The sequence below is a fragment of the Oncorhynchus mykiss genome, chromosome 13 (assembly GCF_057628025.1).
Source record: "Oncorhynchus mykiss isolate SJ-2025 chromosome 13, ASM5762802v1, whole genome shotgun sequence".
NCBI classification, from domain to species: domain Eukaryota; kingdom Metazoa; phylum Chordata; class Actinopteri; order Salmoniformes; family Salmonidae; genus Oncorhynchus; species Oncorhynchus mykiss.
This window is the reverse complement of record NC_143034.1, coordinates 43163236-43307073: the sequence shown is the minus strand read 5'-3', so window position 1 is coordinate 43307073 and position 143838 is coordinate 43163236. Positions and strand designations below refer to the sequence as shown.

At 41.5% G+C, this 143838-nt stretch overlaps 10 protein-coding genes and 2 long non-coding RNA genes across 24 annotated transcripts; 10 read left to right on the top strand and 2 right to left on the bottom strand.

Moving 5' to 3' along the window:
• The first annotated feature begins 3774 nt into the window (after window positions 1-3774).
• LOC110486173 (homeobox protein Hox-B10a) lies at window positions 3775-11705 on the top strand. The gene is made up of 2 exons (XM_021557589.3): window positions 3775-7721; window positions 9106-11705. Exons 1-2 carry the CDS (start codon window positions 7100-7102, stop codon window positions 9381-9383), a joined length of 900 nt encoding a protein of 299 aa, XP_021413264.1. The 5' UTR covers window positions 3775-7099; the 3' UTR covers window positions 9384-11705.
• A 5677-nt stretch (window positions 11706-17382) lies between these two features.
• Window positions 17383-23830, top strand: LOC110486170 (homeobox protein Hox-B9a). 2 transcript variants are annotated; one of them, XR_002468040.3, is made up of 3 exons: window positions 17383-18039; window positions 21274-21762; window positions 21824-23830. XR_002468040.3 is itself a non-coding variant. In XM_021557585.3 (2 exons), the coding sequence occupies exons 1-2, from the start codon at window positions 17526-17528 to the stop codon at window positions 21507-21509; spliced, it is 750 nt and encodes a 249-aa protein (XP_021413260.1). In that variant the 5' UTR covers window positions 17383-17525; the 3' UTR covers window positions 21510-23830. The 2 variants fall into 2 exon arrangements, 1 of the variants encoding a protein (XP_021413260.1); XM_021557585.3 differs by having other exon boundaries at window positions 21274-23830.
• A 3443-nt stretch (window positions 23831-27273) lies between these two features.
• LOC110486171 (homeobox protein Hox-B8a) lies at window positions 27274-32032 on the top strand. Of its 3 annotated transcripts, none has more exons than XM_090196256.1 (3): window positions 27274-27399; window positions 29413-30292; window positions 31014-32032. In XM_090196256.1, the coding sequence occupies exons 2-3, from the start codon at window positions 29869-29871 to the stop codon at window positions 31325-31327; spliced, it is 738 nt and encodes a 245-aa protein (XP_090052382.1). In that variant the 5' UTR covers window positions 27274-27399; window positions 29413-29868; the 3' UTR covers window positions 31328-32032. The 3 variants fall into 3 exon arrangements, with proteins under 3 accessions (XP_090052382.1, XP_021413261.1, XP_021413262.1); XM_021557586.3 differs by having other exon boundaries at window positions 27288-27399; window positions 31011-32032; XM_021557587.3 differs by lacking the exon at window positions 27274-27399 and having other exon boundaries at window positions 27984-30292.
• Window positions 32029-38481, top strand: LOC110486172 (homeobox protein Hox-A7). 2 transcript variants are annotated; one of them, XM_021557588.3, is made up of 2 exons: window positions 32029-33629; window positions 37613-38481. In XM_021557588.3, the coding sequence occupies exons 1-2, from the start codon at window positions 33218-33220 to the stop codon at window positions 37870-37872; spliced, it is 672 nt and encodes a 223-aa protein (XP_021413263.1). In that variant the 5' UTR covers window positions 32029-33217; the 3' UTR covers window positions 37873-38481. The 2 variants fall into 2 exon arrangements, with proteins under 2 accessions (XP_021413263.1, XP_090052383.1); XM_090196257.1 differs by lacking the exon at window positions 32029-33629 and adding an exon at window positions 33711-34244.
• A 1982-nt stretch (window positions 38482-40463) lies between these two features.
• LOC110486166 (homeobox protein Hox-B3a) lies at window positions 40464-97631 on the top strand. 9 transcript variants are annotated; one of them, XM_036940824.2, is made up of 5 exons: window positions 40464-40970; window positions 72157-72345; window positions 88136-88202; window positions 94007-94607; window positions 95354-97631. In XM_036940824.2, exons 4-5 carry the CDS (start codon window positions 94115-94117, stop codon window positions 96115-96117), a joined length of 1257 nt encoding a protein of 418 aa, XP_036796719.1. In that variant the 5' UTR covers window positions 40464-40970; window positions 72157-72345; window positions 88136-88202; window positions 94007-94114; the 3' UTR covers window positions 96118-97631. The 9 variants fall into 9 exon arrangements, with proteins under 9 accessions (XP_036796719.1, XP_090052380.1, XP_036796718.1 ...); XM_036940823.2 differs by lacking the exon at window positions 40464-40970 and adding an exon at window positions 55384-55519; XM_036940825.2 differs by lacking the exon at window positions 40464-40970 and adding an exon at window positions 57774-58069.
• On the bottom strand, window positions 44968-55180 carry LOC149978895 (uncharacterized). Its single transcript, XR_016485908.1, has 2 exons — window positions 55023-55180; window positions 44968-45570 (listed from the first exon to the last, which is right to left on the bottom strand). It is a non-coding gene; the product is annotated as an uncharacterized LOC149978895 (long non-coding RNA).
• Window positions 45882-49689, top strand: LOC110486169 (homeobox protein Hox-B6a). The gene is made up of 2 exons (XM_021557583.3): window positions 45882-47460; window positions 48831-49689. The coding sequence occupies exons 1-2, from the start codon at window positions 47034-47036 to the stop codon at window positions 49085-49087; spliced, it is 684 nt and encodes a 227-aa protein (XP_021413258.1). The 5' UTR covers window positions 45882-47033; the 3' UTR covers window positions 49088-49689.
• LOC110486167 (homeobox protein Hox-B5a) lies at window positions 51873-54470 on the top strand. Its single transcript, XM_021557581.3, has 2 exons — window positions 51873-52643; window positions 53352-54470. Exons 1-2 carry the CDS (start codon window positions 52061-52063, stop codon window positions 53597-53599), a joined length of 831 nt encoding a protein of 276 aa, XP_021413256.1. The 5' UTR covers window positions 51873-52060; the 3' UTR covers window positions 53600-54470.
• Window positions 66354-70743, top strand: LOC110486168 (homeobox protein Hox-B4a). The gene is made up of 2 exons (XM_021557582.3): window positions 66354-67999; window positions 68998-70743. The coding sequence occupies exons 1-2, from the start codon at window positions 67576-67578 to the stop codon at window positions 69324-69326; spliced, it is 753 nt and encodes a 250-aa protein (XP_021413257.1). The 5' UTR covers window positions 66354-67575; the 3' UTR covers window positions 69327-70743.
• On the bottom strand, window positions 89232-89958 carry LOC149978894 (uncharacterized). The gene is made up of 3 exons (XR_016485907.1): window positions 89906-89958; window positions 89639-89737; window positions 89232-89346 (listed from the first exon to the last, which is right to left on the bottom strand). It is a non-coding gene; the product is annotated as an uncharacterized LOC149978894 (long non-coding RNA).
• A 2702-nt stretch (window positions 97632-100333) lies between the features above and the next one.
• LOC110486165 (homeobox protein Hox-B2a) lies at window positions 100334-103114 on the top strand. Its single transcript, XM_021557578.3, has 2 exons — window positions 100334-100905; window positions 101841-103114. Exons 1-2 carry the CDS (start codon window positions 100485-100487, stop codon window positions 102563-102565), a joined length of 1146 nt encoding a protein of 381 aa, XP_021413253.1. The 5' UTR covers window positions 100334-100484; the 3' UTR covers window positions 102566-103114.
• Window positions 103115-121391: 18277 nt separating this feature from the next.
• hoxb1a (homeobox B1a) lies at window positions 121392-124897 on the top strand. Its single transcript, XM_021559449.3, has 2 exons — window positions 121392-122398; window positions 123397-124897. The coding sequence occupies exons 1-2, from the start codon at window positions 121762-121764 to the stop codon at window positions 123702-123704; spliced, it is 945 nt and encodes a 314-aa protein (XP_021415124.3). The 5' UTR covers window positions 121392-121761; the 3' UTR covers window positions 123705-124897.
• The last annotated feature ends 18941 nt before the right edge of the window (window positions 124898-143838 follow it).

The window sequence follows — 143838 nt, the reverse complement described above, 5'->3', positions numbered from 1 at the left end:
TCCGTCCTCCTGGATTCCAGAGCGATTGTGAATGATGGTTCATAGTGGACCCATCAGTGCATCTTTCTCTCCCAGTGCAGAGGGGCAGACCAGAACAGTACATCTAAGGGCTGTGGACTGATAGAGAGAATGGAACAATGATGGAAAGAGGAAGAATTTTGGATGACATTGAAAGTGCCCTTGATATAATTATAGGTTGAATTGAAAAGCACGTCTATTGTGGTCTGATATATCAACATGTTGGAAGAGAGTCTCTGCACATGGTGTCATTGTTAAGCAAGATTTTGGCCATATTAATTGGATTAATATGCTAATTGCAAGCAGACCATCCAAATCATAAATGTTTGGGCCAAAAGTGTGCAAGCTAGTCAAGATCGAAATTTGGTTGTGCATCGACAGTTTTTGTCTTGTTTTGTGAGTCACTGACAGTCACTCAATTAGCCATGTCAGCTTCCAATTTTTACATTGGTAAGTTAGTCTAGCCAGTTATCTAAACTTAATTATAGTACACACCGGGCATGCAGGGCACGTGCCCAAAGGCCCTGACCTCCAGGGTGCCCCATTGATTTTCTAAGTCACTCTCACGCATGGCATAAGTCATGGCAAAATGTGTAGAATTGCAGGAAATTAACTTCAAAACATACATTTTTTTCTCTTCTGTCACAGAAAATGTTGCCCGCTTGGAAGGGGAACCCCCCAACCAAATATTGCTTAGGGCCCCAAAAGGCTAGAGCCGGCCCTGGATGGAGTAGACAAACACATCTGTGATGAGTCTGCTTTTCACATTTGTTCTTGTGTAAAACAATGTTTGGTTGTTAATCTCCATGGACAGTCTGTTTCCTGTGTCCGTCACAGGCCTCATTTATATACAGATGCTGCAGTGAAACTTAAATATCTGGGCATTTGTGATTAAAGCTAGTATCCTTAGTTGCTACATCCATTTTTGGACTTATAAATTGACAATATATACCCATTGATTCTTGAAGAATACAACTTAAATGCCTCATGAGCTCATTTCAATGGTTGTATCCCATCAGAACCCAAAATGTAAGCTTGTTTTACTCCAATGTTTGTAAACAATATCAATGTAAATAAACACTGTATAGCTTTAAAGCATGGTTAAAACGACCATTTTGATGTCATGGATGGTCAGTCCCTTGCATCCATACCTCTGTCTATGAATTTGATAGTGGATATATTTCTCCATGCCTCTATTTATTTCAAAATAGAGGCAGGGTGTTGGCTTTGTTATTGTTTCAATTAAGGATTTTAGCTTTAAAGGGTGCAAAATATATCAGTAATGTCGAATGAAAAGAGAGTAGATTTTCACTGCCTTATTGTTTTCGGGCAGACACCAGTACTTTCCACTGCAAACCTTTGCATACGTAAATCAGCTTTTAGTTTTCTTGCACCTTATTTGTGGAAGAATCTTCAAGATGTTCTGACATGTGATGTTCTGGTGCCTCTAGGGAAATTCAGAAAGCTGATTGAGGACCTTATTACTGAAGAATGTTTGTTTTTCATGACCTTGTTTTTCGTTCTGCTTGCATTTTTGTATTTACATTGATTTGTGTATTTTCTGTCATTTCTGTAATTCAGGGCTCATCTGTAAAATAAACCTTGGTCTCAGTATGACTCCCTGATAAAAATGAAGAGTAAATTAAAATAAATACAGGAGTCAAAGTTAGGCAACACTGTCACCTTCTGGTCATAGTATAGTATTGCACACCGAAGGCAGACGTTCTCTCTAACGGTCAACTCAAAGTATTAATGCAAAAGCATAGCTCTTTGCAGATTTTTTTGTCCATATATTCGTGGGATACATAAGATGGTTTCTACAAAATCTAAAATACGGAGCAATTTTGAAATACATAACATATTAACGGGAAATACAGAATGAATCCATTGACATTTGAAAGGATAACACATCCCGCAATACAAATGATTTAAAGCATGCTGTTCTGATATCTATTTATAAACATGCAATTAAAAGAAAAACAATCAGTCTTCGACACAATGAACACCCCACTACTAAGAAGCAAGCACCTTAATAATAAATTAATAACAATAACAAATAACAATCAATTTACTTGTCTTCTTCTCTCGCCTCTCCTCGTTTTCGAGTTATGATAATAGTAATAATGATAATAATAGTAATACTAATGATAGCAATAATAACGATGATCCTTAAAATAACAGACAACAATACTATTATTGTTGTTTTTAAATTGTACTATTTACCACAACAATACAAGTATTAACAATACTAATGGGTGTAATATATGTGTAAAGATTGGTGAAATGTAAAAGTAGGCTTACACGCCTGCAGGATATTGAAATATCTGTTTGAAAATAATTAAATGCATAGAACTGTAGTATACAACATAATGTTTTTAATGTGTGAAACGCCCTGCATTACGCACAAGACAATCTATTCCGTGTTGTTTAGTTTTCACCCTTTTATTTCAGCTTTTTAAATATAAAATTAGGATTTTAGGATTAGCACTTCCAATCATGCGTTAGATGCCAAAATTGTAATCTGCCAGATTAGACTTGTTAAAGTGAACATGTGCCATTCTATTTCTGGTTTACGGCACAGGAAACTTGTAATTGTTAGCAGAACTTGCATGTGGGTTTGTCCATGGCCTTATGTCCCAAAGTCAACCACTTACTGTAGTTCACACTGCACACAGACGTCCGTTTAACGTGTAATTGTCATTTACATTTGGTTGAGTTGTTAACTAACTCGAATGTATCGTGAAATCAACAAAACATGTTACCATGTCATTGGATTTAGGTTAAAAGAAAAATGAAATTCCCTTACATTGATGACTTTTTCCAAATCCAATCAGTTTTCCACGTTGATCCAACGTCATCACATTGTTTTAGTTTTTTGAAATGACGTGAAACAACGTTGATTCTACCAGTTTTTGCCTAGTGAGTTATTTCTCTTGTCTTTTTTTGCAGAGAGGATGCTAGATCTATTTCCAGATAGTTTTTCAAAAGTGTGCACGGCTGAAGATTTTTACAGTATTGAACGTAAACTTTCAGTTCCAATAGCCTCTTTTTTTGTATCAATTGCGTGACTAGTCGTAATGAAGAAATACTGAGGAGATTCCGTAGGTAAGCACACTGGAAAATATTTTAAACTCCTATTGTCATTATTTGCCATAGCCTGGCCATGGGCCTAGCCTACTAACGTTATGCTATTCGAATTGTTTTCAACCCTAGACGACGAATAGGTTACTGATTTCGTCAACACCAGACAAACAGGTATGTCAATACCTGTGTCGGTAATTTGGCAAAGGCCCCATGCTGGAAAACATTGGCTCGTTTTCTATTGAGGAATTTAGATAAAGCCATGTGAATAGCACATAGCCTATGAATAGCCATTTCTAGTAATGTAGCCCATGCACTCAACTCTAGTGGAGGTGCTCGACCTTCCAACCTCAAGGTTAGACTTTCGCGTTGTGCTGATGATTAGATATGCAAAACAGCTCGTTATAATATGGTTTAATTCTACTAATGCACTATTCTACTATTCTCAGCAAGTAATGCACTCACAATTATATTTTCATTAAAAAAACTCGTTTTTATATAGATAACGACTCATGCATGGATTTGTCTTTAAAAAAAACAGCATTTGAGAGGAAATATCTGCATAAGATCGATTCCATTACCTTCCAGAGCAGCGGCATAGTATTTAGAGCCTTTCTCAGCTGTAAAACTTTATAGCAATCTGGGGGCTCCTTAGTCATGGATACAGTTAAGAGTTTCACCGATGTTCCTCTCAGCAGTTGGAGAGCAATTCTTTGTGATTAAGAAAAAGGAATGTTGGGAATATGTCAATTGTCGTGCCTTCGTTGCACAAAAAAAGTTGGGGCTTAAATCGTGCTTTGCCTCTTCTATCTGGGCTACTAGGACATGGCAGTCATTCCAAGTTCCCCCACAAATGTTTACTTGCAGCCCACCAGACAAAAAGTAAACAGCCGGGTTAGACTGGTGTTGTCAACGTCAAAAACAGTAGTGTCTGGGAAACTATTGGTTTATCTTTTGTAAAGGAAGACACAAATTCGTTTGGTTTAGCATCAAGAGACCTATAGCTTCAATACAATACTGTTTACGTCAACATCCTCGAAGTCTAGTAAGACTAGGTTACTTTTTTGAGAGTCGTTTTACTGTAGACTAATACGCCTTCCCATAGCTTATTGTTGTTATTGACTACGTAACTTGCACCATGCCATATGCATCAACGTCCATCCCGCGATGCTACGTGTGCAGTGCAAGTTTAAGCTTACATTGAATGATGCAGCGTAGGCCTACTGTAGAGTAGTTAAATTATATAGAATATAAACCATTTAAACATAGGTCTGTCTATACAACTTTAAAAGCATCACATATGTTTAAGGACACATTTTGCAGGCCTATGCAATACGAACGCGGTAGCAGTAGCAATGGTCGTTCTGCGGCCATGCGAACGTTTTATACAACCGTTTACATCTTTCTCAGTTGAACGTTTTTTCTTTCTTCTAATATAGGACATATTCTCCCCTCAGACACGGTTCTTATTTATTCTTCTGTCGAAGTCTGACCTTAACATGTGTCGGCTAATAGCCTAATATTTATGATAACGTCTATCAGTTTGCAATAGTGCTTTTGTTGACCAATGTGCTTTTTTTTTTAGCAAAACGATTACCTCCAACGAATCTATAATGTCTATCAGATGGACAGCCGCAAGGGCCTATTGGTTGACGAGAAAGAAAATGAGGTGTTACTCGATTGGCTAGTTAGGCTAGTTATGTTTCTTAGCTATGTGTTTCATACGTGCGAAATATGGTTATCGCACATGGACCTTTTAGTTTTGATCAGTTGGCTAATCTATACAATTTAGTGAACTGTAAGAATTAGGCTACATATTTATCTATTAGTTGCACGCAGTCTTTGTTGCCTGTCCAAAGCCAACATATTGTATTAGTTAGCCTGTAAACGCAGAGAATCAAGAAAGTTGTATACACCTTTAGGCCCTACAAATTCACAATATTATATCTGTATCCAATATACAACGTTTGCATTCAACGTGGCATGAGTCCTTCGATTGATTCAACTGTACAGCGACATCTGGAGGCCACACAGGATTTTTGCTCGGGGAGATTTCCAAACCTTTCTAATTTCCCTTTGTTTTTAGCAACCTCGGTTTAAAACTATAACCGTTATATGCATTCAGAAGTATCTGTATTCTCTGTCAATTTTCAGCATGCACAGTTTCCCTCAACTTTTTTATTTTCATCAAACCTTTTACATCATTGCTGTAGACTACTCCATTGAGTGGGCCTTGTTGAATGAACACTAGGCATGCCTATTTTAGGATACCTATTTTGCGCATACTTGGGCACCAAAGAGCAGGTATAAGTCTATCGTTGAGACGTACAGATGTTTTCACTTGTTTCTAAATTCAGAATTTACGCACTTGTTTCGAAATGAAACATACCTGCTATGCCAGCTGTTTTCTTTGGCCATATTGCCTAAATGCGTTACAATTTTGCAGTTCAAAATATATATATATATATTATTATTACAATTTGAGGCTTAATTGTAACCCTGATTATGGGCCATGACATTTACTTTCTTGTCATTTCAAACATGTAATGCTAGATAGCCTATATCGAAAATTATACAGTTAGTTTATACTTCAGCTCGTTCGTGTGACCACAATAGGCCGATCCTCTACCTAAATATGAAAGACAGTCCTGCGTTAAATTATTGTTTTCATTCCAAATTGAAGTGTTTATAGGTGTGACTGAATTAATACTTTACATAAATAAAGAAAGCAATGTCATCATTTTTTAGGAATGTGAGTGACGGGTACTCTTCATTTATTAAAAAAAAATGACAACAATTGTAGATTTCCAATGTGCTGCTAAGAAGGTAAGAACATTATGACTATTTATGTTGTAACTATAGGCCTTAGTTGTTACTATTGTTATCATTATTGTATTATTACTAAACAATACAGCGTTAAAAATATATTTACAAGATGAATGCAGAGTTCTTATATATTTTATCCATAGTTGGAAAAATTCAAGATTGTCTTTAAAGCTGGGGGGTTTATAATTACAAATAATTAACAACGTTTACAGAATATAAATAATCAACAGCAATGACTCATTAGGTTATAAGGAGCCATGGCTAAGGTACTGTATATAACCTGTATAAAACACAAAGAAGTGTGTGATTGTACAAAGCGTGAAGTAAAAATCATCCATTTAAAATAAGATATGTGGTCATAATATTTGTGCGTAAAGTAGTCACATCTGTGCGCAATGATGTAAGTGATAGGCTAAGTGATAGGCGTGCATTTGAGCTAATAACTATTGTAATGTGTATGACATTGCTGCACATTTCGTCGAATTTATAGGTATAAATCTGACTGATAAATTTGCCATTTTAACAAGGGATTGTAAGCCGAAACGAAACGTTGCTTAATTTTGACAACAGGTTTGAAAGCTGCAATTCTATAAACTCATTAGTTGAATATTAATATGCTCATACAGCTTGGAATAGAGTCAAGCCAGGTGTATATATATTATTAAACCGAGTGAGTGAATTACACATCTGTGTCCAAAATATAATTTAATGCAGATGTTCCATCTAGCAGTGAATAATATGTCAATCTCTGCCATTTTGAAAAAAAACTCCGCTACTTGCATTGACACATTGGCGATATGCATTTCATTGAATTAAAGATGGATAAGATAAGAAATGGATAAGAAATCAATTAAACAGGGAGTTCTGGGAATATGATATTTAGGCACTTGAATCAACCAGCGCCGCAAGGGGAGGAGCCTGCCGGTGAACCCCAGACTCTATTGGGTCCCCTGCAGGAAGCTGCTCGCCAGACTTTTCGTCAAAATATGTCCTAGCAATGTCATGCTCTTAGAGATTCGTTTTCACGGCGTCCTTGGTTAACTCTTTCGTGGACTGCCGTCCAAAGGAGCCCCCCTCTGTTGCCCACCCTCACCAGCACGCCGCCCGCTCTGACCCGGACTGCAGTGTCCAAAATAACTGTGGTTCCGTGCCAAACACGGCCATACCCGGGACAATGAACCAGCACCAGCAGTTGCAGCCGCAAGAAGCAATGGCTCAGCCTCGATACCAATACCACCAGGGAATACTGAACTGGGACGTGCCACATTTGAGCCCGGTCCGGGTGCCGCAGGTCAGTGCGTGCCCTTACAGCGCGTCAAACAGAAAAGACAGCTCCTCCTATTTGCTTCTGGAACCAGACAACCACTCAAATCCTTCACCGGACGTGTCTGCCTTCACCAGACTAATGTCAGAGATGGGCTCCATGACGGGCGGTTCTGGTCCAATTCAGGGCTACTTCCGCCCGGAGCAGTCATACTCGGGGATCAAAGTCCAGGAGTACAACAACAGTGTGCACAGCTTGCCCACAACCAATCCACCGCGCTCTCCCCACTCAGACTCGCGCCATTTGTGCAACTTGAGCTTCCCGGTGCTGCCATATCCAGACTCTGACTTCAAGCGCGTTATTGACGACTTAGCGCTGGGCAGCAATGAGTGTCAAGCCCAGAGAAGCGATAGCAGCAGCATCACCCTGGCCAGTCAGACCAACACGGAAGACTTAGTCATAGGTTTACGGCGAGACAAGCCCTCATCAGTCTTACCCGAGGGCGATAAAAGTCCCAGACAGGAGACGCAAGGTGGGTAAATGGAATGAAAAAGAAAAAAGCTCTGAAAGATAGAACGCGACCATGGCAATAGCCACAGGAAAGCGTGATCCGGTCAATCGAGACATGGTGATTTTTTTTACTAAGGCTGTTAAAGGGAAGAGAGAATAGAGGACAAAGGGAGCCATTCCTCAAAATGTATTTATTGCACGGAACTACCCTCGCCAGACTAAATTGCACTCAATTTTACTATGCGCTCTTTTGAACATCAAAACAGCGGAAGTCTCCTTTGTGTTTAGGGACAGTTAGCTAGGCGTAGCATACAATTGATTGTGGGCCCAGGTTTATGTGAGAGTTGGCTATAACCGACTGACTCAGTCTCACAATAAAATGTAGGCTAAAGCTAATGCTAGCTTCTATTTGCCTGTTGCCATGCTAGATGCTATAGCTATCCAAATATTGACATATTTCAACTCAGGTTGACTCAGGTTGAATTGACATTGAGTGTTCAAATATTACGCCATTTTGTTCCAAATAATATTTTTATGTACAACTATACCATGCTTGCCTCTAGTAAATATTGAAATAAGTTGTCCAACGGCATTTGGCATATTATAAATAAAATGTCATTATAGCCCTGTCATTATAGGCCTAGTACAACAGATTAATGGATCAACAATAACCCGTTTATTTTATGTGAAATCTTCTGATTTCTATAGCCTAATCAGAATAATGATTTATTGAGTAGGCTAGCATCATTTAGCTTAACAATAGCCAATGCCTCGATGTTAGGCTACACATTATTCACATCATCTGCTACATTCAGATAGACTACTACTTTTCTTTTTGTCCATTTACAATTTAAACATAGGAAAATATTTAGATTCGTAAAAGATTTGATCCAAACATGGGGCCTAGCTTCGTTTTTTGTTTTTGTTTTGACGTATGGGTTTCTAGACAAATGGATTTTACTCCAGTAGGCACGACAATCGTTCAATTCAATACCAGAATTGTGAGGCCTATTCCTATACCTCTCCTATGCATTTGTAGTCCTACATATTTCACTTTGTCCTTTTGATAATAACCTATTCACGCCCAAGTAGAATGTACGTCGTTTTAGCTAAGGCCTACATGATAACAAACCTTGCATTTCAGAGAACTACCAGAGAACTAGCAAACAGTGAATTAGAGGAGAAAATATTACTATTGTTTTGTGTTCTATCACACACACACACTCACACACACACACACACACGGAAGAGATGCATGTCACGTGACATTATATCCCGTCATAAACTGAAATTATATCAGCCAGGTAATGCCCGCAAGAGCATTTTAGAAATGTGCACATCCTAAAACAAATAATTTGCGCTCTGCCAGTCTATCACTAAATAAATGTTTGGTCTTGTTTTGACAGAGGACGCAACATTCGAAAATGATGCGTGCTGTGGATGGCTGTGGGCGAAGGCGGGGAGGAAGAAGCGCTGTCCTTACACCAAATACCAAACCCTGGAGCTGGAAAAGGAGTTCCTCTTCAACATGTATCTGACTCGCGATCGCCGCCTGGAGATCGCTCGCAGTGTCAACCTCACTGACCGTCAAGTCAAAATCTGGTTCCAGAACCGCCGCATGAAGATGAAGAAGATGACACGGGAACACAGAACCAGGGACACGGTCACACATTTCCCCATCTGATTCCCCACAAACATGGTGCGCAGAGACAGGCCTACATGGACATGACTGAGTGCAGGAGCATGGGATGATATGAAGTCAACAATAGGATGGACCATATACTGAAGGATGTGGAGATAGTGGTTCTGATCTGAAGGATGGGCTGGATGAAAGTGCAAGGATGGGCTGGATGAAAGTGCCATCTATGTCCTATACACTTTGCATGAGGATATGAGGCTCTTACCGGTTACACTTGAGTTTTTCCATGAATGGGAAATGTCGGGAAACGTTTTCTTTCTCCATACCCTTGTCCCGCAACACCCTTCATAAAAGCACTTTATTTGATCATTATTTAAACAACTGTCTTGTCGTTGTTTCTTGATGGCTCAATAGAATGATTGCAACGTTGCTTAATTGGTCTTTTTGCCAGACATAGGCTACCGTCTTGAATCGAAAACTATTGTTTACAGTTCATGCTAGGCTATGGGAAGCCAATTTAAAAAGATTACTTTATTTATGACGTGAGCACTATTTTATTTATTTTCGGACGCAATTGTATTTGTATGCGCTGAAAAATGTGCACCAATAAGCACAATATTTTGAACTTCAATTTTGTAAAATCGGAAGGATTTAAAACATTATTTCTTGTCTATACGGAGTCCTTTTTCAGCTTGACTTGAAACAAAGGATGTATTGATTACAATAATGAATGATTTGATTATAAAAAAAAATACATATTTGTTTCCTAAATGAGAGCTTTTGAAATAAAGGTTACGCTTTCGGTGATATAGGGAAACATGCTCCTACTACGCACATGAGCCCTTGACCTTCCAAAAGGCAAGCCTGGGATATAATATATATTTTTGTCTTGTATTATCAATTTCTAAGCTAATATTTGTTTTGATATAGTTTCGCCTATCACTTCTGCTTGAATAAATATTCCCCTGTTCCCATATTTCTTTATTTGCAACTTCGGTGTGGATAGATAGATGGAGAAAAACATACAGAATAGCTTGTTTTGGGAACATCCCATTGCAACAACTTCTAGTTCTAGACACCTATTACCACCTTTAGCCCATTCCTCTTTCTAGGAGCCTACTCCTACCATGTCATATGAGCTCCAGTAATGGGATTACTCTTCCTGTAGTGATGATTGTAGTTGCTGTAACTATGATTATTAGGCTAGTATTTGTGGTTTGCAGTAGCATAGTTGTATGTTGTAATTCATTTCCTTATCATAACAAGCAATGCCAATGCATACATTAGTTTTATACAAGGTCTATTTTAAAACAATTTAATCTGATTTAGGAGTGATTCCTTGTAAAAAAAAAAAAACGAATAACGTATATAATATACTTTGTCATGGTTAGCCTACATCTATCGTGTCCTTTATGTCCCTTGTTCACTAGCTGCGTTCAGTGGACACCATTTTTTTTTGTAGTCTACCTTCTGAATTCAAAATATATATATATTTTTTTTTTTTCAAAAGTCAAGTTGCAGATGCCAGAGTTTCCGCTGCTGATTTGCGGGTTGTTAGCCAACAAACAGGACAGTTTTTTAACGTCCTCTGGGAACAGTGTAGGCTTACATGCAATCCACATAGAATTCCCTCTTTTTTTTTTTTCTTCCAGATTGTTAGAGATTGGTCGAGCTGGAATTATGATCTGGTCTGTGACATTTATAGCCTTTTACCAGATCATCATGATAACCACTGCACGTTAAAAAAAAGTAATAACGTGCGTGTATTTAGTGTGTGCATATGGTTATTTAGTCCCCATTGATTCCATGTGTATCTAGATTTATGGATTCATTCGACGTTATTGACGTTATCTATCGTTTCATTTTGCATGGACTTTCTCTGATATTGTTTGAATATGAAGATTTGATGGAAAACACATGCCGCAACTTCCCCACACTGGATACTGGATATTAGCCTTTTGTCTGTTGGCCTTTTGTCTTAAAAGGAAACTGTGTAGCGTCTCCTGCTAGCATCGCCATATTGAAGAGCGCCCGATTTTTACTGACGCTGTCTGGGGCATCCAGGTTTTTATCAGGGGCAATTGACAGGGCATTTATTGTAGACTCAGGAAGTCAGGGTAGCGGATGTGTCACAGGGATTACACTACTGTACTTTTCACTACAATAGTATTGCCTGCTATTGTGGCTAACAAAGAGGTCTTAACGTGCGTTATAGGCCTTTATGTGCATGATTGAAATGGCATGGGCATGCTACTTCCTCTCATATTCTCCATTCCTGCTGTATTGCAGTTTGTATCTTGTCTCGTTTTATAACTGCTGATCACTTTAGCTAGTATACGTGGAATAAAGGCTACATTAAAAAAAAAATGCTATTCATATAGCGGAACCAAGAATAACGTTTATGGATTGTCACCCACGTTTTTACGGTATGGGAACTTGTCCAGTGGCTCAATCAGGTTCTCTGAAGGTCTTTGAAGATGAGACAAAGCTGTTGTGTGATTTAGGTAGTTTCAAGTTGTTGGGCTGGACGCTTATCACAGGAACCTGAAACTACCTGAATTACTCCAGTACTGCACATCAACGCTGGTGCGTAATGGACGAATGCAACAACAACGAGAATGAGCCGTTTCCACATGTCTGCGCACTACCCTCCATTTTGTAAATGCACACTAAACATTTTTTCAATATTATCTAGAAAAGTTGTTATTGTTGACATGTATTTCACTTCCGAGAGTCAACTTATTGCACATGGGCTTGTGGAGAGTTAAACGGCTAATTTAAGCCTCCCCCAAAATACCTGTGCACACTTGGGTGTAATGAACGCTTCTTCTAATATATTAAATACATTGTATGAAGTACAGCACACCCAGACGCCGTAAATTATCTACATTAAAAACACCAGCACCGGCTCTACCTCATATTCACACCAGCTTGTTTTTACTTTTGCAGGCAATTTAATAGCACATTAACATTTACCGTCTACAAAACATTTTCTAACTTCTATCATGTTTCAACTTTGTAAAACAAGACAAAAATCATTCACCATTTTTTTGTTCAATTTTTTTGCATTGTGATCACGAACTTTTCAATAAACTTCAATGAACAAAAACAAACTCAGAAGCCATACATGCTTTTGATAAATGTGTTTATTTCTTACAGATAAATGTTACAGCATTTCCGTTGAAACCTTCACAAAGTATTCATTACCCTTCACTTATACCACATTTTGTTGAATTCAAAGTGGATCTTTTTTTTAAAAATTCTCACCCATCTACACACAATGCCCCATAATCACAAAGTAAAATCAGGCTTTTCAAAATTTAAGGAAAATTTATTGAAAATGAAATACAGAAATATCTCATTTACATGAGTATTCACACCCCTGAGTCAATACATGTTTACGATTACAGCTGTGAGTCTTTCTGGGTAAGTCTCTAAGAGCTTTGCACACCTGGATTGTACAATATTTGCACATTATTATTATTTTTTATTCCTAAAGCTCCATCAAGTTGGTTGTTGATCATTGCTAGACAGCCATTTTTAAGTCTTGCCATAGATTGTCAAGGCAATTTAAGTCAAAACTGTAACACGGTTGGTCCTTAAGTGGTTTCCTTCCTCTCCGGCAACTGAATTGGGAATGACGCCTGTATCTTTGTAGGAACTGGGTGTATTGATACACCATCCAAAGTGTAATTAATAATATTCAATGTTTGCTTTTTGCTTTTTTTTTAACAAGGTGCCTTTCTTTGCGAGGCATTGGAAAACATCCCTGGTCTTTGTGGTTGAATCTGAGAGACCTTACAGAAAATTGTATGTGTGGGGTACAGAGATGAGGTAGTCATTAAAAAATTATGTTAAACACTATTATTGCCCACAGTGAGTCCATGCAACTTATTACGTGACTTGTTAAGGAAATGTTTACTCCTGAACTTATTTAGGCTTGTCGTAACAAAGGGGTTGAATACTTATTCACTCAAGACATTTCAGCTTTTCATTTGATATCAACTTGTAAACATTTCTAAAAACATAATTCCACTTTGACATTATTGGTTATTGTGTGTAGGCAGGTGACACAACATCTCAATGTAACTATTTTAAATTCAGACTGTAACACAACAAAATGTGGAAAAAGTAAAGGGGTGTGAATACTTTCTGAAGGCACTGTACATCTTCATATATAACCCCAGGGTTACCATGAATTTTACCACAGGGATGTCTCTATTGGGAAAATGACAGTAACACACAAATGGCTGACACACTTTCTCTTGTTTGTTTTGATGATTTAATGTGAAAGAGTACAGACTTTTTGGACTGGTATGAAGAGCGAGGCCCTTAGAGGTGTGTGTGTGAGTTGTGTGTTGTGTGTGTGTTTGAGAGAGAGATCTGTCATCGTGAAACCTAACAACGTCATTAACTTGGTCTGAAGGTGGATTCTTACACGTTCAATGGCAATCAATTTAAAACAGGTTCTCCCCGATCTGCCATTGCATTCTGCATTTCAGTTGGCAAAGAAGCCTATTATCTACTTCCCCAGAGTTAGATAAACTCATGGATACTATTTTTATTTCTCTGCATCCATTATGAAGGAAGTTAGAGGTAGTTTCGCGAGCCAATGCTAACTAGCGTTAGCGCAATGACTGAAAGTCTATGGTATCGAGTAGCATGCTAGCAGTTACCACATACTTCCAGTCATTGCGCTATTTCGGCTAGTATGCTAGCCGTTACCATAGACTTCCAGTCATTGTGCTAATGCTAGTTAGCAATTGCACTAACACTACTTAGCAACTTCCTTCAGATTGTAAGCAGAGACATAAAATGGTATCCATGATTTAATCTGACTGGGGAAGTAGATAAAGGGTTTCATTGCCAAAATCCTGAAGTATCCCTTTAAGGCTTATCCAGAGGGGGCTCACAGAAAGATGACAGCGTGTAACACATATTCATGTCAGAACGGTAATTAACAGACATAGTACGTTTGTAGCAGTCATGTCAAACTTCAATGTCTGTAATATTATTTCAGCAGTGTTCACGAAAACATGACCCTTATTTAGACGCTAGCCGAAAAAGCTAAAGGTCAATTCATTTGTATTTCAGCTACAACTTCATGGCACTGTGTTAGATATGTATATATATATATATATATATATTATCATTATATTTTATCTGATCAGGATAGATAATGCAATGCATACGAATAGCACATGTTATATAGTATACAGAGAGCAAGCATATGTGTTAGCATAACTATTTCCCACAATTATGTCTTGATTATTAATATCTTAAAGGCAAAGCACTTGTACTCAACATTCCACAGAAATGTAAGGCTGATTTATTGTGACTAGTTATTGCTCAAATGTGTAGGTTACTGTTTACTGCTTTAGGCTAGCAGCAACCATCACCGAAAGAACTGCGGACTGCATACTATTTAGCATATAGGCTAATATTAGCTGCATGCTATTCTAATGCTGAAGCTTCTACTACTAACATATACAGGCCTGCTGCTGCTACTACTATTACTACTTCTACTTTCTTACAACGCACTGTTATGTAAAATGCATTGTGTTATATTTAGTAAATAGCCTATTATAGTTATGTAGTCCCAAGTGCAAGCGGGCTAGCTGTTGTAAGAGCATCAGCACCTTTCAAATCAAGCATTTACTGTCAACAAAGGACGATACAAATAAATGATGCCTACTTGGAGATGGGGTTGGTAACATAATCATAGTTGACATGAGTTTCCTAATATCCTAATCACTTAAGGAATTAGACTGAGCCCATTATATAGTGGTATTTACAAACTAATATTATTCACATAAGACAGGAGAGCAACAAAATATAATTAATATTATACAGCAATATCCATTCCCTCTTTTTTTGCGGACAAATTAAGCTACATAGCATATAAAGACATATAGCCAAAGTTAATTAACAACATTTAGGATAAAACGTTTCTGGATAGAACCAAAAATGGTTATATGCTTGCTTCATATATGGCACCCCGTAAGGTTCGATATAGAACCGAAATTGGTTTCATATAGAACCCTTTTAATGGATGGAACCCAATGGTTCTATATGGAACCTTACGGGGTCTACATATAATCTTTAGGGGTGCCATATATGAAGCAAGCAATATAACCTTTTTTGGTTCTATCCGGAACCTTTTTTCTACGAGTGTAGGCTACTTATTGTATTAGCTCTCTTGGACAGAAATCCACCTAAGAGACTTTCTGACTGTCTTTAAACAGTTCTAAAGAACCTGAGTATAATCATAAGATATCTCATTTTGCACGTCACTAGTGTTGCCCATAGCTTTGGAGAGGCGATAGGATAGTTATTGTAACTCTTGGCAATATTAGGTTTCTTATTGAAAAGTGGAGGCCTTTGTAGTGGGAAGAAATATCCAATGATGAATTACAAGTATAGATACATGTGTTTGTTTCATGGTTTGTTTTAAGTTGATTTAACAATGATGTGTTATCAAACCCTTATTATTGTAACTTTTAGGCCTATCTCCTTACCAATGATTACATTTTGTTACGATAGTAACGATACAATAGTCTACAACATGTAATTAAACGTTGCTCTTGACATTTTTTTTTAACATTTCGTGCGGTTTGCAGATAATGTTTTAAATGTTTACTACTCCAGTGTATTTAATTAAGTTGTTAGCACTTTGCACGGCGGGTATTGGGTGGAGTTCATTAAATTATCAACGCAACATTCAAGCCAGTGGAAGGCTACACGCAATGTTATAAAGTGAAAAACATTCAAATCACCTTACAGATGAATCTCATCTACCCAATTCCCTTTCGCATGTTATCGTGCTTTGGAGTTAGCCTATATATTTGTTTAACATAACAGCTGCTAGGCTATTTAGTGCTCAATAACTCTACAGATATATTCGAGTGCAAACACAGCGCAAAGTTTTATCCGCCGTAGGTAATCCTATGTTGCTGTTCTTTTTGCACGTGATATGAGTTGTTCTGAAGCTGAAATGCATTAGTTGCTAGCACGAGAGCCAGTGGAAGGCAGAGAGAGCATTGAAGGCCGAGGCCAAAGCTTTGAACCGCTTGAATGTGACAAGTCATGCACAATACCTGGAAAGCTGCCAGAAATAAATATGAACTGTCTCCAAACCGTTAACTTATGAGTCTTCTTCACTTCCCCCTGTATCAGTAAAATGGTTATCATCCTCTGGGTTTTAGAATATCCTGGTGTAGTCTCACTTCTGCGGTGTTTACTTTTTGTGTCTGAGTGTGAAGTGAACGTTTTTGTCAGTGGCAGGAATGCTACAGCAGAGTCGTTTACGGTCCCCGCCACAGGCGATATATCAAGTCTATAAAAATCAAAGCTGCCTGATGTAGTATTTTATTATAGTATTAAACGACCAAAAAAGTTCAAGTAGTTCCTTCCATAAAGACAGGGGATTGGCACGCAGTAGTGTTTAATGCGCTCGTTAAGAAAAATTACTCTTAATCTTCCAATAAAGCATGAACATAGACATTTCCTACACCAGAGGAAACTCAGACGCAAGTTTAAAGAAAACAAACCAATAAAGTTCTAAAAACCTGAAGATTTGAAACATAAAGCGTTATCCGTGATAGACATCTAGAGGCGAACGTGATAGAGAAATAATGGCGCCATAATAGTATTCCGATGTTAGTTTGATTCTGATGATGTATTGGACATTCATACGCGTAATATATTGGATAAGGCTTATTGTATTCAATGGCCTTGTTCCATGAGACGCGTGCATGTTTATCAGTTTCATAAAGAAAATAATGTGATCGCTTATTTTGTCGTCCATTGTTTCCAATATGCATGTATAATGTCGTTGGAATGCATGATTCAACTGGATATTTCTACGACAGCCTACCGACAGCCTACAGATACCCACATATATATGGATGCACTCACATTTTGCATATTGCATAAACAAGACAATTTATTTAGAGAGGAAAATATGTACAGTGCTAGGAGAGGTGCAGCCCCTTGGCGGATTGATTTACGCCCCATTGACGCTTTATCAGGCTCGTGAAAAAAGTCTGACCAATCATTTCGCTCCGAGCGCACAGCCCCAGCAACCTTGCTCTACTTTGTTCGTAGGCTAGTAGAAGGCTAGTAAAAAAATACTTCTGTCCTACATGTTTTCAATTCAATGAACCGTGAATTGTATAATGTCCGAGAATGTCAATTTCTGGAACGCTGAGCAACTATTATGTGGACTCTATAATAAGTCACGAGAGCGAAGATCCGACTTCAGTCAGGTTTTCCAATGTACAGTATTCCAACTCCAGGCAACCGGGGGGACATGGCGAGCATCCCGAATTCCCCTCTTGTAGCTTCCAGCCTAAACCTCCAGTTTTTAGCTCGTCCTGGAGCCCGTTCAGCCCCCATGCCTCCAATGGCTTACCAGCGGTTTACCATCCATACATCCCGACTCAGCCCGTGCCTTCCACGGACACCCGATACATACGCACTTGGCTCGACTGCGCTCCGCGCTCGGAGTCCCTCCCCGGGCAGGGGCAGGTCAAGATGGAGCCGCTACTGGGACACCTCGGGGAACCCCCCAAAATCGGTGGACACGAGTACATTTTGGAATCCTCTTCGGCAAGAGAGATGAATTCCAGCCAGGGCTCCGGATTCGAGGACAATAAGGATATCTGTGAAGGTAGCGAAGACAAAGACGGGCCAGATCAAAGTAAGTTATAAAACGAGGAAGTGAACAGTCTGTAAAGCTTTTAATGCTGTCATAAAACAGGAACAAAGAGATAGCGAGCCATAGAGGCTCACTACCAAATCTGGTCCATAGTGTGCGTGTAATGTACTATGTATGTTTACGTTAGAATTATTATCATACATTTATACATACATTAGGTCAAGGTATGGATGGTGCTCTGTTTTGGAGCTTCCGACATTTCACGTGCGCGGTTTTCTGCGCTGTCCTGCCTTAGTTTTGGGGACCAACTGGTATTGAATATAATTTTACTGCAGTAAGTTTTGGCACACAGTCTCTGAGAACAGGTTATCTGCGCTCAGTTGCACTTTAGTGCAGTTCATATTGTCAGCAGCTTGTTTAATTCCTGTAATAACTGAACAGCACCTCAAGAAAGACGTCCCTCTATTGAACTATGTGCCAAGAGCCTCTCCAGTGCAAAATTAGGGTTTACCAGGGCAAGGCCCTCTTAACTCTTGTCAATATTTTAGTGTAAATATCCCCTCTAAGGGAAAACGAGCCTTTGTTTCATTCACGTCTGATGTCTATTTATAGACATGTAATGTCATTTAGAAGGTGGAGTGTGGGGGATTGGGCTATATGTTCGTTTCTGCAATAATTATTATTTTGGCAAAGAAACCGCATTGACGACATTTTCTGGAAATACAGTTTGATTGATGCCTTTAGGGCTGTTGAGTGGGCAAGAGTCTCTTTTTAACACCAGAAAATACATCTGAAATATTTTCCAAGTGAGACTCACAGTTGTTTTTTTTACAAGCAGACTCATCTGTCTGAGCTAAATGACATTATGTGGAGGATGTTGGTCACTGCACTCTCAGTTGACTCGCTTTTCTAGCCATGCCTATGGTTGCCTTGACAGAATAAAGTAAATTTTCTCTCCTTTACCAACACGGCCTCATAAGATCAGGCTGGCTATTAATCAGGCCTGAAGCCGAGCCGGAGTGGAAACCTATATATTTGTGTTGCTCCGCACAGCACAGTCTTGTTGAAATAGGCTGTGGGTGCTCGCCCGGTAACGTTTTGGTGCGCCGGGAAACTGAGAAATATATCATACATATGATGCCTAACCTAGATTGGATGGGTCAAGGTTCTGACAGTTGGTCATTTTCTAGTAGCATGGACTGGCGGTGGAGACCAACGTTGATTTTAATCCACGAAATGGGTTCACGCACTACGTGAACTCTCTAATGGATTCTGCGCAACAGAATTCCCCTTTGTGTTGCCCTGGGCGGCATTCCAGAATAAACTACGGGCAAAGGCAACGAAGTTGGGAATTACACGTCCCTCTTTGTGCTAGCAACGGCTTGTGAGTGAAAAAAAGTGATTTCCACTGAAGTTTATTAAGTTATAAGACCAGCCAACATCACTATTAATTATTGTATGTTGGCTCCCTGGGACAGTTGGGGGAAAACATATAAAATACGATGCAATCTTAATGTAGAGAAATGCAATAACGAATATCTCTAGGCATATACGAACGGTCAATTTCTCAGACTATTAAGGCAAAATTGCAAAGAGACATGATGGTATAATAACGGTCTGTAGCCATTAGTGTTTCCATCCCAACATTCGTCACAAAACAGACCATGATCATCCAACGACAATGCCCTCTTAAACGTGCATTGTTGCAGATCATGTCTCGGAGCTCATAAGTATTTAGATGGCACATCTCTATCTCCGAGGTGTCTGCCGGCAACGGATAGCTTTACAGGGTTATCAATCATCCCCGAGGGATTATTTCCTTTCATGATAACAATAGGATTGCGTCATAAGATTTAGGACATTGGAGACAGTTGATGTGGTATGAAAGTGCGTGTCTAGGGGCATGGGCCGATTGGATTTCTCTACGTTGGTTACATGTATGTAGCCTAAGAGAAATGGCCATGAGTTTCAATGAGCCCAGATTTTTTTCATCTGTAGAAATGCCCGGATCCATTGGCCAAAGCTATGACCTTTCACATAGCCGTACGCGTTATGGGATAGCACTGGATGGTTTGTCATGCAGTGACAGGAAAAGCCCCGACTTTGCACGGGATGAATGACACTAGGTGATTATGTACTTGGAGAATGCGAAGCACCACTTTGCGTGTCACAAAGCCCACTTCTACCTCCAGTGCCTCGGAACAGGCATTTGTGTCCACTTGCAGATGCAATCGATCCAATGCCATGCGTGGGATATTTATATCCCCAAGGCCTTTTAAGTAATCAAGGTATTCTCAGTTTAAGCTTTTCAAGGCCGTTTGAATGCCATGGTTGCCCAACATGCAGGCTCTACACAGTGATGTTATACCAAAAGCAACTGTGAGGAAATGTAGATGGGCCTACATGAAAATACATAGCATGCATTCCCGAGAAAGCCACCAGAGAGGAAAGGCGTCTCCACGGAGACAGCAAGAATTATTTCCCCTGGAACATTTCCCATAAAAAGGAGATAATCCACTTTCCAAAGCAACCGCATTTCAGGGGGACTGCATTTTTGTTTGGGTTAGGCTCTGTTGCCTACTATAGGTCTCTCATAGTTCCAATGCTTTTGGCTCTGTTGGGGGAGGATAGCTTCTCCTCATAACCATGCTGCGCTTTCTTCACTAATTGCATTCGGCTGAGGCCTGCTAACCAAGCTGAAGGGTGGAGTGCATTGCCATGATTGGAGGTTCTGTCAAAAAAAATAAGGAGAATCGTAGTTTACGAGATAACATCACATCCAAGTGTTCCACCCATTTAGAGTGTACTTCTCACAAACAGGGTGATTTTCAAGGCCTAGTGGGGTGAAGGACACGACTACTTTTTCCATTAACTTTGTGTTTCCCATTTATGACATTGTTATGGTAACATGAAAAGACACCTTATGGTCCAGGAAGTACTTTCATGGTAAACATGTACAGTGCAGGAGAACTGCCTGTCCTCTAAACCCATTTACAATACCGACCAAGGTCACCTTCGCCCAGAGGGGCCGTGAGGAACTACTTTCCTCTCTCCTCTACTCCATTACCTTACCGAACACGGTTCCATTTGGAGCAATATGAGCCTTGGCTTTTGATATCACTTTAAACTCAATTAAATAACGCATGGGCATGGACATCTTGTTATTACGCACGCATGTTTGTATAGCTGTGTTATGAGGCTTGCTAGTCTAGGGCCTATTCTGGTCTGTGTTTGTTAGCCCTTTACTAAATGTGTCTGTCTGACTTTCCCTTGTAGATGACCCCTCTGCCAACTGGTTGCATGCCCGGTCTTCCCGGAAGAAGCGGTGCCCTTACACGAAATACCAAACCCTCGAGCTCGAGAAAGAGTTCCTCTTCAACATGTACCTCACCCGGGACAGAAGGCACGAGGTAGCGCGCTCCCTGAACTTGACCGAGAGACAAGTCAAAATATGGTTCCAAAACCGACGGATGAAAATGAAGAAAATGAATAAGGACCAACCCAAGGATTAAGAAAAATTAAAAACACCACCATCACAAAGAGTCTGCTTTCTCGTTACTTTTCCCTTAAATAGGCATACATGGACTGTAATGGTTAAAGTGGGGGTGCAGGAAGTTTGTTTTTATTATTTTCCATATCGATGTGAAATACCCTCTGACATTATAGAAACGCAGACTCAGTTGGTACAGCATGGCGCTTGTGACGCCAGGGTAGATGGTTTGTTTCCCGGGATCACCTGTACATAAAATGTATGCACGCATGACTGTAAGTCGCTTTGGATAAAAGCGTCTGCTAAATGGCATATATTATACTATACAGTAGAAAGGAGGGTGGATTCACGCGGCTCTTTCTCAAGCACTACTTTGATCACTTATTTATTGCTTTACGCATGACACCAACGCTCATCAGGAGAGGCATGGAGGTGCTGAAACGTCGGTTTCATGCGGTCATTAATACATAAGAGAAACGGTTGTAGTCAAAGGGTGTGTGCAACCTGCATTTATTCTCATCTTTTAGTTTTTTTTCGCTCCATTCCTCTGTTCAACTCCATAGATGCGTCTTACGTAATGATGGTGCTGATCTTTCACGAAAAATACATTATTTTATTTTCCGAGCAGCAGTTCCCCAATTCAGTTCCCCAATGATGTTATATTTTAACTCGATGAATAACCTAGTGTGGCGTCACATCCCCCAGAGCCTTTTTGACTAGGTCGCATTTACCAAAATATCAGGGTTCCAGGTATTTGTTGTAATCCCTTTAAATACTAACTCAACAGGTATATGCACACTCTTATATGTATCTCTTTTTTCTACATAATAATTTTACATTCAAGTTCCTTGTACGTAAAAAGTGCGTAATAACCTAATAAGGGTTTCATATGGAAAGGTCTATGACAGGGCTCTCCAACCCTGTTCCTGGAGAGCTTCTCTCCTGTAGGTTTTCACTCTAACCTGATTCAGCTTATCAACCAGACATATATTAGAATCAAGTACGCTAGATTAGGGTTGGAGTGAAAAACTACAGGACAGTAGCTTTCCAGGAACAGGGTTGGAGAACCCTGGTCTACGGGGTATTTATCCGTTAACATTTCCTTGAGACCAATGTTACTATTTCGTTGTGTAATTGCTATAAAAAAAAGTATTTTAGACTACTTGACGTAGAAATTAATCAGGAATACGTGTTTTCGGGTAGATAGCGCAACATGGTAGTTGAAGTATCATATGCAACAATGTTAGATCACATGCAAGATGACTGGGATTAATCCTACTTTTCCTAATCCTAGTTTTATATAGTTTGGTCTGCCAATATAAGGTCAATAGATCCAGTGGCCTTGAGCCTACTTGCTTTGATCTAATGACTGTGCAGTCTAACAGTGGGACGCTTTTGAACATTTACGTGGAAATAAAAGGGCCTACAATAACCCGCCCTTTTACGCTCTCTCTCATTTTGATATTTGCCATAAAAAGATGTACTCCCATGCGCTTAAATACAGGATATAACATATGTCGAAGAAAAACAAGCCTACATTGTCTAAGAATAAAATGTTTACATTGTTAGCGCATGCCTAATATCATAATGAAATGTAATTTATTTCTTTATGTTTGTGTGTTTTGGAAATGAAAATCTATCTGAAGAAAATGCGCCATGCTATAGCAGTTTTTGGATGATAATATTTCTAATTAATTGTAAATAGGCCTAGGTGAATAACCTCGATTGTTTTTATTGGAATGAGTTGAATATGTTCAAAATTGGTGTTTTGGGAAATGACATCGGAGTTGAATGAGCAGACGTCGTTTTTCCAGTTTTAGATATTGTTTACATGTTCTTGTCCAGAATGTATTGAGCATTAACTGATTTAACCGTGTTGTCAATACAATAAGGAATGATGTACTTATTTGGTGTACATGTATTTTTGTTTGTTTGTTTGTGTGAGTACTTACAAACATACTGGGAAACTCTTATGATGGATTTTCAGTGGGATATGAAATGGGTGGCGTTTCTGGAGTCACGAGCATGGCTGTCCTTCATTCTGAATATTAAGGAGCATTAGACCCCATTGTGTCTCCATGCGCTCGAGCCTCGCATATCCACGGCAGCTTTCATTGCAGAGGCCTTCATGTCATCTCAGTTGAACTCTTAGTTTTTAATAACAACAACGCTGTAAGGACCGACTCCAGAAACTACTAACCCCCTCTCAGTCTTTTTTTTTTTTTATATCACATTAATCTCTTGTGTCCCTCATGTAAATTGTATTCAGTCCTGTGTTGTTTATCTGTGAGATAGCACTGCTGATGCTGGATTCGTATTAAAAAAAAATAGTTTACATTAGAACAACGTCTCTGCACTTTTTACTGCTGTTGATAACTTCATGGAATTGATATGAGATTAAAATGAAAATAAAGCAGTTGTATTTATGACAGCCAATTCATTTTGGACAGTGGGAACGTCTCAAGAGCGCGCGTAATAGGGCGCATATGCGCCTTCTCTGCGTGTGAGTGACGACAAAACAAGTAGGAGCATGTGTTCGAAATATGTCTCGTGCGCAGGAGCATTTGTCTTGAATTGTACTTCAAGGAACGGAGTCAATTTGGCCAAGTATGCACATGGTTCCCTGAAGAAGATAGCCCGAGACCCTAATATTCATTAAGATGACTCTATGGCAATGTTTATTTTGACGTTTTCATTTAATACGTTTATGACAATAAAAGTTTGGGTTATGTGTATTTAAAATGTCCCACTCTGTGTAGAACCTGAGAAGGCGATAAAGAAGGACGTGGAATGAAACCAATCTGCTGTGCTGAACTGTGCGTGGAAAATACCATTCACGGGGCCTGTGGCACATGACTAGTGAGGTAGGTTATTATTCTAAGGCCCATGTTCGCTTTTTTCCAAAGATGAACGCAAAGAAAACTGTATGATTTTTTAATGGGTCTTTCCAAAAATGGCACGCCCAGCAAATGCTCACTCCTTTGCATAATGAGTCCATATATTATATTAAACTAAAAAGCAGTCTATTCATGAACTTGGATTAAATAGTTTTATAGATTTTTTGCCGTATTTTGGTCCAATGTGGTGCATAATGGTACAATTCATACCCTATATCCTCCTGTAACATCCCATAATAAACAATTATGGTAATGATTCATCGATTTATTTTTCAGAAATGGAAAATAACAACATGGGCGTGGAACTCTGAGGTTGAATGTACAATAACATTGTTGGGTTTTATTCTCTGAATCCCTGCAGCCTATAGTAATTAAAATATGTCTTGAAGTTCGGGCCAACCAGAACTACTGGCTTGCAGATGTGCAACTGAGATATTTAAGTTTTTTGCGTCGCCAAGCATATGTGAATATTATATTTATTGTTAAGTAGACTAGGGGGTCAGTATTGGTTATTATGGCTCTGTACCACCCAATCCTGGGCCTGTTATGGTATTTTTCAGGAGGAAACAAACAGCTAAAACGATGTGGGCTTTCGTTTGGGGAAGAGGAGATGGGAAAGCCGACTGTCATAAAAGAGAGAAAGAAAATTCAATGCGGTGTGCCGCAATAAAATAATATGACTGCAATAAAACTTAATAGGGTATACCTTTCTGAAGGTTAAGAACTAAACGGCTGTAAAGCAAACACGGGGAGAAGGAAAAGTTTCAAGTCCTCCTTAATAACTGTTTCGAGGTGTCGTGTGGTAGGCCTAATCCACGTTCCTAGACCGGGGATTTACGCTGTTCCTTTGCGATTTTGTCGTTTATTGTTCGCTGCGTTTGTTGTTTTCGGATTCCACTAGGAGTGGGGGGCTTGCGTGGCGAGGTCTGGACTTCCAGATGAACCGCCGGAGTCCAGTGTTCGCGAAGCCTCCCTTTGTTTCATATCCGAGCGCATCCTGGCCGCTCTATAGCAGTGCCATAAAATGCCACAAAAAGATTCTGGCGAGACGTCTGACATAGGGGAACCTTAATCTGTTAACAACCTCGCCCCCAGGCTGGCCATTTTGTGGCAGAACCTTCGATTGTTAGGTCATGGAATAGGTTATAATAGGTGGTCAGAGTGCATCTCTTTCTTTTAAAAACTCTGTTTTCCCATGCTCTCATTTTCAGTTTGCAATTATGTTGTATGACAGACAGTATGCTGGGATTTTGCATACATTCATTGAGTAAAAAGACAAACTCCTAGACAATTTTATCAAACACCAGATTATCATACCAAATCTGAATTTACAATAAACATTGCAACCTATTTTTGACAATCATTACCACTCTTGTCAGTACTTGCTACCACTATGAGACACACAATTAGGCTGCTACTACGACCCTTTTCAGAAGAAATGACCATAATTATAGGCTACAATTAGGCCCCACAACAGTAACCAGAGATGAACGAATAGTAATTAGCGAAATGTATATTATACTGCCTCTAAGTTGTTTTGACATTTAAACCTATGAGAGCTACACTTCTCAAATATGTGCATAGTCATTGAGTGTCTATTCACATTGTTTTCTTTTTGTGATCAAGTTTTTATTATTTTTTGGGGGTTATCAGGACAAACAAAAAACACAAGCCAACAGAAATGACACAAATACACCCCCCCCCCCCCCCCCCCCCCCCCACCACCACCACCACCACAGGACCTGCTTATATTAGAATAATGCCTTTATACTACCAAGTGTTGTAGTCCATAACTTAATATTCTCTAATGTTGCACCATGTAGTCCAGAGATCATATGAATAACTGTGCCAGGAGCACTCTGGGTGCAGAGCACACGGACAGGGGTTGAGTTTATGTTCACCTGGAAAGCTCTTTTGGAGACGCATAACTCAAATGGGCAAAATGAATAAATAGCTTTGACTTCTAAATCTCTGCAAGCTAGACTTCTCAAATGTGTGCACAGAAAATGAATGTTTCTACTCATTTTTGTTGATTATGTTTTTCCATCAACTTTGGCAAAAGTTACGTAAATGATAATTTCCTAACATGAGCTTGACTCCAAGTTCTTAAAATAAATCTTCGGATCATTCTTATTTTCGTTTGAACCATGCACGAGAGGTCGTCGAATAGGGTTGAAGCACAATTTTCCCTCGTGTTAACACGTCATTCGTTTTTAGAAATAATTAAAAACCTCACTTGCCATATGATTACAAAGTTTCATAAATATTTTAACAATTTCGTGTTTTTTAATAAAAAATAAAAAACATTATTCAGGTCATTCATTTTACATGATTCATCTCAAATTATATGTTTAATTTGTTGTCTGCATATAATCAAATACAATAAGGTATGCCTTCTATTTGGTAGGCAGCTGTTAGAGTAACAACTTAAATGAAACAAATATCTATTATATTCTTTCCAACAATATGTAGGCCCATGTACGCAGCTAATTATTCTTACAAAAATAAGTTTTTAGGCTATATATAGAAATGACTCGATTGATAATATGTTGTCAATTAAATAGGCCTAGATAACGACACATTTTTAGCAATATTAATTGAACTAGACGGCATTAGGACTATGTAGAGACTAACATGTCTTCAGAAGAGGAACAGAAGAGGAACAGGTCTTGTGGCCAATATGGTTTTCTTATTTCGAAATAAGGCCTATACTTTCACGGTTTAGTTGCGAAATACCGTCATTATGTTGGTTTATGTGTGGTGTTTCTAGAATCATGAACTGGTATCAACTTGAAATCCCTGCGTCACACCTAAAAACGGCCTCTTGGTGGCGATGTTGGTCCACGAAAGAAAGCCTCCACTGTGTTGTCTGCCTATCCGGAAGTCCTTAGAAAACTCAGACAGGCCACTTTACACCACCTAAACTTGGGCGAAGGAAACCTCTTGCTTTACTTAAGATATTTTGAAGGGCGGCAAGAAGATTAATATAGGCCTATATGTTTCTCCTGTATTAGGGTAAGATTTAAATTTAGGCCTATACATTTGAATAGTCAAACAGAAGCACATTGACAATGATTTGGGCTATTTCTTTGCTTCTTCAGAAACGCTATTAGCCTGCAAATAATGTTTTGACCCTAAAGCACATATATAGAGGGCACAGCTCTTCTGAGAGGATTATATAGCCTACTAATCTGTAATAATTGATCTTCTGTTGGTTTAAAGTTGTTGTCCATGACTTTGGGAATAATTACTAAAATCAACTGAATGTTTTAAAGGTTTTTATGATTTATTGTTATTCGATTGCAATATGTTTAACTTTGTAGTACAACTATTATATTCATTGTTCGGATTGAAAAACGCTGTTCATATTTAGGTTTTTTACAATGTAACGAAATATGGAAATAAGTGACTCTTGCTGTAAACCGTCATATTAGAAGTAAAATGCCGCTAAATTGGGTAACACTACATTGGTAAAGCCTTTAGCGCTGTGAAATATGTTTGAATGTACATTAGAACTCCCTGATATGTAAAGGACAACAGTTAATTCAGTGTAGCTAATTCGAAAGTTTGTTATAATTCCAATAGATAGCACATTTATTTGGGTTAGAACCTTTATTAAAATTGCAGTACACTCCTTAACGTCATGAATGCACAAGCTAAGAAGTATGAAAAAAATGGCAGACAAATTGTCCTACTGTAAGTTGGACATTCACATGACATATGTTTTAAAGTTTTCCAAAAACACGGTTAATAATATGTTTTAAAAAATTGCAACTGTTACCTTTGACAGTAGCCTAGCAGGGCTAATGCTTGCGTACGCACACTGGGAATAAAATAATGCACGCAAAATTGCCATTTTATCACTTAATTTCAACAATCTTGAACATATAGGCCTATATCTTACATAATATCGGACAACTGCATAAAACAAGAATAACAAAGAGTTATAATTCGTTTGGCTCCTATACTACAATGTAAGTCATATATTGGCCAATACAACCTAACTAAGACGTTATCATAATCTTAATTATCTAGGCTAGTTGTCCTAATATTAGAATTCTGAATAAATGCTTGGCGACACTCCTCCTGGCTTGATTTTGTAAATGCAAACTACGCTCAGCCTATTTCTCTAACCAATCACGTATAGATTGGCCTATATTCTCTTTAAAGCGTATTTTGGTCCCAATCTTAACAATAGTTACGTTTTTATGAGGTCATTAACGAACACAAACTTCACCTCAAGTTATCCCCTCATTAAGTTATTCCAGAAAATACGTCTAGGGGTTAAAATATCAGCTTATATAATGACAGTCCGTATGGAAAACACAACTAAAATGACAATTAAATACTTGAATATTTCTGTATCGGTGAAATTGCTCCAAGTGAAGCATTTATGGCTTTGGTCGTGGAACCTCATAAAATCTTAACAGCTTTTTTTGATGCTAGGTGTAAACAACAAACAGCCTCAGCGTTTATTGCATTTTATAGTTTGTTAAACCATTTACAACCACTTTCTCCATTATACCACGAGTGTCGCTCCTTTCAGACATCTTCACATCTTTATGAATATCATATTTATAAAAAGACTATAATCAAAATGTTAAATCTGACTACCTCGTTTGTTCTCAACAAGCCTCAGACGCTGGTGCCGGGGCTTTGACAAGTTGTTTTAGAACTGCAATTACATTTATAGGACTTGTTAAAACTGATACCAATTACATCGTGTACTTTCACAATTTGCCAGGGCGACTTTGACATTTTCGAAAAAGAGGATCCCACCTCATTATAATTTAGAAATGAATGAGTAGGCTATATGTGCATCCCTTTAGGTTGACTATTAGCTAGGCTAATGCTAAAAATCCATCTCTCCAAGAGAGGTTTTTAGAGTGGGTAAGTTGTGGTGGGTGGGGGCGCTCTCTATTTGATCTGATGCAAAGCGGCAGATTTCTCATTAACTTACCCGCTTGAATATATTAATGCGCATATTCTCCCCTCCTCTCTCCTTCGACCCCCCTCTCTTCCCCCTAGTCCATTGCTCCCTCTCCCTTTCTCTTTTTCTCTCTTTTTCATTCTCTCACTCCTTCCATATCAGAAGCCCGCAGAGTAGAGCAGTGTCCGTGTGGGATGCGAGAAGCCAATGAGATGAGGACCCGATAATAGATGCAAATTATCGTGAAAAGACACCGCAAAATATGAAACAACTCATTTGCAGCGGAGTAAATCACAGAAAACTGTTTGTAAACTGGCACCTCATACCAGAATTGTGATGCAGGAGCACTTCAGTGGAGACGATTTTATGGAATCGGCATGATTGTGGCTTCGGCTATTTAGATTGGGTGTTTTGAAATACAACATCAGTCCATATATTGCGAACCAGCTTGGGTTCTTTCTTTTTTTTTCACCCAATAACTCTTCAATTGCCTTCCTCTCGAGCGCTTGAGTCTTTATAATCACAAACAACAACAAAACCAACAACAACAAAAGATGAGTTCATATTTTGTCAACTCTCTCTTCTCCAAATACAAGAGCGGAGACTCTTTACGTCCCAATTATTACGAGTGCGGGTTCGCGCAGGACCTTGGGAGTAGACCCACAGTAGTGTATGGACCAGGCACTGGAGCAACTTTCCAACATCCCCCTCAAATCCAGGAATTTTACCACCACGGAGCGTCCACGCTCTCCAGTGCCCCTTACCAACAGAGTCCCTGCGCCGTAACATGCCATGGAGAGCCGGGCAACTTCTACGGGTACGACGCTCTCCAGAGGCAAACCCTTTTTGGACCCCAGGACGCAGATTTGGTCCAGTACAACGACTGCAAGCTAGCCGCTGGTGGTATCGGGGATGAGACGGAGAGCACGGAACAGAGCCCCTCTCCAACGCAGTTATTCCCATGGATGAGACCGCAATGTAAGTCCGAGCTAGAACTGAAACACTGCGTGTGGGTATGCATGAATAGCGGGAAAGGGGTAGAATATTAAACCTCAAACCATTCGCAATTAGGGCCGAGGTGCGTTTCCTGTGTTCAAAAGGAGAGACAAAGTGCTTTTATTGTTTTATGGTGTCCAAAACTTTACAGTTTAATGACCCCGCCATATACAAGAGAGAGGGGTATAGAGAAGAGAGCAAATCTTTTCTCTCCATGTGCGAGCTGGCCCGCAGCTGATTATCTTACTTCTCACCCCGGTTAAAGTTTTACTACTCCCTTTTACGACTTAAAGTGGTCTCGGGGATTATTTCGCTACAAGGTGGCCATTTCCCACAGGTTAGGCGCTTTATGGCTTCACCCAATGCGTTGAGTAGCCTATGTGTGGCCGTCAGACATGATTTGCTTTGGATTTTATTTAATATCCCATGAATGTGTGGACATTGAACATCCAATCATTTGAATTGCATTGCAATGCTGATAAATCACTTGGAAGTCAATCTAGGTTTAAGTAACCTCGGATATATATAAGAAATGAGTGGATTATATAATTGATAGCTTCAGTCTGTAGGCCTAGACAATAATAATTGCTTATGGGGATATTGGGGATGGAGATAAGGGGATTGCATTTGTGAAATTGTATGGGCTATTTGTTATGGCTATTTGTATGTTTTCCTCAAACATGTCCTCTCATTTTGTCAGTAGCTGCCGGACGGAGGCGAGGCCGACAGACCTACAGCCGTTACCAGACACTGGAGCTGGAGAAAGAGTTCCTATTCAACCCCTATCTGACCCGCAAGCGGCGAATAGAGGTATCGCACGCCCTGGGACTGACCGAGAGACAGGTCAAAATCTGGTTTCAGAACAGGAGGATGAAATGGAAAAAGGAAAACAACAAGGACAAATTCCCCAGCAGTAAGACAGAGCAGGAAGAGATCGAGAAGGAGAAACGACAGAAGGAGCAGGGCGCGGGGACACACTCGTCTGGGGAAGACTGCGACAAAGCCAAGCAAATGTAAGCTATAGGGAGACTGGGGGGTCGACTTTGGCTAGTCGTTCCAGGTTTGATTCATTCGAAGGGAAAGTCTCCTGACGGTGACAAAGGACAGGACCATCCACATTGTGGTTGTTGGGAGACAAAATGAAACATTTGAACGGGAAATGAAGCATTTGTACTTTTTATCTGATGTTGGAAATTATTATTGTGTTAAAAATAGAGTCCTTTCATTGTGGAACAATTATCGTGAAAAAAAAAACATTTATATTGTTAGAATTTTGTCATTAACAATTATCTCGGCAGCTGTATAGTTTTTAAGTTAAATGGTGCACTTTTTACTGTTCTCACTTCTATGTTATGACGTCGTGGCGAATAATGAATTCCAACAACATGAAACTGCCTATTTATGCTGTATAGGCTTTCCTATTTTTACACTTGTCCTTCCTTAGTTCGTTTTGATTGATGGTATTTTGTTGTCTTCCTTATTTGGGTAAGCATGCGCACAGTGCAAAAATTGAGAAAAAAAAAAGAATAAAAATGCAATGGAAATAAAAAAGGATGTCATGTGACCCCTCGTTTAAACAGAATGTGTACTGTAGGCTACTCGTGAATTAGTTTATGGGGACTTGATGATATGCTTTATTGTTCTTCATCACTTTGTTCTATTGTCTAAACCTGGAAGCGGCGGAAGACAGAGGACACAATAAAGTTTACAAGCGAGAATCTGTGACATCATTGCCGCTTCATTTCCTCTCAAGGTGTGAATCCCAATAGTGCCCGTCACCACACAGTCTGACTCAACCAATTAGTAATCTTACCCAAAGTACACAAGTGCATTAAAACCTTCACCAAACCAATGAGTATTTATGGCTACTGGGTGCACACTTCTAACAATGTAGGGATTGACGCATGGTCAGAATTGTGTCGCCCATGTTTATCTCCACGCAAACTTGACATAGATAAGGCCATGGCATGTGGAACCACACTGTAAAGTCTGGCTAAACCATATGACTATTGGCAGTAACAACACCCCCCCCCCCCTTCAGAAAAAAAACGTGATGATATCTCACTTCCCATAACAGTCACATTCGTGTTGAGTCTTATTCGAGAGGTGGAAAGAAAAAAAAAGTGCATAAAAGCACCTGTGCGCCAGGTAAATCTTGTCAAACGCTGAGAGAGCGTGGTACGTGGCACTAGGCGACTCGAGACAGCTACTGGCCTCCCTGTTCCGTAAAAACAAAAGTGCTTGTGTTGTCCAGAGCTTCTCTGTCGTGCTGGAGATGGAAGCTGTGAAAAGAGGGATGCTCTGAAGCAGAAATTCTCCCAGAGAGGGCCGGAGTGGGCTCCACTGGTCCCTGGACATAGTACAGGCATCGTGCGCAGAGACCACAATAACACACAGAGGAACTTGCTGAGAGATCCCACCACTGACAAGGATAAGTCAAATCGATATGGAAACTAATAGGTTTTTCTCATTTGTGTGGTGTCCAACGAGAAGTCGAGGACATTTTAAGACCTGTCTGTATACATTCAGTTGGATATTTGTAAGCATCAGCCCTTTTTATCACTGTGCAACGCGCTGGGTGATTACATAATATATTCTATTGACCATCGATTTGTTTGTGTTCTAGTTAGTTCCTTGATTGGAGGTAGGCCTACCTTTTGGCTTCGAGTGAATAGACTGAAGTATTTTATGTGTATGGTCAGCGGTGCACTATTTTCCACATTAGCTGAGCTTGTAGGAAGCCCTGCTGTTATTGGACGAGTTTGTATCACATGGCCCTCGTCACGTGGCCCCTGAGGAAAAAGGGGTGATTTTTGGTGTAAATCTAGACTGTAATTCTGTAATATATCACAGTACCTCGTAAAACCGACAGTAAAACCTCCCGGCCTACAAATCACCGGTCAAATTATGAGTTCATTGTATTATGCGAACGCTTTGTTTTCCAAATATCAAGCTGCAAGTTCGGTTATTCCAAGTGGGGTCTTTCCCGAGCAAACTTCTTGCGCCTTTGCGTCCAGTTCACCCGGAGCCAGCAGCTATGTCTCGGGCTCCGGCGGCGCAGGCTTCTCCTCCTCTTCCTCCACACTGTCGGGACTGTACAATAACGCAGGGAACATGCCCACCCAAACCCGCAGCATGTATCCCTCTGCGTACGGGCTGGGCACCGGCTCTCTGAACATGCACTGCTCCCACTTTGAACACCCCAACCTCTCCATGATTTGCTCCGGTGGTGACCCGTCCAAGGTGTCCAGCTGCGGTAAGGCGGAGCAGAGACAGAACGAGGACAGTTTACGGATCTACCCATGGATGAGAACCTCAGGTATGTGAGCTTAAAATGTATGTTTTCAAAAGAAGAGGAGGGGAGAAAGGAATGGGGCTTTGGGCCGACCTAATAATTATCGTAAACGGTCTTATAACAGTGCGGTTGCGAAGTGGCCAGGGCTACTTCCTCAACTATGCTTTACGCCGCTTTGCCTGCGCATCTTTTATTGCTATATGACCTCAATAAAACCGTAATTTAAGACATCTGAATATTCATTAGGCGGTATTGTGTTAAAACAGAAAGAGGAAGGGCGTTGGATTATTTTACTCCGTTCTCGGGTAGAAAGAAATAGCCTAAACAGGCTAATCCATCGCTTTCTGTTGTTTATGCTGTTTCGATAGGATCTCGTGGTAAGCGCACTCTACAACACAGCATGATTTCCAGATGCCTGGTCTCTGCCCCGTGTTCGCTGGCTTATATTATTATCGCGTAAATGCCTCCGAGTGTTGCAAACACTAAAAACACTGTGATGCTAATAGTTGGTTAGCTCTTGGTTTGCGATGTTAGGCTGTGTTGTTTTGTTATAGAAACGCCTTTGTCTGACATTCTGAACTGGCTTGATGAATAGTTTCAGTGGGCCTTACAGCTGCCTACAGCCCACACAACAAACAAGTAAGTCTAGTCTAAGAAAATGATGCTTACAAAATAGCAATTCATGTTACGCCAGTGTTTGATTCAGTGTACTGTCAAATAATGTCACGCGTAAAACGCGTGTGTGTAGATGTGTAAGTGGCTGTGTAGCTGTGGTATGTGTCTCTGCGCACGCCTGCCTGTGTTTGTGTGGTGTGCGTTGTATGCACTTTAGGAGGCTGAACAACTACACACCATCAACGAACAACCACTTTTAGTGCGCGCGGCTCATGTGAAATAGTGGCTGACAACAATTTTGTCGAATCATTTTTAGTAACCTCTCAAGGCCTTGGCTACTATTAGCACAAAATTCCTATCAGTCAATTGTCAATTTAGTGCTCCCTCCTCTTGTTAGCCTCTGGCGTAAAACGTACAACATCATAAATAGTTTTGAAACATACGTCCTCATTAGCAGGGATTTTGACATCTTCTTGCAGACATTCGTTTCCACGCGTTTTCTCATAAAACGTGTAAATTGTGTGTAGGCTATGTATGTCCTTGTGTGAAATATGCATACTTTAAAAAAAAAATCCTAATGGAAGCGTGCTCATGCCTGGCTTGTCTGTCTCTCTTTGCCAGCCTACCGCTTGCTAATTTGGTTATAGGAGCCACCAACTGACTTTGAAAAACTAATTTAGATTTTCAGGTGTAATTTTATGAGGCTAAGACTATTCATACACAAATAAATATAACAAATCAAGACATTGCTCAAATTGACTAGTAGGTACACACAGTGATGGACCAGCATGCAGGCAGTCTCTCTCTCACACACACACACACACACACACACACACACACACACACACACACACACACACACACACCCACAGTCTTGTACAGCTGACATTGTGGGGACACACAATTCACTCCCATTCAAAATCCTATTTTCTCTAATCCCTAACCCTACACCTAACTCTAACCCTAAGCCTAACCTTAACCCTAGCTCCCAACCCTTAACATAATTCTAACCTTAACCCTAAACCACCTAGAAATAGCATTTGACCGCGTGGGGACTAACAAAATGTCCCCAGTTGGTCAAATTTTTGTTTGTTTACTATTCTTGTGTCGACTAAGATCCTCACAAGAATAGTTACACACTCACACACTCTCTCACTCACTCACTCACTCACTCACTCACACACACAACATACACAACATGTTTTTTACGACATGCTCACCAGCATGGCATGGCCTAGCAATTAACTTATATAATTTAATTTAGATGAAAGGACATAAATAGTTGTTTAACTAGACTATTTGAGTGTGATGTTTGAGCCTAAAAAGCACATTTTTCTATGTGAAAGGAAATGTATGCTATGGAAATACACCCACTTCTCCATAACAAATGTAACTTCATAAATAATATCCTTATCAAATGTAGTTTGTAGATAGTCACACACACACACACACACACACACACACACACACACACACACACACACACACACACACACACTCTCTCTCTCTCACCCAGACATTAACTTTCAATGTGTTGTAGACTATGCGCGAGCGTACTAGATAGAGGGTCTCTGAGAGCACAATGCTCGCTCTTGTTAAAATTCCTGACAAAACTGCGTTTCACGGAGAATAATTCCAGCCAAGCCGTTTCTCTCTGCTGAAACACAAATCACCGAGGACACCATGGGAGAGAAAAATATAATCCATAAGAATATACCCCCCTCTCTCTCTCTCTCGCTCCCTACTTCTCGCTCCCCCCCTTCGGCTGGCTCCCTAGACCTCCAAACCTCCTCCTGTCTCATTTCGAGCCAGTTTCAGCCAGAATTGTGACACGTCACCAGAGAGGAAATGAGAACCAAACCAGTGACCACGGCGTGCAATAAAACCCCACAGTGCTGCAGCTCAGCTCAGACTCCATTCGATGTCTGCCTTGAGCGGAAACGGGAGTAGACCCATCCCATTCGCAACGTATGCGGGACTTTTGGAAGTAAAACCACTTGTGTATGTAAACAGGGAGTGATCTTGTTTTGCTCCTCGCCTATATGCCATCGACGTTTATTCGAGAAGGCCCTACGCCCAATTACAATAGTGGTCCTGTTGTGTGGGGAAGGGTTGTGTTGTTGTGCACACGAAAACTCCCATTTTATGTTCCAAGGAAATGTAATGTTAGGTATTTTGTGCAAAAAGAAAATGCATGAATATACAGCTGAGCATTTTCAGCTGGATTTTATGGTTTTGTAGCCTACTTCTATTGTATAAGCTAGGCTACCTGTTATGGAAGGAACTTGCGTGCCATTTGCCACTATTGGTTTGAATCCTTGCCAATTTGAATGATACTGTGTATCAGTCGATATATCTTTACAGGTAGATGCTATTTCTATTAACTGCATCATTAATGTCAATGAAAAGGAAGTGGCGCTAAGTATAAGGCTATTTGAGATACTTTACAAAAATACAATGTATTATGCACATGATGGAATAGAAAACCTATAGATTACCTAAGCTTGTGATACAAGCATTTAAAGGCCTATAGTATCTCATTACAAATATTCCTTATTTATTCCTATTCTTTTCTTGTTATTTTCATGAAACGTTGCTGGATTTGAGGCCAAAATGGCACTAAAGATTTGTGGTGGGCCTACAGTCAACGCTATCTGAACAGGAATACTAATGGAAAAACACTGCACTTTATTTATATTTCTGATAAGTGATACTTTTTTAAACTAGAATTCCATAACAAAATAACAGTGTGGAAATTACTCTCACTTCCTTTCAGGCCTATACATCCGCTTCCCTCTTACTACCCCACTGCTATACCTGCGGGGATTATGAAACTATTTACTGTACACTTAAAATTAGTAGTGGAAACAGCTCGTAAAATGTAACTTTTATGTGTTTATATTTGCTCCGCAAGGCGTGTTTACAACATAGGCCACTACTGAGGTAGCACAACAGATGCAGTACATTTGGCCCAGCTAGATTCAGAAATGTAATTATTTCCAAACTATGAGAAAGATTTCCCCCGTTGCTTTTTAACCTCCGAGAAGATAGTAAATAAGATAGCAACTAATTCTTCGAATCATATAATTCTCAGAAATATAACATGATTGTTGCATTTATTTCAACACATATCACAACATTTCCCTCCACTGGGCTTTTGCTTTCTATGCACTTTTATCAAAGCTTTGTTATTTAAGTTTTTAAAATAACCCACAAGGTATAGCCTATAGGCCGACACGTTCAAAAGAACAAACAAACAAAGTCCATCTAGAGCATTCGATGATATTACATTTTTTTACTACTTCAGTTTGTTGAGAAAAATGAAATGTGGTTTCCTCTCGATTTCTGTCTGTTCAGTGTTTTCACACAAGCTCTGCCTCTGTTATTTACAGGTGCAGACAGGAAGCGAGGTCGACAGACGTACACGCGTTACCAGACGCTGGAGCTTGAGAAGGAGTTCCACTTCAATCGCTACCTGACTCGCCGAAGACGCATAGAGATCGCTCACGCGCTGTGTCTCACCGAGAGGCAGATCAAAATCTGGTTCCAGAACCGGAGGATGAAGTGGAAGAAGGAGAACAAGACGCCCGGACGGAGCTCCCCTGCAGCCGAACCGCCGGGGGGCGAGGAGGACGAAGATGAAGACGAGTAGCGACGGCGAAAGGACGGTGAAAAGACTAATGGGCACTACATGAGACTGATATTATATTAAAACCGTAGGGGGAAACCGTGTCTCCCCTATTCTTACACTGAGTTAAACATACAATACTACCTACAAGATTAATGATTTATTCATATAGTCTAAAGCCACGTCTTGTTTTGTTAAAAGTACAGTGAAATTGTATAGATAAAAAAATGACATTGATTTCTAAGCGATACTAAATAAGCTATTGTTGCTTACATGTTGATTTAAATAAATATTATCCCGTTTTCTTTGGCATAGATCTGTAATATTGCAAAACCCTGGTTGGGAAAACTAGCCTGTATGCGAGAAAAGGGATCGGCTTTGCAGTAGTTATGCAGCTCTACGATCAGCCTTGTTATTCTATGTTCATTCTCTGTCATCTTGTGATCTTCTGGGTGTATATTTTATGACTTGTTGTAAAGGGCTTTTACCCCTATGTCAATTGATTTGACGTATTTTGTTTTTATTCTCGACATGTAGGAATTTGTATATTTTCGTGTTATGAGGAACTATTTGTTATTCAATTGCACAAGTGTTCTGTTCATGCCAATAAAACAAAAAGTAATCAATTGCAAATTATTTTGTTTTGGATTTCTCTTGGGTATATTCTACATTCCTAAATGCTTGGGCACTATATGTTTGTAGTACATAGACCTATGTGATGGGCGATGGCCTATCGATGAGGCTTAGGCTATTTGTTGAATCCAAAATAATATTCTTATCGAAGATTAAAAAAGAAAAAGACAAACGCTAACATGTATGATGGTTCAATGGCTCGGTCTACAGGCTACATGTACAGTTGTAGGTGATATATCTTCATTTCATTTCACAAAATGAGCCTGCATTAAGGCTTTTGTTGAACAAAACTAGTGGGAGCATGATACTATCCACAATTCTTAACATAATTATTTTCGCTAATTATCACATTTGGTTGATAGTAGGCTAGCTTTCCACTGACAGGCTAGTCTGGTCAAACAAATAAATAATAGGTCCATTCATTTGTAGGCCTTATAGCAAAGTGTTCCAATTTTCATTTAATATTATTTTGAATCTGTGTTTATAAAGTCAAGATAGTCTAACCTGTTTTCATTTCTAACGCAGCCCAATGTTTAATATAGATTATAACAGGGATACTTGTATTGCTAAAAACATTTTGAATATTCCGTTTATTTATATATCGTTTAGGCTAACCTATGGATGTTAAATCTACCCGTTTGCCATGGAATTGCTGGCTATAGTCTCTGCCTTGTTTCTGTGCATTCAACACTGACCAAAAGAAGGCTTATATTGGGGGTTGTAACTATTGCGTTTATTGCATCAATGAAAGACCGGAAACCACCATCAAAGTAACAAAAAAATCAACAAAATGGGAAACAGGCGCTTACGAAAACGTCTGCTCATGTGACAGGATTGCAGGCCCAGCAACAATACCCGTCTTCAGAGTTTAGTCTTTCCTTTTTCATTTTCGTTAATAATCAACATATTTCATTTGCTTATAGGAAGCATCAAATTGCATCGTTTAGCTATTGTATGTTAGACGAAAAAGAAACCAGGATGCAAATCCATTTCATTCTCTTAAGGACCTTCTTAGAAGACATCTTTCTGATTTGGGCCTTGGCCACAATGCGTCTTTTTTTATGCCGCAGTGCGAAACATTTTACGCACGCCTTTTTGTAGCATAGATATTCAGTTGAATGTTGATATTTGCATATTTCCATGGTTGTGTTGTTCCACACGATTCGATTAAACCTTCTTATCAAAGTATCTCCTATTGGACATTTTGGTAGACCGGCATGCTTTGTTTAACTTACACGCCTCAAAGTCTGTTTTTAATGCTATATCGTAGCCGTGCAAGACTTTCTGTTCTGAAAATGGTTTTATTCTGAACATGCACCACCAATACACAGTCAATACATAAAGCTGGTCTCATACAAGCAATATTAAGGCAAATAATATATAAAATCTGAACAAAGGCCTTGATAATGCATAGATAGCCTATCAGCAACGTAAATGGCTAACATTTATGTGATATGAGTATGCAACGATTCAATGAGATATGCTGGTTCATCATGAGCTCTTGCTGTAAGTAATTGTTTTTGATGTGTTTTTTAAATTTATTTTACGTTTCAACAATAGAATGATATAACTAAACAACAGGGAAAATGGTCAACGTAAGCCTAGTCTTGTCCTCCCAAGTTCTTGCTATCCATAATATTTACGCATTGTGCCAATAGCACACTGAGACATCCCTTTTCAAACATCTTTGAACAAAATACAAGATATGAAATATCTGAGCAATATAGTTGTATTAATTGCTTATAAGCGCACAAAAACACCCTCATAAGAAACGTTTATGTCCCACCGATCGGCCTACAACCTCTTTCATGTAAAACGCAAGAGAAATCCTCCCTTTGCTTTTCCTTTTTGAGAGAAAAAGATGGCGATGGAGGAACCACTACTGCCAAAGCAGTCGTGAAGAAATGCAATAAATTCCTTGTTGTTTTATGAAAATTTACAACTTTGTGATAGAACTTTATGAGTGCCTGGGTCCTGGGATTGGCCGAGGATGGTCATGTGGATGGGTAACCGTGAACATGAACTTTTTATGATTTCCCAAGTGGTTATATTGCAGCAATCTTTTGGACACCGCACCTTTTGTAGCAACACTGTGCTCCTTCAAGGTTCTAGGCTCTTTAATCGCAAGTTGAAGTTAAAAAAAATAACCTTGTCCCGCGCAGTGTTTACAGAGAAACTGGAAGACCTGCCTCCTCATCCTGCGCTATGCTAATGTGGCCGACTATGATTGTGATTTCCGCTGCGATGGAGAGAGTGACTGACTGTGAGAGATCTGGACACACCGGAGGGTCTCGTCTCATTTTTCATAACTGGATGCTTCCGTCCTGTTGACTAATGTAAATTAAACGGTATGGAGGCGGCCTGTAAAGCCACAGTGGTGACTTCGCGCGCTAATGGCGGTACGGAGCTGGGGCAACAGGAATGCTGTATGGCGAGCTGCGAGACTCGCGGATGCTATCCAAGGATTTAGTGACGGATTATCAACAAAGGTAAGGCGTGCTTGTCTGTCATTACACTCACGCTGTTTCGTTTCACAGAAAGTTTGAAAACAATTATGCAAAACGCAATCATAGCTGCTCTCGCCAATGAAAATATTCAAATTTTAAGTGTGCATAAACCTTTAGTAAATATTAAATTATATGATGACTTTGTATAAGATGTCGTCACTCGAAAGTGCTTGTAAATGTTTACCTTGTTATGTGTGCATGACGAATTTGTATTTGGTTCGGAGTCATATTAGAGAAATACATATCGATTTCGATATGCTCATTTGTGGTTGGCTGAGGGTGTTTGTGGTATAAGGATACCCGTGTCCGGGCTGCGAGGGCGAGGTTTGATAGAGTGGCTCCTATGCAAATATAATTTCTGATGTACAGTCTTGGGCAACCTCTTACGAGGAATCCTTAATCAAAAAGCACGGGGCTATACAACATTCCTTTGCTCTCATACGAGTCCCTAAACCGTGGAAACAAACAAGACGAGGCAAACAACATGCCGTTTTGTGGAGATAGCAGATTATCTTTTGAATATAGCATTGAGACTGGCCGTCTTTTTTTCTAAATCCTCCATTACGCAAGGGCTTGTCAAGTAGTGGTGTAGCGTATCACTTCCAGATCATCGACGCGACGCTTCCAGGTTACTGGACAGTTGGTGCGTCTGTGCGGTGGAGAATGTTCTTTTGTATGTGTCTGCGGGGTGATCTCGCCCACTTTTATTGCTTCATTTCCCCTTTCATTCCTCCTTCTGTGCCATCATCTGGTATTTTTTTTAGACGCTAGACCCTTAGGTGTCCATTTGTTGTCTCCTCGTCAGTAAAAGTTCCCCCACACCCACCATAAAGGCTGCTTCCACAGTGCACTTATGATATATGTTTCAGTCTGTCTGTGCCTTAAACCAAATGTAGCCTACTATAAAAGTGATTTTTAATGTACCACTATAATCATGATCCCATAATAGGCTACCACTACTACAACTACCACTAATATATTATACTGACACAAATCATGCTTGCCAATCCTCATCCAACGTTATTTTTCCCAATGTATAATCAATGGTGGTATTATTGTTCGTATATAATGCGTAATTGTGAGTGATTATATTCACTTCTAGCTGTGTATCAAGGGTCTGGCAGTCTGTCTACCTATATATCTATCTGCAAGTATATCCATTTGTGTGTGTGCATCTCTCTGTGTGTGTGTGTCTGTCTGTCTGTGTGTCCGTTTGTCTCTGTCTGTGTGTCCGTTTGTCTCTGTCTGTCTGTCTGTCTGTCTGTCTGTCTGACTGTCTGTCTGTCTGTCTGTCTGTCTGTCTGTCTGTCTGTCTGTCTGTCTGTCTGTCTGTCTGCCTACAGTTTATCACAATACTTCTAATATCAAAATCAATGTTCTTTATCATCTCACTTGAGTATTTGACATCCCAACAAACAACAGAGCAATTCCTTATTCAGAGTTTATTCAGCAGTACTGCAAAATACAGACTAAAATCCAAAAAAACAAATGACATGATAAAAACAAAGAACCACTGAATGATATGGTATTTAATTGCAACATGTTATAATATGCATTTACTATGTTATAGCATAGTATACTTTGTATTGTATGGCATATTGTCAGCAAAATAGGGAGCCGATCTTATAAGTTCGTCCATGCAGATACAATAACTATCAGGAAATAAAGGATAGCAGCCTGGTGCATAAACAGATATCCTATTCCACTTAACGATGATAGAGGCTTTGTTTTGGATTTAATTCCCAAATGTGATAAGCCGCCTTGGCAGTCTTGTAGCTTTGCAGTAATTCCAGTTGATTTGATCTTGCAGTGACGCAGGTCGCTGCAGACTCTGCTCGTTCCTAACTCTTTGGTGCCATCTAGCGTCCATTTTTCCATAATGCCCAAAAGCCTCCGAAATCAGGGCCTTCTGTCTGGTGTGTATGTGTGTGTGTGCGTGTGAATTTCTGTATGTCTCTGTGTTCGTGCGTAATAGTATACAGTTGAAACGTACGTATTTTGCTCCTATGATTGTGCGGAAATGTGTTTGTCGCTAAGTGCGTGAGCTGTTGACAAACCGATATGTGATCTTTCCAGTGTTGTTGGTCCCTCTTCTGAATTATTGCGTGTAACAAAGCGGCGAGGCCATGGCTGGGGCAGGAGATAACAGGAACGCTGTAAGGGGCGGGTTGGGCTCGGTGGCAGTGAAACGTAAAAGAATGCAGAGGTTGTAAATTCTCGAGCTGCTGTTGCCGCGCTTTGATGTGCCTGGGTTTGGGAGAGATTTGTGGCACACACGCAGAAGCCCAAGCCTTAAGGCTCGATTTCGTGCATCCCCCCCATTTCTCCCACTTGTAAAAAGCCCTTCTCCAAGACGTAAGCGGATGACCGCTCCAAGGTTATTACATTGTGCAGTGAATGGACCGTGTAGTGGCGGCCGGGTGTTAGAGACAACCTGGATTCACTCAATGTAACTTTCACTGTTATTACGCGGCTGACTTTAGTTGGTCATTTGGTGTATTAAATGATGTTCTGGTGTTGTGTGCTCTCTCCCCAAGGAAACAACCGTGCTATAAATGTCATCTGGCAATCTGAGGGTCGTGTTGAAGTGGAGATACAGTGAGACTGGTTGTGGATAAAGGGTAGGGTGTGTGTGTGTGTTGGAAGCATACTGGATTTGTCCTTGGTCACTGTTTTCATTTGGTTTAGTGGGGTCGCACACTCAAGGCAGTCATTTGTAAACACCGCAAGACATGTTTTCACACCGTGTGTATGTGTGTGTGTGGGTACATGAATGCGTTTGTTTGTTGGTGCGTGCATGCGTGCAGCGTGCAAACTTGCGCGTGTGCGTGTGCGCGTGTGTGTGTGCTACATTGAACAGGCTAATTTAGTTTTAATGTCAAATTTAATTTTACAGGTTTATTACCATCGACTGTTGTATAGCCCGTGATACAACAAACAACACAATCATTTCCCTTTGAAAATGAAGTGTGTATTTTACATAATACAGTAATGACTAATTAGGTCTACACTAACCCTATATGCAATTCTATGAGACTAACGCTGTGAACTATTTAATGAGTAACCTGCGTTCTAAGCTTTTGGCTGAAGGCTGATCAGGTAAACAGTCTAGTGACTTCACAAGAGTTGAAAGTCCGTGAAGGACTAGTCACTTTCTGGAGCACAATAATAAATATGTAAGGAAGGGTCTGCCTTGTATCTCATTAACCAGCACAAGTTATTCACTTGATAGAACACTGTTGTAACAACGCGATTTAAAACCACACCATGCTGCATGGGCCTATATAGGCAACGGTAACAATATTTGCCAATGTTGATATAATAACTGTGCGGAAAAGCTTGGTTGTTATAGTCTCCTTTAATGTATGCCTCATTCACATAGGCAATCTACTTCCGTTGAATTCGATATTTCCACGCACTTTCATCCATGTGAAGACTTGCAGAATGCCTTGTACAGAACTGGAGATTCTTCAGAATTCAAGAGTTGTTGTGTTTGCAATGACAATTCATAAGACTGGTATATCCTTGGTTGAATATAATACAATTGACTAAAACGTTTAATATTTAAATCACAGTAATCACTTTCAATAGTCAAAAAGGTTAAAACTAGGATTACTGTTTATGACAACTGTAGCAGAATGGGGCGAACAAGTGTCAAAAGCTTTTCGATAACCGAATAAATTAGGCTACGCACGCTGGTGCGCACTAAACCGTCTGGAAAAGTCTAATTGTTCTACATAATTCTGAATTGTTTCTTGTATTATGGTTAGGCTAAGTGCACGTATATAATAAACACTTAAAACAAAATTACAGTCAAGTAAGAGCTAAGCCTGGGGCATTTGTTATAACTTATGAACACCACTTGTTTTCAATTCCAATCGTGTCTGTGAATTTACAAGCCCCGATAAAATCATAAAACACTAAAACACTTTCCCCAGTGAAATAAAACAAGCAACTACAAAACACAAGACACCACAACTCGTTTACAACTTTCTTATATTTTTATGAAAGGCCTACAACATCACCAAGATTACAGATAGGCCAATGAAAAGATAGAATCAACAAAATTGGCATTTTTACATTATACGCAGTTATGAACTTAGTAGAACACATTAGTGATATGTTTAATCGTGCAAAATATACGTGTAAGTCAATTATCGCCATCAAAATGCTGCGCGTGAAACACATTTTATTCACAGTAGCAAATAAACAAATATACAGAACAATGCAGGATCATGAAAAGAGCACATACTTACAAATATGCGTATGTCATGCGGAACTCGGGGGGGGGGTCTATGAGGTAGTTCCGTGACACATGACAAAAAGTGACAGGCGCGTGTTTCCTCCCTGGTCTGTATAAACAAATCATCACTTTTTCTCCATACAGTCAGACTCATCTTCGCTGGGATTTCCGGTCATAGTCCATAGATATTGTGTAATTTTAACAGAATTGGTATCCAGTGTGTTGCTTCCCATGCAATTTGTGGACAACTTTTCTGCAGTGCAGTTTTGTCCACAAAAGTTATCAAGTCAGAGAACTTCAGCCGGCTTTACCTTGCTGTTCGTAAAGTTGTCAGGAAACCTGAAACGAGACAAAAAGCTAAATGAGAATTGGTTCAGAGGAACAGACATTAAAGTTCGTTTTTACACAACAATAGCCCCATATCATCAGATCATTATGTTAAATTTGCTTAGTTGAGACTGAATCAAATTGACTTATGATGGTAGTTATTATTCATGAATTATTAACCGAGACTTAGACTGGCCCATTTCTCTGTGTACTTTATTAAGAAATGGTCACACAATGGACGTTTTCCGTTCACACAAAACTAAGCCAAACCAAAGGAAGCTCTGTGTCCTGGTTTGAAAGGGAACCAAACTGAAAGTAAAAATACACAGACTGCCGGCGCTACTGGACAGACAACACTTGTGTGAGGACCGGACTTATTTATGGGACTGGCTAATTTATGATTTTGTAAATGCCATTTGTAAATGAAAAACAGATCCAGACCTGACTTGACTCGTGGTAGATAAGTCAGTGAAACATTTAAAGCCTTACAAAGCGTAATGACCTTCCCAGTCAATAATTCTGAAATAAAAACCGGTGCATGAAATGTGGTCAGGGCAGCATGCATGTAAACACACACTCAGACTAGACAAATGCGGTAATAAGGAACGTGTATGATACCGCAACGTAGGCCAGAGCCGTTCAACAAACATTTATAAAAGCCAGGGCTTTCAAAATATTGTATCATGTTCAACTAATATAAGAGTATTGTTTAGTGAAGGCAACTGTTGTAATACTGAATATTCCAATATATTCCAATAAATCTAATAAGCACGTGCATGTTGAAATATACATTAGGTATATTGTCAAATGCCCGGATGGAAATCGCTATGAAAATAATGGGGATGATAATGTGCTGTAAGAAGGGAGAAGACATATCTCATCACATATCTACTGTACTGAGCGAATAAATCAGACCTCTAAAAATATAAACACAAAATATTTCAAATGCAGAAGATAACTCAAACCCCCATTGGTGCGTCTCTATTTGATTTACGTCTTGAAGTCCTTTTTAATGTGATGATTCTTTGAAGGGTTATATTTGTTGTCTTGAGTGAATAGGGTCTTTACTGTATATGGGCTCGCCAAATAACAAATAGAAGGGGGAGAAGTGTCGATGTATTCAATTTACCACTTTAAAATTCCAGTGTGATTCGTATTGTGCAATCTCATTGGAAGGAGAGAAAGGCGAAAGAGAAGCGAGAGAAAAAACGCCTGCTCTCTAGTTTGCGCTGGGGTCCCCCGACGCATGCAATCACAGCCCCCCCTCCAGGGTGCTATTTTGCAGGCACTGACGCACGCTATTGGTCAGCGCCTGGTCAGATGGTACGGTTTCCCTCTGTCCCGCACTGGCACGTCGCCACCCAGCGCCCCCCCTCAACTAAAACCCAATCTCCGATAAACTACTAATAGCTAAACCACTTGGACTATAAAACACAACAAATCATAAACCAAGGAAAAGAACCTGTACCCTCCCAATGAGTTCCTATTTTGTAAACTCAACTTTTCCAGTGACTCTGCCTGGAGGACAAGAGTCTTTCTTGGGACAGATACCGTTATACTCCTCCGGATACACTGATCCTTTAAGACACTATCCCGGTGCTGCCTATGGCGCTACCAGCGTTCAAGACAAGGCGTACCCATCCTCATATTACCAGCAGGCGAGCGGTGCCTATGGCCGGGCCAGCGCCGCCGGTGCATGCGACTACGCAGCAGCCAGCTTTTACAGGGAAAAGGACCCCGCCTGCACCCTCGCCAGTATAGAGGAACATTCGCTCGTCCTGAGCCAAGACCATCGCAAGACGGACTGCTCGGGGCAAAATAAAAGCATATTCGGGGACAGCGAGGACCAGAAGCCCTCGACGCCCGTTTATCCGTGGATGCAGAGGATGAACTCGTGTAACGGTGAGTACACATTGTCATGTCATTTGTTTTTTCTTACGGTTTGTTTTGGTTTTTGCCTGTCTAGGCTGATACATAGAGCTTGCCTATTACATGTGACCTGCAGCTGCACTGTACAGCGCCGGAAGAGCATACCGTGGGGAATATTGTCTCTCTGGTTGTGTCTTAAAAAAATTAAATTGACACATTTGCGTCCTCCATAAGTAAAAAAAAAAAGTCTCCTCATAAACTGGTATTCTTATGGTTCCTATCGCTTCAAGGCTGACATTATTCACGTTGTAGATTAAAATCGCACGGCACACGAACACATCATTGGCAACAATGGAGCAGCAGTTCCAACAAAGATGGGCTCTTATCACAAAATGGCTCGCATTGTTATTCTGACAGGGTTCCAGCTATTAGTGCTCAGTTCGTCACCACAAAAAGACCCTCACTATCACAAAAGTTCAAAATGTATCACAAGGCAAATACATGTCTGTGCTATGGGTTACAGTTAGAAATGATGTCCGAGACATGAAATATGATAGGGAAGCACACTACACAACAATAGAGGAATAAATTAGCGCCATAAATTCCATTCGAGGAATTCCGTTTCGACAACAACAAAATTGCTAAAATAAAACTCTTAATAGACAGTGAGACAGAGCTACACTTCATTGACTGTTGGATATCCTAATATTTGAATTATGATAACTTTAAGTACACCCTCCATAATCCGAACGTTGATTGTCTTCTTCTATATAGACTTTTTATTGTTTTGCGTCTCTAAGCGGAAGCTGTGTGTGACTTGCTAGAAGCAGTGTGGGTAAATTAGTGAATGCTTAGAATTATGATGGTCAATATAGAGCTTCTTGTTCTTTAATGTTAGGATGCGCCATGGTTTGCCCCCTACTGTAGGCTAGAATGTGTTTATGAAGATAAAATACGTTGTTATTAAACTTGCCAAAACGAACATCCCCTCTCTGAATAGCTTATCTTTTTGTATGTGTGGGGAAAAAAACAACAGGAAATAGACATGATATTTCAGTTGCTTATTTGTAAGGCTGGCGCTCATTGTTTGACGCAAAAAAAACACACATGCACGATTCAAATATCGTGCATATTATAAAAGTATTTACATGACCCTATGCCATATGATGTAAACAACACTTTTACGAACTAATTTAAGGGCAGCTTCCAGGACTATATAAATTATATCATTTTTTGCTACTCTACACGACACGTCTACTACCAGTAATGCGTGAATCTTCAGCAAAAGCTCACGAGTTCCAGTCATGCTATTCGCCCTGAGCTCTTTCTCCTCGGACATAGCCTTATTATATCAGTCCTATAAACACAAAATGTTTGACTCTCTCTTCCCTTTCTTTTGACAGGGACCTTCGGTAACCCTGGTCGAAGGGGTCGTCAGACGTACACCCGCTACCAGACGCTCGAGCTGGAGAAAGAGTTTCATTTTAACAGGTACCTTACCCGTAGGCGCCGTATCGAGATCGCGCACGCACTGTGCCTAACAGAACGCCAGATCAAAATTTGGTTCCAGAACCGAAGGATGAAGTGGAAAAAAGAGAATAAACTGATCAACTCTTCTCAGACCAGCGGAGAGGAGGAGGAAGAGAAGAGGTCAGAGTAAAGAAAAGAAGAAGACACAAAAAAAACGCATAAAATGGCTTATGGCACCATCTTCGAATATCCTACAAATATGAAGATACTACTTTCATATGCCCAAAGTTCCCGCCGGTGAAGTTGTGTTTGTTAAATTTGTTGTAGCATTCCAGAAGTTCACTTAACTGTCTATTTTTTTATTGTCATTTTATGTTTCTTTAAAAAAAAATCACAATTCGGGTACCCGAATGGCAGGTTTTTTTTGTGCACTTGCCTCTTGATTTAGGATGCCCCCCCCCCCAAAAAATGGCCATGTATAACGAAACTATTTGAAATATATGTCATATTCGTGTTCATATTTAAACTGTATAGAAATAAAATGAAATTCTCATTGTATGGTGAATGAATGTATTTCTTTTGTAAGTTAAATACCCAGCCTTATCTAGTTGTTTTGTTGACTTGTATAGTTTCATGGGGAGAACAAACTGATCTACTGATAATTCAAAACTACCAAAAGACTGGGTCAAAAGTTTATATTTTATGGATTTTATACGTGGTTTATGTTTGTGGTTTTGTCACAAATAGGTATCTACTTACGAAATCCTTCAATAAAATGTAATAATTATTAAACCTGTCTTGCACGGTCTGCGCGAGCATACTTTATAGGTCTTTGTGATTTTGTCACCTGCTTAGAACGCCATTTACAGTAAGTAGGCTAGAACACATTTGGCTCAGGAAGTGAAATAGGCCTAGGCCTATATAATTCACAATTATGTCCAGAACAAAACTTGTGGATAAGTATTTGAAACAGCAAATCACAGGAAAGCTACCATTTCTCTCTTTGAAAACGTATTTTAATGAACTGTCTACCATTTGGCCCTGCATAAAAAAAAGCGAGCACCGTCCATCTGTTGCAGTTATAAAGGTATGAGCAAACACTGACTTGGTCATAAACCAAGGTTTGCTCTTTCACAGGTGTATGAAACACACGAATGTAAGTTTGTCCAAGGCTAGTGAAATACTTACGGCCCAAACAGTGACAGCAAACTTTGCGAGGCTGATTGAATTAATGGGTGGGATGGAAAGTTGACCTGTCCGCCCAGAGACTCACCCAAACACTCAAGTGTCCAATCCACGACCCCATGTCTCTCAATGGTCACGTTCCCTTTCCAGGTACCATCAGTGTGACATTTCATATGCAATAGAACCCTCGGGCCTGGTATTCCCTAGTAGATAATTACACACAAATTATCTGGAAATTGTCATCCGACAACCTCCCCAGTGTACATGACACATAAAGTAACAGTGTTGTCGTTTGGAGTTAAACCGCACAAATACATATGGGGATACTTGTTTTATTTAATGTAAAATTTATTCAACTAGGCAAGTCAGTTTAGAACAAATTCTTATTTACAATGACGGCCTACACCGGTCAAACCCGGACGACGATGGGCCAATTGTGCGCCGCCCTATGGGACTCCCAATCACGGCTGGATGTGATACAGCCTGGAATCGAACCAGGGTGTCTGTAGCGACGCCTCTAGCACTGAGATGCAGTGCCTTTAGACCGCTGCGCCACTCGGGAGCCCCATACATACTTGTGAACTACAGCTAAATGTATAGAAGTGTTTATTGCTTGGAGTAGACTGATATTCTCCAGGCTTCATGTTACAGAAGTAGCACACACACGTATACACACACACACAGAATAGCCTCATGTGTGATATGTGGATACGTAGAATGCATACGTATCAATCTGTGTCTCCCCTTGGAGATAGTCTGGACTATTTCAACTATCATTTTCCGGTCTTTATGTAAGCACACAAGTATGTTCTGTATAGGGGGGGGGGGGGGGGGGTTACATATCATGGTACACATAGCCTACATGAAATAACTTGCGCCTTTCAATCAACAAACCATAAATCAATCGTTACCGTAGATCATGACTTCGCATTCCTCTTGTGAACAGCAACACGTTTCCAGTCAATGACTTTGCATGAATGGTGCCTCAGAAAAGAGCGTAGAATACAAAGAGAAATTGTGTGACGTCGAAACAACACGTTGATTTCCTTTCACGGCTAGGCCTACTCCCCGACGACATTTTACTTACGTGTAAGACACACTAGCAGGTGTGCCATTACCTTGGACTGAGGGTTTACTATTCGCGTTCGAGTCGAGACCTATTGTACGCTATATTCTACATACAAACCTTTCAGACTTCCTAAAAATAGTCTCGTAACCTCATATTAATAATACAAAAAATAATTAGAAATTAATATGACTAATATCATAGTGTTCAATATCTACCAGGTATTATCATTATTATAATTAATGATGATATATGACGGAGAGCCAGTGTGACTCAAATCTTACGAGAAACTTCCCCTGGGCATGGTAGAACGAACAGGACTCGCCATCATAGCTATTAACGTTATTAGCTGTAGTGTGTGTGTTTCTCTACTGTATCAATATTCAGTTATTAATGGTGCATTTATTGCAATGAGCCCACTTTTTCTCCCACAGAAAAGGTTAGTAAAGACGCAAAATAATACTGCAATCCCAACATCCAACAAAAGAAAGTTATGGGGGAACAAATCATTTTTATTCTTTCCGAAAAGAGACCTAGATCCTAACTAAAACTCATTCTCCTAAATCCTTCTTTACTGCATTAAATTAAATTCCCAGTAGGTGACGCTCTCTGCCAACACCGAGCACAACCCTGCAATTGGGAGGCACACGTTGACTTGAGTCTAACGACTCCAATCTCGTCATCATTTGTAACCATAGAGCATGAATTACCTCTTGAAGTCATCAGTGAGAATTTACGACTGGTCAACAAGAGCACGTGATTCTCAAACGCACCCCCACCCCCATATTTGGCCGCATACATAGCAAAAACGAAGTACAGTGCATTGCTATAATTCATTAATACATCATAAATCGTGAAGCACAGCGTTATAACGACCAAGATCTACAAATCAAGCCCTCTAAAACAACCTAAATGAGCTCTTACTTTGTAAACTCGTTCTCAGGGCGCTACCCAAATGGCCCCGACTATCAGTTACTAAATTATGGAACTAGCAGCAGCGCTATGAACGCCTCGTACAGGGACTCCAGCACCATGCATTCGGGCTCTTACGGCTACAACTACAATGGCATGGACCTGACCGTCAATCGTTCATCCAATACTGGCCACTTTGGGGCTGTTGGGGATAACTCCCGGGGTTTCCAGTCTCCCGCTCCGGAGACGCGGTTCAGGCAGCCGTCAAGCTGCTCGCTTGCGTCCCCGGAGCCGCTGCCGTGCTCCAACAGCGAGAGCCTGGGACCCAAATGCTCCTCGCCCCTTTCCGACCAGAGCGCCTGCACGACGGGAAGTAACCTCACCAACACCACACATTTCACTGAAATAGACGAGGCGAGCGCTTCCTCCGAGACCGAGGAGGGCACCCATAGAGCCAGCGGCAACACCGCCGCCCGGACGCAGCAGAAGCAAGAGTCCACAGCTACCTCCACCACCACGGCATCGAGCGATGGCCAAGCACCACAGATATTCCCTTGGATGCGGAAACTGCACATTAGCCATGGTATATAGCCTTACGTGATGTCTATCTTGACTTATTTTGATATCAGAAAGGTTGTGTTTTGTGTGTTCGCTTTATTCGTTAGCGTTTCCTCTGTTGCTCCCGATGGTGCCTTTATTTGAGTAAATTCCACAAAAGCGCCATAAATCTGTCAAGAGGGTAAGCCTCGCAAACCGTGGTCTAGAGAATGGAACGGGGTGAGAGAGAGAGAGAGAAGGCAAAACGGCAGGAAGACTTAAAAGTTGTTGTTCCTTTGAAAAGTTAAGTTTTATTACGTGTGGGAACTTTATTACTGCAGGGTGGGAGAAAAACGGCAATAAAATGTGGAGAATGGAGAAAGCTAGTGGAGAAAAGAAGAGTGCGATAAGTTGGGGGATGTGTTGAGGACAGTGGCTATTCAGGAAAATAAATTACTAATGTTTTAACCAAGCATGTTCTTTGTAGTGGGGAATAAATGCCCAGTGAAAGGAATGCATTGATAGCCTAAAAAAAGACACAAAAATACCCCAATACAGCCGGATGAGGCGTATAACAGCATTTGGCGTAGTTTTATGTGCATTGATAGCCGTAGCCTATATCGTTGGTCTTGGTCGTGTGTTGTGTTTACAAACGCGTGCTGGCCAAAGTTATTCAGTATTTTGCTTCTGTGATGCTTTTGGTGGTCATTTCTAGCTAATGTTTATCCCCTTGCGTTTTGTCCATGCTATTCAGATATGACTGGACCAGACGGCAAAAGGGCCCGAACAGCATACACTCGCTATCAGACGCTAGAGCTGGAAAAGGAGTTCCATTTCAATAGGTACCTTACCCGGAGGAGGAGAATAGAGATAGCCCACGCGCTGTGCCTCTCAGAACGGCAAATTAAGATCTGGTTCCAAAACCGAAGAATGAAATGGAAAAAGGACAATAAACTGAAGAGCATGAGTCTGGCTACTGCAGGTAACGCTTTCCAGCCATAGACGTCACGCAAGTAAATAATACACTACGTGGGGTGAAAAGAATACACACATTCAAAATAGTTTTTAAAAACACAATAACTGAGTACTGTACAACGCGGCATCTTTTGGCATGTTGTTGATGTTTTAGGGCAACTTATCTTCTACTGTTGTACTGCTTCTATAAAAAACAGTTCATGTTCATATGTTGTTGTCTTTTTAATACAACAGTGAGTATTGTTTGGAGGGGAAAAAAAGAAAAATAGCTATCAATGCCGCCCGTTGTAATTGTTATAAATATCGTTTACGTGTCAAGTGCTATGTTACTGCTTTCTTGAAAGCTGGCATGTGAGCTCTTAATTGTTATAACTTATTAACAAACTATAACGAATATACTTTTGAGTTTACAGCTTTAGAGACTCCTCTGCCCAAATATGAAGTTCTTAAGCTATATTAAACAGGCCCCTGTATTGCTTTAGCATGAGTCTCGGTGTGTTATATATGGTGATCTTCATGTTTTCATACCATTGTTTGAATCATATCTTTGGATTTTGTCATGTGTTTAAATTACCCATTTATTTTTTGAAAAAAAGGAAACCTGTATAAAAAAATATTGACTAGAATTCCTGTATCCGTTCATACGTTTGTATAGTTATATTCAAAATGTAATTGTCTATTATTGGATCATGCTTATGTTCCAGAAAGGATGTATATATTAGACATTTTTAATGTGACCAATTGGCTATTTGTATTGGGCAGAGTGAATGACAAGTGCGTGGGGGAAAATGACAATTGTCATGTCGGACTGCCTGTAAGCATTTTGCCAATAAGCTTTTTGTATTTGTTTGTAGCTTACATTGGAGTACAAAATAAAGTTCCTCATACTCAGACCAAACTCCTCGAGCACACTGCTTGTAATTCTGTACCCCCTGCCCCTACCCCACAAACGACCCACCTGGGGTCAAACACGCATCAAACTCCCAGAACCTCGTGTACCCACTGTCCAAACCTGGTAGACGTATATCCTTCTTTGTACGACATCAGCTGTCAATTCGTCTCAAAACAGTATCAAAATACTTCGGGAATATGTCTAAGTCTTCCACAAATGCATTCGGACAAATGATAGGCCCAAGTTACATCTTAAATGGAACAATCGCAGTCACGGCATTACGCACAAGGACATAGCCACTACTGCAGTCATTTCCATTTTTTACTGCAACCAAAGGGACATGTGACAATCAAAGCGGCAAAACTACTGAAACTCAACTAAAATACACACCGAGCACACACTCTTGGCCCATCCCTTGTTGACAAACTTTGACATCCAAAACATTAACGAATTGGGCACTTTTCTGTAATGATTTCCTCACTGTTAAACGGTGCCCCTCCTGTACAAATTAGTTTATGTCTCACTTTCAGTAAACAAGCACTGAACTTTCAAACTTACCGGCGGGTCCTCAACCGTTCTTTCTGGTCCTACGCTACTGTTTTAGAGCCGAGTAAAGGTCCTGCCAAAAATCCCCATCTGCACGGCGCTGCCTGGCCAATTGCGTTTTGAAAATTTGCTTTCCCCTTTGGCCAAACTATACAAAAAGAAGCTATGACATTTACATGTCAAACGGATGAGGGTTTTATCTTGAAGTTAGACCGTAAAAATCGCCCAGGCCACGGACAGATACCCCTTACTGGCTCTCAAAAGTCACGTGGGGTCCATAAAGTTAGTTTTATGGTTTTGGGGAGTTGACAATATATATTTCACATTCTAGAATGCAAGTGGCGGTTTAACTGCTTCGGAGGGATTCTAAAGGGTCAGTAGTTAGACAAGAGCTATGTAGTAGGCCACTGCAATGCCCTTGTCTGGTTCACACAATGTCTGCGCTCCAGTTCGAACCATTTCAAGGCAGACATGTAATCCGTGGACTGTATGACTGCACCAACTGCACAGTAAGTCCAGTTTTAAGGCTTATTTGGCTGGTGGCTAGGCCTAGGGGCAAGGGAGGAAGGAGAGGGAAGGCTTCGTTTGTACTTACTGTGTCATTTATTTTACTCTCAACAGCGGTATTAATATGATACTATGATACTATGATAATATGAGTCTCTGGACCTTCCTATATTTCGGGTATTTTAGTTAGGCCTATCTGTTATGTGTGGGGACATGTGATACAGGCGTCGTAGATACATGTGTTTATGTGTGCTTGTTTATATGCTTTAATTGTGTATTTGTGGATGTAACTACACAACCCGTGACTTCCGCCTCCGAGGGAATTCATGTAGACTCAACTGTCGAGGGAAGTTACTTAGACATATAGCCTGTCGTTTTCTATTGTCATTTTGCATCTATGAAATAAAGTTTTGTTGTAGTACACACTTTTGACATCTTGATTTGGAAGTATTGTGATTAGATATTCAAAATGATTGAACATTTCTTGTCAATAATCTCATAATGTATATATATATATTTGTTTTATGCTAAAGCGTTAAGGTGCTTGGTAACCTGGAGTGGAGTTGCTTCAGCAACAAACAGATTGCAGCAAAGGCTACTCGACGGTCATGACGATGGGTCCTTACACAGTATAGAGCTGTGATCAGAAAAAAAAACAAGTTCAAAGTGATTATGAATATGAGCGTGGTATGCGTGATTTTGGTTCTACATTGTTTCCACCTGTCTGATTTGAGAATCAGATATGCTATTGTGATTATCCAGTGGGCAATAGATTACCTTTACCCACACTGGTTTAGTGTATGGAATGGATATCAACACCAACAATCAGAAAATGTCACCAAAGTGCGCTATGCCAAATGCTAAATTCCATGATTTTTCATAGAAAGACCACACACACACACACGAACTCACACACACACTATAATGATATGCGTCCTGGAGGTACAAGCAAATCTTTGTTTGTACCCTGCCCAAGTATTTTCAAGCAGGGAGGGTGTGAATAACAAAACTGGATACGAACATTCACATTCGACCCCTGTATCAAAATCTCCATGTAGGCAGGACAATTTCGAGGAACAAAGACTTGAATTAAAATCCTTGAGATATATCCAATACCATGGAAATTGCACCTCTGTATGACGTGTGATTAAATCCCTCATGTAAATTGTTTAATAGTTGTGTCAACGCGACACTTACATTTGAGACCAAATGTAGTTGAACTCAGTTGTAAACTTTAAACTCTAAATCATTACATGTCCTTGTGTAAAGATCTTTATCGTGGAATCTCTGGCAGTTACTGTCGATCAAAAAACAGAGGATACAGACGTCCTTATTTTAACAATTAATAACTATGTAGTCTACCCAAAGCAGCGGGCGTCCGCAACAGAGATAGGCTAGCGAATAAACGGCTGCTAATAGGGAGTGATTTTTATTTCGGAAGTTCCTCAGAACTCGTCTCCAGATATCCAACTGTCATTAATTATTTTCTCTCAGATCTATCCCAATGTGTTTTCAATATGGGGACGACTGGCCCCAAGTATTTTCAACCGTTTGAACAGTTCGTGTTTGTAAGGAGAGTTGTGAGTATTATAATGCCACATATTAGGAAAAAACTACTTTACACACTGGAATATTTACCATAAAAGTTATTCAGAATCAACAGGTTTGTTTAGCATTGTTCATATTCATGACAGGCCAAAATTAATTAACAAGGATACGAGTTTTAATATTTCTAATGGCAACTTTTGCATTTGATATTCAGAAAATGGAAAATCCACTACGGGCTTCTTCATGAGACCTATTTAAACTTCTATTCATAGGACGAATATGAGCAAGACAGATGTGAACACGTTATTAATGTTTAGTTTCACAATAATAACTATATCACAATAACAATTGCCAATGAGGTTAACGTTTTATGCGTAAATATCAGATTATTTTCCACTGAGACTACATTTAATTGCACTTTCGCTTTTCCCAAATATTATCAAATCAACAACACAATAGAATTATTCAAATCATATGTTCAGCTGATGGGAAGCGTCCCATACGGTAGACAATTTGAGAACCCAATATTGTCCAGTGGGATTTTAGGCCTAGTACATGTTGTTGTTTTTTTTACATTGATTCCTACAGCGTCCTATTTATTTATTTTTTTAATTATTGCGTTTCCGGTGTGATTTACTCTTGGCTCGTTCCGGTGTGTGTGTGTGTGTGTGTGTGAGCGCGTAACAGAGTGAGGAAGTTCCAGCCAGTAAACAGGAAGGCGAAACTCTGGTTGGGAGGCGAGGTTAGGGCTTCCATTTCATTTTTCATCGGCTGCCTTTTGATAGTGATAGCCTACATTCGGAAGGGCTCTGGCCAGAGGCCTCAGCCCGTCACAGAAGTAGTGTGCGACATGAATTTTTACCTCTTCAAAGTTGTCCAACGGGTTCACCGGCCTAGACCCCCACGAAGTCGAGCACTTTGTTTTTTCATCATCTGTTTCCCGTTTATGTAGTTTTTGACAGTCAGAGGCTTAGCACGAGCATACAAGTTTGTAGATGTGTTGGGTGAGTAACTAGGCGACAGCTTTTTCATTGCAAGGTGTGTGTGCTTTTACGTGTGGGTGTGGGGTGTGTTTTGGTGATGTGTTGGCACAACACGAGAGAGCAGAGAGAAGCGTATGCGTAAATGGGTCTGAAAAACTGTATGGTGGTTTTAACATAAATGATAAAATGTGTGTTACAAGTCTTGGTCTTATTCAGTGCTTTCAATTTGAGACCTGTATATAGCCAATTTAATTTGAGTTTGAAGATAACATGACTGACCTAAATCATCTTGAATTATGACAAACTTGTTAATGCAATTTGGAGTTGCTGTTGCTTGTGTACAATATGAACACGACTTTCCCTTTTGTCTGGGTCTCTACGGTTATTTTGTATCACAAAAACCTCAAAATCTTTCCGGTCTTTTCGATGGAGGACCTGGAACATTCGAACGCCACAATTTCGAACGTTTAAATTGCCATTTCAACAGCGTAATGTGTTTTGCATATTGATAGGGGTAATCTGGGCGCATATCTCATCCATAATGCATAGGGTGTCACCGCGAGGTCAGCAGACGAGCGATGCAAAGCGAGCTCTATCTGAGTGCGCAGGCGCAACCACAATACAGCAAGCCCATCAAGCGCAGCCACGTGCCGTGTTTACCCACCGACAGGGGGAAAATTAATTAACAAAGTTGTTTTTATTTACTTATTGTTTACCCGCTTCTGTATCCGATTCTCAATGTGAAAGGGGGGGGGGGGGGGGTAAAGGCAACGAACATATCCTAAATGTGTCCTGCACGTGGCCCATGTAGTGTCCACCTTTGAGAGAGGATTTCAACGGAAACGCGCTGAATACTACAACAAATCTGATATTCCTTGCGTTGAGATAAGAACTTGATAATGCCAATTCCTTGTTAAAATTCGCTAAGATTTATGATAAGGGGATCACCCTCCTGCAAATATTTGAAGTTGTATATCACCTATATTAGATGTGAATTCCATGCATGTTTACGTTGAGTGATTACTGGAGGAAAGGGAATCTGTACATCATTTCATTACTTCAACATATTCCCTTCATTCCAGAAACAGCTATTTATATTTTTGCAACTTTTCAAATTATTATGTAGGCCTATGTATGTGATTTATTTTTCACATTGCAGATTCTTAACATTTCCTACACTTCTAAACTAGTTGTTAATGGTTTGCGTCTTTCAATTCTATCTACACAATAATAATAATAATAACAAAAGTTTAACAATGAAACTGGGCCATTGCTGATCAAAATGTCATGTGTGAAAGAAGCTGACTGTTTCATATCGAATCTAACACTTACCAATTGATGTTAGCATTACAAAGCATTTGTATTTCCCCCAAAAAAAGTTTAGTTAACTTTGGTGATCTTATTCATCCTCAAAAACCACTTTAACATGATCCAACCATACACCACTAAGTAGGCCTACCTATTTTCACAAATATCTATACAACGAAATATGTTTTGTGTCCTATTTCTCTCTCAATTTTACTCATGGTGCATACCTTTATCAGGCTAAACATTTTCTGGAGTAGGCCTTAAACCTAAAAGTATTTCTCCACCAACACAAAAAGCTGAACGTCTTCCCATGTAGTCATGTTTACACAATTAGATCTGTGCAAAGAAATATTCCCTTTAAATGCAACTCTCTCCCGTCGCCAGCAGAGCCCGCTTTAGACCAAGTTCATAGCCACAAGAGAGAGTTGTAAACCCGCTTATCTTCCATCCACCTAGCGCTTCGACCATTTGAAACATAACAGTCGATAACCTAAACACTGTTCTTGACTAAAATAGCCCTCTCAACTACGTAAAATTGTACTTTGATTCCACAAAGTGGAGACCACGAGTCGAAACAGCCTTACTAAAATACAGCCAGGCGCACATGACAAACAATTCACGTTGGACTGTCTATCTCCCTGTTTTTCGTTGCTTTGTTAACTACACGAAAGGCAACCAGAAAATAATCCAGCAGCGTCTGCTAAAAGCAGCTCTGAGATTAGAGAGTTAGCATCGTACACTCCCAGTCTTTCTCTTCTCCACTGAAGCTAATAAAGGAAGGTGAATCCAGTATTGGTCGATTGGTTGTATAGCTGCATGGGGTCAAACAGTTGAGGGGTCAAAAGTTTACGTCGTGCGTGACTCTGCCGTCAGCTTGTCGACTCTGTATTCTAGACCAATTGCTGGGTGTCAATGGCAAAGTGGGAGAGGAGAGGGAGGGAAAAGAGAGAAGGAGGCACGAGGGAGGGGGCTACGGAGATGAGAGAAATTATAGGGAGAGGAGAGGGAGAGGTGAAGGGCTGACCTTCGTGGTAACAAAGCAACCCCCAGCGCGCGATGGAGAGAAAAATGGACGCTTAAATTGAGGGAAGAAACGGAAAGATTTGGTGACATTGGGGGTCTCTCACGCATATTACAGGTGTTAGCTCTCCCCAAATGTCCTGTCACAGGGACAGCGGGAAATATCTGATGGCTCGTGCAATAAAATTGTATTTATTTTAAACAGAAGCATTACGAAGAGAACGAGAGTAAACTGCCCATACATAAACTGCACGATGAGGAATTTTGATAATTTACTCTAAAATAGCTCACGTCTCTTCATCATATTGCAATTAAATGTTACGCTACATGTGTGCTTCAATCTTAGTGGTGTGTGTGTGTGTGTGTGTGTGTGTGTGTTTAAAAACCTCAAAACATAGGCCTATAATGATATAGTTTTCCCCTTTCCAGCACTGGATAATCAAAATAATGATAGGCCTATCAATTAAGCACTATTCGTTGACACTAGGCTATATATTTCCGTTTTTGTTGCGTTATTTTAGTGTCAGACATTTAGCGAATTGGCCTGTATGAGGACACTTCTTGTCTGTTTAAATAACATGGGAGAGGACAAACTAAAATGAATGATTTACTTTATTGTTATTAATTATACTCTTCCACGACTACAACAACTACAACTATTATTGTTTTATTATTGCAATTATTATTAGCAGCTGGCAGTAGTGATGTGCAGTAAAGAATGATGGTGCTAGTGTTACTGCCACGGCGGAGGTTCAACTATAAAGGCAATAGTCTATAGTATAGGCCTAATAATACAAGTTGTGTTAAACTCGAATGTATTGAAACATCTTAAATCCCTGTATGCTACCTGCGGTGGTGAACCCCAGAGACATCCCTTCCTCTCCCTGTGCTTATCAGCATAACGCCGTCAAAAAAAAAACCATCTTTATCTTGCTTACCATCTTCAAAATGACTCACCTTATCTGATTTTCCGCTTAAAAATAATGTGCACGGAGACAGAACCAACATCTTGAAAAATGAGTCTTTAAGGCATCCTAAATAAGGTTAAGCGTACACTTATACTGGGATGTAAAAAATTGATGTAAAAAATGGATGTAAAAAAAACTGTTTTAAAATATGTCTGTTTATTCCTATCCTTCGCCAATGGTCTCCAGACTAACTCTAAGCATATTCAAATTAGGTTACGGCTGGAATCATTATGGAGCAGGTTCATTCTATTTCTAGACGCTACAATTGCATATGATGGTTTTCCCCTCACAAATGTGTTGGATTGTTTTTGTTTACGTCTATTTTATGAGAATGTATTTTGTAAACCCTGTAACATTTTTTTTGAAACACAACAAAGTCTGTAGGCTACTAAAGACGTGTTGCAATGCACATCATTTCAATACTCAAAAGAAGGAAATCACCCTCTGTTGAAAATGCCAATTTGTCACTTCCACAAAGCACTGCAGTAAAACAGTGAAAATACAAGGAAAACATCCCGTGCCCCCACCCTGAGGAGAACAACAGTTTTCATTTCACTGTGAAAGGGATGGGTAAAGGATAGTGGTTGGCAGAAAAGGGATGTTTAGACAACGTTTTGTCCACATGGTGACAACTTTCCCAAGTAAGAATATCAAAGCTGCATACCTGGAATAAGGCTATATCATGCAATCTGGTTGCCATTTGGAACCCTAAAACACTACTCTTCAGCAAATTCATCAACAAATAGGCCTCCATTTTTCTTTACGTAAACCTCTTTATCAACGTCGAGAAGTTGAATTGGTGACTTTTGGACGTACATTATTGAGATATGCTTAATGTTCGGTGGAGAAAAGAGAGGGGACAAACGAGAAAATGGATAATTCAGTAAATAAATAATTTCGTTATTGACAGAAACATTTGGCCTAATGGTAGAGTTTAGGATGATATAATTCTGGTTGTTCGGTATTTTGCCAAACAAATAAGTGCATAAGTGGTGAATAATTGTATTAGAGAACATGTCCCTATTGGAGTTCATCCGGAGTTCACTGAATTAATTTCAATTCCATTGTAGCTTGTGCGGTTGCCTGGCAGGGTATTGCCGTGAATTTTAATATCTGCAGTTTGCACACGGCTAGAGGAAGACAAGAATGTATTTATCTTATCGTAGCTTTACACTTTTCAGTACGTCAAAGGAATTAGCATCGAATGATAGCAACGATTGTTTCATTTATTTTGAGCCCACACACGATGCGTGCATCCCTAAAATGTTCAATGTAGGCTTATTATACATTTAGATGAAAATAAGACAAAAAGCGAGCACACATGTTAGATCCACAAAACACAATAAATCTAGTGTAAGGAAAAGGGTATCGAATATCCTCAACTGCATTTACTTGATACCCTTAAATCGACAAGGAGTCTAGTGCCTTTGTGGTGATATATAGGCTATCAACTAACAATCAATTGAACAATTTATAAAATGTTAAACAAAACATATATATACATATATTTTTTTAAACAAGATAGATTTCTAAATTTCATTCTACATCAACAATATTGTATAGCACGGTTTGTTAACTGCACATTTGGTTCCCCCCATTGTGCATTTTATATATGCAACAAAGAAAATGAAAATCACTATGCTTGAGTTGTTTTTCGGGCTTGGAAAGCCTTTTTGAATGAGCCCCCTTCCTAGTCCATTTTTCTTCAAAGTAATGACCTGGGCACAATTCAATATGACCGAGCAAGCTATGCATACATTACTATAGAAGTTGCGAGTGGGAGAGACCCAAAGAAGGGGTGAAACGCAGGTCAGCACGTCTAACAAATATTAAAATGTCCTCGGACTCTTGACACGCCTTGCTGTTTAACAAAGACTGCCAAACTGCGAGATTAATACGAAAACTTGAGTCCATAACAAAAATGCATTAAAGCACCCGGTGGTTTGTCGCGTTCACAACAGTAGAGGGGTAATGTGCATTTTATTTTTTAGATGTATTAGGTGGCATACGGTGGTGTTGAGCGGGGGATAGACTAGCCCTCTCTTTTCGCTCACCGCAAGGTTAAAGCGAATATGTCGCATTCGTTCGACTGATGAAGTTGGTCTCCTGCTGTTTTATCGTATTATTTTCTTCCTCTTATAGTGTGTGTAGTCTACTCGTCGGAGATCGGCTTTCGCCCTTTGGATTGTTTAATGTCCGCCCGCCCATTGTTGCCCTATGCTACCGGAGTGAAGTTTAGGGGAACATCGCAGAAATGAGAGGGAGTTTCACGCAGAAAGGTATCACGGAGAGGTCACGGGCTAAACCTGTGGCTTTAGAGAAAGGTAAGGGGGCTTCTGGGCTCACCGTACGGCGAAAGAGAAAGAAAGGCTTGGAGAATCGACAATTATCGGAGCAAGACCGTGTCCTGTGTGCAGCAGGAGAGATGGGGAAAGGGGGAATCGAAGACGAGATGAAATGTGCCAAGGAGCGAAGTAAGTAAGAAATTGGCGCTTAATTTACATATTGCGGTGTTCTCTATTGAGCAGGTGCTTGCCTGGGCGGACCACGTGCTTTGCACTGCGGTGAGTGGCACTGTTCCCCCTCCTTTCATATTCCGAGTAGTTATGACTTTAATTCAGCTCATTGAGGCGCAGTACCCTGAGCACAGTGTGGGGTTTTGGGGTGAATATTTACCTTGGCTATAGTTTGTGGGTGCTCTCCTTGAATGCCTGTTGGTGTACACATTAACCCCGAAGGGGCAGATGGCTCATGGGTCCCTATGCCGTTCAGAGGGGATAGTTAAGGGGGTGAAGGCGAGGTCGTGGACTACAGGGGGTGAAAGGGCTAGAGTGGACACTAGGGCTGGACTTTCTCCCTTATGCTATGAAAATATATTGGTCCTATTTTTGTGCGTTAGAATTTAGTCGCGTGACATATGTTTCTTATACAGGTATGATTAGGACTAGCTGGATTCATTTATTCATTTTGTCCACATTGTATAGTGATTAATTCAGCCCTGATATAAAGAATGCCCGTTTTTTTGAGGAGAAAGATAGAAGAATAGACAGACAATGCAAGAAATTGACGATTTGAGTGTTCAGGACATTGTTAAGGCCTATTTGTGAATTAACGAATATGTAAACGCTAGGGGTGCTAAAGATTTCGTAATATAGATTTGGTTTGTTGTTTTCCTCATTACAAAGTATGAAACGAACAAAGATAATTCTGGTATAGAGGTTCACTTCGATGCCATCTCCATTTTTTTTTGTTTTTCTGAAATGACTTGGCTTTTGCTCAGTAATTGTTTCTTTAATTGAATTTGGTCCCAAATTCCATTTAAAAAAAAAGAACCGTTGCGATTTCTAAACAAAGACCCATCCAAAGAATAACCTATACCCATTGATATAGGAACACTTTGAGATAAACATATTTAGACTAAAATGGACACATGGGATTAATAAATATCAATAGGCCTAATTTTTCTTGTTTTACTACTCTAATTTATTGGTAGCCTATTAAATAATGGCACAATATAAGATATTTAAATATTTTAATTCTCCATCATAGGGGTAACCTATCACAGGTATCATGTTAGATTATTCAATAATATTTCCTCATGAAATAAATAGCCTATTTGAATATGGAAAATTGTATTTTCCTAGTCAATATTTCAATTGATTTAAAACAAAAAAAATGTGTATAATAATCGAATTTCAAATGTCTCTTATAGAGAGGATGGTTTGAGAAACATGCCTTGATGTTGATTAGAGGTGAAGGTCTTTGTTGAATGTGTTTGTGCATTATTTTATTTTTGGAAAGTAAAAGCTGTACTCAAGAGACTATACACACATTTTATCCTAAATAATTCGACGTAGTTTGATATGCATTTTAATATACAGATATACAGATATAAAATGCCAACGCAACCTATTCCTATTAGGTATTGTTCACAACACATTCAACATTTAGCTCTCACAATGAAGTCGATATCAAATGGTCTATCTACTCTGAAGAAGATTATTGTGGTTCTAAATGCTGTCGTACACAGACAGGTCTTACCTCGATAGTATGGATGCTCATTTTAGCCTTTTGTATATGGTCAATATGCTTGCTTGCTTCGTAAAGTTGGAGTCTTGAGTAGCCAGAATGAGTATATGTGTTTTTTTCCAGGACGTTTAAAATCGAAATGAGAGACTGTGCTTGTTGTGAGGGGGAAACTTGTTTAAAAGGTCGTAAATTCTGCTGTGCTGCTTTAAGGATGTGAGAGGAGTTGGTTTTTCTTGCTTCGTGCATATTTTATTGTTTTATATACCCTACCTCCGGATATCGCCGTTTGAGTGGTGTTTGCCGGCGACTTGTAAACAAAAATGACCTGCCATAAAAAACAAATGTTTTATTACAGCCTGGGCTCGAGCTTCGGTTGACCTTTCTGCAGTTTGACTCACTTGATCTTTCTTACTATGTATATCGTTGCTTGTCAATATTGTGTACAGTAGTCGATAAGGAGCTGGCTATCTTATCATCCCGTACACCCTCAAGTTTATTCACTTGGCGTTTGTTCGCTCTTTATTGTCGGTTGTCGGTTATAAACGAGCTTCTCCCTCTCATTTAATTGTAGAAGTGTGAGCTAAGCTTCAGTCTCCCCTGAATAGTAATATTTTTGAAACCCAATTATTTACACTGATTTGCTCTTACTGTTCTTTTGTGGTTACCGAAAAGCACTGTGCCATTCACCTATTGTGCAATATATTTTGGTGAGTCATGCTGTCTTTTTCAAAGCATAAATGCATGGCAGAAACAAATGTGAATTTGTAAAGTTGGTCCCTACACATCACGAGCTATGTTTGCGAGCAAAGCACCTTTCATGAAGTAGTGCTGTAGCACAATGCTGACACACTTGAAGGAAGCCTGCTTTTGGCGTAGCACCTTGATACCTCACATGACGCAGTCAAGGTGAGCAGCCCCTTTCAATACCTGTCTGGAGAATACCTGTCATCTATATATACCCTGTAGATCCGGATTTGTGTGAACAGACTCACGGTCACAAATTCGTGTCTAAGGGAGTATGTAGTTGATGTATACACTACAAGCCATCGATGGATACAGACGACTGCCAGATGATGTTTATTATAATTGTGTTGTACCATTAGGCTATATTATCCCAATGTAGGCTAATGGGGTGAGATATTTTGATATTGTTTTTCAATGTTGACAATTTCTGTAGAAAAGGTAACCGAAAGTTATAATGGGTTTTATTTGCCATGATAATCTGTCAAGTGCTGTGATATGCTTGTCTTCAACTGAAAAGCGTATTCACGGTGTCACCATTTCGATTGAGAAACAGTCAATTTGGACAACAAAGGAGTTTTATCGCATGATCACTCACCATGCATGGGGCCTTATTCCAACGATAACATTGCATGGGTTAGGATAATGCAATCCTGATAAGGACCAAAACTATTATTCGGTTAGTAATGCAAGGGCGCATGGTCTCAATTACTATGCAAGGTAGGTGTGTAAATTGGTGTGCAGGATAAACGTGGTCTTTAGGGGGGACTGACGGTGACTCGCTTTAACGCAAAGGTCTAGCTGTGATTTAGGAGGCTTTGTAACCTGAATTAGTTGATGAATTTTCTATCGATCCTAAACAAGCCTAGATTCATCTCTGACAGGCTTCTGCTGCACGCAGCGCACGCCAGGGCATTCTCTCACCATTATTAGCGAGTGCATTTAAAAGCCTGGCAAGAACGAGCACACGGCATCACTTTCCCAGCCCTTGTTTTCAAAAGCTCCAGTATAAAGAAGAACAAAATCGTTCAAAGGAATATAGCTTGACTATCAAGTTTGGGACGCAACTCTTTTCTTGTTTATGTACTGTATGGCGAATTGGGCAGGTGAGGGGGTTGGCTAGTTCTATAGACCGTGTGTAAAACTCCGGTGGTATGTATTTCTGGCGTGTCTGCTTGTTATTGTTTTGATTCGTGCTTTTCGCAGAGCGTGCCAGTGTGTAAAAAAGTATGCAACATTCGAATGCCACATACTATGCCAGGATGATGTGCGGGTTCTGCTATGCCTAATCCTATTTCCTTATCCGGGAATCGTCAGGATCCACGCCATTGGCTCTCGCTGTCACATGGATTCTTAACTTTGTTCACTTGACAGAAAGTAGGAGGGTTCTACGAAACAGGAAAACGAGTTAAGCGATAGATATACATTTTAGTATATTTTGTGTGCAATTCAAAGAAATTAATGGCCATGAGTTCCTATTTGATCAACTCCAACTATGTGGACCCCAAGTTTCCACCCTGCGAGGAATATTCACAGAATGACTACCTACCCAGTCACTCTCCGGACTACTACAGCGCCCAGAGGCGAGAGCCTGCGTTTCAGAATGAGTCGATCTACCACCAGCGGTCGGGCTGCGCCGACCCGCCTTACACGACGTGCCAGGGTTCGGGGCAGCCCGCGGTGGTGATGTCTCCACGGGGTCACGTCCTCCCCCCAGCCGGACTCTCAACCCCTCTCCCGGAGCCTAGCCACCATTGCGACTCCGTAACTCCAAGCCCTCCACCCGCGTGTGGACAGAATCCCCTCAACCATAGCCCTTCCACCGCCAGCTCTCGCAAAGATCCGGTGGTTTACCCCTGGATGAAAAAAGTCCACGTAAACATCGGTAAGTGCTGCTAACTTCTCCCTACTCTGCGTATTTGTGAGCCTGTATCAGTTTACCTAAGGTGGGAAGCTTAGTGTTCGGTGCTAAATCTATCTCCCTCGTGAAGTAGCCCTTGGTCTAGATTTACGATCGGCTGTTTGCAGGGCAATATAATTACATCCTCCATAAATTTTTATTGCACTTGTTCGCCAAGTACCTTTGAAGTCTATGTAACCTAGCCCTTCTCATTTCTTCCTAAGATTGGTTTTATGACGACTCGACTGTCCCATAAGTTCAGTTTTATGCTTTGGTAATTTGATTTTAAGTGGTTGGATGTACAAACGTGCACCTTCCTCTGTCGCCTCTCTATTGTTCATGGAAAAGTTTTATGGAAGCTAAAATATTCCTATTTATGGAGACTACAATAAAACACTAATGGTAAGGCAAATAGTTGAACTCTATTATAGACCCACACAACTATTCAGCAATGATTAGAGTGTGTGCTTTGAGAACTAGAGCATGCATTCAGACAACGACAAAATGCGACTATTATAAAGTCGTCGTTAAAAGACATTGCCCTGTGCATAATGCCAGCGCCATTTGCCAGAAATTCAAAATTAAGGAGTTAGGGCCTTACTTTTAGATAAGTTATTAGGTTTGTATTTTATTAGGCTTTTTGTGGATACTATTCACTGTGTTTTGTCTAGTTTTGAATGAGTTGAATCATTATCCAGCACCCATTCAGGCTCTAATAACACCCTCATGCGCCCCTCATTCACAGTGAACGTATATAAAATACTATCAGCATCCATGGACGTAGGCTTACTTGTAGAATTTTGCATAACATGATCCAGCATGGTTATGTCTATATAGGCCTACTTTGTGTCACGTTCTGAGGCAGATTTAATATAATATTCAAATGTTTTGATCTGTATATTAATAATGTATGTTAAGGCCTACAAATGCAATACATGTGTGTTTTGGGGATGGCCTGTAATATATTGCTCTCTGTCCCACAGTGAATCCAAATTACACAGGGGTGGGTGAGCCCAAGCGCTCGCGGACAGCCTACACGCGACAGCAAGTCTTGGAGCTGGAGAAGGAGTTCCACTACAACCGCTATCTGACCCGGAGACGCAGAGTGGAGATCGCCCACACCCTGGTTCTGTCCGAGCGCCAGATCAAAATCTGGTTTCAGAACCGGCGGATGAAATGGAAGAAGGACCACAAGCTGCCCAACACCAAGATTCGCTCCAACAGTAACTCCAACAACACAAACTCGCAAAGCAGCGGGCTCGCGCTGGGGAGCTCTCAGAACCGAACCAGCGGGCCTCCACCGAGCCTATAGCCTCCCTCATTTTCCTACCCATCCACCACCCACCCAACATGCACTTTGAAACCTCCGTTTCTGGAGTTGGATACATGGATTCCACCATGTTTTTGTTTTTTTTACCTCCCCCTTCAATTCAATTACAGGGTTATAACATGTGGGGGGGGGGGGGGGGGGGGGGGAAGAGAAGGGGGAGTAAAAAACGAAGAGAAAAATGTGTCTCTTAAAAAATTTAAAAGGGGCGAAGATTCAAACACAAACACTTCCAATGATGTGTTCACAACCTGATCCAGTTCCCTTTTTTATCCCGTGCCCCTCTCATTCTCTCTCTCCTTCTCTCTCGTCCCCCCCCCCCCCCCCTCCATTAGGACAGAAGGCGGCAGATACTTTTCAGATTTGGTGAAGATGGATCCGTGTTTCATCTTTAATCATGCCAAACTCGGCCCCATTTGTCATGTTTACTCTGCAGTACAAAGGGTGAACGGTGGGGCCTGCCCATTACCTCAACGTCCAAAGTTCTGTTTAATACATAACCCCCTTGTTTCGTCAAGAGCCGTTTTCTTACTCATTTTTCCTCTCCTCAATACTAAAAAATACACCGAATATGTTCTCCAAACATGAAGTTTTTTAAGAGAAAAATATAGCTGATTCTCAGTTGTATTCTATGTTTATCAAATGCAATTAAATGAAGACTGACAACGATTGTGAGGTCCGTTGCTAGTTCATTTTTACAGGGACTCCTTTCGCTTCTTTCTTTCTAGCAGAGACAGGGTGCATTTGAAAAAAGATGGTAAATCACGGTATTAACATAGGATAGTCGTTTCAGTGGAAGGATAAAGCTGGACTTATAGAAACATATATGAACCAAAATCTGGTACAAACCTACCTAAGTAAAATAAAAACAGCACTGCAATGTACTACCTTGCTATTATAATTACCTCAGTTGTACTTATGTTCATTATTTTCTTGCCTTGTGTTATGAAGTGACAGGTTAAACTCATTTGAATTTTGTGGCAAGTATCTGCAATACGAACGTACTCATTTCTTGTAAGTGAAATATAATTTAAGCAATTTTGTTGGCCAGAGTTGTAAAGAGAAAAATGGTGCGTATATTGCATGACTGAATACACGTTAATTTGATATTTTATCTTTCTCTATCTGGTATCCTTTCTTGGCACATAAACATGCGCCCCCCCCCCCTCCCTCTTTCTTTCGCTCTTTCTCACGCTTTCTTCTCGCCATGTGCCATTTTTGGTATTTTATTTGTATGTGTTCCTTTTATTTACATTCCAAAGATCAGTCCTGTCGCTGATGTCGAAATGTTCATTTTTTTCTTCCTCCATATTTGAATGTTGCTATTTTTCTGCTTATTCTCCTCAGTGTCTACCTTTTATTTGTAAATAGCTATAGAAATGTAATAAATGCTTGAAAAGGGGTCCATGTATCCTCTGTGTGTCCTCCTTTCCCTCTGCCGCTGTTTCCCCAATGCTATGGCTCCAAAAGATACTGAGATATGTCGCTCTCTTTCAGACAAGCTCCTTTAATAGCAAGGGATGTGTAAAAAAAACCAAAAATGATTCAATTTAATTTGGTCCTCCCATGGTGGGTTTTGGTTTGCCTTTCTATGTAGCCTGTCTTTAAAAAATCACTGAATATCTCCGTGGTTGATTTATATATTGTGGTCATGAGTGATCCTGGTACATTATGCCTTGTAATCTCGTTTTAAATCACAAACCCCTTCGTTTCACTCTCTTCTCTCGTTAATTTAACGGTGCTCACACACCCGCTGCTCGCTGGTGCTGAAAATATGGATCCTCGTTTTGAAAAAAAATGTTAAATAGGTTCTCGGCTCGTGGGCTTTTAATGCTTTAATGAGTCTAATTTTTGCACAACAGTTTCTCTGTGTTTGCTGGCTCGCTGTGGGTTTTTTTTATATTACAAAGGAGCGGACCGGTGCCATAGCTCAAACCTTGACAACCAAATAGATAATCAAGAAGACAAATGGCTTCTTTTGTAAGGCGCGGCTCTTGTATTAATTTTCATTTTCTTCTCTTAGAGCAGGTATCGAAAATATAGTGCAGGAGAAAATAGCATTATGTTTGGGTGTTGAACTTTAAAGAAAAGTGTGGGCTCAAATTGGTCTTCTAGCATTCTGTGGAACAGAGAAGATGTTCTATTACTTGTTGGTTGATGTAAGCCCTTGTGCCATATAGCCTCCTCCAATCCATTTATATGATTTTTTCTCACCATATATTTATGAAATGCCTTTTCAAAACCTCTAGCTTCCTACAGGCCTATGCTATGCCTCAAGACATTGAAGCAAGTCCAGTCAAATATACACACACAGTACCATTGAAATACATACAATGTGATAGGCCTACTATCGAATTCGTTCACAGTATTCTTGGATGTGCTCCTTTTTTAAGTCTATAGCTCACACACATTGGGCCCTTAGGCAGTGTCTATACTTTTCAGATGGCAAGTGATATTATGTCCAAATGTTGTGATATTCACAACAGTTCAAACGTCGTTTATTAGAATAGATACATTGGTCCCCACGCATATGTGTCTTCACAAAAAAGCCCCCAAGCACTTGCATAGTCAAATAAATGAATTTCCGTGTGACATCACATACAATATGCACCTTAGAATTCTATTCTTATCCTTTAAAAAAAAGAAGAAGCCTTCTGCCTTCGGAGGGTGAATAGGAGCGAACAGATTTCTAAGGGGCCCCAAAAGTTCACCGCCATTATTTGCGGACAGAGCCAAGAAAAATGTGAGAATTATACAGAAAAATCATTAATCACTTCTTCTCTTTAAACACTTCTTCTCCTCTATTGTCATTCAGCAGCACAACTGCACGGACCTTCTGCTAGGAGGGGAGAGGAGTCTTGGAAGACACTTGAAGATACACGCCCCCCCTTCTCAACCCACTACCTTCTTTTTGACCAAGAAAACTTTTTTTCTGGAAGAAAATCCTCATAGAATTCCAACGACATTGAGAATCTTCGCATTACCGAGGATGGCAGCGACGAAGGTAATGACTTTTGTTTCGTTGGTTTGCTTGGGTTAGAGTTTTATTGCTTGACAGCCCTTGCTTTCACAGCCGGGTAGCAGGCGCGCATTAGTTGCGGTCGGGAGGAAGGCTAGGTAGGTTTTATGGTCGCTTTGATATAGCGTGGGGACTTCTGGATCCCTGCTGCTGTGTATCCATGATCGGTGTGGAGGGTAGAAATGAAGTTGCGTTTTCCTGAGAATTTGTGTAACTGTTTACTTCTCTTGGGCTTCAAGCGTCACCCCTGAAATGGTGTTAACATGTCAGATGTCTCTCTCGCTCACCCTCTTCCTCTCTCGCTCTCTCTATTTGTGGCTTATTTCAATAGGCCTATGTTTTTAGCACATTATATATATGGATATGGGTGTATAGGCTTTTGTAATAGGCCTACACACCCATGCGTAATGTTGCCTTTTGGAGTGGACAGCGTCCTTGTCTTCAACGCTTGACTATATGCACTGCATTCTTACAGGATTAGGATATTTACATTCTTAGAATACTGTACTATAATTGGCCAATTTATATTTTTCTTTTTGAAGATACTTGTTTAGTGCTACTGGCAGTTAGATTTGAATATGAAGCCTAAAGTCCTATCGTTTTTATACAGTAATTCGATGGTCAATTGGTCAAACCAAAATTAAAAGAACAAGTCATGGGGGGATACCGATCGCTAAAAAACAATTGACCTCGAAATAAACGACTGGTAGCACATCTCTGCAACGCAATTGCATTTAGTAGTTTGCTTACATGAGCACGAATGCCTCAGAAGTGCATTCACTGCTGCTTGACCCCTCCAAATCAATCTCTCCGGGTGTATAAAAAAAGACCAGAGGTTCTGCGCCATGGCTTCTGCTCCCTCTGCGGGCTTGTGTGGCACGATGCGTGTTAAAGTAACATAAACACATTGTAAAAATATAGGGACTGTTATCGAAGGGAGAGGCAGAGAGAGATAAAAAAAATCGATGGGTGGAATTGACAACAGAATGGCCTGGCCGAGCGCGAGTTCAACCAGGGGACACGTTTTCTGACCGATTAGGTCCGTTGCGAAGTCACAGACTGACCCTTGGTACCCCTTGACCTCTCGCAGACTGCACAGTGCTCCATGTTACATTTCCAGCAAAGATCCCGGGCGAGGTGACTGTAACCTCGGGGCACGGTGCTATCTCGTCTCAGACAACCACGTAAACCAAACAGGGCCTTAAGAAAACATGGATTCTGCATGGATTCTTTTTTTTCTCTCTCGTTCCCTTCAGATTCACAAATATATAGGCTAAGCCACTGGTTGCTATAGGAGACGTTTGGTTTGTGTCCCACATCTAGTTGATAGGCCTCGCCATTAGTGAGACTGTACATTTCAGCAGCTTCAGCTTAACACAGGAAGTCATGGGGCTTTTGCCCCCCCCCCCCCCCCCCCCAGATATGACTACTATATGGTATGCCAACACCTTGCATTGTATCATGCTCCCTCAGTCCCCCTCCAGCCCCGTTCCCTCCCTCCTTGGACCTAAAAGCCCTCCAAGATTTGTTGGAAGCCTCTGCCGCTTGTCCCGGAGAGCTGCGGTGGTGCCTGTTTTAGATCACCCCGCTAATTGCAAAACAAATAGCCTCCGCGCATTGATGAATCATTTTTGTGGAAAGCCACTGAGCGGAGGTCAGCGCCATGTAGTCACAGAGATATATAGCGAACGCACGCGCACTTTTTTTTCTTTTTTTAAAGGAGACATTAAGTAAAGCAAAGCACTGTTGTTACTGCTGCCAGCAACCCCCCCCCCCCCCCCCCCAATCTAACCCACTGTCCACTAATACATAGTACAGTACACCATTTTACTTTATTGGCTGTGTAAGGTTTTGTGTACACGAATGCCTCCGAAATAGCTTACATTCACTGTGCATAAATGTTTGCACGCAATAACTTGCACAAGCTGCCTAGAAAAGTGATGGTTCTCTTTGGAGTCTTTTCCCTTTTCTTTGTGGACCCATGGGCTATGTCTGAATGTGTGGCTCAGTATGATGCTGTTTCACCAAATAATCACCAAATGCGCCATGTGAAAATAAACAAAAAGTTATATGTTACTATTTTAGCGAATAAGTTTCGGTTTCAAGGGTAGTAATGCATGATAACTAATGGATAACGCAATGAATAATAGCACTGTTTCTATCTATAGCGTACTTCTAGCTGGCCTCTTTACTACTCTTTATTACTTAGTCTATTACTATTATTATTATAGCCTACTACTACTACAATTACTACTACTAGTACTTTAATGATACTACTATTATTATAGCCTACTACTACTACTACTACTACAATTACTACTAGTAGTACTTTAATGATACTACTATTATTATTATAGCCTACTACTACTACTACAATTACTACTAGTAGTACTTTATTGATACTACTATTATTATTATTATAGCCTACTACTACTAGCTACTACTACTACAACTACTACTAGTACTTTAATGATACTACTATTATTATTATAGCCTACTACTACTACAAGTTACTACTACTAGTACTTTAATGATACTTCTATTATTATTATAGCCTAGTACTACTAGCTACTACTACTACTAGTACTTTAATGATACTACTATTATAATTATAGCCTACTACTACTTTAATTATACTACTAATGATAATAGCACAAATAATGATAGGCCTACATTCAGACAAACAGTACATACATACATACATACATACATACATGCATAAGATATATAGTACATAAATGCATATCAAAGGCTACAGTACATACACTAACAGCATCCATAATTCATCTTTATAATTATTATCGCAACGCCAATAGCTTGATACCGTTCATCATGTAGGCCTACCTTCATGTTTTATCATATTTCAGACTGTCTTCCATAGATTTAGATTTTTTTTTCAGAAGCTTACAGTATTGATTGAAACATACCTAAAATAACTAAAGTATAATGTCAGGTTATGTTACATGCTGGCTGGATGCTGAATGCTGTCCTATGGAGTCCATGTCCTTCGCAGAATATATATATATTTTTAAAGGCTGTGTGTGTCCTGCCGGCTCTGACAGATTTACGATCCCCAATAAAGTCCGGGATGTTGGCCTTCGTAAATCAATCTCTGCTACCCCATATAAACCTAGCCTTTAGCATAACGTTGTGTTTACATAGCCAAACTCCAGCTTTGATTTTCATGGACTGCTATTTGATTTTTATTTCTGATGAGAGTATTTATTGTTATTGACCATTTATTACTATTATGATGATGATGATGACTAGTGTTATTGTTATTATATATAGTCTTCTGTAAACAACAGTACGCCACAGGTAGGCTATTCTTTATTTACACAGTATTTCAATCGGTTTTTTAATGTACACTTCAGTTTTAAGTGCAGTTTTATTCAATTCTAGAGTGATTAGGTTAATCATTTACAAGGCTTTTGGGTGTTCCCATCGATCACGGATTTTTCTTAGACCTTTTCTTGCAATGTATTTCGTCCAAATAAAACCATTTATATTAGGCCTGTGCAATCATCACAATTATTCTCATTAAGTTATTGGTGTTGTTGGTGGTGTTAATATTACTATTATAATTAGCCTACACAATATGGTGTCATTCTTTTGTGAGCAGTATTCGTTTGTTGTTCTTATTGTGGTCATCTATGTTGCGTTTATATGGGCCTACTGTGATTAGTGTACTTTATAGCCATCATTAATAGTGCTATCACCCCTGCAAATATTTGATTTCAATTATGGGTGAAATCTTTTGCAACTCCTTGAAATGTGTTGTTCGTTTTGGACTTCAGTGTTTCCCAGTCGTCCCTTTGCGTCTCCCCTATGCTTTATCGAAGAGAGTAAAGCTACAATAATGATACAATGATTTTATCTGACACTGTTATACTCTGCCATCCGCATGTAGTCCTATCTTGCGTGCATTGTTCACATTTTCCCCCGACCGCAAACATTTCCAAAGAACATGCTGGGCAAAGTTATAGCCGGAAAATAGCTTTTCTACACAGCGTTGATTTCTTTCCTAAATTCCTCGGGGTAATTACATTTGATATCAAACCCTTTTGTGCCGTTTTCCCTTCAAGCTGTCTAATTTCTTGTGTACGATATTCCTGGGGAAAAGGGAAGCAGCTTCAGTGTTGTGTTGTTCTCTCCTACTCGCAGGCACAGCACCAAGTCCTGCTATTGTTTGACCTTCAGGATTCTCCTTTAGACATAGCTGCATGGGTTTGTTGGACACAGCCCCAGGTCTATTGTTCCGAGAGAGTGCAATGGCAGAGCACACCAAAGGATTGGTACCATTGTTGCCAAGTGCTTGCGGCAGGGTGTCGCCCCATACAACTCTCTCCTATCTGCCGCGTGCTACCTGTCTTTTATTCGCTCCACAACGGTCCCTGCAAAAATGAATCACCCCTCGTGCCACGGGCTTCCACCAAATGTGTTAATAATTAGATGGTTGCTATTTAGAGATCTCGTCGGCACAGCAATGTGTGCTATCACTTCGCAACTCCTGTCGAAGTAGTTCGAAAATAAGGATACCACAAAAGGTCGTTGTTTTCTTTGATCTTTTAGAAATTGTGTCATATTGAATCACCATCAGTAACGATAGTGTTATTATGAAATTGACTGTGGGTGAAAGAGTGTATGCATCGTTTTCATTTCTTCCAGAATGGTCAAAAATGTATTTAATTATTGTGTAAACAAAAGATTTGTGCAAACCAACAAGGACTTCAACGAATAATAGGACACAAATAATCTCAACAATAGACCAATCAAACAAGTTTAGCTATGACAAAAGTGGCTTTTAGTCTACGCCTTCTGTGCATAAATCTATATCTAAATAAGGATTTCTTGTTTTCAAGCGAAAGAAAAACACCCTTATCTCGAAATACATAAACAGAGATGGTAAGGAATAAAGACAAAACGAACGCACCCAAGAGTTTCACTATCCTCTATTCGTATCATGTCATCTCTCTCGTATTGCCACTTAACATAACTTATTTCAGTAGCCTACATAGCACACACGTAGCCTAAGACGTATTTCTCCCATTCACAAAGAGCTTTAGAGTAAACGGTGTATGCCTATAGGCTCGTCTTTGTTTTATATTTCTGTAAAAGATTTAAGTTGGAACGTGGGCTCTGGAGTGTTGGGTCAGAGTGGTCCCGCGAGCGTGCAGGGAGAGGTACCCCATCCCCCTCCTGGTCACGTGATTCATTAAATAATTAATGCAGAGGTTGCAGAATAGATATGTATTCGTCAGGAATATCGCAGACATGGTCTCCCTGTGTCTGACGTGAAATTCAACTGTCCTTTTAAAAACAAGACCTATAGCGGAGAAAAAAAAAGAGAGTGGAGAGACACACAGAGGCTGCAATAAAACAAATTTGGACGGGAGCCTCTCGTGGTGTGGACATTGTGAGTATAGCGGAAACGGGAACGCCACTTCCACGCAAGTGCATTGCTGCGCTGTTGGCTTACCCGAGTCAATGAATTATATGCTGTTTGTTATATTGTGGTAAATATGTCAAAAATACTAATCTTGCCGTACTTTGACATCATGTATGTGTTTGCACCCATCATTCCATCGTTTGACTTCAGCATTGGTTACATGAACGATGCTAGCCGTTACTTGTCATAGTACTGCACTGTATTGCAATGCAATGATAGCGATGTATATATTTTAAAAGCAGTCGTATTACTATTCTCATCCGCCCCCATCCCACCTCGGTCTTCTTCATGTCTGCATGTCTCTCTCTCTCCCTCTCTCTTCTTTTCAGCCAGCTTCTTCGCTTGATTTATTGTGATATGTGTGTCAGCGGCAGCGGGCTGCCATTGTGTGTTTGTGAGGGAGTTGTGTTGTTTATGGCCGTCTCCGCGATAAATCATTTCTCGGGGAAAATGATTGGCGAGTGATGATACGCGGGAATGAGGAAGAGATTCCTGGATCCTCGTTTCTCACTCTGGCTTTTTCGGTGCTTCTTGTCTCTCGTCGGTCGAGAAAAGCTTTTGCCTTTTTCACACTCCTCTCTCCCCCCGCAGTTGATTATCGCGGGCGATTTACGGCAATGGATCAGCAACTAATATGAAGGCTAAGTAGCTCGAGGTCTTGAGTTACTGCATATGCGATTACCAATTAAGGGAAGATTTGTTTAAATTTGGGAAAACGGGAACGCCTAGTCGCCATTTGAATCTCATAAAAGCGCCGGAGCTCGCCAACATAGGCCTATTCATAGCCAGAGGTGTAATACCTGAGCTTCAGACGTTTTTTGGACAGGATAGACAACTTAATTGGAACAAACTTAGGAGAAGAGTAGGCTATAATTCAGCTAGGAAGTGTTGTATAGAGGGGTGGCGTGAAGAGCATAGAATCGACTCACTGTAGCTAAAGGGACTGGAGGATTTATTTTAGAATATTTTTCGACTGATTTTTTCGTTGACATTTCTGTGGATTTTCTTCGACCTTGAAATGATGCAACATTCGATGATTTATGTCAGTAGCTTATATTTCTGAATTTCACCATAACGCACAATGAGATCTGTATATGGGGGTGTTTACTAAACAGCAGATAGTATTGTTTATTATTTGGTATACTGTACTATTGTGTGATATAGCACAGTCACCATTTTTATTGGTTGTGGTGGCATTTGGGGAGGGGGGGGGTATGTTATTTTCTGGGCTAACCGTAGTAAATGTTGTATATGACGCGTTAACGTTGTTTTGGTGTGGATATAACACTTGAATGGTGCATTGATGCCATTGAAAGAGCAAACTACAAAGACAGACAAAGACTGCAACAGTTTCCCACTTGAAAATGTTTTACTCACATTTTGGTGTAAAAAGGATGACAATACAGACAATGAAATCAGTATTTTGTATGATAATAATAATAATAATAATAATAGGCCTAATAATAATACAATACATATTTATTATACAGTGCTTCCTTGTATTCATGAATACAAAACAGCTTAAATGTCATTACCATGGCTGGCTCCTTCCACAATCCTCCCCTTCACCTCGCTAGTGTAAACCTTTGTGTAACAAAATTAGAACAACTCGGTGGCTCCCATCAAATATTAATGGGCATAGCAGCGAGGGGCAGCACTTTTCAAAATGTCTATTCCAGCGGCGCTCCTTGATGTCGGGCGCTGTGTCAAAAACAATATTCCAGCTCATTTCGGTGGACGCTCAGGGGGCAATGAGAAGGGGGACATTGTGCGCGTAAGAGATCACCGTTGTTCACTGAAACCGCCTCATGTCTGATTTCAATGACAGCTCAGCGTTGGAAAAATTATTCCAAACGCCAGTCAGATGGGTAGCTAGGCTGGGTGCTCAGATTATGTTGGAAACAATTGTGCATCATAATCATGGTGCCAAGACAAATGCTAATAGCATATAGTAAAACACGAACTATTAGCATTACGCACAGGTCTAATACACGTAAATAGGCTACAAATAGATTATTAGTAATACTTGTAATTAGCATGTAATGGTAGCAACAGTGGGACATGAGGCTTCTATAATAGCATCCGTATAATACTATTACAAATTGTCTATATTCCCCTCCCTGCCATAACTAGAGGTTGAAAGCTGAATGTGGGCCCTTTGTTTGAATGGCTCTGCTCTTTGGTTCGATTCTATAGGATAGGCTATTGCACTTCAAAAACCTTTTCAGCAACCTGCAACTGATTCACGGCGTCCAGATTCTATATGCATATCTCTATATGGCTCTATGTATGTGTGCGTAAGTGTGTCTGATTATTGTTTATAATTTTTTGTGTCCCAGACAAGATCGTTAGAATCCCACGCATAAGAGACAAGGCAGCAGGAGCGCATCTTCCCGCTCAACAGCAGTGGGAACAATACAAATATATGGCAGCCATATTGAGCCCTTCTCTCACAAAAAGGCGCGACCCTCCAAGAATACACCATTCATAAGCATAGCCCATTTTCTCCAGAATATTCTCTTGCTTACCTCAAAGTATTCGTTTTGTTGTGCTACAGCAAACATATCGAGATAAATGTATTTCCATCCGTTTTGTTTTTGTTGCAATTTGTTTGCACAAAGAACATGGTGGCTCTATAACACTAGTATCTTGGAGGTAGCTTAAATTCAATTGTTGCACTTCCTTTTTACAATTATAGATAGACTACGACACTGCTTACTTCACTCATTGTAGTATAAAAACAACAACGGAACCTTTACATAAAATAGCATGCATGGTACATAACACTGCAGGGCGACAAAAGATTCACTAGAACACAATACTTTTCCTGTGGACAAAAAAAACAAAAGACGTACCATTAATCATTCATTTACGCGTAAATAAGTAGCACATGTATCTACCAAATAATAACCTGGACAAGAGGTCCACAAAAAGCAATGGGATTGTTTTAATATATCAAAGCAAGAGAGAACTGTTCATTCTAAAGCCTGTCCTAACGTCGATCTAACTTAGCTCTATAATTGCAATATTTGCCCGTTGTAAATACATATCGAAAGCTTTAGTTTAAGTTTTACGCAATGGAAATATAACCATCTAACATATCTAAAATATCTTGCATTTATCCACTAAAACATAAGCGTAATATGTATCCTCTTTATTTCAGTCACATTGGCCACCCTTAGCCATAATATTAAGCAGAAATTTGACATAATAGATGCTCAATGACTTGCCCAAAAGCGACACAATAATATAGCTCCCCAAACCATCTATTAAAAGCAGGTGAAAATACAGCTAAAATATCAATCTAGTGGTCATATTCGTCTTAAACTTGAATCTTAAACTTGAAAATAATAGCTGTTATTTCCCCTAAGTTATATTACCAGTATTATTATTATTATCCTTGTGAGTAGTCTATTTCAATCTCCTAATTCTTTTCAGGGGGCCATGTAGATATTGGTTGGCCAGGTAGGTATTTCCCCGGCCTTCAGTAATGCAGGAATGATTACCCCTTCGGAAATAAATCAATATGAAGCCCCGCGCTAATTTATAATGATCTACAAGAGCAGCAATTCAAAAGCGCATGAAAAATGACCGGTGAAACCGTATCCAGAGGCTGCAAGGAGAATTTTCACCCGGTTGAAGAGCATGCAGGGGAGCGATAAGAGTACCAAGCCGGAAATGTTCAGAAGAAAGGCAAGGTTTTTCATGCAGGACTCAAAATAACTCGGATACTATCGTGGCACATTTGCATCAGTGTAATTGAACTTCCCACTATTCGTGTGGGTATCTCTACCACCCTCTCCATACCCTGTATCTCTTTCTCTCTCCCCCTTTCTATCCCTCTCTCTCCATGTCTTTCTCTCTCTCTCTGTGTGTGTGTGTGTGTGTGTGTGTGTGTGTGTGTGTGTTGTCTGAGCGTAGGCAGATAACACTCAGACACAAAAAAGGATCAGCCAATAAACAAAGCCAAGTGCATCCGACTTAGTCACAAATTCTAAAACGTAATAATCTTTACAAAATGTACAAACGTTAGTGCAATAAAAAAACAATCACAGGGTGAGAGCTTTACAGCACATCAAGATAGAGGTAATTTATTTTTTTATATCCCCTGCTATGATGCAAGCCTATTTAATTCGTGAAGAACATACTACCCGTTATCCGCCAACCACCCCCAGCCTAAAAATGAATTTAAGAAAATGGCAGTATCGGAATGAGGTTGACCACGTTCACCCCTGCAGAAGCCCGCAGGTTGTAATCGCCATATGGCCCGCGTGTCGGCCTCGCAGCCGTGCAGTCAGATCCCTATTGGACAGACGAACCCCTTTGCCTTCTCCACCCTGTGTGTCCTGTAAGTCCACTGGTTCAGTAGTTCACCGTGTCAATCCACCCCGCTCCACGCAAGCAGCTATAGGCGGGGGAAAAAAGAGGTAGAGGGTAGAGGTGGAATCTATCGCCTGCTGCTGACTGCTAAACCCGAAGGAATCGCATGCAGGGTTCGAAGAGTACGGAAGTGCAAAGGGTGCTCCATGTTCGGGAGCACTCGGGCTCGGAAGACCCCGTCGTGTTGATGGGTGCGCGCGCGCATGTGTTGTGAGCAGTCCGTCCTGCTCGCGGTTGAGGATTTATAGCTTTCCAAAGCTGCCATGTAAATTATCTTATTTTGTTTTGTTTAGTGGAAAGATACCATTACCAAATTACGCACAACGCATCCAAGGTCACCAAAAAGCAAAACACTATATATTCCAGGCGCGTTTACAGTAGATAATCCCGCAAACGCTGATCAAGTTTGGCTCATGAGACCCAGAGAAGTGCTGGAAGTCAGGTAAGGTTTTCAGGCATCGACTGACGCCGGATGCTTGGGCTCTTCCCAGTGTTCTATGCTCCTCTGTAGACAAGTCATTAATTATCCGTTGTGTGAACCATCTTTGGGTGTGCCTGAGCTTGCAAACTTTTGTGTTTTCGAATAGCCGAAGACAGATGCCTTCGAATAGGTAACCGAGGAGGGCTAAAGGGCGACTCGCTCCCCTCTCTCTCTTTTCCCTCACCCGCTCTCCATTCTCTCCCTCTCAGTGCATTTTTTTGTACCTCTCCCTGCCTGTCCCCCTTCTTCTTCGTTCTACTTCTCTGTCAAGCATTAATATCTGGGCTCCCACACCCCCATTTAAAAGTTTACTCATTGCGTAAAGTGCGGTGCATCTAATGTTTAGAGAGTGGAGTGGGGGACTCGCGGTGTGGGGTGAGCGGTGAATGGATCTGATGGCTAGGTGTAAAAAGAAGATGCATGTGCTCCTGATTTATGACCGTGTGAAAGGATTGCTTACTCTAGCTGCTCCCAAACTAGCCTCGGCTTTTCTGTCTCCCTGGGAATCCAAATGTACTATCAAGCCCATCGCGGCGTGCTCTCTTTGTTATTATTTTCATTATTGCTGTTTGTGGAACAACCTGTGCGCCACACAAACCTACAAATGGCGTTTTAGACTATGTGAAGTAATGTAGATTAGCGCTATTAATTCTAACACGACCTGGAGGTTCATGGGCAATTGAAAGATATTGTCTTTCATACTGTAACTGCTAACCTCTAGGCGTGTAAAATAGGTGTTCTAGTAAAATAGAACATGTTGACTTCAGAGGACCTCGAGAGCTCACTGATAATAGTAAGATAGGCATTTTAGAGGCCCTCTGTGAGCCTTTACCGTAATTGATAATTTTGCTTCCCATGCGTCTCGGTCTGTACATCTGCAAACTCCAAATACTTCGAGTCGATTAAATATATTGTTTCTATTCCAAATGACCAATCCGTGAAATATTGAGATAGATAAAAGGCATATGGCGCACAACCTCACTAACAACATGTGCTAATGTTACAAGAATATGAAAAATAAATGGTGTTAGAGATGCAGTAAATGAAATCATACTATTACATGCAGATGTCAACTTTGCACAATGTAAAACCATTGTAAGCCGATTATCGGCAACTGCCATTTTACAAGTGCACATTGTAAACTCATTATCTATGCAAGCATGATCTAGACGACCCTCGAGATAAACACGAGCTACAAGGCACGTGGACTTGCAACTATATAGGAACCAACACGAACATCATGCCAACTCTAGCTTCTTCAACGTACAATAAGTAGTTGCGCTTAAAGGAAAACCAAACAATAGACACCCACATACGTGGGACACCTGTGTTGTTCTTGTTGTTGTTGTTTCTGGGTTTTTACCATTTTATTTCATTATTTGTGTACCTGTTTGACACTCTACTGCATTGCTGGGAGCTAATAACATACGCATTTCGCTGCACCCGCTATAACATCTGCTAAACTGTGTACGCGACCAATACACTTTGATTTTAATCTGGTCCATTGGTTATCTCAGTACACGAGGACCATGTTTTGACATTACCACTATACTTCTATGAAACTCATTTACTCCTATAGACTCACTTTGTCTATAGGCTGTACTGCATATCAACCATTAGCTGGATGGCTCCGTGGAAATCATGACCTGGCAGTTTGTGCGTCATGGGGTGGAAAACTGAATGAAACCACAAAAGTCTAAGTGGCCATGATTTAATTGATTTTATCATACATCACTGACAATATAGGCAAGCTCCAATGGAAAAAGGGAAAGTAAAACTACTGTGTGTCAGTATATAATATCTGACAGCTGCGGATAGCGTCCATATGACCTTTATGCAAGTTATTTGCTATAGTGGCATCTGCTTAAGACGCCTTGGATCACTCCGCAACACAACCATCATTAGCATCATCTCTGAAGCATATTAAATGTCAAAAAGGTACTATTAAAATCTAACCGTTCAATTTAAGTCGTTTTTATATTGAAAATAGCTCCAGGTTCCAGTAAAACCTGGTAGGACTAAATCTAACCATTCATTCACTAAAAGCCTGGTCACACCACCCCATCCTCACATATTGGTGAGGTGGACACTTTTTTAGTTCCCTAGGACAGAAAGGGTCCTGTGACCTATAAGGCCCCCTACCCCAGCCGTCTCCAAGTCAGTGTCCTCTTTGAATTCCCGGTTAAAGATTACCACCTAGAGCCCTTCTCTCATAAAGATTAACCCTGCTCTCTCAATGAAACTAGCTGATGGAAGTGGATTCCTTGTTGAGAATGTAGAACATGAAGATGTTCTATGTTCTGCAACCAAAAGCCAATAAGCTCAAGTCCATCATATGCAGAGAAGTCAGCGGCACTGATGCCATAGCAAGGCATCCATTTCTTCCCTCTCCACTGGCACCTTTCCCTCTCCATTCGCACCTCCAACAAATGAGGTGAACAAATGAAATGAACACTTGGTACATTTAGCTATAACGCCACCATAAGAACGTGACCTAATGACATTCGCCTCTAAAAGCACAACGAGCTAATATTGCATAAACACATTTGCCCATGTTTCTTATTCAAACACTAGCACACCACTTCTGAACTTGCGTAGGTTCTCTTGCGCAATCACAACTAGCTCCACGGGATACAGACATAACGCTCAGGTCACCGGGCCTCAAATGGGAGTTGAATTGTAATCCGGAGATCTTTAGTAGAGGGCTATCTGCGTGGGTGTAAAACCATGCCCCCTTGCTCCACCAGTCGCCCAGTGAGCAGTGCAGAAAACCCTTTTATCACCCAAAGATTGGAGGCAGAGGCCTCGCATCCTCACCGGTCTCTCTCACTAAGTCCATGGTGTTGAAAGTCTCATGTCATCCGGCAGAATGGGAGGGAAAATAAGATGTATCATGTCTCTCGTCGTTTAGAACAATTTGTCATTTGCCATTTGGGAAGCCAGTCGTTAGACCTCATTGCATTTCAAGGTGGCGGAATTCGGCGAATGGACCCGATGAAAACTACACCCTCCCAGAAATTGGGAGAAAAAATATAATTTTGGGGTGGGTGGTGCCTTGCAAAATGGGGCAAAAGTCAGAGAAGCAACCAATCCGGAAAATGTGAAGGAAAATATATTTCTCCGTCGTTTTGGAGGCACCAAACAAGGGATGAAGAGTAGCCAGAATTATATCAAAACCAGAGTATGTTGATCTACGCGCATCACGTGAGCGCATGATACTGGGGCATTATTTTGGATTTGGAAAGGACCTTATTGTTGCTTGCTGGCTATGTTTTCGCCCAGTCACTAACTCTGCTGTTAACAACTGCCTGGTAATTACACAACAAATGGGATGTCGGCGTTTCGCTGACTTCCAGAAGCCCACGCGGGCTCTTTGAAAGCCATGGACAGCAAGGCCCGGATTAATACATAAATATAATACATTAAGAGAGGACTCCAAAGTAGACTTCTTCCGTTGATTGATCATTAATCTGGTGAGTTATTGCTCTTCAACGCAAAGGTCACTTGGAAAACCGAACGCCAATCCGTCACATCGAGATGTAGCCCCGCTGCATGCCTGTTAATTTCGGTTGTTTTGCACCCAGCTCGTGTTCATCAACATGGTGCACGTAGAAGTTGTGATGGTGGAGAACCGTTTTTCGGTAAACGAATGGCCACGGAGGGTGTGAGGGAAACATGGCCAGACCCTTGCTGGTGAAAGGACCGCTAACCGAGTGTTGAGAGAGAGGGGGGGGGGGGGGGGAGAAAAAAAAACTTGATAATAAAGTTGGAGAGAAACTATTTGTGTACTGGAGCTCTAGTGTGGAGATACAGGGCTTTGGGATTTGATCATTGGCGTAGATTTGATAGAAAATGACCAAGTAGGCAAGCATTCCCCATTCCCCTAATGCCTGTGCATCCACTTAATATGCATTTTGATAAATTATGCAGGAGCCCTTTGTTGCAACCGGTGCAGAAACGAACCAGCCAAATCCCTATGTTGTTTGTCTACGTTATTCGGATAGCCCTTAGCACATGCCAGGCTTTTGGATGATTTTCGTTGAATTAGTGCTTGGTTAGTCGTCATTTCTTCTGAATTTCCTCGCCCGTGGCTTCTTTCAACCTTTTTCCACAAAAAAAAATTGGCTCATCAGCTCTTCTGCTTGTAGCTGCCTCCTCCCTTTGTTCTGAGCGTGCAGCGTTGCTGGCTGCGGGGGCTGTAGCACCCTGCACTTTGTAGGTAACTTTAGGTTAGTCCAGTACGGCTCCGGGTCGAGCGAGCTATCGGTGCTGAAAATCTTCAAAACTACCAGGGTAGCAGTGGAGTAAAAACCGGGGCAACGGGAATGGAAGCGAGCCAATGCTGTGCGTGAGTGCGGGGATGCAATAAATAACTTTATATCGCTATAGGCCGCAAAAGTCGGGGAGGTCGGGGAATCCTCGTTTTGATTTATGTGTTTGGGGTAGCTGTCAGGAGCCGGCGAACGAGAGCGTCCAACGTTTTTATTCCACTTTTAATAAGAGCTACTATGCAGACCATCATGGCCATTTGATTTCATTTCTGCTCCGGCCCTGTCTCTGGATAAAGCCATTTTCTGTCTACTTTTACTCTGAAACTGGATATAGTGCTACATTTACCTAGACTTTGGGATCATTTTCCCAGAATGGTGGGGCTTTTATTTACGGTGTTTCTCAATGGGCGCTACACTTTCGTTTATTTTCGATTTCATTCGTTGAACTGTTTCGTTTATTGCGACTTTCTTTATAGCTGTCTTTATTATAATAATTATAATTTTTTCCCCCTTATTATTGTGTTCATTATTTTCCTTATTATTAGCCTATGGATATTATTGTTATTGTTGTTGTTATTAGGCTATTAGAGTATCATTGTCATTAGAACATACTTTGATCCCTATTGCCTTGATTGGTTGGCTATTATTTAATTCCTTCATTTATAATAAATTAGTAATTGTCAACATAGCAACAACTAGCCTACTTATTATGGATGATTTTTGATGTATTCTTCATTCATGCTTGCTACACGAGCAACCTTGAAGGAAAATAGCATCACATCAATATCCACACAATTGCTTTCCCGTGTATTAACATAGCGGGAAGATTTTTGTTTATTTATTCAACATGAACCTCACTGTCGTGTGGATTGATTGACTTGCTCCATATGTAGGCCTACTGCGCAAGATGACAGAATCTCCAAAATAAATCATGGGAAATATGTTATGTAGTCTGATAGTTAATTGAAATCAATACATTGGGCTCCTGAGAACACTCTGGATTATTTCCTCTGGTTTTGCATTTATTCCGTGGTTCCACGGGAATAATTTAAGGTTAACGATATCTGTCACCTGTGGTAAACTCTCAGGTTGCCCGTGTGTTTCGATTTGTAGACAAGAGGTCATATGCACTGTATTGGATTTTTTACGACCTGCTTTGATTGCATCTTTCTCTTCTCTCCCCCCCCCCCGCAGTTCCCTCAAGCCTTCAGGAAGCAATATTCTTGCATACAATTCAGTTATAAGAAACAACATCATCCCGGTAAGTCACCCTATTACAAGTATATAAGCATTGCACATGATTATTTGTTCGCTTTTATGAATAGGAGTGAAAAACGGATGTGCTATTGAATGTGACCTATTCGATGAATATTTTCATTATCCCATTGAAATAATAATACTTTTTTTACATGAGAAAACGTACTCTGAAATATTTGAAAGTAAATATGTTTTATTGGAATGGAGTATGCATTCATTGCATACATTCAACAGTGATGATTGAGTCTGCATATGACATTCACACAATCGGTAAACATTTCCTAGGCCAAGAGTGTATCATAATGTTCTCTAATATGGCACGCAGCCCGTGAGAATGGCCTGTGATATATTTTTGAGGCTTTGGAATATAAGTATGAGCTTTTCAATTGAGCTTTTAAATAAAATAATAATAATAATAAACATCTCTTTGCTTATATGCATAAAGCACCACAGATTAATCAAAATCATTGTCAAAATGGTGGTGCCTGTGTGTCCTTGTGTGTGCTTGTGCTCTCTTCTTTCGATGATGCAATGAATGCCGTAGTGTAATATCTGTGTGTGTGTGTGTGTGTGTGTCTGTGGGGGGGGGGGGGGGGGGGGGATATTATGGATGATGAATGTATGGGTGTAGCGTTATGTAGATTAGCCATGCAGCAGCATTATTCTTACAACATGTGTGACAGAAGAATCATAGGATAACTCACATAGGCAAAGAGGTGGCAATGTCCTTTTGTCCAAATGGAAAACGAAAACTTTCAATATATATACATAGATAGGCTATGTCTTTCAGTGTAAGGGGTCTGTCATATGAATACAGTAGACAACGCTCAGTACATTTTAAATGAAATATATTCACACTCGATGACGTATTCACGACACAAGCATTTACCCTTGAAAAGACAATACACCAGATTCAAAACACTTTCCACCTAAAAAGCTATCCTCCTCATGAACAAAACAGGAAATCCCAACGAAATGTATCACTGAGTTTGTAGTCTCTTTATGTAATATGTTGGTTGCAATGTTCACTGCAGGAAAAAGGAAAACCTTGCATCCCAACATCTGTCCACATATTCCACCGTTGAAATAGTATAGCCATGACTCAGCCAACTCCAAAGTATCAGGAAGGCGACGCATCTCTTGTCATCCTATGGAAATAACGAAAATACTCTCCCTCAATCTTCTAACAAGCACCGGCATGTTGTAATCCCCCAAATCATGTTGGTATAGACTCTTCTCTTGCCATAACTCAGAAATAATAACTTGTCTTCCCCCGGTATGTGCTTAGTCGTGAAAATGGATACCAGTTGTAAATACAAAATATTGGAGCGTTTGGGTTTTTAGCTCATTAGTAATCTTTTAAGTGGGTTGCATTTGTCCATTTAGCAGTAGTTGCAAATCCAGAACAATGTCAGACAGATAAAAGTTGCAGACACCTACATTTTTGTCTCCTACCTTCTTCCTACATCGTTGGTGATCCTCTCTATTCAAGTTCCCACGCGAAATGCATCTTTATAAAGTGGCTGTTTACAGATAGTCCTGTGTGGTAGAAGTCATAAATCTTACGTAGCCATAAACGAAGGGGGTAGTGTCCTGAATAATAAAAATAGAGAGAGAGGGGGAGAGAAGATACTGAAAAATTGAGAGAGTGAGAGAAAGAGGGAGGGGGAGAGATGGTGAGAGGTAGTGAAGAGAGAATATAATAACCTGTAAAACACCTTCGGCTGCGTGTTTTCATTTCCGTTGATCTCTCTCAGTTTTCCTTCTTGCTGATTTACTTTTCTCTTCCCGTTGGGTGTTAAAGTCCTACATAGCCTACAGTAAAAACACAGGAAGCCCTTTCTTCTATTTTTAACATGGACTCGCTATCGAAGTTTTTCTAAGTTTGTGTAGCACCGGCTCGTCCTAGCTGTTAAATATCACAGATTTTCTATTATTTTTCTCCTTTAACTGATTTGTTTTTACACCCCTCCCTCGTTTTAAGCGCGCCTGTTGTCTGTTCCCTGAGCCCTGCACTGGCCTCTATTTTTCGCATTAGTTATTACACTAGTTGGGTGTGTTGGGAGAGATGTGTTGAAACATTAACAATACAGGCAAAATTCGGTTTCTGCCGCGAGCCAAGCGAGAGCCGGCTGTGGAAACCCACTTCCTGGTCATTTAATATAGGCTGCACCAGTGGAGTAAAAAAGAGAGGCTCCGCTCATATACTTAACAATATTACCTTGGCTTGACACCTAACCAGGAAACACGTGAATCAAAAAGTACTGGCGCTGTCTCTCCGCTTGTAGGCCCCTGTCCTGTCCAGCACGTCTGCAATTAGCATAATGTTTTTACTGGTGATGCTGCTTGATGGGGATTAACAGCCGCGACTAGCGCTCCAAGTCAACCCCGCTATATACAAATAGCTGCACCAAGGCCTTGTGTTGACAATACAATAACCCACCGAAATAGCTACGAAGAGCGAGAATAACCGCCGAGAGAAACACACGCATTGGGGGAAATGCAATGGAGGAAATTTCGCGGCGAGCTGCGGCTCTGCTCGGATTATGATGTTAAGGTTTGCGCTGTGAGAGAAAGGGAAATCTGAGGCCATTGTTATCAGCGAGCAGGGCGTACCAGTCGACAGGGCAGCCAGGCGCTTGCTGCCTGTCCATTCGCAGCCCCCCTAGCATTCCTCAGATCTTTCATGCCAGACCGTCTCCCCCCTTCCCAAGCCGAGGGGATCCGTGCAGGAGCGCCCGGACTCAGGCTCGGGGCAGCAGTCCTCGAGATACCGGCGGATTTACATTCACTGCGAGTTTTTGAAGGGAAGGGGAGAGCTCCCGTTTTATTGATTGCACCGGGGCCGAATGTGAAAAATATATGATGCCTGCCCGTGCTTCCTTCGTCAGAGGCTAAGGTAAGCTGGTCTGAAATAGGCTATCAGTTTGTGAATGGCGGAGAGTGTGTCCCGGTGATTTATGACCATATGACTCCAATCGCGGTTCAAGAAGAGTTCACAATGCTTTATGCTTCCTTCCACGACGCCCCCCCCTTTTTCCTTTAGAATCTCTCTCCAACGGATTCATTTTCCCCTCTTATATTTATTTACAAAGCAACGAGGAAATCATTTTTGGGCTATCCGTTTTCGTGGGCTTTGGTGTTCAGACATGGGTACGCGTTTATTTTCAGCTAGTACCGAGGCATGGATCCCCATGTTGTTGGACTGCCGTGCTAAACTAATATCAAATTGCTTTCTATCTGGTCATATTTCTAAATGGTTTGATAAAGTGTTTTTCGTATGACGTGCCATTCAGACGTATAAAGGCCTATTGTTTTTAATTGAAGCAAGGCAATGGGCGAATGACGACGGCTTTACATGAGAGACCATTGCACTACTCATGTGTTGTTTTGATGCAATAATTGCCATTTTTCAATCTGTAAATGAGCTAACACATGTCTCGATGCATCTTTATGTGTGTGTATTACCGGCGCCATTTGTAATTTTATCCCTGCTAAAATACAAATTGGACACCCAAACTGATGTCTAACTCGTCTCCATGTTGTTGTTGTTGACGTCCTTGTATGGGATCGCTTTTTATCCAGCCACCATTCGCTCTGGACCCCATAATTTTATTAGAGCGAATCTATAGGAAAGTTCGTTATTGTGTTAGTGTTACAAGCAGGCCAGGACATTACGTGTTCCATTTAATGGCATTGCGATATGATTTAATATCTATTATTCCTGTAGCCATCCTCCCCCCCTTCTTTCTCTCTGTCTCTCCCTCGAACAATTCCTTAGAGAAAATAATTAGGATTCCAGCCGTCTACTGGAAAGATAAATGAGCGACATTTGTGACGTGGTGAGAGTTGGTGTCCTAAAGCTGTAGCCCAGGATCCCCTTCCTTCTCTCAGACATGGCACTGCTCTCATCTCATTTAGCCTATTCCTTACCTCTTACACATCTTTTTTATTCAAATTGGAGAAAATTGTCTCCATATTCCATTGTGTTTGTCCTTTTAGTGGGTAGGCCTATATTATTAGGATGAGCTATACGTCTCACAAAGGATATGCATACAATAAGAATCATTATTTCTTTATGAAAACAAGCTTTGTATTTTCTTGGAATAGCATGTAAGCATTATCTTGTTTTTTTTATGGGTAATGGATTTTAGCCTTAAATGTGTATAATGGTTATTATGTGGATTATTCAGATTGTGTTTTTTATGTTTAGGCAATAGTATTGTTTTATTGTTGTCCAGGGATTTTCTAGTGATTATATAATTTCAATGTTCGTCATCTGTTTACCATTTTTGTAATTGTAGGTTATTGGGTCATTTATAACAGATATTAATAGGTGATAACAAAATATGTCCATATCTTTATGAAAAAAATCCTAATAATAGAACAATTTCATTGATATAACTACATTCACTTTTGACTGTGTTTATGTGGGGGAATTTGCCATTATAATACCAAGTGTAACCACAACCACAAAGCATGTGTTTTTGTTTTGACTTATATGTAAGTGAACCTGCTAGTTGGCTTTCTAACTGAAGGCTGCCTGCTACAAAAAAAAAATCCTCAAAGCTTCCATGGTCCTTTCAAACCTATTTTCCAACGTTTTATCTCTGTCTTCAAGCATCCAAACGAAATTAATCCCAGGTGCGTTATGGTGCTTGGCAGGGGCCACGCACACTGCCCTTTTGACCACCCCAGCAGTTAGCACATATAAGGTCTGGAGCTTTTTTTAAGGGCTATAGTCCTTTGGCCGAGCTACGGTTATGAATCAAACTCGCCTGAAGCTTCCGGGGACCCTATCTCATTCTTCTTCTATTGGGACGTGCAGCAACGCTCACAACAGAGTCTCAAGTGCCGGTTTTTCTGGGTTTTAATGGTTGCCCAAATACAATATTGTGTAACCTGAGAAAAACTGACAGGAAATTGAACTAAGAGCGACATGCACTGATTTCCCTCCAACAACAAGGCAAAGGCCCATTCATAGCTTTCTACACAGGCTAGAGAGCATTTTACAGACAGCATTTTAAGACAATTATTTAAAAAAACATCACTAATTGTATATTGCTCGTTTTCATTCATAATTAAGGCAAACAAAAATAAAAGCCATTATATGGCCTAGTTTGTTTTTGACACCGAAATGCACATTTTTTACGCAGAAGGTTTCTGTCTTTATCTTTCCATTGTGAAAATGCATATGACTTTTCTATTACAACCATAACACATGTTAGGATAGTATTTTAATACAAACAACCTTGCAACCTGCGTATGAAAACGAACACATCACTCTATAGCAATTCAAACGAATTTCAATGAATGAAAAAAACAATTATAACGAAAACACGTTTTATTGTCGTAGAAATAACAAAGGCCAACGCTGAAACATTATTCAAAATGTTCTAATGTGAAAATCCGGACAATATGCACAAATAATGGGTTATACCTACCTAAACAATGCAATCACCACATACTTGTGAGGTTATATTCGTTATTTATTCAAGGACAACATCTTGAAGACAATCGTGTCCTTGCTCCCAGGTGCGAGTAAAGAGTGACTGGCTGGATGTTGTTTGTGTTCGTGTGCAGTTGTGTGTATGTGTGTGAGAGAGAGGGAGAAAGAGAGGGAGAGAGAGTTAGGAGAGGGGGAGTGCTGCTCACAGTGAGATAGAGTAGGCCCAGTGCACGGTGGCCTGACACGGCATCTGCAAGCAGTGTTGTGGGAAAGCGCTATTCATGTCATGGCGCCTTTCAGCGGTAGAAGATGGATTTATTTTGCGCCTTTCTTATTATGTGCTTCTTATAACCTTTCAGGTCAGCTTCCAAGAGGCCTTTGGAAAGAGACCGTCACGTGACATCTGGTGCCAATGTTCTTCCAGAAGGTCGTCAGGACCCTGGTAGCCGGTAACTCCACTTTTGGAAATGCAGAAAACGACCTACTACGACAACTCGACGCTTTTCGGAGGTTACTCGTACCAAGGGGCCAACGGCTTCGGCTATGATGCTCCTCAACCGGCCTTCCAGTCCGCGGCTCACCTCGAAGGCGACTACCAGAGGTCCGCCTGCTCGCTGCAGTCCCTCGGTGGCAACAGCGCTCCTCCCCAGCAGCATGCCAAGACGAAAGAGCTGAATGGCAGCTGCATGCGGCCCAGCCTGCCACCTGAACACCAACCTCCCCCCCAGGTGTCCCCTCCCGTCATCCCCGCCAACGCCACCAGCAGCAGTGCCACCGCCACCAGCAGCAGTGCCACCGCGCAGCAGCCGGGAGGCAGCGGTGGGGCCGCTAAATCAGCGCCCAAGACGTACACTCTGTCCACCAACCCCACCCTCAACAAGCAGATCTTCCCCTGGATGAAAGAGTCGAGGCAGAATACTAAGCAAAAAAACAGCTCGCCAAGTGCAAGTTCAGCTAACGGTGTGTGCCCCCCTCCCCAATGCCCCTTACCTTGTTCATGCCCCTTTAACACACATTCAAAGCTGGATAGCTTAATTACAATACAGTTACAAAACATAATCATGGATTTGTATCTAAAGACCTATCTTATTATTTATATATTTAAAGCCTGTGCTTTTTTCCTAGTTAGGTTGTTAGGAAAAGCCCTGTAGTCATAACTATATTAATTTGGTAACTGAGATCTCTATTAAAGCAGTAAATCCCTTTATTGATGAGAATTTGAAACAATTACATGAAAACATGGCAGTGTTTGGCATATACTGTGTATCTTTTCATCAGACTGGAATCCAAATGTGCTTGTTTATTTGCAGCTAAGAGCAATGCTTAATCTAAACTGTAGGTTGTCAAAGATGATTGATTTGAAGATATTGACAGACAAACACACACACGCACGCACACACAAACACACCAATGCATGTACATTAATTGAACCTCAGATACGTGTGACACAATTGAAGTGAAAACAGTTCATGTCCAGCACTTTCAAATATAGAAGGCTACAGTTCTGGCTGTGGGCTTTGTCTATGATGCAATTTACGTACACGGTCAATGTAGGGTCTCGAATCTCTTAATAAATGCCAAAGATATGAAGTGTTGACAACTAATATAAAGGGGATAAGTTTAGTTTCCTGGCCTCTGCTTTATTAGGAAATGATGCATTCAATTTCCGCATGTAGTAATTATGTTTTATTTCATTCCCACCCCAGCGGAGAGCAGCGGAGGTGAAAAAAGCCCCCCGGGTTCCGCAGCCTCAAAGAGAGCGCGCACCGCGTACACGAGCGCGCAGCTGGTGGAGCTAGAAAAGGAGTTCCATTTCAACCGTTACCTGTGTAGGCCTCGCCGCGTGGAAATGGCCAACTTGCTCAACCTCAGCGAGCGCCAGATCAAGATTTGGTTCCAGAACCGGCGTATGAAGTACAAAAAGGATCAGAAATGTAAAGGGCTGGGCTCTTCATCAGGGGGCCCCTCTCCAACCGGAAGCCCACCCCTACCCATGCAGTCCTCAGCTGGCTTCATGAACTCCATGCATTCCATGGCAGGCAACTACGACGCCCCCTCCCCGCCATCTTTTAACAAGTCCCATCAAAACGCCTATGCCATGTCCTCAGCCTACCAAAACCCCATGAAAAGCTGCCCCTCCCAACAGAAGTATGCCAACACAGCACCAGAATACGACCCGCACGGGCTACAGGGTAACAGTGGCAACTATGGAACTCCCAACATGCAGGGCAGCCCCGTGTATGTGGGAGGAAACTACGTGGAGTCGATGCCCACCTCTGGGCCGTCCATGTACGGCCTCAATCATCTACCACACCACCAGGCTGGGAACATGGACTACAACGGTGCCACGCAGATGTCAGCAAGCCAACACCACGGACCGTGCGACCCCCACCCGACATACACAGAGCTGGCAGCCCACCATCCTTCTCAGGGTAGAATCCAGGAAGCTCCCAAGTTAACTCATCTGTAGTAGCAGGTTTGGGGGAAAAAACTAAAATTACAACTACAAATAACTAACCCATGGGACGCTGCAATGGGGTTGAACAAAAATATGATCCAGTGGTTTCTTGCCATGGCCAAAAAAGTATTGTCTGTTGTCTTTATCATTGTGCGTATTAGTAACATTCACTTGAATTGCGTTTTGATTAGCGGTTTATTTCCTTGAATATGGAGCTCTCCCTCGAAAACAAGTAATTAAATAGTAATAGTTGGGCTTAATGGACAGCTAACAAGGTGGGGGGGGGGGGGGGGGGGTTATTACTGTCAGACCTTTTTGACTCGGTGAAACACATGTTACGTCAACGTGGATTTATGTTTAGCCTGCGTCCTTGCAGTCAGCACAAATGGTTAAGCTTGACTGACGTCAATATGCATTTTTCAATTGGTGCAAGCAAACCACTGGATTGTTTTCGATTACTTCCCTTATTCATATTACCTCTCTTTGGAAATGTCTCACTAACCCACTGTGCAGTGACATTTTTTTTTTTTACATGTCCTCGCCAAACATTGTGGCTTCAAGGGAAGAGCTCCTTTAGCATCACGCAGATGCATCGTAGGCCCACTGGGTTTATGGTGTTTGGGTTCACATTGCTATGCTATGCTATGCTAGCTAACGTCCATAAACAATCACAAACACACACGCGAGGACATACAATGTATATTTGTTATGCTGTTATATCATCATCACAGGGTAAAAAGGAGTTGAGAACTCTTTTGACAACTATGATACGCTCATTGCCCCATCCTTTCTCTCCCCCCTCACCACTCTCTCTCCGTTTTCTCTATCACTCCCTACTCTCACTCTTCCAACTCTCTATCACTCTCTCGTTCAATCTATAGGGTTCACTTACATTAGCCAAGACTAATGCGAAAGGCTCACAATTTCTCATGTCTTGACTTAACGTGGAAACAGGGTATATTTGAACAAAATGCATGTCCAGGAACCAAGCTGAAGTGTAGGTTTACACTAATGCTTTCTCGTCTGGGCATCATTGTTGCACTTAGAGTTTACATTTTGATGGTTAAGGGAAAAATACATCTTATTTTGGAAACGGAAGACCTCCAATCAGCGTCTTTCTCAATGTATGTTCAAGTGAACATTCATAAATATATATTTATTTGTTATAGCCAGTTTAAATACTTTCTTTTTGTATTATTTATCCCCCATGTATTTATATCAAGAAAAAATGTAATTTTTTAGTATTTACCTGTTATAAAGACGTTGTGTTCTTGTCATTGTAACGAATACATTTTAGTTATTGTATTTTAGAAATAAATCGTTTATGTTACCCTTGTACGTAAATAATGTCTTGACTTGTACATGGGTCAGCGAGGACGGAATCAGACCGTTCCTGCATAGTCGAGAATTAGACGAAATATAGCTAAACACTTTTGGAGAACTTCCTTTGTCCTTTGTAGCTCCTTTTATTTCATTGTTAAGAGTTGTCTGTTGAACAATTCTTTAATAAAATGTTATGTTATTCAGTTCTATGTGGTCATTTCAAGTTTTCTGAGACAAAAGGGGGGCCATACTTTTAAAGTTGCTAAAAAACGCAGAGGTATTCATCAGTATAGTAGACACGTGCACAAACTCTATTGCTCCCTCGCTGGCTCTATACCCTCTCTCTCTTTCAGGCAAAACGCACGCACGCGCTCACGCGCGCGCGCGCGCACACACACACACACACACACACACACACAGCTTCTTGGGAGCATCTTTCCTCGTGCTAGTGCCAGACGACTGAAAGAGCCCTCGGGTATGCGCTTGGGTTGGTCACGTGGTCCAAGGCAACACAATCTTTGCCAAAAAGCAAAATGGTTTTGTACATAATTTACACATTGATCGCCTCATATACTGAATCCAATTTTAACGAGAGTAGGCCTACTGTATGAAGACAATCAACGTATAGAAAATAACATTTATTTTCATAGAAATCTTAATTTATTGGCAAATAAGCAATCACAGATTTTGGAATATGCCTATACCTAAATGCAAGAACATATAGTTTAACAGCTTGCATTGCTACCGAAAATACTCATTATCATTGACGTTTCAGGGAAATTAAGTTCCCTTTCAGATGCTGTTAAATATTGAAAGGCAACCATCAAGACTAATACTCTTGCTAAAACTAACTGCAACTGAGGAAGTTGATTAATACAGCAGTACTAACATAAATAACACAAGTAGCGCTAACAACAGAATGGTAATAATAACAATAGTAATAAAACACACTGTTTATTCTATGCTTCAAAACACATTTGGCTTGTCATAAAATGATCAAATCAACTTACGCCTAATTGTAAAATGTGTGAAAACACTAATCACCCACCATGAAAAATAAAAAGACAACACATAGCCTAGCTAATAGTCTGTTAAACGGTAGTTAAGTCTGTTAATCGTTTTTCGAATTGTTCGCTTAGCTGTAAAAAAAAAAAGGCAGTAAAAAAAGCACACTCCCACCACACTCCAAATATGAAAGAGCACATTCCCCCCAAAATAAATATATAAATAAACAAATAACGTTGCAAGTCCATGTTCTGGCAAGCGTAAAGATTTTTGTGGCACAAACAAACCACATTCAAAAGTATAAACAAATAGTCATAAAAAATGGAAATGAAATTCCTGATGATGAGAAATACTCCTAAATTGTCCCAGTTTTTGCACAGTCAGCTCCAATATAAGCAAAGAGAGCCCGTGCTTCTGACCTCCTTTCCATATTCTACATCGTGCATATATGGGAGAAACGCGGCCTACTCGCTGCTTTGCATTTAGCTTTAAATGGGCCAAACACCCACGCACATTTCTCCCGTCTTTGTTTTTAAAACCTAGAGTCAAGTCAAATGGAGTCGAATAGTGCCCGGCAATCTTGGTCCTTTTCTTCTATTTTGAGATAATGCTGATGCCTATTTCAGCACCAGGGTTTAATGCGCAATGGAAAACAATTCTAAGGCCTGCGTTTGGGTTGTTAGACTACTGGCTTTTTCGTAAAAATCAGTAGGTCTAGATTCTGGGGATAGAGAGAGCGTTTCTTTGTTGCGATCTTGAAGGAAAGAGAATAATTCTTGAGGCTGGTTGCTGTCAAGCGCTTTGCCTGGGAAAAGATTGATCACCGCAGTTCTTTTTTTTCCACAAATTCAACTTTTCCAAAAATATCCTAGCAGCTAAGCTACTTACTATCCGCTTTAAACTTCTACAACATCCTTCAATATCAATACATGTGACCTAGACGCAATATACTATGGCATTGTTTATCAACAAACACAAATTCGTATAGGGCATTAGTGTTAACACGGCCTAAGTTTTTAGTTTTTCAGAAGCTAGGATTCGCAGTTGTACACGCGACCTCGCTGTGAACTTTAGTCAGTCGGCTCAGTAAACAAGCCGTCCATTTTTTACACCGTGAGAGAAAACTCCTAGCTAGCAGTCAGTGGAAGGCCTTGCTGGGCTGCATATTTTTAGGACCATTTCACACACACAGACACAGACACACGCACAATATATAATTTAGTAGCATATCTCTCCGCAAGGTGATAAAGAGGTAGGCTAGCAGTTATAGAGAGATAACATAATATAATTTATACACTTACACACACAGACCTTTCTCTTCACTCTGCATCTTCCATTTATGAAAACAAAAATATAGCAGTCTACCATTACACCATGCAGGCTGCTAACCTGCACCATGCTAGGCTCTAGGAAACCGTTCTTCAGTATTTTACCAAGCGAATCTCAGCCTCCTGTTGAGACATCTCCCATCTAGGTTGGGTGGAGTTATTTTTTACCTTAAGTCTGCTACTCCTGTCAAACTTTTAAGATTAATGGGCCTCTTTTGTATAAACACCCCGTTTGCCATATTGTAAATGTGCTCTTAACAATAACCACGTTTTACTGGATTACATCACCAGGGTCCAGGCAGAATATCTGCATGCAGATCTCCATTGTTTGACATGAAGGGCCTCACATAACCTCCCACTCGAAACAGCGAGGTGAGACAGTTGGCAACCGAACACTTTTTTTCTCTCGAATATAATACCCCCTGCTAACACAAACCAAAATCTTATGGTATTTTTGAGCATTTGCTGAAAATAATGCTTTCTTTAGCCACCAGGCCCCGGCTTTCCATTGGTTGAATCTGGTCATGTGACCAGGAATTGGCTGCAATTTCGCCCATAGTCTTCAGTTTAGTAGACCAAGGTCCCCATACGCTAGTAATATCACCAATATACACAATTATTAAAGCCCGCAAATACGGGACAGCGGGGAGCTAATAATCACGCGTTTTTGTTTTTATTTTGCTCGTTTTGATCTCGCCGTCCGCCTGTGGACAAGGATAAACTATGAATTTTGAATTTGAGAGGGAGATTGGGTTCATAAACAGCCAGCCTTCCCTTGCAGAGTGCCTGACGTCTTTTCCCGCTGTCCTGGAGTCATTTCAAACTTCATCAATCAAGGACTCGACAGTAATTCCTCCTCCTTTCGAGCACACCATCCCCAGCCTGAGTCCCTGCACAAGCAGCCAGGCGCGACCGAGGAGCCAAAAGCGAACCTCCAATGGCCTCCAGCTTCGGACGCCACAGCCGCAACAGGGCCCAGCCCCGCCGGCAAGTACGGCTGGCCCGCTGGCACACGAGTTCCCCTGGATGAAAGAGAAGAAATCCTCGAAAAAGGGACCCAAATCTGGGAATGCCACGGTAGCCTCCTCTTCTCCCTCTCCTGCATCCTCCGGGTACGCCACTGCAGGACTTGAATCACCGACAGGTCGGTACATGATGTAAAAGACTAGGCTATTCATTTTTTTCCTGATGTTTCTTTTCTTTTCCATTTTCTTTATTTGCATGGTTCCACTGCATGTTGGTCTATACTGCACCTCATAGAAACAGCTACGGAAGCCTCATCTTTCGCAATCGTTGTTGCAGGGCTTTTGTCTCATGTTGATGTTAATAAAAGGACAAGTAGCATGCATTTATTTCTGAAATATGAGTGCCCTTCTGCTCTGTGTCGTGTGTATGGAGGAGTCACAGAGACCTGCATTATGCTGCAGTGTTGCTTTGAATGAACTATTTCCCGTCATAATCCTTATTGTTACTAATCTATTACACCATTTTCGTTTGTATTTCACTAACATATACATTTCTTGCATTGCGTGATTTGATGTCAGGCATATAAACATTGATATAGCCTACACATAATCTGCTATATGTTAGCTATATTGCAAAGTCTTTGTAATGCCTGTATGTGTCAGATATTCTATGCGTAATGCGGATGTGTGTGTGTGTGTGTGTGTATTCTTGCTGATAAAGTTACCTTTCTCAAGATACCGATTGCAAAACTTGTCCTGGAATAACGATTTAATCGCAGTCAGTGTCAGTGCTGTCTTAATGATATATATTCATAACCATGTCTCGAGGTTTGGGGTAGTCATGTTGGACGTCAGTATATAATGTGGAGGCAATGGGACAAAACAAAATATGGGGTTTAGAGGAATAACGCGTGTTCTCTGCAAACCTGATACACTGACATCAGAGAAGCACTGCAGTCATTTGAAAACAATGCACGTGGGGCAGGCCTATTGAGATTTTGTTACGCCTCGTTCATTTTTATGGTTTTCAGTAGCTGCGTGCCAAATGTCTAGGCTCAACCCTATTAGCTTGCTATTTTGGACTTATTTATGTTCTATGTCTGGGCTTTTGCAGAGGCGCAGGGTGGACTGGACAACGGCAGCGGATCCCGGAGGCTGAGGACTGCCTACACCAACACGCAGCTACTGGAGCTGGAGAAGGAGTTCCACTTCAACAAATATCTCTGTCGGCCCCGGCGGGTGGAAATAGCTGCCCTTCTGGATCTAACCGAGAGACAGGTCAAAGTGTGGTTCCAGAACCGGAGGATGAAGCACAAGCGGCAAACGACACACCACAGGGAAGGCCAAGAGGGCGACCCCGGCGGGTTCGAGCCCCTGGAAGGTGCGGATGCTTCCTCGCCTTACTCGAGCCAGCCACTGGAAGCCTCGGGCTCGGCTGCGTCTGAGGGGGAGACGTGTAACTCGGCAGCCTCCTACACGAACAGCAGTGACAATAACCAGCCCACGCCTGAGGAGGGCCAGCTGAGCTGCCAGGAGCCCACATCAGTCTCTGACACAACTGTGCGGTCGACCCGGTTCCCAACGCCCACTGCAGATAACCCCGCAACAATGGGCGACGGTGGCGCATCTGGCCCGGATCATTCTTTTTCAGAGCAGCAGGACGCCTCCTCCCTGCCCGATTTGAATTTCTTTTCTGCTGATTCCTGCCTCCAGATTTCTGACGCTTTATCGCCCAGCTTGCAGAGCTCGCTCGACAGCCCGGTAGATTTCTCCGAGGCGGACTTTGACTTATTTACAAGCACACTTTGTACAATAGATTTACAACATTTACAGTTCTAACGACAACAACAACAACAACAATACAGAACAATCGAATTAAGGAGAATGTCCCACCGTATTACAATGGTATGAATGCTTCTCGGCAACATTCCTGAAACACATTTATGAAAAAGATTCCTGGGTTTAATTTGAAGATAACATAGAACCTGAGATAGCAAAGGAGCGATTATGTCCTTTCCTGGCATTATAATTTTGGTTTACTCCATCGAAATCACATACGGATTTCCCCTTGTTCAAATTTCAGGTATTTATTGCCTTCTTGTTTTCTGACAGTATTAATTGGCAGTTACAGTAATAGACTATACTGTCTCCTTAATGTTTCAAAACTGTTCAGTGCAGCTCAATCGCTTAATTCTCAGGAAATGAAGGCCTATCAGATATATAGGCCTAAAGGATAGTTGAACTGCTTTTAGAAATTCTCTCGAGACGGGCGGTGATCCCGTTGATGAGTTTTAGAACTAGTTTATTTATTGAGATTCTTTAATAGTAAATTTCAAATTATTTATTGTACATTATTTTCATAGTTGAAATAAAAACAAACTTTTATAATGTGGCCTAAGTGTTTTTGATTATGTAGTTACTAGGAAATGAAAAGTGCAATTATTTTTGATAGATGATAATTCAAACAGTTATTTCAGACAAGAAAAATACAGAAATATTGCAAATGGGGATTGTTTGAGATGTATTGGTCTACCAAATATCTGTTACTGGTCTTGGCAAATGCATATTTTGCTATTGCAGAGTTGATATGTTCAAAATGCAGCGTGTTATAATAATAATAAGTAATATTATTATTGTCGTTAATATTATTTCCACACAATTATGTTGTGATGGTTTCATCAATTGTAGGGCAACACATGAAATCTCCAAAGGTTGTATAACCCGTTGGTTTCAGATTTCGGGGTACTAAACGAATCATTTGCATTTTGGTTTCAGATTTCGAGGTACAAAACGAATCATTTGCGATTTTAAATATTATTGAAATGTTTTCATTATCTTCCAATAAGCTATTGCTGGGGTAAATGCATTCTTATTGTGAATTAATTATGTGCAAAAAATGAACACAACACATATGATAAAACGTTTTGGGTAAAGACGTTTGCCAAGATAAATCGTCATAATCAAGAGCTGATAAAGAACACAATGTGTTGACCAAGTTATTGTTTTTGTCTAGCCTAGCTTGGTGGGAATTTGGTGTATGGTAGGCTAGCCGAACTATCTTAGCTTACTTTAGCTAGCATTGTAGCATGAGGGAATGACTGAGGTAACGGCGCTCATGGCTGCTGTCATGCTGATGCAAAATGGCGCTGAGAACACAATGGGCGATATGAACAATAATGCGGCAGCCATTGTAGGACATTTGGTCTATGTGGCTTCACAGCCCAGCATCCTGCAACACGTTCAATGGTAATTGGGTAATACATAGGCCTATAGCCAAATTGATACAAAATAAACCAGTTATGTAATTGAACCATACCTTTTGTTCATGAGACAATTTAAACCTTTGTTTGGTTGCTACTCCCTCAGTTATTAACATGGTCAGAACCAAAACAATAACGTAAGAAGAAGAAGAATGATTATAATACAAATAATTCTAATAATATTTATTATGCGCAGTGTTGCATTGTTTTATGGTAGGCCTAATCGTCATGCGTTATAGCAGGACTAAAAATTCACAAGGAATAGTGTGTATTCCTAAGACATAAATGAAGCTCTTCTCTAAGCTCAGCCTGTCTACTGTACCCATCTATCTGAAATGCATCTCCTGGATCTGTGTTCCAATAAGCCCTATTCCTCCTTGTCACCTTTTACCACTGCCTGTCTACCCACCTCTCCATAATCACAGTCTACGCACATACATGTTATCTTATCAAACAGTATTACTACGCCATCACTACATAACTCACTAGCTAGTCCAATATTCCCTAATATTATTTCGCTTAGAGGGAGTTCTTTTATTAAAGACATTGATATTAACTTCCTATATCAAACATGAATATTATTATTATTTCATACTGCAATTACTTAGCCTACAGTGTCTCTGCCAAAGTAATGGCATTTACATTGTACTCCTGGTGGGGAAACCAAATGTATAGTGTGCACCAGCTAGACCCAGCATGGCTTCCTAGTGTGCATGGAATCAAGTTTAAGGAGAGGAAACTGAGAACTAGAACCGGGTCACAGACCTCTGGAATCACCAGACTCAGGGGGGCTTGAGGAAAAACAGTGGAGTGGTCCAGACAGGGTTCAGCCAAGACGAGTGTGTGTGGCTGTGGCAGGAATCGTCACTTGCCTATCAGCAGTCAGCCTCCACTGGAGCCCCATGGAAAACAAAGACACCTGATCGATCCCAACTTCAGAGGTCCCTATCTGCCTGGTCAATGGCAGAGCACGCTCACAACCCTGGGACCCTAGCAGTGACAGGTATGAATCAATTGAACATTCAAGTAACCACCGGAATGAATAGGGTCCGTTCAGTTCATTGGTGTACCTTGGTGTGTGTGTATGTGTGTATGTGGCAGAGATAGAGGAGAGTGGGATGAGGGGTGTGGGGGTTGAGGTGGTGTGCGTTCATATTTGACGAGGGTGAGAGTCACTTGATCCCTTCTATGATATATCAGCTGATCAACGTACATTGTGAAGGCCATTGAAACATGGGTTGTGACAAAGTGAGATGTTAACAAAAGGAGCACGGGTAAACTTAACGTTAGCATTAGTGGAAGGCCAAGAATTACGATTAATGTCAAGTTTAAGGTTGAAAAGGGCAACTGGGGTGTCTTATCGACCAAAAGAAAGACCATCTCAACTGTCCAAACTTATATCCTCCGTGCTGCATCTCACCAGAGAGTCACTTCTTGGCTCGAGTTCAGCTAGCTCAAGCTAGCAACTCTCCAACCTCCTGAAGTGAGTCGCTATGGGAATGGACATATTCATTCAGCTTCTCATGTGAAACATCAGTTGGTACTTCCAGTCCACTCTACCTGGGACCGGACCATAACACAGACATGAGCACAAGGAAGACGCCAGCCATTGTTTAGACAACAGAAGTCATGCCCTGAAGCCCTTGCTAGATCAGTAAACACAGGAGCAGGAAGTAATGGCCGACTGTTGTGGTTTATGTGCTTGATAATTTGAGGTGTGGTGCCTGTGTCTATCCTTTTCCATCTGTATTTGCTTTCTTTGGACTCCTGCCATTGCTAAGAGAGAGAGTTTATCAGTCGGGTCCCCTCACAATCAGCGAGAATCAAGATGTTTGTTTATTTCCCTCTTAGAGAGTGGCCATTGCTGTGAAGTTTTTGCGAGGTGTTTCTCTTGGACGGTGCAGGCTAGTAAGGTGGAGCAAGGCAGATATTTATTTCATGAAGAGGAATGTCACTGCCCAAGATGTTCCAGTATGATATTAACATAGTTTTGTTTACACATAAAAGTGGGATGTGTAAGTGTTCGCTATAGCCAATCACATTTGAATGAGGCTAATGAGTGTTGGCTATACATGGTCTTATTGGCTATAAGGCCTCACATGACTGTGCAGGAGAGGAGGTAGGCCAGGAAAAGCAGCAGCTGCATGCACAAACTGTCTTAACATTGGAAACCTGACTAGGTTGACCTGTATGTACAGTGCCTTCAGAAAGTATTCATACCCCTTGACTTATTCTACATTTTGTTGTGTTACAGCCTGAATTCAAAATGGATTAAATATATTTTCTCTCACCCATCTACACACAATACCCCATAATGACAAAGTGAAAACATTTAAAAAAATTTTTTTTTGCAAATGTATTGAAAATGAAATACAGAAATATTTCATTTACAGAAGTATTCACACCCCTGAGTCAATATGTTAGAATCACCTCTGGCAGAGATTACATATGTGAGTCTTTCTGCGTAAGTCTCTAAGAGATTTGCACACCTGGATTGTAAGATATTTTCACATTATTGTTTTTAAATTCTTCAAGCTCTGTCAAGTTGATTGTCGATCATTGCTAGACAGCTGTTTTCAAGTCTTACCATAGAATTTCAATTTAAGTCAAAACTGTAACTAGGCCACTCAGAAACATTCAGTGTCATCTTGGTAAGCAACTCCATTGGATATGTGGCCTTGTGTTTTAGTTTATTGTCCTGCTGAAAGGTGACTTTCTCTCCCAGTGTCTGTTGAAAGCAAACTGAACCATGTTTTGGATTTTGCCTGTGCTTAGCTCTATTCCGTTCCTTTTTATTCTAATAAAACTCCCTAGTCCTTGCCCATGCCAAGCAAACCCATAACAGGATGCAGCCACCACCATGCTTGAAAATAGGAGGAGTGTTACTCAGTGATGTGTTGTGTTAGATTTGCCCCAAACATAACACTTTGTATTCAGGACATGAAGTTCAGTTCTTTGACACATTTCTCCAGTTTTGGAATATGTTTTATTCTGTACAGGCTTCCTTCTTTTCACTCTGTCATTTAGGTTAGTATTGTGGAGTAACTACGGTGTTGTTGATCCATCCTCAGTTTTCTCCTATCACAGCCATTAAACTATAAAACAGTTAAAGTCACCATTGGCCTCATGGTGAAATCCCTGAGCGGTTTCCTTCCTCTCTGGCAACTGAGTTAGGAAGGATACCTTTACTTTGTAGTGACAGGTTGTATTGATTCACCATCAAAAGTGTAATTAATAACTTCACCATGCTCAAAGGGATATTCAAAATCTTCTTTTTTATTTTTACCCATCTACCAATAGGTGCCTTTCTTATCAAGGCATTGGAAAAAGCTCCCGGGTCTTTGTTTGAAATTCACTGCTCGACTGAGGGGCCTTACAGATAGATAATTGTATGTGTGGGGGATAGACATGAGGTTGTCATTCAAAAATCACGTTAAACACTATTATTGCACACAGTCATGCAGCTTATTAAGCAATTTTTTTGTACTGAATTTATTTAGGCTTGCCGTAACAAAGACTCAAGACACTTCAGCTTTCATTTGAATTCATTTGTAAAAATTCATAAAAACATAATTCTACTTTGACATTGTGGGGGTATTGTGTGTAGGCCAGCGACACAAAATCTACATTTAATCCATTTTAAATTCAGGCTTTAACAACAAAATGTGGAAAAAGTCAAGGGGTGTGAATGCTTCCTAAAGGCACTGTAGCTAAAGACAACAGTGTGAGGTATCATACTCTGACCCTATTCATCAATTTGTTCTTTGATTCGCATGGATCCTTGTGACCACAACATTGTTGTTATAGTAGATATGCAGTTGAAATATCAGATTAGGATCATAGCAACACAGATTTCATATTTGACATGAAAGTATGATGTAGGGTTTGACATAATCTCATACAAGGATGGAATAAAGAGTCACTGAAAAGTGGGAGAACTCATCACATTTCTTCTTCGTATTGCCTGAATTCAACAAAGGGATTGCTGATTGGAAATGAGCGACTCCAAGACTTTGGCTGGTACTTTCACGGTTTGATTGTAGAAGCCGCGACATCAAAGAGCTATATTTCCAGGATGGAACAAGACAATGTCATGTGAGTTTCTCCTGACACATCCGAGAGAGAGAAATGGTAGGCAACAGCCTCAAGTGATGCCGGAGAGTCACGTCATGTCACATCTGCATGGTGTACACTTTGTGGAATTACACCGAGGTTCTTCCTCGACACAGTAGGACAGGTAACGCTTCAAATGCAGTTCTCCTTCCATTGTGCATCTTTCGATAGACAGAATTACGATCACTCAGAATGACATCTCTGCTAAGAAAGTAGGCCAAACGTGTAGAAATATATCATCATTAGGCCTACACACATGTTACACTCCACTCCATGTATAACTATGTTGTAGTATAGTAGGTATTTACACAATTATTACCAAATAAATTGAAATTATATGTGATGTTTGGGCAGCTTTCTAATAAGAAGTGACCTAGGTTATAATGGTATGGAACATCAAGTCTAACCTTATAAAGTACACTGTATATGAACATGATGTCGCCATTCGCTCCTCCTGGAATTCCCCTGTGTTTTCCCAGGAGGCAATCTGAGGCGCTAACATTGGTTGACAGCCAGATAACTTTTGAGCCTTATCATCGATGGTTTCACACAGATAAGACAAATCCAATGTGGCATTGAACCAATATGGCTGCGGACACATTGTCTCAGCCCACGACTGCCGATGTCCTTCAAACGCAACTGGGGCAATCCGTATAGAAAGAGGCGCAAAAGCAAAGAAACACAAGCTGTGTTTGAGAGCCATGCAAACACGGCTATGAATTGTGACACATGTTTTGACTGGCTAGAGACAATACTGATTCAGTAGTTCTCCATTGTTCCGTAACAGTCTTCGTGTCTCATCATTCCGTAGCCTCACCACTGTGCCAGACTCCCATACACATTCACTCACTCACTCACTCACGTGTATCAGGTCAGAGTTCAGAGGATATCAGAAACGGAGGTTTCTGCCACCGTTTAAATAGGAATCTCTCAATGTACAGCAAAGACGGTGAAAAACAGTGGTAAACACTTGACACCGTACTTTACATTGCCCTACTCTATAACCACTACGGTAACCTCTGATCTGTAGCTTCTCAGCGTTACACACACAGTAACGGAAGAGAAGTAACAGGCAACAAGACTTGACAACTTGACATTTGATTTGGTGACCGACCCGATTCTGTTACTACCAGCATCGTTTCCATGTAGTTATGTGAAAAAAAGCATGTTGCAACTAATAAGCATGCATATATCTATATCCTGCAAGTGTCACCCCACCCCCACCTCACACACACAAATTGACTGTGTTGGAATTGTACTGTAGATTCCTCACATTTAGCCTTTCTCAACATATCGAGTTGAGAACTTCAACAGCCTACAGCTGAGTGCATTGTGACCAAATGAAATATGTCTGACTTTACCATAACCCGCCTGGAGGGGCCTATAGAAAAAGGGGGTTGTGGGAGGGGGATTTGGGGAGGGTCATATCCTGTGGTCTAGAACATGGGCGGAGAACCGTGCTGCTGGTGAGCCAGGATAGTCCCCTCCGTCAGCACCTCATTCAGAACCTGAGCAGCCATACGAGATGACCTCATCCAAACTAAGGCTTCCATATGGCCATCCACATCATCTGAGGGAGAAAACTAACCAATCAAGGTTGTTTTTTGTGTCATACTTTGACGTGATTGTGGAACACACAAAAGACAATGGAGAGTTTCAACCAAGAATCTGTGACACTTGAGAATATCCCTATATACCAACCCTTTTTTCTCTCCTCTAGTCTTGTTTTTTTCCTGGTTCCTGGTGGTTCTACATTCTACATTGCGGCAGTGTTAACGTAATAGGCTGCCTACTCAGCAGTCGAGAGGGAAATCTCCTCATCCAGTTGCTTATCACATTCCACGCTTTTCGGGAAAGACAGGGCCTGCTTCCAGGAATGCTGTAATGGGCCCGGAGGGTCACGTGACTGTCTAAAAGCCCAGAGTGGTTCTCAGACCGCCCTCTGTATAACGGAAGGATCCGATAACACAGCGCTTAGGGAATAGGTTGGCGACAAGCCGCACACTTCAGCAGTGTGGCCATTCGGTATAGGGGCATTGTTTATCAAAATCAGTAGGTCTAGGTGTCAAGATATGGCCCATACACTGTCAGAAAGTAGAAGGACTCACACTCACAGAAGCTGACAGGCTCTTAGTCAAATGACGGAGCTCTAACCAGGTCAAAGGTCATGGGGTCCTTAGCGAATCAAACTGTTAATATTTACGATGAAGAGAAGATGGCATAGCAGGTTATTGCACTGAAGACACGGACTTGCAATAAAGCAGTAGATCAACACTTTTTTTTTCCTGATATTGCACAAATTACATCTTCGAATTTGACACATATCTGTTTGCTATATTCAATATTAAAATTTGGAAAATATAGAACTAAATATAAGATGGTATTTTCAGAGCCATATACACTGAGTGTACAAACATAAGGAACACCTTCTCTTTCCATGACATACACTGACCAGGTGACAGCTATGATTCCTTATTGACGTCACTTGTTAAATCCACATCAAATCAGTGTAGGTGAAGGGGAGGAGACAGGTTAAAGAAGGATTTTTAAGTCTTGAGACAACTGAGACATGGATTGTGTATGTGATGTGTGCTATTCAGAGCGTGAAGCGGCAAGACAAAATATTGAAGTGCCTTTGAACTGGGTATGGTAGTTGGTGCCTGGCGCACCGGTTTGAGTTTGTCAAGAACTGTAAACACTGCTGGGTTTTTCAAGCTCGATAGTTTCCTGTGTGTATCAAGAACGGTCCACCACCCAAAGGACATCCAATGTGGGAAGCATTGGAGTCAACATGGGTCAGAATCCCTGTGGAACAATTGACACCTTGTAGAGTCCATGCTCTGACAAATTGAGGCTGTTCTGAGGGCAAAAGGGGGTGCAACTCAATATTATAGGAAGGTGATAATAATGTTTTGTACACTCAGTGTATAGCGATGTAGTCTATGTAGCGTTGGTTATACTGTATTAGGACATCACGATATTCAAATGTGTTTTATCACCTGTTGATGGATGTCATTTTCTCCCCTGAGATACTGCAACACCCATCACAATGGTGTTGCCACCGAGCACTGTACAAATTGTTACATTGAGTGGCTGGATAGACAATAACTGTGGTGACAGCAGTTGACTAATCATCCCTGAGAAATACCTTACTCTGAAGTATTGACACACAGCGTGACAGGTACCATTATGAAATGAAAAACCAGCTGTCAAAACGGACTTCATCCTCGCGTTGTGAAGAATAAAAATTGTTTCAATGTCTTACCATCTGGTTTAACTACAGTAAATCAAGTCAACATAAGCCAGAGTCAATTGATACAAAGGCCGGAATAACTATGTTTGTTGTTATGTCTATCTTTTTTTAAAGACATAATGAAGGACAAAGAACAAAATAAGATAAATATCTATCTGAAGGGTAAGTTAAGAAGAGGGTGCGGAGGGAAATAATATATGGGAAATACAAGAAAGCCCTTTCCCACAATAAAACAATTTTAAGAGGACATTAGGAAATACTGGTAATGTGATGTCATAGAACAGTGGCAGCCGCTGGTTGGCTGAAAACCCGGTGAGCAGGGTGGTTGGAGTTGTCAACAAAGCAGCATGACAGAAATATGATGCCATGTTTTCAAACTACCGGTAGTTTCTTTGAGAAGATATATAAAGCGATCTGTGCATTTCAACAACAGCATAAATACACCTATTTAACTTTTGCAAGTAAAAAAAAAATGAATGACCACTGCTGCACATGCGGACACTGTTTTGAACAGATTAGATTATACTATTCAGAATGAGTGGCCAGCTCACAAACTAAGGAGTACACAATGGAGTACTCAGCAAGCATGCAGATGCAATAAGTGAAAACACAATATCCCTAACTGGGGATAGCTAGCTGACATAATGTCATAAAGCATGATGTGCTAGCCAGTTAACTTCCACTCTGAAAAAACATCATATTTTTGAGTAACTGAAATATTACTTTAGAAAGACTTGAAATTGGCATGGGAGCTCACTAGCTAGCAAAGCTACTAAATAGCTAGCTGCTTATCAAAGGTCAACTGGTTAATTTGACAAAAGAAATGACTGAACTATTTCTCAATGTTTCTCAAAATGACTGGAGCTGGCTAATTCATTTGATCGTCCTTTGCGCTACTCCCCCGGTTTTATGCTGTTTTCGTCGACACAACATGTCGATGTCTCACCCACAGTAGAACCTGATGAACAATCAAATTGGCCAGCCGCCGTCATGGCTTTTTTGTCCTCCCAGACCTGCGAGGAGAAAGTTCTAGCTAGTGTATCCCTCTGTCCTTCGACTCTTGTCAGTTGTAGTTGTCCGGTTTATCAGGTCCCAGGCTCCTGTGACTGTTATGATTATTTATTTACAAGTTAATTACAGTTGGCTTTTTGGTTTAGCGCCATCTGTACCTGATAGAGCAGATCTAGTCTCACATACACATTTGGTGCAAGAGGCTTATTGGGAGGGAGAGCAGACCCAGACGTTCTGACGGGACTCACATTTGAGCGACCCAGGACAGTCCAATTACTTTGCGCTGTCACAATTTGTGCTAGAAAAATCTGTAATTTTCAGTTCCCCCTCATAGCAAATAGCTGGCAACACAATCCAAGCAATGTTTGCATGGCCTATGCACCTGCGGAGCTGCGGGCAGTCACTGAGGGGCAGAGTAGTAAGTAACTGAACAGCTTGTTTTGAACAAACAGGTAAATATACACAGTTACCACACTTCTATGAGTATTTAAAACATACATCAATGAATTACGTAATATACAGTACCAGCCAAAAGTTGACACACCTACTCATTCAAGGATTTTACCTTCATTTTGTTCTACATTGTAGAATAGTGAAGACATCAAAACTATGAAATAACACATATGGTGTCATGTAGTTAGCAAAAAAGTGTTAAAGAAAATCAAAATATATTTTATATTTGAGATTCTTCAAAGTAGCCACCCTTTGCGTTGATGACATTAGACACAACAGTCGTCCTTTGGTCTGATGAGTCCAAATGTGAGATTTTTGGTTCCAACCGCCGTGTCTTTCTGAGACGCAGAGTAGGTGAACAGGTGACCTCCACATGTGTGGTTCACTCAAAAATGAGATGGTTTGGGATGAGTTGGACCGCAGAGTGAATGAAAAGCAGTCAAGTGCTCAGCATATGTGGGAACTCCTTCAAGACTGTTGGAAAAGCATTCCAGGTGAAGCTGGTTGAAAAGAATGCCAAGAGTGTGCAAAGCTGTCAAAGGCAAAGGGTGGCTACTTTGAAGAATCTCAAATAGAAAATACATTTTGATTTGTTTAACAATTTTTTGGTTACTACATGATTCTACAATGTAGAAAATAGTAAAGATAAAGAAAAACCCTGGAATGAGTAGGTGTCCAAACTTTTGACTGGTACTGTATTTATTTTTATGCAAAAAAATGTGTTTACTTATTTTCTTGGACCACCCTAATGAGCGCCACTATGCCACTGTCATAGCATCAAAAACATCAAGCAACCACTAGCTATCAGAACATGACCCTTTGCAGTACCAGATCTAGCCAATGGTGGAGACAACTATATGGATTCCATAGTGACAGGATGCCTGGCCACATTCCTCCAACCTTTTCAATCAATCAACCACAGCTTGTTACGGTAAATTAATAGTATAATAGCGCCTTCAGAAAGTATTCATACCCCTTGACTTATTCCACATTTTGTTGTGATACATACAGCCTGATTTCAAAAAGGATTCAAAAAAAAAATCTCAGCCATCTACACACACAATACCCCATAATGACAAAGTGAAAACGTTTTTAGAAATTGTAGCAAATGTATTGATTATGAAATACAGAAATATCTCATTTACATAAGTATTCACACCCCTGAGTCAATACTTTGTAGAGACCCGTTTGGTGGCGGTTACAGCTTGGAGTCTTCTTGGGTATGTCTGTATCAGCTTGGAGTCTTCTTGGGTATGTCTGTATCAGCTTGGAGTCTTCTTGGGTATATCTGTATCAGCTTGGAGTCTTCTTGGGTATGTCTGTATCAGCTTGGAGTCTTCTTGGGTATGTCTGTATCAGCTTGGAGTCTTCTTGGGTATGTCTGTATCAGCTTGGAGTCTTCTTGGGTATGTCTGTATCAGCTTGGAGTCTTCTTGGGTAGGTCTGTATCAGCTTGGAGTCTTCTTGGGTATGTCTGTATCAGCTTGGAGTCTTCTTGGGTATGTCTGTATCAGCTTTGCACATCTGGATTTGTGGATTTTCTCCCATTCTTCCTTGCAGATTTTCTCAGGTTCCGTTAAGTTAGACAGGGAGCAGTGGTGAACGGCAGTCTTCAAGTCTTTCCATGGATTTTCAAATCAGATTCAAGTCCAGGCTTTGGCTGGGCCGCTCAAGGACTTGCACATTCTTGTTCTGAAGCCATTCCAAATCAAATCAAAGTTGATTTTTCATGTGTGCCGAATACAACAGGTGTAGTAGACCTTACAGTGAAATGCTTACTTACAGGCTCTAACCAACCGTGCAAAAAGGTATTAGGTGAACAAAAAGGTAAGTAAATAAATAAAAAAAAAGACATATAAAAAGACAGTGATGCTTTGGCTGTATGCTTGGGGTCATTGTCCTGTTAGAACATAACAATTCCCCCCAATCTAAGGTCTTGGCACTCTGAAGCAAGTTCTCAAACATTGGCCTGTATTTAGCTCCATTTGTTGTTCCCTTTATCCTTACCAGTCACTGCAGCTGAAAAGTATCCCCCATAGCATGATGCTGCCACCACCATGCTTAACAGTGGGGATGGTGTTAGACGGGTAATGAGCTGTGCCTGGTCCCATAAAGCCCAGATTGGGGAAGTGCTGGAGAGATTGTTGTCTTGGCAGGTTCTCCTATCTCAGCCAAGGAACTCTGTAGTTCTGTCAAAGTGGTTATTGGGTTCTATGTTACCTCCCTGACCAAGGTCGTTTGTGCACTGTTGTTTAGTTTGGTTGGACGGCCAGCTCTAGGCAGAGTCTGGGTAGTTCCATATTTGTTTTTGACTTCAAAAGGATGGAGACCACTGTGCTCTTGGAAACTTTCAACACTCTCGAAATGGTTTAATACCCGTCCACAGATACATGCCTCATCACAATTATATCTCGTAGATATACACACAGTTCCTTGGACTTCGTGAGCTCGTTTCTGCTCTGACATGCTCTGTCAACTGTGGGACCTTACATAGACAGGTGTGTTTCTTTCTAAATCATTTTCAAACTATTTTATTGGCCACAGACGGACTCCAATCAAGTTGCAGTGACATCTCAAGGATGATCAAAGGACATTGGATGCACTTGAGCTTCATTTGGAGTTTCATAGCAAAAGGATGTGAATACTTATGTAAATGAGATATTTCTGTGTTTCATTTTCACTTGGTCATTATGAGGTATTGTGAGAAAAAAACACATTTTTATTTATTTTGAATTGAGGCTGTAACACAATAAAATGTGGAAAAGATCAAGGGGTATGAATACTTTTTGAAGGCACTGTAAATTCATTTGGCAAATTAGAGAAGTGTTATATTAGTGATTTGGTATATTGAGCTTAAAGCAACTGGTCCATATCACCAGAATACTACTAGACTAACTTATGCATGCGACACACACAAAAAAAATGAATTTCTATCATTCTGAATACCAAAACACATAGCACCATACTTGAAAAACATTGATCAACACTACTTTCACATACTCAAAGCTGGTGAGACAAAATGCAAAAAGCCAAAGCTATTTGTGTACAGTACACAGAGTAAGTTGACATCCCTGAGAGAACACATCAAATACACGTTCTTTGCTTGGATAGAGCTGAAGGACAGTAGCTTTGCATCTAGGTAAATATTGTTGTTCGTATCTGGAGGCGGCAGGACATGTCTGAAAATAAGGGTCCATAAGGGTTCGGGGATGGTGGCATCTCCACGCTCAGCCAGCTGAAACTAAAACAGCAGGGTATACTGACGGAAATCGCTTAGTGCCATTTGCATCATCATTTGCAAAAAACACTTCTGCAGGGCCATTTGGACTGTGTCTCAAATGACACTCAATTCCCTATATTGTGCATTATGGGATCCTAATGGACCCTGGTCAAAAGTAGTGGACTAAATAGGGATATAGGGAATAGGGTGCCATTTGGGATACAGCCTTGGTCAGTGCCAGATTGCGGCATCGGGGCACTTGAGGATAGGAGATGATGCCACTGCCACTCTGTAGAGTCAGAGTCTGGCTGCAGTGACATTGCTAACAAAACAAGGCTTGTAAGATTGTGGTGATTATGATTTTAGCCGCTCATCTGCATCTGTATGATTCAAGTCAGCTAACAAAACAACAGGGCACAGCCTGCTTTGGGGATCAGACAAGTATCCACCAACAGCATAGAAGGCCACATTCAGATCTAGAATGTAGACTGCAAATAACCCAAGTGGGTGTTCCAAACCTCCTCAGATATATTTGCCCCCCTTTCGACTCCCCTCCTCATCATAAGGACTCACGCGAGCCACAACACCAATGTAACAAACCCAGGTCTCCTGTGTGCAACCAAACAGTGTTAACCTGCTAAGCATTGGAAGTTGGCAGTTTACATACGCCATAGCAAAATATATTTAATCTCAGTTTTTCACAATTCCTGACATTTAATCCAAGTAAACATTCCCTGTCTGAGGTCAGTTAGGATCACCACTTTATTTTAAGAATGTGAAATGCCAGAATATTAGTAGAGAGAATGATTTATTTCAGCTTTTATTGTTTTCATCACATTCCCAGTGGGTCAGAAATGTACATACACTCAATTAGTATTTGGTAGCATTACCTTTAAAATGTTTAACTTGGGTAGCCTTCCACAAACTTCCCACATAAAGTTGACAGAGCTGGTGTAACTGAGTCAGATTTGGAGGCCTCCTTGCTCGCACACGCTTTTTCAGTTCTGCCCACAAATTTTCTATGGGATTGAGGTCAGGGCTCTGTGATGGCCACTCCAATACCTTGACTTTGTTGTCCTTAAGCCATTTTGCCACAACTTTGGAAGTATGCTTGGGGTCATTGTTCATTTGGAAGACCCATTTGCGACCAAGCTTTATCGTCCTGACTGATGTCTTGAGATGTTGCTTCAATAAATCCACATAATTTTCCATCCTCATGATGCCATCTATTTTGTGAACCAGTCCCTCCTGCAGCGATGCACCCCCACATGATGCTGCCACTCTTCACGGTTGGGATAGTGTTTGTTGGCTTGCAAGCCTCCCCCTTTTTCCTCCAAACATAACGATGGTCATTATGGTCAAACAGTTCTATTTTTGTTCCATCAGACCAGAGGACATTTCTCCAAAAAGTAGGATCTTTGTCCCCAAGTGCAGTTACAAACCGTAGTCTGTCTTTTTTATGGCGGTTTTAGAGCAGTGGCTTCTTCCTTGCTGAGCGGCCTTTCAGGTCATGTCGATATAGGACTTGTTTTACTGTGGCTTTAGTTACTTTTGTTTCTGTTTCCTCCAGCATCTTCACAAGGTCCTTTGCTGTTGTTCTGGGATTGATTTTCACTTTTCGCACCAAAGTACGTTCATCTCTAGGAGACAGAACTTGTCTCCTTCCTGAGCCGTATAAAGGCTGCGTGGTCCCATGGTGTTTATACTTGCGTACTATTGTTTGTGCAGATGAAGGTGGTACCTTCAGGCGTTTGGAAATTGCTCCCAAGGATGAACCAGACTTGTGGAAGACCACCATTATTTTTGGGAGGTCTTGGCTGATTTATTTTGATTTTCCCATGATGTCAAGCAGAGGCACTGAGTTTGAAGGTAGGCCTTGAAATACACCCACAGGTACATCTCCATTTGACTCAAATGATGTCAGTTAGCCTATCAGAAGCTTCTAAAGCCATGACATCATTTTCTGGAATTTTCCAAGCTGTTCAGTGTATGTAAACTTCTGACCCCTTGGAATTGTGATACACTGAATTATAAGTGAAATAATCTGTCTGTAAAGAATTTTGGGGAAAATGACTTGTGTCATGCACAAAGTAGATGTCCTAACCGACTTGCCAAAACTATAGTTTGTTAACAAGAAATTTGTGGAGTGGTTGAAAAAGGAGTTTTAATGACTCCAACCTAAGTGTATGTATACTTCCGACTTCCACTGTAAGTCTTTACAGGTCTCAAGCAAAGTTACTTATCATGTGAGCATGGTGAACGAGACATAATGGTCTGGGAAAATTAAGAGGTATTAGGGCTATGCTTCAGCGGCAATAGAAAGTCGTATAGGAATTCCTGACTCATTCTCAAAGATTCCTCTTTACACTTAGGTCTGAAGTGTTCCTTATCTAGAGTCAGCCCTGGAATCTTTCACTGACCAGTAGACCAGTGGGGGTTGGCAAGAGAAAATCATGTTGAAAACACAACATAAAGAGATTTACACAACTTTCTCCACTTTCTAGTATTGCGCCTTTTTTTTAATTCACTGGGCTCTCAATAAAAGTATATTCACGTTGTAGCCACATGTATTGTTTCTTGCTATTATCCTCCCTTATAAACTACTAATGTAGCCAGCCTACTATTGTCATGATAGTGTTATTATGATTACATGTGAAATCAAATAGACTCTAATGTTATCTTGTTATCGTTTCGAGTGGTACTACAAAGATAACTTTTATGCTCCTGAACAGATAAGACAAGCTGGAATGGGACTCTGAAAAAACATCGCCAAGAAGAAATCGAACTCCCTGTTGTTACGTCGTCGTACCGCTAGGTGGGTCCTACCAGTGTCATTACCATTTGCTTGTATGGCCGTATCTGTTCTGTTTGTTAGCAGTTTTCTGTAAAGAGATTACACGCTGGGAAGTGTTGAAAAGGGGGCAATGATCAGAGCGTTCGATTCTAATCCCTGTTCACATTTGCATTTGAATTCATCTTTAGATGGATCAAGATTTCTTTCTCCATGACCTTTTGTTAACCTTGCAGCTAACTGGTGATTTTACCACAACAGCAGAAATGTAGCCTGTTTCCTCAATGGCCTGGAAGACTTTACGGTGTAAATTACAAATTGTGTTAAGGTAAATTATATGTTTATTATAAACTCACAAACGTGGATATATTGGAGAGCATATTAGCTATTAAAAATAGTTTTTCAATGATCCAACAAAGTATTTTCATAAATAAAACGAACACAAAACGATCGAAGGAATTCGTAGCCTACGCATAGTCAGATGCGGCCGTGCGTAAAGTCCATCCAATAGGAAAATTGTCCATTCAATGGGAAAATAACAATTTCCATAGTTAATTAATATTTAAAAGACGTTTCACATAGCTATTTCGTTTTATTTGGAGCGTAGCCTATTACACAATGTGTAATGGTTTTTCTAACTGATTGTTGTTTTGTATGTTAACAATTGTTAGTGTTCATTGAAAATTACCATGTAAGAAATAGGTCTACTATAACCACAAACAAACACAGCCTAATGTGGGCAATTTCGTTTACACCTAGCTTTTAAATCGTTTGCAGGCTGCTCATTGGTAGATTGAATAGCGTTTGGACATTTTTACCTTTTCATTGTCAGTTTGAATAACTTTGCCAAAGAAGTTCGAATACAAAAATAAGTCATGTTTTATATGAAAGTGAAGGATAGACATGTATGGATTTGATTGACTTTAATGCATAGCTAGTTTAAAATGTGTTTTATTTCATAACATCACAGATTAGAGTTGATGTCTAACACAGTCGATAACGAATATAATGTAATCTCGCCTATGTTTTGCATTGATTAAACAAAGAAATTGTGAGTTACAAAAACATAGCTATTTAGAATAAGAACATACTTTTTAAGAGTATATAAAAGTATTAAACTCTAGTGTAAAACTGAAACTGAAACAAGAAAGCAAATGCAAGATAGTGCATGATTTGTATTGTTGTTATTGAGGCCTCAACTAATGATATGGGTCACTCGTCAGGGGCAGTGTGTTGAGTGTGTGCGTGAGGGGATGGTGGGGGTGAGCAGGTTGAGATGAGATTTTCTCCTGAGAAATACCAGGCCTGGTTGACTTACTTGCAATCAATGTTTTCTGAAGAAACACGCTGAGGTTAACCAAAAATACTGATTTCTTTCCCGATAGAGTCAATGACAAAGTGATTGTAACTGAGTAGACTACTAAACCTATAAAGATAGACTATATAACCCATTAATAATATTTAGAAAACTAGGACTACTTTTGCAGTGAGGCATCATATCGAATGGCACTCTAAAGGTTGGCTCTACTAAACGGATAAGTACATTTGAGGGGTGGTGGCTAAAAGGCTGGAATACTCTTAAGAGAGAAAAGACATCACCAATGTAAACAACAAGCTACTTGGTTTGAACTTTTGGCCACGCAATGCAACCGTCCGGTTCTCGTGGATGCGAGCCCAACAGTAAACATCCTGACAAGTAACAAATGACTGTGGGCGTGGTATTGTTAGTCCCTCTTGTCCACCATGTATCAACGAGCAAATATATTGGAGATTCTTCATTCTCCCTCTGAGCGTGGGCTGCTTCATGAACAGACTGACTTTCTTACCTATTGTCACCACAATTAATAATTAGCCTTCGCCATTTCCTCTTTTTTTCTCTCCCCCACCTACGCTTGTTGACGACTGGTCTAGACAACTCATTCACTACACTTATTGATGGGGTCCTGGTTGTTATGGAATGTGGATGAAAAAATATATATCACATGTCAACATAAGTATGATGTTCTTATTATGCTCAGTAATGCTTATTCTGCCTTTCTTAAATTGCAACGTCATGTTAGTTCAGAATATAGAACAGAAAGTTCCATTCAACACTTATGAAACTGTACATACAAAGGACTCTCCGTATCAGTGAGAGAAATCCTGACTTCTTTCTGCTGGCCCGGGGTTACCAGAAGGCTTGCTGTCGGCCTAACCTCGTTTCTGTAATAGATCAGCTCATTGATTCAATTAGATAGGCCAATGCAGGCTCGGGACCGAACTGAAAACGATGGCGTCACTTCCAATTCGAGTGTTAAACAGATTTCAACCCAAAAACAGATATTGGGTTCTGTGGTGAGCCTTTTTCGCTTGGGTCAGAAATGTCTAATGTTATTACGCAGTCCTCTTTGTGTAACGCGGACCACGAAAAACAGTGGATTTTTATGTATTTCGTTTTAGCAATAAGCAAAGTGCATCCACCTCTCACCATAGCCCAATCCTCTGATAGGCCTAATCAAATGGATGTCTACTTTAAGTATAAGGGAATAGGGGAGATAGGGGGGGGGGGGGGGGGGGGGGGGGTAGCGAATTTCCAACTCTTTCTTTATTTCTCTGCCGGTTCGGGAGAGGTTTCTTCAGAGGGGTTTGACATATACGTGCTGTTATCAGATTGATGGGCCGGTTTGATTGAAGTGGCTTTGTCATGCAAATGTCAGCTACGTGATCGATGATCGCAGTGCGCTGACAAACTTCTGGAGGTCCCCCTCACCATTGGCGCCGTGACGGCACACGTGACCAGCAGCTGAGGTTAAAAAAGTGTTATAGGGAATCCCAGGGTGACTGCTCAGGGAGGTGAGCGCTTCTTTTTTCCCTCTTCCACATGACATACCGAGAGGTTGCAGGGTAGGAGGAATCCCCCGAAACGCAGGTTGACCCTCCGTCATCAATTTGCACATGGAGAATTCTAGAATGAACTCTTTCTTAGAGTACTCAATTTGTAACCGTGGGACGAACGCCTACTCACCCAAGTCCGGATACCACCACTTTGACCAAGACTTCCCGGCCCCTTTTCACTCGGGCTCCGGCACAACAAGTGACAGCTATAACGGTGATGGACGGCTTTACATGGGGGGCAGCGCCCAGGCGGTTGTGGCTCAACATCAGCACCAGAGCAGTAGCTACGCGCATCATCATCAGCCCCAGCTGCATCATGCCAGCATGGTCCTTCCATATGGCAGTACAGGCACTGCGGGATATGGGGCGCAGGCGTGCGCAAACCCGGACTATGGACACCCACAGTACTTTATCAACGAGCAGGAAGGGATGTACTATCAATCATCGGGCCTTTCCGCCTCCAATGTAGGCCCCAACTACGGATCTCTGGCCGGGGCATACTGCGGGGCGCAGGGGGCTGTCCCCGCGGCACAATACCAGCACCACGGCTGCGAGGGCCAGGACCACCAGCGGGGTTATTTGCAGAGCACCTATGTTGACATTTCGGCCTCACAGGAGAGGGAGAAGGACGCAGAGCAAACACCACAAGGAAAGACTTTCGACTGGATGAAAGTCAAGAGGAACCCCCCTAAAACAGGTGAGATGGAAGAGTCCAAAAAAACAATCACACTGACCCATGCACGAAATCGAAAGGTTCTTGTCAGATAATGTAATTCAAAGTTCATTACAAGTCAACCAGGTGACCCAAACATGTCGACCCACCGCTCGGGTAGGCTATTGGGTGTGATATGCAAATGCACATGCACTCTCCAGCCCATAATGGATATACATGACTGGGGATAGTGTTGCCTCACTCCACTATCGCTGATCCACAACATATGGGGATTTCTCAGCACCATTCCGGGTCATAGTGGTATCTCTGACCAGACATGCCTCTGGTAGATTTGCCTGATGTGTTATTTTCTCCCCGTCTACTCAGCCCGTGCACTAATGCATCGAGCAGACGTGCTTTCTTACGCCCTAGGAAGTGCCCCAACTCTGTTGTCTTTAACTTGTCCCAGTTCTCGTTTTTGTTGGTCTCCATTGTATTCCCCAGCCTTTCCTTCCTCGCCATGCTTGGCCAGTCTGAAATGAGTTTAACGACCCACGTTTCAAACTCACTCAGTAGGCCTACTGCTGTGGTCAAAGATCGTGAAATGTTACGGTCGGAATATGGAATTACACGTATCATATGCGTTTATATCTCCCCAAACGTGGAGCAGCTTTATTTAATTGTTCAGGAGTGAGTAATGGGAAAAGAAGTAGGAGGTTGAGTCTGTGAACTTGCCTATATACAGTAGTCAACAGTTTGGGACGTGAAATGGTTGGGTGCGTAATTGATGACCCCTTTAGTATGACATTATTCAATCTTCATTCCAAATAAATATTGTAATCATTAAGAATGATTTATGCGGTAGTGATGTCAAGTCACACTTTTTTTCCCTTTAGGAGCTTAAAAATAGAACGATGGATTGGTGAATTTAATATGACTTCGAATATGGGACAATTTTCATATTTTACACATGCAATTTTCATATTTTAGGCATCCAATCTATTCCACATTCTAATACGTTTCTCCCCCTCTTTCTCTCCCAGCTAAAGTGGCTGACTATGGAATGGGACCTCAGAACACCATCCGCACCAACTTTACAACCAAACAGTTGACCGAGCTTGAGAAGGAGTTCCACTTCAGCAAGTACTTGACGCGGGCCAGGCGCGTGGAAATCGCCGCCACCCTCGAGCTCAACGAAACCCAGGTGAAAATCTGGTTCCAGAACCGCAGGATGAAACAGAAGAAGCGCGAGAAAGAGGGCCTGGCCCCGGCCTCTAGCACGGGTTCCTCCAAAGACCTGGAAGACAACTCGGACCATTCCAGCTCCATGTCTCCCAGCTCGGAGACCTAATGGACCAAATAAACTGCAACTTGCAGGCACTGAACTTCAAAGTGAGGACCTCGAATGTGAAAAAAAGTTGATTGATTGATAATAAGTCAAAACATTCCTATACATGCTTGAATAGACTATTCGACTTGTTATGCTACACGTCTGTAAGAGTTTTTTTTTAAATGATTTAAACTCAAATAATTACTTCGAAACGCATATTTCGAGAGAGAAAAAAACGAGGTGACAAAAGCACAAATGTGGAGGAAGTGCGCAACATGTTTCTAGAGGATACGTTTCTTTCTACCCCACAAAATCAGTTTGGATGTAAAGGGTCGTAAATCTTCATACCCACGACTATTGGAGTGATGCACTTTTTTGCATGTTTACAAATCTCAAAGCGAGCCTTATAACAATGTTTATACAGGGAGCCTCTTGGCAAAACATAGTATTGTTGAATTTGTTTCTATTTTGTAGTGTTTTTTGGAAAGTTTTTTTTTTTGGTTCTTCTTATTTGTATAGTGGTTTTGACATGAAGCAACTTTACCGTCAGTAAGTAAGGTAGAAAGGGTTCACGTGTTACTGACTCTGCACTATGGAATTACAGGGTATTACTTTCCAGGGGAAGTTGTGTTCTTCACTTGGCGAATGTTCTTTAATTGAAATATAGAGTAAAATTACTCATTCATTGGATTACATAATGAAATTCAGTCTAGTAAATTTCACACATGTCTGTATAGCCTATTGTTATTGTCTAAATAGCAGACGTGAACTAAACCTATACAGGGAATGGTTCACGCAAGATGAAGTTATCCAAAATGACGAATGATGATTAGAGGGAGTATTTATATTATTAAATGGCCAGAGGATAGAACACGTTTATCATGTCATACAACTAAAAGGAATGTTTATTGCAACGTTTAACACCTGCCTGAGTGAAACCAACTCGACAATTTACTTTTGAATCCAGTAGGGAGTCAACGGTTTTGAGAATAGGCTAGTGGTCTTGCGAAAAACAGGGTACTCTGAAGTTAGTTTTATTTACTACGGTTAGGCCTACATTTCTATTTCAAGGCAATAGGAGTGAATTGTACTATTTGTATGTGCAGATCGACTGAGTTGTATTAGTTAATGTCTGTTTTACATGTTTTTGGAAAGGATCTCAATCAATGCTGGTTCATCTCTGTCTACCTCAAATAAAAATAAGATATTACAGATTTTGTTGTTAGTTGTATTATAATTCATGGTAGATAATCATTAAGACCAATTATAAATGCACTTATCTTGATTGTAAAAAATATATATATATTCCATGAGGCATGAACATGGGCCTAGAGTAGCCTATTTGTTGCCATGGTCGATTCCTTTTGAATGAGTTTTGTCCCAAAATGTGTGATAGCTAGTACATCACACAAGAGACGTACAGATTCTAAAGTATTTCAAATGGTATTACTGCATACAGTAAGCCTACCCTTGGTTTGACCCCCGTGGAACTTACGAAACTAGCCCTACAAGCCCAATAGTGTGGCCCTGCACTCTGCGTGGGGTGTGGAATGCTGCGATGCATTCCGGGTGGCACATGCTGACCTTTTTACCCATGGACGCCTCTGGGATATCTAAACATGTAAACATTCTCTCCTCTCCCCAAGTCGCTCTCTACCTCACACTCTCCGTATTAGGCTCAAATCAAACTGGTGCGAACTTTGCACTGTTTATAACGTTCTCTGATGGGTTGGAGCGGTAAACTCACGAGGAGAAGAAAAAAACGCATTCTTTAGCGTGCAGTGTTTGTTTGTCCATGTTCAGGCCTATCAAGGAGCGTCTCTCTCTCGGTCTCATCTGTAGCTATGACACTGCTGTCCCCGTGCATGACCCTATAGCAGGTGAAGACTAAAACAGACTTCAACTTGGAATAAAATAGAGTCATATACAGGTGTAGACGGCCAGCCTAGATTTATGTACAACGCCACAAGCCCCCCTCAATGCTGTTCACTAAACAATCTTCTGATATGAAGCCAGGTGTATGTATGATAATTAGGTATACATAGAACAGAATATATGCTATTTCAATTATTAGTACCATGCAGGTATGTCACAATATTGTGGTAATACAGACCACTATATTTGTAATAAAAAAAATGTTGGAAAGTTGAATTAGTGACATTGTTTGGCTATTTTAAACACAGACCATTGATCAGCAGGCACATTTAAATAGGAATGTATGGATTCTTTTTTGACTGTGTGTGTCAAGCTCAATCATCAGCTCGTCTCTGCCACTGGGGTTTGGTGAAAGGCTGCTGTCCATCCAACCCCCCCCCCCCCCCCCCCTCTCTCTCACACACACCTATTAAACAATGACTCAAACCTATCAACTGATAAAAGACGTAAACCTATATCTAATGATGGTGGGGGGTTTATTGGACAGTTGCTGCGCTTCTTTTATGTTTGACAACTATAACAGCATGGTTATTTCTGGACATAGTGTATTTATATTATTTCTTAATTAGTTACATAAGTAGGCTGGTCATTCCGCAAACTAGGTGATATAGGAGTTTTTATAGACAATGCACCAACTATTGCTTTTAATGTAAACTGTTAGAGAGGCCATAACGTTGTGTGGAGAGTAAGATCACAATAACTTACATTAAAGGGACAGACTCCATTGTAATACATAAATTATAACGCAACATGAAATCATGCATGATAGCACTGTGGATCCACACAGTGGCAATGACGTGCCCTTGTGACCATCTGTGGTGCAGTTGATGTTCATTTCAAACCTGCTGTTTGGGCGTTTGTCCTGTGTTCCCTCGGCAGAGCTTTGATCCGGCCGCTGATCCCCGCAGTGTCGTGCACATCGTCACAAAATGACGAAGAAGCTATAGGCATACGGTGGTATACCGAATTGCCCAAAGCTCGCAGCCCACCTATGAGTAGCTCACCAAACAATTCTGAAAGTACATTCAATTTTCAGGTGTTTCACCACAAACTGTCGTAAACAAATCTCACTGGTATCAGACACCAGTTGATGTGATAACCGTCTTGACAGAAATACTTTCCCGAAAACCTTCTCAATTATATGTTAACCCCAAAGTCGACTTACCTGGCAGAAGTATATAATTTGTGTCTATTATTTGTTATTTGCAAACTTTCCCATGAAATGAGCAGCAGCAGTCCAGAACCATAGCTAGACAGGCACATAAGATGGCACATTACTCACTAGCTAGGAGGCACAATTGAAAGGGCCAGATGCGCAATTAAGGGGGAAATTACACTACTAATGCAAAATGTTTTTTTTTTAAAACCTTTATTTAACTAGGCAAGTCAGTTAAGAACAAATTCTTATTTACAATGACGGCCTACTGGGGAACAGTGAACTGCCTTGTTCAAGAACTGCCTTGTTCAAGGGTAGAACGAGAGCGTTTCACCTTGTCAGCTCGGGGATTCGATCCAGCAACCTTTCGGTTACTGACCGAAACCACTATGCTACTGCCGCAGTTTTCTTCCAAATGAAAAAAGCTATTCGGGTGTGATTTAAGCATTGACATGGACTCTGAACATCATGTTTCGTTGTTTCTCTATGAACAATTGTAATTTTGAGAGTTGAAAAACAAAACAAATCTAAAACCAAGATAAATAAAACTCAGAAAACATCATTTATAGGGCCCCACTTGGAGTTGTTAATTAACTCTTATTTTACCAGGTATATTGACAGAACACATTGCATTACTTTATATTGTACGCTAAGGTCCTGTGGAAGAGTTACAGGGGAGAGGAGAAGAGAAGAATGTGCCTATTTGAAAGCTAGAAAAAAATAGCAATTTTTAAGTAGCTGTCATGCTAGAGAAGGTTGGAGACCCCTGGTATAGGCCCAAAACCTACAATTCCCATGAATGATGCTGGTATAAACCTTTCACATAAACCTTAATATAATAGTAGGCCAATAGGCAAAATTATTTTGATAACAAAGAATTTAAGACAGTTCCATGTTTCACTAGGTGACCTATTTTGTTTATCTGTAAAGTGGAGCCCTGAACTATTGAACCATTAACCATTTGTTAGTAGTTTTTTCCCCGTTTCAACTCATGTCAGGCTTACATACTCTCCTCAAATTCAAATACTACATCAAAGACGAAAACAATATTTGCAGAAACCTCAGCCTCCTGAACTTGAGATGAGTTATGGAAGGAAAAATCAGAAGTCAGGGGGTAACCCGATGAGTTCACCCTGAAAGAATCTCAACTCACCCCCCTCCACCCAAAGCAAGAATCGCGAGATAGCCCGGTCTAAATTTGCCATGCAATTAGAATGCCCAATTTAGCCTCTCTGAGCTAACAGGACGCGCCCGCAGTGGACAGGTGAGTCAAGGGGGCAGGCGTCATTTAAGGTGTTAGGGATTGAGTTCTGGAGGGTGCTGACAACATGGGGGTCGGGGGGGGGGGGGGGGGGGGGGTTGAGGAAACGAGTTTGACAAAGTTTTTTTTCCAAGCTCTCTCTCGTGGCCTCATCTCTTCTCCAAAGTTTACGCAGACTTGGCAGTTCCATTTCATCCACGACCCCCTGACGGACTGCTTCAATATTTACACAGGCGGATTGGTTTGCCCAGGCCCCTGCCTCAAACAGCCCCGGCTTGCCAGCTTCGCTTTCCCCAGGCCCAGGTTCACCCCGAGTTCAGGCCCAAATTAATTATCGAAAGGCGTGGGTCAGCCTGTCAGGAGCCGTAGATGAGCTTCCATCTCTCCGGGGTCATCCGCAGGTCTCTCTCTCCAAGCGCCCGTCCTGGAGCAGCACTCGGGGGCTCGCTTTGTCCGGCTCAAATTCTAAAGAATCTCACCGTTGTCTCGTTTCTTTTATTTCTCTTTCCTTTGATTCTATTTAAGGAGTTCTGTACTGTAAATTTTCATTTTGGAAGCGATAAAAGGCCCAGCTTTTCAAACTCATGGCCAGCGAACCTATTTCTATTCGAATGATGGGAGTTTCGTTGTTCCAATTGTTCCATGTAAAAAGGTCAAAGTTCAGGCCTTCACTAAATACATGCATACATAAACGAGACGCATAATGTCCCGTGCCCGCGCATAGCACAAACAGACATTGCATCAGAAATTGTTGTGTAAAACGTCACAAAAATGGTAGGCTATCGATGGCAAAAATGACATTTCAATCAATAGGAACTTAAGTTAAATGCTTAAAGCATTGTTTGGAAATGTTAATATTAAAATAATTTTATTCAGGACTAATTGCAGATTTCTACAAACATAGATTTTACAGCTACAGAACTAATTATTTTACTATCCTGAATCACGTAGGTTCCTTGATCGGCCTATGATTTTCTTCATCAAAATTAGCCCACAAACTAGTCTAATTCTAAAATAGGTTCAAAATTCACTCTCTGTATTGAGTTTTCAGAGATATCATGTATTTACATTAGATGTTAGGCTAACTAATTTAACAGAATATGTCCAGTTTCCTTTAAAAATGATTTCAATCGATGTTGACCTAGCATTTCTGAAGTGGCCTTCTACAGCTAAATGCTAAACACTTTGATTACCAAACCCTAATAGTATAAATGCGTTTAAAATATGTAAAAAGGACCCATGACAACTTTATTACAATGTTAGGATTCACTAATTCACCTTTTTTCTATTGAAAATGTAAAGGAGACAGACTGAAGCTTTGCATTGTTATTCTGATATGCAACAATAGTTTCCACATATATTTATTAAGCTTTTATTATTATTATTGCTAATAATTGGTGTTATGTGGTTCCATTCTGACAGTCACTTTGGATGGCCAACTTCCGCCAATGCTGATTCTTCAAGGTATGTTTTTACTTTCTTTAAATCAAAAATAATGTAATCACGAAAGTAGATGTCGCAGTAAAACGATTAAATCTAATATTCGAGGATATCTTAATCGAAATAAGTATATATAGGTCAATAGTTATTATTGTATAGCCTAAGGATCGTAGCAGAACTATTATAGCATGAATTCATAACCATAAGCTCAAACAGCTTCTTATTACTCATTTATTAAAGCTTTGTGTATTTGTTCATAAAAGATAAGTCCTCGTTTCATTAGACCTGTTTTCTATTAACATGTTGAGACAAACAAAAAAAAATAACAAGTTGAAACTTTTGTTTTATAAAACATAATGCAGAAAATATTGTAGAACAAACTTTATATGAAGGCTACAGGCCCATGACATTATGATTTACAGAGCAGTATCAAAACTTTTTTCCACCTATTTTGCCTTTGTCCACGACATGGTCAACAACGTTGAATACTCGAAAGAGTATTTTCAATTACAATGTCTCAATAGGAAATTATTTAAAAAAAAATTGTTATGATTACGTATTATGATAATCAATGTTCATAATATGAATGTCAGCAGGCTACACAGGCCTACATGATCGTATAGGCTAGTAATAGTAGGCTACTGATGACTGCTGCAGCATATTGTTATTATCCAATTATCAAATGGCATGTTATTCCACAAGTACCCTGTACTTTGTGTCATTTTCTTAGTCGCGCAGAGCAAATTATTCGTGCAAGTAAGTAGAGGCTGCTGAGGGGAGGACGGCTCGTAATAAATGGCTGGAGCGGAGCGAATGCAATGGCATCAAATACATGGAAACCACCAGCCATTATTACCCCAAGCCCGTTCTCCCCAATTAATGTGGGTCATAGAAAGTACAGGGTGCCTTTCCAATGCTGCTCAATCGAATGAAGCATTTACAGACCTTGTGAGTGAGCCTCCCTGCAAGACATCATTTGACGAGCACTGTCGTTGTATCATGGTCCCACACCACGTCTAATTTTGTACCATATTTAGAAACGAATAACAAGACCAGTCCATGTGGAAATGATTGGTATAATGATACAATTACATTTATATAGCGACTAAATGCGACTAAAATATATGCTCAAACTCAAATTTATTTGAGCAAAACGATCTTCGCAATCAAGGTACATTTCTTGAGTTTGAGTGTAGTTTTTTTAATCCTGTTTTTTTAGTTTCAAGTGTTACGGACAAGCCTCTCTCTGCTTCGCATCACATTTTTGTGTGAATCCAGATCAAAAGGTTATCGAAGTGACATTCCTAACTCCAGCGGACAAGAGTGAAAAAGCCCAGGGAAAACATCAGAACGCAGTCATGCGGAGACGGACAGATTGCGTGGTCTCACAACACAAACGTTTGATCGAAAATTGTACAGAAAAAGTTTAACCAAGGAGCTGTCTATTTTATAAGCATTAAACTGCTATCTAACTTCATTAATAAACTTTTATGGCAAAACATTATGGCAAGACATGGACCTACTTATTATTTTAAACAATATAATTCCAGGCTCGATCTCACAATCAATCCGATATCCTACAATAGCGCATATTTCCATTTTAGAATCGACAAGGTCTCAACGACATAGCAATAAGTCACAGGATCAGTGCAATGTTATTTTCAATGCCCGATAGCTTTCGATTTAAACGTCATGGCACATTCCTATTGCACAGCGTCTCCCACTGTAGCATTCTTTCAACTACCTGACTGCTACGGTAATGTCATGCTCAGGTGAGTGAAATGTGCCCGCGCCTTTATGCTATGACGGGCTAAATCCCATCATGTCATGGCGTGCTAAATGAATACAGGTGATATGAGCTGATATGATATCTAGTACAGATAAAAGATAGTCATCCCTGCACTTTGGCCAAATGTGAATGTGGCCACCTATTCAATGAGGAAATAAAGAAGAACGGATGTGTACTAGGGGGCAATTGGGTTACACTGACGTAATTGACAAACTAGATAATACCGTGATACCATGGACCTATGGACTTGCATTTGTCTTTGTGGGGGACTGAGAGGGTTCAGAGGTTGACAGAACACAATATAGTTGTGACTTACAACAGCGGAAGAAAACGAGCTGACTGTTAGAGTGGGGATGTCAGTGTGTAGTGCACAGGAGGTCAGTGGCACCTTAAATGGTGAGGACGGCTAGTGGTAATGGCTGGAGCGGTGTTAGAAGAATGGTATCAAATACATCAAACACATTGTTTCCATGTGTTTGATGCCATTCCATTTACTACGTTCCAGCCATTATTATGAGTCACCCTCCCCTTTTTTAAATATAGTTTTTTAAATTTCACCTTTATTTATTAACTAGGTAGGCTAGTTGAGAACAAGTTCTCATTTGCAACTGTGACCTGGCCAAGATAAAGCATAGCAATTCGACACATACAACACAGAGTTACACATGGAATAAACAAAACATACAGTCAATAATACAGTAGAAAAAAGAAAACAAAAAAAAGTTTATATACACAGTGAGTGCAAATGAGGTAAGATAAGGGAGTTAAAGGCAATAAATAGGCCATGGTGTCGAAGTAATTACAATTAAACACTGGAATGGTAGATGTGCAGAAGATGAATGTGCAAGTAGAGATACTGGGGTGCAAAGGAACAAGATAAATAAATAAATACAGTATGGGGATGAGGTAGATAGATGGTCTGTTTACAGATGGGCTATGTACAGGTGCAGTGATCTGTGAGCTGCTCTGACAGCTGGTGCTTAAAGCTAGTGAGGGAGGTAAGAGTCTCCAGCTTCAGTGATTTTTGCAGTTCGTTCCTGTTACGGTGAGTGAATGAGGACCCAAAAGCGAACTAACTTAAACAGAGCTTCTTTAATAACCAAACATAGGTAGGCTCAGATAGACCGGCAGATTCCGACAGGACAGGACAAGGTTACAGCAAACATGACGATAGTCTGGCTCAGGCATGAAACACAACAAACAAGAATCCGACAAGGACAGGAACAGAAACAGAGAGAGATATAGGGACCTAATCAGAGGGAAAAAGGGAACAGGTGGGAAACGGGGTGAATGGGTAGTTAGAGGAGACAAGGAACAGCTGGGGGAAAGCGGGGGAGAAAAGGTAACCTAACAACGACCAGCAGAGGGAGACAGGGTGAAGGGAAAGGACAGAGACAAGACACAACATGACAGTACATGACAGTACCCCCCCACTCACCGAGCGCCTCCTGGCGCACTCGAGGAGGAAACCTGGCGGCAACGGAGGAAATCCTCGATCAGCGCACGGTCCAGCACGTCCCGAGAGGGAACCCAACTCCTCTCCTCAGGACCGTACCCCTCCCAATCAACGAGGTACTGGTGACCACGGCCCCGAGGACGCATGTCCAAAATCCTGCGGACCCTGTAGATGGGTGCGCCCTCGACAAGGATGGGGGGGGGGGGGGGGAAGACGAGCGGGGGCGCGAAGAACGGGCTTAATACAAGAGACATGGAAGACCGGGTGGACGCGACGAAGGTATCGCGGAAGAAGAAGTCGAACTGCGACAGGATTAATGACCCGAGAAATACGGAACGGACCAATGAACCGCGGGGTCAACTTGCGAGAAGCCGTCTTAAGGGGAAGGTTCTGAGTGGAGAGCCAAACTCTCTGACCGCGACAATATCTAGGACTCTTAGTTCTACGCTTATTAGCAGCCCTCACAGTCTGCGTCCTATAACGGCAAAGTGCAGACCTGACCCTCTTCCAGGTGCGCTCGCAACGTTGGACAAAAGCCTGAGCGGAGGGGACGCTGGACTCGGTGAACTGAGATGAGAACAGCGGAGGCTGGTACCCGAGGCTACTCTGAAAAGGAGATAGCCCGGTCGCAGACGAAGGAAGCGAGTTGTGGGCGTATTCTGCCCAGGGGAGCTGTTCTGACCAAGACGCAGGGTTGCGAAAAGAAAGACTGCGTAAGATGCGACCAATAGTCTGATTGGCCCGTTCTGCTTGACCGTTAGACTGGGGGTGAAAGCCGGAAGAGAGACTGACGGAAGCCCCAATCAAACGGCAAAACTCCCTCCAAAATTGAGACGTGAATTGCGGACCTCTGTCCGAAACGACGTCTGACGGAAGGCCATGAATTCTGAAAACATTCTCGATGATGATTTGTGCCGTCTCTTTAGCAGAAGGAAGCTTAGCAAGGGGAATGAAATGAGCCGCCTTAGAGAACCTATCGACAACCGTAAGAATAGCAGTCTTCCCCGCTGACGAAGGCAGTCCGGTGACAAAATCTAAGGCGATGTGAGACCACGGTCGAGAGGGAATAGGAAGCGGCCTGAGACGGCCGGCAGGAGGAGAGTTACCGGACTTAGTCTGCGCGCAGACCGAACAAGCAGCCACGAAACGACGCGTGTCATGCTCCCGGGTGGGCCACCAAAAACGCTGGCGAATGGAAGCAAGCGTACCCCGAACGCCAGGGTGGCCGGCTAACTTGGCAGAGTGAGCCCACTGAAGAACGGCCAGACGAGTAGGAACGGGAACGAAAAGAAGGTTCCTAGGACAAGCGCGCGGCGACGGAGTGTGAGTGAGCGCTTGTTTTACCTGCCTCTCAATTCCCCAGACAGTCAACCCGACAACACGCCCCTCAGGGAGAATCCCCTCGGGGTCAGTGGAGGCTACTGAAGAACTGAAGAGACGAGACAAAGCATCAGGCTTGGTGTTCTTAGAGCCCGGACGATAAGAAATCACGAACTCGAAACGAGCGAAAAACAGCGCCCAACGCGCCTGACGCGCATTAAGTCGTTTGGCAGAACGGATGTACTCAAGGTTCCTATGGTCAGTCCAAACGACAAAAGGAACGGTCGCCCCCTCCAACCACTGTCGCCATTCGCCTAGGGCTAACCGGATGGCGAGCAGTTCGCGGTTACCCACATCATAGTTACGTTCCGACGGCGACAGGCGATGAGAAAAATACGCGCATGGGTGGACCTTGTCGTCAGAGAGGGAGCGCTGAGAAAGAATGGCTCCCACGCCCACCTCTGACGCGTCAACCTCGACAACGAACTGTCTAGAGACGTCAGGTGTAACAAGGATAGGAGCGGATGTAAAACGATTCTTGAGGAGATCAAAAGCTCCCTGGGCGGAAACGGACCACTTAAAGCACGTCTTGACAGAAGTAAGGGCTGTGAGAGGAGCTGCCACCTGACCGAAATTACGGATGAAACGACGATAGAAGTTCGCGAAGCCGAGAAAGCGCTGCAGCTCGACGCGTGACTTAGGGACGGGCCAATCGATGACAGCTTGGACCTTAGCGGGATCCATCTTAATGCCTTCAGCGGAAATAACAGAACCGAGAAATGTGACGGAGGAGGCATGAAAAGTGCACTTCTCAGCCTTCACAAAAAGACAATTCTCTAAAAGGCGCTGGAGGACACGTCGAACGTGCTGAAGATGAATCTGGAGTGACGGTGAAAAAATCAGGATATCGTCAAGGTAAACGAAAACAAAGATGTTCAGCATGTCTCTCAGGACATCATTGACTAATGCCTGAAAGACAGCTGGAGCGTTAGCGAGGCCGAAAGGAAGAACCCGGTATTCAAAGTGCCCTAACGGAGTGTTAAACGCCGTCTTCCACTCGTCCCCCTCCCTGATGCGCACGAGATGGTAAGCGTTACGAAGGTCCAACTTAGTGAAAAACCTGGCTCCCTGCAGGATCTCGAAGGCTGAAGACATAAGAGGAAGCGGATAACGATTCTTAACTGTTATGTCATTCAGCCCTCGATAATCTATGCAGGGGCGCAGAGACCCGTCCTTCTTCTTGACAAAAAAAAACCCCGCTCCGGCGGGAGAGGAGGAGGGGACTATGGTACCGGCGTCAAGAGCTACAGACAAATAATCCTCGAGAGCCTTACGTTCGGGAGCCGACAGAGAGTATAGTCTACCCCGGGGGGGAGTGGTTCCCGGAAGGAGATCAATACTACAATCATACGACCGGTGTGGAGGAAGAGAGGTGGCCCTGGACCGACTGAACACCGTGCGCAGATCGTGATATTCCTCCGGCACCCCTGTCAAATCACCAGGCTCCTCCTGTGAAGAAGAGACAGAGGAAACAGGAGGGATAGCAGACATTAAACATTTCACATGACAAGAGACGTTCCAGGAGAGGATAGAATTACTAGACCAATTAATGGAAGGATTATGACAAACTAGCCAGGGATGGCCCAAAACAACAGGTGTAAAAGGTGAACGAAAAATCAAAAAAGAAATGGTTTCGCTATGATTACCAGAAACAGTGAGGGTTAAAGGTAGCGTCTCACGCTGAATCCTGGGGAGAGGACTACCATCCAGGGCGAACAAGGCCGTGGACTCCCTTAACTGTCTGAGAGGAATGTCATGTTCCCGAGCCCAGGTCTCGTCCATAAAACAGCCCTCCGCCCCAGAGTCTATTAAGGCACTGCAGGAAGCTGACGAACCGGTCCAGCGTAGATGGACCGACAAGGTAGTGCAGGATCTTGAAGGAGAGACAGGAGTAGTAGCGCTCACCAGTAGCCCTCCGCTTACTGATGAGCTCTGGCCTTTTACTGGACATGAAGTGACAAAATGACCAGCAGAACCGCAATAGAGACAGAGGCGGTTGGTGATTCTCCGTTCCCTCTCCTTAGTCGAGATGCGGATACCTCCCAGCTGCATAGGCTCAGCTCCCGAGCCGGCAGAGGAAGATGGTAGTGATGCGGAGAGGGGGGCAACGGAGAACGCGAGCTCCTTTCCACGAGCTCGGTGACGAAGATCAACCCGTCGCTCAATTCGAATAGCGAGTTCAATCAAGGAATCCACGCTGGAAGGGACCTTCCGGGAGAGAATCTCATCCTTTACCTCTGCGCGGAGACCCTCCAGAAGACGAGCGAGCAAAGCCGGCTCGTTCCAGCCACTGGAGGCAGCAAGAGTGCGAAACTCAATAGAGTAGTCTGTTATGGATCGATTGCCTTGACATAGGGAAGACAGGGCCCTGGAAGCCTCCTCCCCAAAAACAGATCGATCAAAAACCCGTATCATCTCCTCCTTAAAGTCCTGATACTGGTTAGTACACTCAGCCCTTGCCTCCCAGATTGCCGTGCCCCACTCACGAGCCCGTCCAGTAAGGAGAGATATGACGTAGGCGACACGAGCAGTGCTCCTGGCGTAAGTGTTGGGCTGGAGAGAAAACACAATATCACACTGGGTGAGGAACGAGCGGCATTCAGTGGGCTCCCCAGAGTAACACGGCGGGTTATTGATTCTGGGCTCCGGAGATTCGAAAGCCCTGGAAGTGGCCGGTGGATCGAGGCGGAGATGGTGAACCTGTTCTGTGAGGTTGGAGACTTGGGTGGCCAGGGTCTCAACGGCATGTCGAGCAGCAGACAATTCCTGCTCGTGTCTGCCTAGCATCGCTCCCTGGATCTCGACGGCTGAGTGGAGAGGATCCGAAGTCGCTGGGTCCATTCTTGGTCGGATTCTTCTGTTACGGTGAGTGAATGAGGACCCAAAAGCGAACTAACTTAAACAGAGCTTCTTTAATAACCAAACATAGGTAGGCTCAGATAGACCGGCAGATTCCGACAGGACAGGACAAGGTTACAGCAAACATGACGATAGTCTGGCTCAGGCATGAAACACAACAAACAAGAATCCGACAAGGACAGGAACAGAAACAGAGAGAGATATAGGGACCTAATCAGAGGGAAAAAGGGAACAGGTGGGAAACGGGGTGAATGGGTAGTTAGAGGAGACAAGGAACAGCTGGGGGAAAGCGGGGGAGAAAAGGTAACCTAACAACGACCAGCAGAGGGAGACAGGGTGAAGGGAAAGGACAGAGACAAGACACAACATGACAGTACATGACAGTTCCAGTCATTGGCAGCAGAGAACTGGAAGGAAAGGCGACCAAATTAGGAATTGTCTTTGGGGGTGACCAGTGAGATATACCTGCTGGAGCGTGTGCTACGAGTGGGTGCTGCTATGGTGACCAGTGATTTGAGATAAGGCAGGGCTTTACCTAGCAGAGACTTGTTGATAACCTGTAGCCAGTGGGTTTGGCGACGAGTATGAAGCGAGGGCCAACCAACGAGAGCGTACAGGTCGCAGTGGTGGGTAGTGTATGGGGCTTTGGTGATGAAATGGATGGCACTGTGATAGACTGCATCCAATTTGTTGAGTAGAGTGTTGGAGGCTATTATATCGGTAGGATGGTATGTTTGGCAGCATGAGTGAAGGATACTTTTTTGCGATATAGGAAGCTGATTATAGATTTAATTTTGGATTGGAGATGCTTAATGTGAGTCTGGAAGGAGAGTTTACAGTCTAACCAGACACCTAGGTATTTGTAGTTGTCCACGTATTCTAAGTCAGAGTCGTCCAGAGTAGTGACGCAGGACGTGCGGGAAGTGATTGATTGAATAGCGTTCATTTAGTTTAACTTGCATTTAAGAGCAGGTGGAGGCCACGGAAGGAGAGTTGTATGGCATTGAAGCGCGTCTGGAGGTTAGTTAACACAGTGTCCAAAGAGGGGCCAGAAGTATACAGAATGGTGTCGTCTGCGTAGAGGTGGATAAAAAAAAATCACCAGCAACAAGACAGACAACATTGATGTATACAGAGAAGAGAGTCGGCCCGAGAACTGAACCCTGTGGCACCCCTATAGAGACTGCCAGAGGTCCGGACAACAGGCCCTCCGACTTGACACACTTAGCTCTATCAGAGAAGAAGTTGGTAAACCAGGCGAGGCAATCATTTGAGAAACCAAGGATGTCAAGTCTGCCGATAAGAATGTGGTGATTGACAGAGTCGAAAGCCTTGGCCAGGTCGATGAATATGGCTGCACAGTAATGTCTCTTATCGATGGCGGTCATGATGTCGCTTAGGACCTTGAGCGTGGCTGAGATGCACCCATGACCAGCTCTGAAACCAGATTGCATAGCGAAGAAGGTATGGTGGGATTCGAAATGGTCGTTGATCTGTTTGTTAACTTAGCTTTTGAAGACCTTAGAAAGACAGGGTAGGATAGATATAGGTCCGTCGCAGTTTGGGTCTATAGTGTCACCCCCTTGAAGAGGGCTTCTAATGTTAACATGCATGAAACCAAGGCTTTTATGGTTACAGATGTCAACAAATGAGAGCACCTGGGAAGTGGGAGTGGAGCTAGGCACTGCAGGACCTGGATTAACCTCTACATGACCAGAGGAACAGAGGAGAAGTAGGATAAGGGTATGGCTAAAGGCTATAAGAACTGGCCGTCTAGCACGTTCGTAACAGAAGCAGGTTTCTGGGAACGATAGCATAGATTCAAGCCATAGTGTACAGACAAAGGTAAGACGTGAGTAGATTGAGGTAAACCTAGGCATTGAGTAATGATGAGAGAGATATAGTCTCTAGAGCCGTTTAAACCAGGTGATGTCATCGCATATGTAGGAGGTGGAACATGGTTGTTAATGCAACCAGGGCACAGCTCCCAGCGGTGCCCTAGACACCATTTGTGAATTGATCGCCCCCCATCTAGCTTCAGAGTTTGTTCTGTTAGGTGACCTAAACTGGGATATGCTTAACACCCCGGCAGTCCTACAATCTAAGCTAGATGCCCTCAATCTCACACAAATCATCAAGGAACCCACCAGGTACAACCCTAACTCTGTAAACAAGGGCACCCTCATAGACGTCATCCTGACCAACTGGCCCTCCAAATACACCTCCGCTGTCTTCAACCAGGATCTCAGCGATCACTGCCTCATTGCCTGTATCCGCTACGGAGCCGCAGTCAAACGACCACCCCTCATCACTGTCAAACGCTCCCTAAAACACTTCTGTGAGCAGGCCTTCCTAATCGACCTGGCCCGGGTATCCTGGAAGGACATTGACCTCATCCCGTCAGTTGAGGATGCCTGGTCATTCTTTAAAAGTAACTTCCTCACCATTTTAGATAAGCATGCTCCGTTCAAAAAATGCAGAACTAAGAACAGATACAGCCCTTGGTTCACCCCAGACCTGACTGCCCTCGACCAGCACAAAAACATCCTGTGGCGGACTGCAATAGCATCGAATAGTCCCCGTGATATGCAACTGTTCAGGGAAGTCCGGAACCAATACACGCAGTCAGTCAGGAAAGCTAAGGCCAGCTTCTTCAGGCAGAAGTTTGCATCCTGTAGCTCCAACTCCAAAAAGTTCTGGGACACTGTGAAGTCAATGGAGAACAAGAGCACCTCCTCCCAGCTGCCCACTGCACTGAGGCTAGGTAACACGGTCACCACCGATAAATCCATGATTATCGAAAACTTCAATGAGCATTTCTCAACGGCTGGCCATGCCTTCCGCCTGGCTACTTCAACCTCGGCCAACAGCCCCGCCCCCCCCGCTGCTCCTCGCCCAAGCCTCTCCAGGTTCTCCTTTACCCAAATCCAGATAGCAGATGTTCTGAAAGAGCTGCAAAACCTGGACCCGTACAAATCAGCTGGGCTTGACAATCTGGACCCTCTATTTCTGAAACTATCCGCCACCATTGTCGCAACCCCTATTACCAGCCTGTTCAACCTCTCCTTCATATCGTCTGAGATCCCCAAGGATTGGAAAGCTGCCGCAGTTATCCCCCTCTTCAAAGGGGGAGACACCCTGGACCCAAACTGTTACAGACCTATATCCATCCTGCCCTGCCTGTCTAAGGTCTTCGAAAGCCAAGTCAACAAACAGGTCACTGACCATCTCGAATCCCACTGTACCTTCTCCGCTGTGCAATCTGGTTTCCGAGCCGGTCACGGGTGCACCTCAGCCACACTCAAGGTACTAAACGATATCATAACCGCCATTGATAAAAGACAGTACTGTGCAGCCGTCTTCATCGACCTTGCCAAGGCTTTCGACTCTGTCAATCACCATATTCTTATCGGCAGACTCAGTAGCCTCAGTTTTTCGGATGACTGCCTTGCCTGGTTCACCAATTACTTTGCAGACAGAGTTCAGTGTGTCAAATCGGAGGGCATGCTGTCCGGTCCTCTGGCAGTCTCTATGGGGGTGCCACAGGGTTCAATTCTCGGGCCGACTCTTTTCTCTGTATACATCAATGATGTTGCTCTTGCTGCCGGTGATTCCCTGATCCACCTCTACGCAGACGACACCATTCTATATACTTTCGGCCCGTCATTGGACACTGTGCTATCTAACCTCCAAACAAGCTTCAATGCCATACAACACTCCTTCCGTGGCCTCCGACTGCTCTTAAACGCTAGTAAAACCAAATGCATGCTTTTCAACCGATCGCTGCCTGCACCCGCATCCCCGCCTAGCATCACCACCCTGGATGGTTCCGACCTAGAATATGTGGACATCTATAAGTACCTAGGTGTCTGGCTAGACTGCAAACTCTCCTTCCAGACTCATATCAAACATCTCCAATCGAAAATCAAATCAAGAGTCGGCTTTCTATTCCGCAACAAAGCCTCCTTCACTCACGCCGCCAAGCTTACCCTAGTAAAACTGACTATCCTACCGATCCTCGACTTCGGCGATGTCATCTACAAAATGGCTTCCAACACTCTACTCAGCAAACTGGATGCAGTCTATCACAGTGCCATCCGTTTTGTCACTAAAGCACCTTATACCACCCACCACTGCGACTTGTATGCTCTAGTCGGCTGGCCCTCGCTACATATTCGTCGCCAGACCCACTGGCATCTACAAGTCCATGCTAGGTAAAGCTCCGCCTTATCTCAGCTCACTGGTCACGATGGCAACACCCACCCGTAGCACGCGCTCCAGCAGGTGTATCTCACTGATCATCCCTAAAGCCAACACCTCATTTGGCCGCCTTTCGTTCCAGTACTCTGCTGCCTGTGACTGGAACGAATTGCAAAAATCGCTGAAGTTGGAGACTTTTATCTCCCTCACCAACTTCAAACATCAGCTATCTGAGCAGCTAACCGATCGCTGCAGCTGTACATAGTCTATTGGTAAATAGCCCACCCATTTTCACCTACCTCATCCCATACTGTTTTTATTTATTTATTTTTCTGCTCTTTTGCACACCAATATCTCTACCTGTACATGTCCATCTGATCATTTATCACTCCAGTGTTAATCTGCAAAATTGTAATTATTCGCCTACCTCATGCCTTTTGCACACATTGTATATAGACTCCCCCTTTGTTTTCTACTGTGTTATTGACTTGTTAATTGTTTACTCCATGTGTAACTCTGTGTTGTCTGCTCATACTGCTATGCTTTATCTTGGCCAGGTCGCAGTTGCAAATGAGAACTTGTTCTCAACTAGCCTACCTGGTTAAATAAAGGTGAAATAAAAAAAAATAAAAAAAAATTGAGCAGGGCTAGAGGCTCTACAGTGAAATGAGACAGTTATCACTAACCAGGACAGTAATGGACGAGGCATTTTGATATTAGAGAGAGGCATGCGTAGCCAAGTAAACAAATGGGTCCAGTAAGTGGTTGGGCTGGCTGGGGACATGGCGATTCAGACAGTTAGCAGGCCGGTGCTAACAAGCTAGCAGTTAGTAGGCCGGGGCTAACAAGCTAGCAGTTAGCAGACCGGGGCAAGCAAGCTAGCAGTTAGCAGATTGGGTTAGCAGACCGGGTTAACAAGCAGACCGGGTTAGCACGCTAGCAGTTAGCAGACCGGGGCTAGCAAGCTAGCAGTTAGCAAACCGGGGCTAGCAAGTTAGCAGAAGGGCCTTTGGGGGATGTCGCGATGGAGTTAAGTCTTTTTTTGCCTCTTCGTGCGCTGACGTTCTTTGACCAGTCGTGGATTAGTAGGGTTCCAAGTAGCTCTAGGGAGCTAGCAGGCCGCGGATAGCAGAATGGGCCTTCAGCGGACATCGCGCCTGAGGGGCTGTTGGAATCCTCGGGAAAATTATGTCGGTATTCCAGTCGTAGAGGATCGGCGGGGTTCCATGCCCCGTACTGGCAGTAGAACGGTCCGGATATTGTAGCCCAGGAGTGGGCTTCGGTGGTAGCCCAGGAGCCCTCGCCGGGATAGCTTCAGGCTAATTTGTGCTTGCTCTGGAATGGAAACGCTAGCCAGGTGTAGTCACCCAGGATTAAAGTTAGCTAGTTGCAAAGATCCAGTTGAAAATGTTCAGTTTGCGGTAGGAATCCGGGGATATGGAGAGAAAAAAAATAGGTCCGTTATGCTCTGGTTTGAGTCACGTTGTACAAACTGGCGAGAGCTTTCCGAGCTAAAGGTTAGCTGATGACTGCTAGCAGTAGTTTGCTGATTGATAGCTGGTAGGTAGTTAGCTGGCTAGCTTCAGTTGAGGGATTCCAGATCCAAAGTAAATAGAAATACTTTAGGAAAAAAACTGATCCATGCTACATTGGGTGAGGCGGGTTGCAGGAGAGTATTTAGAAGTTGAGGTTTAGGAAAATATTTGAAAAAGATATGCGAAGAAAAATATATATACAAGGGACACAACAGGAAAAAGACGTCTGACTGCTACACCATCCCTCAGCAGCCTCCTGTGGTGGAGTGAGCCATGTCAGGTGGTTGGTTGTTAAGTGATTGAGGGAGGACTAGTTTGCTCCTTCCTGACCCCATGTCCCCATCCCCACCCATACACACCTCTACTTGCTGGTGGGTGCTGAATGAAGCTGGCACAATGGAAAAGTTTATCTTGGACTAACACTGCATGTGGACACTTGTTTCTCTTGGCACAGAGAGGAAATTAGCAGCTTGAGCTAAAATTACATTCTCTTCCTTTGCTAGGGCCAAGGCGAGGGCTGATCAATCACGTATACAACAATGACCGCCCTGCAACCACACCAGGACCACAGTGGTCACACAGCAAACACAACATGACCACAATCGATCAATGTCTGCTACCTCGGTGACAACCCAATGGTCCATCGTCATAGATATTTTACTTTCAAAACGGTTTGTTTACATTTTATATTCCTCTTACTTCACTGACTTACCTTAACACTCTCTTTGTCAGAGTGGCTAGCTACTAAAGGTATTACTGTACAGGCGACAACAAACCACTCTAAACCACATGCAGGTAACTGCCAAAATAAAGGAAACGCCAACATAAAGCATCTTAATAGGGCGTTGGGGCCACCACGAGGCACCAGAACAACTTCAATGCTCCTGTAGCCAAAACAATAAGCAACTGTGCATTTTTATACATGGCCCCAAGCATGATGGGATACTAAATGCTTAATTAACTCAGGAAACACACCTGTGTGGAAGCACCTGCTTTCAACATACTTTGTATTCCTCATTTACTCAAGTGGTTCCTTTATTTTGCCAGTTACCTGTAGATCCCAGCGTGATCTCATTCCAACACCTATGACCACACGTTGACCGTGTTTCAACTTCAATGCCCTGACAAACTTACGGTCACTCAT

Excerpts from the sequence above, each read along its gene's own strand:
- LOC110486173 (XM_021557589.3), top strand. The coding sequence starts at position 7,100 with ATGAACCAGCACCAGCAGTTGCAGCCGCAAGAAGCAATGGCTCAGCCT. Across the intron at positions 7,722-9,105 it reads TCCCAGACAGGAGACGCAAG|AGGACGCAACATTCGAAAAT; the intron begins GTGGGTAAATGG and ends TTGTTTTGACAG.
- LOC110486170 (XM_021557585.3), top strand. The coding sequence starts at position 17,526 with ATGTCAATTTCTGGAACGCTGAGCAACTATTATGTGGACTCTATAATA. Across the intron at positions 18,040-21,273 it reads CAAAGACGGGCCAGATCAAA|ATGACCCCTCTGCCAACTGG; the intron begins GTAAGTTATAAA and ends TTTCCCTTGTAG.
- LOC110486171 (XM_021557586.3), top strand. The coding sequence starts at position 29,869 with ATGAGTTCATATTTTGTCAACTCTCTCTTCTCCAAATACAAGAGCGGA. Across the intron at positions 30,293-31,010 it reads CCCATGGATGAGACCGCAAT|TAGCTGCCGGACGGAGGCGA; the intron begins GTAAGTCCGAGC and ends TCATTTTGTCAG.
- LOC110486172 (XM_021557588.3), top strand. The coding sequence starts at position 33,218 with ATGAGTTCATTGTATTATGCGAACGCTTTGTTTTCCAAATATCAAGCT. Across the intron at positions 33,630-37,612 it reads CCCATGGATGAGAACCTCAG|GTGCAGACAGGAAGCGAGGT; the intron begins GTATGTGAGCTT and ends TGTTATTTACAG.
- LOC110486169 (XM_021557583.3), top strand. The coding sequence starts at position 47,034 with ATGAGTTCCTATTTTGTAAACTCAACTTTTCCAGTGACTCTGCCTGGA. Across the intron at positions 47,461-48,830 it reads GAGGATGAACTCGTGTAACG|GGACCTTCGGTAACCCTGGT; the intron begins GTGAGTACACAT and ends TTCTTTTGACAG.
- LOC110486167 (XM_021557581.3), top strand. The coding sequence starts at position 52,061 with ATGAGCTCTTACTTTGTAAACTCGTTCTCAGGGCGCTACCCAAATGGC. Across the intron at positions 52,644-53,351 it reads GAAACTGCACATTAGCCATG|ATATGACTGGACCAGACGGC; the intron begins GTATATAGCCTT and ends CATGCTATTCAG.
- LOC110486168 (XM_021557582.3), top strand. The coding sequence starts at position 67,576 with ATGGCCATGAGTTCCTATTTGATCAACTCCAACTATGTGGACCCCAAG. Across the intron at positions 68,000-68,997 it reads AAAAGTCCACGTAAACATCG|TGAATCCAAATTACACAGGG; the intron begins GTAAGTGCTGCT and ends TCTGTCCCACAG.
- LOC110486166 (XM_090196254.1), top strand. The coding sequence starts at position 94,115 with ATGCAGAAAACGACCTACTACGACAACTCGACGCTTTTCGGAGGTTAC. Across the intron at positions 94,608-95,353 it reads AAGTGCAAGTTCAGCTAACG|CGGAGAGCAGCGGAGGTGAA; the intron begins GTGTGTGCCCCC and ends TTCCCACCCCAG.
- LOC110486165 (XM_021557578.3), top strand. The coding sequence starts at position 100,485 with ATGAATTTTGAATTTGAGAGGGAGATTGGGTTCATAAACAGCCAGCCT. Across the intron at positions 100,906-101,840 it reads AGGACTTGAATCACCGACAG|AGGCGCAGGGTGGACTGGAC; the intron begins GTCGGTACATGA and ends GGGCTTTTGCAG.
- hoxb1a (XM_021559449.3), top strand. The coding sequence starts at position 121,762 with ATGGAGAATTCTAGAATGAACTCTTTCTTAGAGTACTCAATTTGTAAC. Across the intron at positions 122,399-123,396 it reads GAGGAACCCCCCTAAAACAG|CTAAAGTGGCTGACTATGGA; the intron begins GTGAGATGGAAG and ends TTTCTCTCCCAG.